This window comes from Glycine soja, chromosome 13, assembly GCF_004193775.1.
Source record: "Glycine soja cultivar W05 chromosome 13, ASM419377v2, whole genome shotgun sequence".
NCBI lineage: Eukaryota > Viridiplantae > Streptophyta > Magnoliopsida > Fabales > Fabaceae > Glycine > Glycine soja.
Genome location: NC_041014.1, coordinates 14,708,622 through 14,852,366, shown reverse-complemented (window position 1 = coordinate 14,852,366; position 143,745 = coordinate 14,708,622). Strand labels below are relative to the sequence as shown.

The 143,745-nt window shown below is 35.0% G+C and overlaps 10 protein-coding genes, 1 long non-coding RNA gene and 3 other non-coding genes across 22 annotated transcripts in view; 8 read left to right on the top strand and 6 right to left on the bottom strand.

Annotated features, from left to right (window-relative positions):
- Positions 1-2,989, top strand: part of LOC114382427 (linamarin synthase 2-like) — a 6,485-nt gene extending 3,496 nt beyond the window's left edge. The window contains exon 2 of the mRNA XM_028341833.1: positions 1,809-2,989. Within this exon, the coding sequence (XP_028197634.1) occupies positions 1,809-2,749 (941 nt within the window). The 3' untranslated portion in view covers positions 2,750-2,989. The remainder of the gene's footprint in view (positions 1-1,808) is intronic.
- Positions 2,990-37,272: 34,283 nt separating this feature from the next.
- On the top strand, positions 37,273-38,395 carry LOC114381950 (proline-rich protein 4-like). Its single transcript, XM_028341179.1, has 2 exons — positions 37,273-37,469; positions 37,579-38,395. The coding sequence occupies exons 1-2, from the start codon at positions 37,310-37,312 to the stop codon at positions 38,169-38,171; spliced, it is 753 nt and encodes a 250-aa protein (XP_028196980.1). The 5' UTR covers positions 37,273-37,309; the 3' UTR covers positions 38,172-38,395.
- Positions 38,396-46,113: 7,718 nt separating this feature from the next.
- On the bottom strand, positions 46,114-48,616 carry LOC114381419 (isoleucine N-monooxygenase 2-like). Its single transcript, XM_028340668.1, has 2 exons — positions 47,562-48,616; positions 46,114-47,037 (listed from the first exon to the last, which is right to left on the bottom strand). Exons 1-2 carry the CDS (start codon positions 48,543-48,545, stop codon positions 46,408-46,410), a joined length of 1,614 nt encoding a protein of 537 aa, XP_028196469.1. The 5' UTR covers positions 48,546-48,616; the 3' UTR covers positions 46,114-46,407.
- A 3,456-nt stretch (positions 48,617-52,072) lies between these two features.
- LOC114380899 (alpha/beta hydrolase domain-containing protein 17B-like) lies at positions 52,073-56,182 on the top strand. Its single transcript, XM_028340013.1, has 6 exons — positions 52,073-52,632; positions 53,010-53,046; positions 54,058-54,294; positions 54,387-54,434; positions 55,172-55,614; positions 55,703-56,182. The coding sequence occupies exons 1-6, from the start codon at positions 52,334-52,336 to the stop codon at positions 55,773-55,775; spliced, it is 1,137 nt and encodes a 378-aa protein (XP_028195814.1). The 5' UTR covers positions 52,073-52,333; the 3' UTR covers positions 55,776-56,182.
- Positions 56,183-65,971: 9,789 nt separating this feature from the next.
- Positions 65,972-68,186, top strand: LOC114381193 (biogenesis of lysosome-related organelles complex 1 subunit 2-like). Of its 3 annotated transcripts, XM_028340389.1 has the most exons (5): positions 65,979-66,118; positions 67,061-67,154; positions 67,288-67,353; positions 67,464-67,672; positions 67,825-68,186. In XM_028340389.1, the coding sequence occupies exons 4-5, from the start codon at positions 67,562-67,564 to the stop codon at positions 68,104-68,106; spliced, it is 393 nt and encodes a 130-aa protein (XP_028196190.1). In that variant the 5' UTR covers positions 65,979-66,118; positions 67,061-67,154; positions 67,288-67,353; positions 67,464-67,561; the 3' UTR covers positions 68,107-68,186. The 3 variants fall into 3 exon arrangements, with proteins under 3 accessions (XP_028196191.1, XP_028196189.1, XP_028196190.1); XM_028340390.1 differs by lacking the exons at positions 67,061-67,154; positions 67,288-67,353 and having other exon boundaries at positions 65,972-66,118; positions 67,515-67,672; XM_028340388.1 differs by lacking the exons at positions 67,061-67,154; positions 67,288-67,353 and having other exon boundaries at positions 65,975-66,118.
- A 6,388-nt stretch (positions 68,187-74,574) lies between these two features.
- Positions 74,575-78,617, top strand: LOC114381420. 3 transcript variants are annotated; one of them, XR_003660039.1, is made up of 4 exons: positions 74,575-75,358; positions 75,742-75,822; positions 77,369-77,491; positions 78,280-78,617. It is a non-coding gene; the product is annotated as an uncharacterized LOC114381420 (long non-coding RNA). The 3 variants fall into 3 exon arrangements; XR_003660040.1 differs by having other exon boundaries at positions 74,582-75,358; positions 77,406-77,491; XR_003660041.1 differs by lacking the exon at positions 77,369-77,491 and having other exon boundaries at positions 74,616-75,358.
- A 3,355-nt stretch (positions 78,618-81,972) lies between these two features.
- Positions 81,973-83,923, bottom strand: LOC114381013 (60S ribosomal protein L32-1). Its single transcript, XM_028340186.1, has 3 exons — positions 83,747-83,923; positions 82,415-82,596; positions 81,973-82,316 (listed from the first exon to the last, which is right to left on the bottom strand). The coding sequence occupies exons 1-3, from the start codon at positions 83,834-83,836 to the stop codon at positions 82,187-82,189; spliced, it is 402 nt and encodes a 133-aa protein (XP_028195987.1). The 5' UTR covers positions 83,837-83,923; the 3' UTR covers positions 81,973-82,186.
- On the bottom strand, positions 82,991-83,074 carry LOC114382908. Its single transcript, XR_003660363.1, has one exon. It is a non-coding gene; the product is annotated as a small nucleolar RNA Z196/R39/R59 family (small nucleolar RNA).
- Positions 83,249-83,330, bottom strand: LOC114382907. The gene has a single exon (XR_003660362.1). It is a non-coding gene; the product is annotated as a small nucleolar RNA Z195/SNORD33/SNORD32 family (small nucleolar RNA).
- On the bottom strand, positions 83,560-83,641 carry LOC114382848. Its single transcript, XR_003660309.1, has one exon. It is a non-coding gene; the product is annotated as a small nucleolar RNA U31b (small nucleolar RNA).
- Positions 83,924-87,600: 3,677 nt separating the features above from the next.
- LOC114382476 (amino acid transporter AVT6B-like) lies at positions 87,601-92,772 on the bottom strand. 2 transcript variants are annotated; one of them, XM_028341933.1, is made up of 6 exons: positions 92,647-92,772; positions 91,776-92,274; positions 91,311-91,466; positions 90,526-90,729; positions 89,165-89,630; positions 87,601-88,173 (listed from the first exon to the last, which is right to left on the bottom strand). In XM_028341933.1, the coding sequence occupies exons 2-6, from the start codon at positions 92,206-92,208 to the stop codon at positions 88,035-88,037; spliced, it is 1,398 nt and encodes a 465-aa protein (XP_028197734.1). In that variant the 5' UTR covers positions 92,209-92,274; positions 92,647-92,772; the 3' UTR covers positions 87,601-88,034. The 2 variants fall into 2 exon arrangements, with proteins under 2 accessions (XP_028197734.1, XP_028197735.1); XM_028341934.1 differs by lacking the exon at positions 92,647-92,772 and adding an exon at positions 92,373-92,639.
- A 9,018-nt stretch (positions 92,773-101,790) lies between these two features.
- Positions 101,791-107,008, top strand: LOC114382526 (ATP sulfurylase 2-like). Its single transcript, XM_028342006.1, has 5 exons — positions 101,791-102,459; positions 104,374-104,779; positions 104,963-105,223; positions 105,559-105,645; positions 106,290-107,008. The coding sequence occupies exons 1-5, from the start codon at positions 101,882-101,884 to the stop codon at positions 106,422-106,424; spliced, it is 1,467 nt and encodes a 488-aa protein (XP_028197807.1). The 5' UTR covers positions 101,791-101,881; the 3' UTR covers positions 106,425-107,008.
- A 6,308-nt stretch (positions 107,009-113,316) lies between these two features.
- On the top strand, positions 113,317-118,844 carry LOC114381213 (WPP domain-interacting tail-anchored protein 1-like). 3 transcript variants are annotated; one of them, XM_028340414.1, is made up of 5 exons: positions 113,317-113,394; positions 113,642-114,199; positions 114,853-115,946; positions 116,568-116,673; positions 117,412-117,666. In XM_028340414.1, exons 2-4 carry the CDS (start codon positions 113,680-113,682, stop codon positions 116,625-116,627), a joined length of 1,674 nt encoding a protein of 557 aa, XP_028196215.1. In that variant the 5' UTR covers positions 113,317-113,394; positions 113,642-113,679; the 3' UTR covers positions 116,628-116,673; positions 117,412-117,666. The 3 variants fall into 3 exon arrangements, with proteins under 3 accessions (XP_028196215.1, XP_028196216.1, XP_028196214.1); XM_028340415.1 differs by lacking the exon at positions 117,412-117,666 and adding an exon at positions 118,544-118,844 and having other exon boundaries at positions 113,342-114,199; XM_028340413.1 differs by having other exon boundaries at positions 113,342-114,199.
- A 9,239-nt stretch (positions 118,845-128,083) lies between these two features.
- LOC114382815 (E3 ubiquitin-protein ligase CIP8-like) lies at positions 128,084-133,431 on the top strand. 2 transcript variants are annotated; one of them, XR_003660293.1, is made up of 3 exons: positions 128,084-129,518; positions 130,757-132,368; positions 133,132-133,431. XR_003660293.1 is itself a non-coding variant. In XM_028342448.1 (2 exons), the coding sequence occupies exon 1, from the start codon at positions 128,374-128,376 to the stop codon at positions 129,496-129,498; it is 1,125 nt and encodes a 374-aa protein (XP_028198249.1). In that variant the 5' UTR covers positions 128,084-128,373; the 3' UTR covers positions 129,499-129,518; positions 133,132-133,431. The 2 variants fall into 2 exon arrangements, 1 of the variants encoding a protein (XP_028198249.1); XM_028342448.1 differs by lacking the exon at positions 130,757-132,368.
- Positions 133,432-143,745: the final 10,314 nt, after the last annotated feature.

Sequence of the window (143,745 nt, the reverse complement as noted above, 5' to 3'; positions counted from 1 at the left end):
AAAAATGTTCTCCATTTTGATATTTTACTATTATTTAATTTTTTTTTTTGCATTGGAAAAGCATGTATAAGAATTTTTTGATTCTATAATGACAAAATTTTCACTTTATTTCCTAAAAAAATTTACAAAATTATTCGGCAATAGTATGATTGCAAAAATATTAAATAATTTTAGAATTTGTTTTAATCTTAATTAAAAATAATTAAAATTTTATACTACCTCCATTTCTGAATTTAAGACTCTTTAATTTTTTAAATTTGTTTGTCTCTCTTTTTCCATGTTGTCTTTTAGGTTATATAATTTTTGACAAAAATACTCTTAATTATATTACAATAAATGTTATAAATTAGTAATAAGATAAATTCATTCTCTTTTATTAGGATTAGAAAAGAAGACTAACACACATTAATTAATTATTTATGTAAAATGTAACTAAGTGAAAAAAGTGAAATGATGAGGCTCGTAATTTTAAGGATAATTTTTAAAAATATAATATAATTTTTTTAAAAATTTTAATGTGATTATCTAATTAATAAACTTTCTTAAAGGATGTTAGTAGTTAAAAGAATCCGGTATACAAAAAAGAAGATAGTATTAAATTCCGTAATGTTAATATTTTATTTTAACAACAAAGATAAATAAATAAATTTAGAATAAAAAATTATATAAAAAAGTATAATGTTAATAGTTTTTGTTAAAAATAATTAAAATACGAAAATAAATATACATAAAAAGTACCTTTAGATTAGGTTTCTATTTCATCAGATCGGGTGATGAAGAAACAGGTATAAAAAAAATATAAAAATAAGTTTTCTTTAAATTTACTTCTTACCATTCTTTAAAACTTGATACATTAAAAATTAGCTTGGCCATATTTTTCTCTAAATTTATAAATTTTGATTTAATTTATTAGTTTTATTTTTAGTCTATGAAAACTAAAATACAAATTTTACTTTTAGTTCTTAAAACTCCTCAAATACTACCATATACTTAGTTTCGATTTTTTTTTAAAAAAAAACATGTATTTTAAAACATGTATTTTTTTATATCTATTTATTCATCGCCCACCTTAATGAGACTAAAACTACAACTTGTTAAATATAAGGATTATGAAAAATTAATAAATAAACTAATTTTAAAAAATGTTTTGAAGGAACAACATATTCATTAAGAGCATTATTTGACATCGTTGTCTAACATACTCAATACTGCCATATATTTAGTTTCCATTTAAATAAAAAAAAAACATGTATTTTGAATATTTTTTAGTTAAATATATCTATAAGAGAAATTTTAATTATAAATTGCTTTTAATAAAAAATGTATTAATCTAACAAATATACACTATTTTTTTTTTTATTTTGGTGAGCAATTCTCGTTATATATAACTTATGGAAAATTATATGGGAGGTTACCAAAATATAAGCCATAAGGTATATAAGTGAACAATAATAATAGAAAAGGGTGTCACATAAGTGTCTTCCTTGTGATCAGAACCTATCTAACACTAGTAATGGAGGCAAATATAGATATATAGCCAAGTACATATTATGTAGGATGAACAAATACCGGTAAAAAACAATTCTCGTTATATCAAAATGAAATTATGTATATTAATTAGTTGCTTCGACAGACACGTTGTTAATTGATTTTTTTGTTTTAATTTTTCATCATCATTATGTTGTTAAGTGATTCCTTTTCATGAGTGTTTCTCTCGAAGTAAATTATATGCTTATATTACATTTTTATCTTTCTGGTACATAAATGTTAAAGTTATCTTGTGTAACTTATATTTGTCAATTTTTTAGATGAAAATTTTGCTATTGATGGCACCTTGGATAAGAGTTTAAATTGGATTTCTGAAATGAAGGATATTAGACTCAAAGACCTTCCAAGTTTTATCAGAACGACCACTTTGGATGATACTATGTTTGATTTCTTGGGTTCTGAGGCACGAAACACTTTGAGATCATCTTCAATCATCATTAACACATTCCAAGACTTAGATGGAGAAGCCATTGATGTCCTTAGGATCAAGAACCCTAACATATATAACATTGGCCCACTTCACTTGATTGATAGGCATTTTCTTGAGAAAGAAAAGGGCTTCAAGGCTAGTGGATCAAGTTTATGGAAAAATGATTCAAAATGCTTAGCATGGCTAGACAAATGGGAACCTAACTCAGTCATATATGTTAATTATGGAAGTATAACGGTGATGACAGAGCATCACTTGAAAGAATTTGCTTGGGGACTAGCAAATAGCAAGCAACATTTCTTATGGATAATAAGGCCAGATGTAGTAATGGGTGAATCTATATCTTTGCCACAAGAGTTCTTTGATGCGATCAAGGACAGGGGATATATAACAAGTTGGTGTGTTCAAGAGAAAGTGCTTTCTCATCCATCAGTTGGGGCCTTTCTAACCCATTGTGGTTGGAATTCTACACTTGAAAGTATATCTGCAGGTGTGCCTATGATTTGTTGGCCTTTCTTTGCCGAGCAACAAACAAATTGCAAGTATGCATGCACAACTTGGGGAATCGGAATGGAAATTAACCATGATGTTAGGAGAGAAGAGATAGCAAAGCTTGTGAAGGAAATGATGATGGGAGAAAAGGGAATGGAAATGAAACAAAAATCCTTAGAGTGGAAGAAGAAAGCAATAAGAGCTACTGATGTTGGAGGATCATCTTACAATGATTTCTATAAGTTAATAAAGGAGGTTTTTCATCACAGTGTTCTTTAAGTCCTTATTTTATAATCAGGTGTATTAAGGTTTATTAGTTAGATAAAAATACCTTTCTTAAGTTATAATGGGATGGTAAGGTCATAACATGATGCAATTGGTTTGGCCTAATTACTATTAGTTTAAAATGTTTCCATTTATATTTATCATGTCATGTGTACTAAAATTTTAATATTGTAACTCTTTATGTAAACATCCATGATTGTTACAAAGGATATGATTTACTTTATTAGTTTTATATATGATGAGTTTAAGACTCAGAAAGACGAATTCAAATTAAGGAAGAAGAAAATAGATATTGTAACATGCGAAGAAAAAGGGTATTGTTATTATTGAAGATCATAGCCATGATATTACAAAGTTTGGATTTTGCACTCTAGTTGCACTTAACCCTTCTAACTAACTTCCTTATATAGGGGTGTAACGGGCTGAAACAGAAATAACAAAAGATGGCTGCAAAGAAAACTTGTTATCTGAACCATCTAATAACTAATTAAACAGATTGGACGATACATTGCTAGACACAATTGGATGCTCTATTGGATAGAAGACAAATTCTAGCACAAAGGACTAGACTAGGCGATACATACAAGATTGCTTATAAGTGAAACTGTGAGAAACACACTAAAAAAAGGAGGGGGGGGGGGGGATTGAATACTGTGTATATCAAAGATAAAAGAATTTCACGATAACAGGAATAATATGGATAATACTGTGTTAAGCACTAGTCATCCACTGAGGATAAAAAATAGTATGGTCATCCAGAGACAAATAAGAAATTCTTAAAACAGTTTTTCAAATAAACACTTGGTATAAAATAACGATGAAAAATATAATAAGAATACACAATAAACCTATTATGTAGAAAAGTAGAAACACTTGGTTTATACTAGTTCGTTCAACCTGAGCTACATCAAATTCTCCTTTACTCACTAGTAAAAGGTTCTGCTAATCAAAACTGATTACAAAACAAGCAGTCTAACCCGTCACTCTTGGCTTTACAATTACTATTAACACTACTTCTGGGATCTTCTTAGACTCCCTTTGAATCTAAGAACTCAAGTATTTTTTATTGCTAAGCTACTCTTAGCTTTCACAAACAAATGTTTGAATGAATACAAGTATTCTTAACACTCAAAGAGTGAATATACAGTTAAGCACAAATACAAAACTACTTTGCTTTGCATAGGATAAACAATGTATATCGTCTAGTGTTTTTAGCAGAGTTTTGCTTTAAGTATTTTTCTTGCGTTCTTGTTCTATTTCTTTCTCGTTTTTCCATTACTTGCTTCATTGAGGGAGACATCCGTTTAAAGACTTCAGTGAAGTATCTGTCATATGATCCATGTCGTTATCTTGAAAGGATCATTGTCTCACATAGAAGAATGAGGCGACGTGTCAAGCTCTAAATGATGAGGATTTTATATGAAGTACAGACAACGCCATGTGCTTTTTGTCTGCTTTGAAAATGACCTTCAAGGAAATATTCCACAGAAGCCTTTTGTTCTCTTCTATTTTATCCTTTCCTTAAATTCCAACGTTCGTTATTCAAATGTAAGAGAGGTAAATAGAATTTGAATAAAACAATACATGTACACTTCCTTTTTTTTGTGATACTCAGTCTTTGAGATTGGAAGCATGAGTTTTTCTTAAGACAGTGTGTTACACTAATATGCACAAGAGTAGACGCTCACTGAATATATCATGTTGGACACTAGGTTAAAATTGATCATACTCTCTATAGCTATGGACAATATTTAATGCTATAAATGCTTTTAACATAATAATCCTGTCTACTTGTCAAAACTCATTAGAATATCGATAATTTATACTTATTGTTATATATCAAAATCTAACGTGGATGAGACGTGTGGTCGTCCAGACCTAACAATCTCCCCCTTTTTTATGATGACAAATGCATATCTTCATGGCATCATAATGGACATATCATTCCTGCATTTATCATTTGTCATATCCATGCATTGCATTTGCATAAGTCATTGCATTGTCATAAATCTTCATTTAGCATGTTTATGTTCTGCCAACTGCACAGATTCTATTTTCATCGTTCACATGTTATGTTCACTCATGCATGATCCTTGCATTTTCCTCTGCAAAAAAAAAAAAAAACAAAAAAAGAACAAAAGAAAGTCACAATGAAGCATGGAAGTTTACACCACATTCTTAGTTACATGTGTTGGGTACCATGATGATGGCTATAAACCAACCATGTTGGGATTATACACTCATTTCTCTTAAAAAATGATTGAAAATCATGTGAACATGGTACCTAATGCATGGTTAACTAGAAAATGATGGTTCTTCGGGTATCTCATGTCGATCTCATAATCGTATTTGCCATGCATAGCATAAGTATGCCCTAGTCATTCATCTCCATGATACGTTTTTGAAGTATTGACAATCAAAATTTCTATTCCTTGGATTATGGGGTTGAACCAAGCACATGTTTTTGAGGAAAGGCTCATCAAGTCAAGGTCAAGTATGGAAGTAACCAACTTGCAAAAGTTGGGGCAGAAGATAGATCGAGTTACATCGCTTCTTTGTCTACTGCCAACACACGATTGAGCTAAATAATTTACAAAAAAATTAAGAACTATTGATGTCCATATTTTATTTCCAGTTTCACTTTGACAATATGTGACAAACAATGTTGTTTTAATGAAAATCTGGATTGATTCAACCTTATGTTCTACTGAATGTCTTGTGTAAAATTTGCAATACTTCGACAATGCATCATTCACATACATCCATGCTTATTTTTCTTTTCACATTGGTGGCATTTCTCATTGCATTCTTTCCTTGAAATCAAAATTGTAATTATAGTTATCAAAAGGAAAGAACGCGCTTTACGACGTCCTTACCGAACGCGTGCCAGAGCTAGAGTAATGAGTGAAATAGAGGACGTACAGGAACATATGAAGGTCGATATGGAGGCCATGAAAGGGCAAATGGCCACAATGATGGAAGGCATGATGAGTATGAAAACAAATGATGGAGGTCAATGCGACTACAGTTGTTGCTGCAAGTATCGCCACAGAAGTGGACCCAACTCACTCATCGAGCCTCAATCAAGTAAATCCTCCAGTCTCGGATATGGTAGGTCAGGGAGGAGAAGCATTGGGAAGTACAGGTAGTCCCCATGTTGTGTAGAGAAAGAATTCTTTCCCACCATACAGCTTGCCTCCCAACTATACACCACCAATTGTTGAACACAGTGCCAACGAGAATATCAATGACTCCACTCTCATACTCATTGAGAGCCAACAACCCCAATCTGGTCATGCACATGTCTCTCAACCCATGGGGGAGGCACATGAGGCACCCCAAGACCATAATCTAGTCGACTTTGAGCCTCACCTCGGATATGCCGCTGAGGGGAAAACATTTTGCGGCATACCTGTTAGTTGTCTTATATGACTAACTTTTGTATGGAAAACATTTTCCAAAACTTGTATAGTTTCCCCAATTTATAGTTATTTTGTAGGCATTTGTAAATAAATCTTGTTTTATTGTTATAGCTGTCTCTAGAATATTTTCCATTTGATTTAATGATGAAATCTGTTCAATTTCAGGTTAAAAAAGGCTAAGTCTTGAAGTGCTAAAAGTGGCAGTTGCGCTTAGCTCACCATTTGGGCTCAGCGCGCATCCAACACTAAGCACAGCTTCAGCGCGCTTAGCACGATAGAAGAATCTGGCAGGGCATAAATAGAAAGGCTGTGTGCTAAGCGCAAGATCTGCTTGCTAAGCACGATGATTGTCTTTAGCCAGGCTCAGCGCATGACTGGCGCTAAGCTCAAATCCACTAACTCGCGCTAAGCGCAATGCCGCAGATTCAGAGCCTATTTAAAGCCCTTCTTGTGCAGAATTAGGGTACACAATTTTTTTAGCAAGCAGTACAGAATTCCATAGCTAGTACACCACAGTGCTAATTTCGAGATAGAAGCTCTGGAGGCAGCAAGAGGAGCAACTTTGCAGATAAGCCTAGGGTTCTTCAATTAGAGAGAGATTAGTGAGCTGTAGAGTGATTGTGAGGTGCTGAGAAGAGGAGGAGGGATCCCCCTTCTTGTGTAAGGAACAATTATTTTGTACTCTCTATCTCATTTGTGTTAGGGTTTTTCTGTAATGGCTGGCTAAACACTCTTGTTGGGAATTTCTAAGGAACAACTGATGTAATTACTTTAATATCTAATTAATTGTGTTTTATGTGTTCAATGCTTCTTTCAATGCTTAATTACTGCATGCTCTTGGTCTGATCACCCAATTGTGTGTACTGTTAGGTGACTTTAGCATTGGGAAATGTATTGTTGCCTTAGAACTTGATAGAAGCAAGATTGAATAACCATATTACCAGGGATGGATTGTTGGGGTTTTGGTTTTCTGAATATGTTGTTATGATAATGTTGTTTAAGTTAAGCCTAGTCTTAGAAGAGGGATCTGCGGACGAAGTTTAGGTTAAATTAGTCTAAACTTATGAGGGATCGAGGTTTAGTATTTTGGGCTACAATATAGAACACAAAAGCATGATTGATTAGAGAAATATCTTCATATGCATGAGCTTGTTTGTTAGAAAGACCCAACACTTTTTACCTATTGCTGTCAACTTTTACTTACTTGCATTTACTGTTTTTACCATAGAATTAGTTTATTTATGTTTTTAACCATCGATTATCAACGTTGTTCCAACAATGCCTTACTTCTGAATAAAACTCTGTCTAATAAGCAAGTTTCCTAAGTTCGATACTCGGATCACTCCATTTTAATTTTAAATACTTGACAACCCAGTGTACTTTCCAGTGTTTCATTTCCCTTGAATATATTTGTTGAATTATTGAAAAAGGAACCATATGGGAAAATGAACAAAGTATTTATGGTGCTATTGCCGGGGAACTTAATTCATTAGAAGAGTTTAGTTCAATTTTGTGGCATTGCTTTATAATTTTCTGTTTGATTCATTGATTCTTTTTGTTCATATTTTAGTTACTGCACATTTTATTGTTCTTTTGAACTGGATAATTGTTGTTCTATTTCTCTTGTATGCAAAGAAGATCTACTGCAGGTGATTTGATCCCCATCGATTTGGAGATTAACGCTACTTGCAGGAGGTGCAATGCAGAGAGAATTAGAAATTTTTTGCAGGATTTAGAAGCAGCAACAACTCCAGAAGAAGAACCTCGATCTTCCGAGGTGTCTTCTAGCTTTCCTATTCCAAAGCAATCTCATACAGATTTAATTGAAGAAGTTATTATGGATGAAGAGCCAAGAAGAGTGACCCTAGAAGATTACTCAAGTTCCACTATGCCATAATTCTTTTCCAGTATAGCGTGGCCAGAGGTTCAGGCACAAACAATCACATATCCTCCTTCTCTGATACAACTGATTCAAAATAATCTATTTCATGGTCTACCAAATGAAGACCCATACGCACACCTAGCCACTTACATTGAAATATGCAATACTATTTGACTGGCTAGTGTGCCTGAAGATGTAATTCGATTGAGCTTGTTTTCATTTTCATTGTCTGGAGAAGCTAAGAGGTGGCTTCACTCGTTCAAAGGCAACAGTCTTAAGACTTGGGATGAAGTGGTTGAGAAATTTTTGAAGAAGTATTTCCTGGAGTCTAAGACTGCAAAAGGAAAAGCAACCATTTCTTCTTTTCACCAATTTCTAGATGAATCCCTGAGTGAGGCCTTAGAAAGATTCTGTGGTCTATTGAGAAAGACACCCACTCACGGATTCTCCGAACCGATTCAGCTCAACATTTTTATTGATGGGTTAAGGCCACAGTCCAAGTAGCTATTAGACGCTTCAGCTGGAGGAAAGATAAAGCTGAAGACCCCCGAAGAAGCCATGGTTCTTATTGAAAATATGGCTGCAAGTGACATTGCTATTCTCAAAGATAGAGCCCACGTACCAACAAAGAAAAGTCTTCTGGAACTTACATCGCAAGATGCTTTGTTGGCACAGAACAAGTTATTGTCCAAGCAATTGGAAGCATTGACTGAAACACTAAGTAAGTTGCCAACTCAAATACATTCTACGCAATCTTTACCATCTACTGTTTTGCAGGTTGCACGGTGTGCCATCTGTGGTGGAGCTCACAATTTTGGCTGCTATATCCCCAATGAAGAACCAGCTCATGAAGTCAATTATATGAGGAATCAGCCCAGAGGCAATTTTAATGCAGGTGGATTTTTTGGATTTCAGAATAGCCAGTAGTATCAACAGCAAAGACAATGGAAAAATCACCTTGGTAACCAATTCAACAGAGACCAGGGTGGTCCATCTACAAGGCCACAACAGCAGATGCCTAGTCTCTATGACCGAACCACGAAGCTGGAAGAAACTCTAGCTCAATTCATGCAAGTGTTAATGTCTAATCAGAAGAGCACAAAGTCTGCTATCAAGAATCTGGAAGTCTAGGTGGGCCAGCTTGTGAAGCAATTAGCAGATAGACCATCAAGCAGTTTTACAGCAAACACGAAGAAAAATCCTAAGGAAGAGTGTAAGGCTGTGAGGACTAAAAGCAGAATGGAAATACAAGCTGAGGAATGAAGAGTTGATCAAAAGGTGGAGGGATTTAAACAACAGTTGGTTGCTCAACCGACATCAATATCAAGGTCGCGTGCTAAGCACGAGATCAGTGCGCTAAGCGCAACAGTTGTCCTCAGCAGGCTCAACGCACGATTGGCGCTAAGCTCAAATCCACTTACTTGCGCAAAGGCGTGGGTGGCGCTAAGCGCAACGTCACAGATTCAGAGTCTATTTAAAGCCTGTTTTGTGCAGAATTAGGGCAGGCAAATGATTTACACAGAATTTTAACAACACCTTTGCAGAGAATTCCAGAGCACACCATAGTGCCTATTTTGGGAATAGAGCTCTGGAGGTAGCATGATGAACAACTTTTGCAGAGATACCAAGGTTTAGTAATCTCATTATTGTTATAGTTTTTTAGTAATGGCTTGCTAAACATCCTATTGGACAAGCGACCTCAGAAATATTAAGAAGGGGGGGGGGGGTTGAATTAAGTTTTCGTTGACTATTCCTAATTGAAAATTTCTCTTTCATTATTATTCCCTAGATTCAATTATTTCTTTTTTAACAAGTTACTTGAATAACAAATAAGGAGAAGTAAACTTAAAGAAATATAAACACAATAGAAAGTAAAAGAGATTAAGGAAAGAGAGAATGCAAAACCAGATTTATACTGGTTCGGCCACAACCCGTGCCTACGTCCAGTCCCCAAGCAACCCGTTTGAGATTTCCACTATCCTTGTAAAATCCTTTACAAGAAATGAACCACAAAGGACTTCCCTCCTTTGTGTTCAGTGTTTACACCAAGAGACAAACCCGCCTCTTGCAATGAACCCCAAAGGACGTTACTCCTTTGTGTTCAGTGATTACAACCAAGAGGTAAATCCCACCTCATGCAATGAACCCCAAAGGACATTACTCCTTTGTGTCCAGTGATTTAACCAAGAAGCAAATTCCACTTCTTGCAATGAACCCCAAAGGACGTTACTCCTTTGTGTCCAGTGATTTAACCAAGTAGATCATCTCTTGAAAACAGTCACCAAGAGTGAGTCTCTTGAAAAGCTTTTTGTAAGAATGGAGGAGGAGAGGAAAATAGAATAGCACAAGTTTTTTCCCAATGAACTTTTCTTGACAAAGCAAGTGTTGAACAAAATCTCTTAAAAAGAAGTTAAGAAATCTGGTTGAATGAATCAATGTTAAAAGTTGTGACTCTTGGCAATTTCTTCAAAACTGACTTTCTTTAAAACTAGTCACTTTAAAAGTTGTGACTCTTGGCTATTTCTTCAAAAACCAGTCACCTTAAAAGTCGTGACTCTTGGAAATTTATTTTTCAAAAATAGTCACTGGTAATCGATTATCATAATGGTGTAATCGATTACACAGCTTACTTTATCAAAAGTTGTGACTCTTCATGTTGAGGTTTGAAATACAACATTCAAAACCACTCGTAATCAATTACAAAAGTTGTGTAATCGATTACACTATTTTGAAGATATTTTATCACAAGTTATGACTCTTGAAATTTGAAATTCAATGTTAAAAAAGATTGGTAATCGATTACATGCCCATGGTAATCAATTACTACTTTGTAAAACAGTTATAAAACTGTTTTGGGCTTCTGGTAATCGATTACTGCCTTATGGTAATCGATTACCAGAGAGTAAAAACTTTGATAAAGATTTTTCTTTGAAAAATTCTTTTGGACAAATTGTGCTATTCAATCTTTTCTTTGAAAAATTCTTTTTATACTTATCTTGATGCTATTCTTGAGGTTCTTGCATATCTTGAGTCTTCTCTTGAATCTTCACTTGAATCTTGATTCTTGATTGAATGACTTTTTGGTTCTTGAAACTTGCTTGAATCTTGATTCTTTACTTGAGTCTTTGGCATCATCAAAATAAGCTTGTAAGCTTTGCTTCCACACACCCTTGTTGGGGATTTCTAAAGAATAGCTGATGTAATTACTTTAATATCTAATTGATTGTGTTTCTTGTGTTCAATGCTTCTTTCAGTGCTTAAATTTTGTATGCTCTTGGTCTGATCAACCATTTGTGTGCCTAGTGTCATACCCTAATTTCATCCGGGGATTATTACTTGATGACATGCAACCTTTGATTGGTCGTTTCAAGATACTTGGCACCCTTTGTTGCACAATATGTAAGTCTCGAGACGCGCCGGAAGTCATTTTAAAAGGAAGCAGGGTTATGCGATCCGTGAAATTCCGTAATGCGGCGGAAACCAAAAGGAGGTGTTGTTGTGCAATCCGTGAGTTTCCGTAACTTCTTCGAAAACTAAAAAAGAGTAAATACATGATTCATAAGGATTCGTAACCTTACGGAAAGAAAATAAGTATCGTTACGGAATTCGTAAAATTTTGTAACGTTACGGAAAAAGAATCGCAAAAAAAATAGAAGGGGGTGCATTTAGTAAAAAGGGGGGTACAAATTGCAATCAGGCCCACTTGGGCCTTCCAGATTCTTCCTCCAAAAGGCTGTTACTTCTGGAGGAAGCAACCATGCTCGCCTGGGCGAGCTGGGTGGCAAGCTCCTCCCCTATTTTGCTATAAATAGGGGGAAGAGTGAAGAGGGAAGGGGTTCAGCCTTCTTGGCACTTCGTATTCTCTTAAATTTGCTGAGGAAAATTGTTTTCGTGAAGAAAATACAAGCCGAAGCGCTTCCGTAACGTTTTCGTGAGTAATTACACGAAGGTTTTCAACCGTTCTTCGACATCCATCGTTCGTTCTTCGTTTTCTTCGGTCTTCAACTGGTAAGTACCCCAAACCGAGCTTTTCAATTCATTCTATGTACCCGTGGTGGTACCCATTTTGTTTCATGTATTTTTATTCTCGTTTTCATTTACTTTCTGTACCCCCTTTTGACGTGCTTCAGTCATTTATTTAAGTCATTTCTCGCCTAATCAAAAAAGAAAATAAATTTCCACCGATCATTTGATTTGTAATATCCGTTAATTTCTGTTAAAATGAATTTCGACCGTTCGGTCGTGCCGTAACCACGTTGGAAATAAAAAAAGAGGTAATATAATAATATAATAATAAAAAAATACCTTTTAGTAAAATGAAGCAAAAAATCAATCGGGCGTTTTCTCTTTGGGATTTCTCATTCTTAATTGAATTGACTAATAACTAAAGTGAAACTAAGGCTAAAATCAATTCGCCTAGTCAAGCTTGTCCACAAAAAAGGTCACTAAAAAGGGTTTAAAGGTTTATCATCTCAGTTTTCCTTATCAAGTAAATGGATCATTTTTAAGGTCCAACGCCTTAAAATGATCACCTTTCAAGTAAAAAGAATCGCTTGATTCACTCTTAAAAAAGAATTACGTAGGTCTGACTTCCTCTTCGATGGAGGGTATGTAGGAGCAAGAGCCTCGCTTTTGTCGACCTCAAAAAATAAAAAAGAAATAAAAGTTAAGGTAACACAATTTCCTCAATTCTAAAAAATAGGCTGTTGTCCTTTGAGAAAAACGTGAGAGGTGCTAATACCTTCCTCAAACGTAAATACAACTCCCGAACTTAGAATTTTCATTTTGACCGGTTTCCTTCGGTTTTTCCGACGTTTTCCACAAATAAACGTTGGTGGCGACTCCGCGCATCTTTCCTCCTTTGGAAAGCGCACCCGTGAGTCTCGCCTCGCTCGCCCGCAAAAGGGCATGTTGCGATAGTTGGCGACTCCACTGGGGACTTTTTTGTGAGTTAGGCCTATTTTAAGGAATTGTGGAATTATGAAACCTTGTGTGTGCATTTATTGAACTGTGTAAAATGTAAATAACTGTTGTCTATTTCGCATTCTTTACACTGTATTCTAAGCATCCACGGGTTTGAGTAAAAAAAAAGGGCCCTATACCCGGGTTCATGGGAATCTAAGGAGTGGGGGTGAATCTATCATCATGCTAGCTCTCCGACTTGCTTGATAATAGTGAAAGTAATCTTTACACTGTATTCATATCGGGGGGAATATACATATACGAGACTGCAAAGATCCACCATACCGCCGCAATATTATTATTTTGAGTGATGATACCTCTAGAAAATAGTCGTGTGAGTTATGAATTGTTGGGGGGTAGTGATTAGAGACCCCTAGATATTGTCCTATAGGTTCCCAGTTAGGGGCATGGAGCAAACACGCTCTGTGCCATTTGTTCTCATGCATTTCTCTGCAAATAGCGCTATATATAGTTTTGCTAGTTTCTTCAAGTGTAATGCGTAACCTTTTAATACTTACGTTGAGGCGCCGTGATGCCTAAAACGTAGCATTAAAAAGGTGGATCTTTGTAGTCTCGTATATGTATATTCCCATTTCTTTTATTTTCTTTCTGTTTCATGCATACGCATTACATCATTCATATCAGAGTCTTGATCCACCCCTTTTTTAGGTAAATGATGGAGACAAATCAAAACGGCAAAAGGTTTTATCAAGTCAAGGTTAAGGGTCTAGATGTCACCAGCCTCAAGGAATTGGGACGATTGATGGGACCTCTCCAAAGGCAAGCCTTCCGCAAAGTGTACAGAAAGATTCTAGATTTGACCGCAGCGGAGGTATTTACGGAAGCTGTCGTATCCCTCGCCCAATACTATGATCAGCCGTTGAGGTGCTTCACGTTTGGGTATTTCCAAATGGTACCAACTATTGAAGAGTTTGAGGAAATATTAGGATGCCCTCTTGGGGGAAGAAAACCGTATCTTTTCTCCGGGTTTCTTCCTTCCTTGAGTAAGATTGCAGTTATGGTCGGAGATTCGTCAAAAGAGTTGGACCGCTTGAAGCAAACTCGAAACAACGTAGTAGGCCTGCCGCGGAAATACTTGGAAGGCAAGGCAAGGGATATGGCGAGCCAAGAGAAGTGGGGCCCGTTTGTGGATATACTAGCTCTGTTGATCTTTGGGGTTGTCCTCTTTCCGAATGTGGATGGTTTGGTGGACTTGGCCGCAATCGATGCTTTCCTTGCATATCACCATAGCAAGGAGAGTCCAGTGGTGGCTATCTTGGCGAACTTATTTGATACCTTTGACCGAAGGTGCGAGAAAAACAGCACACGGATTGTATGTTGCTTACCCGCTCTCTGTGTGTGGTTGGTTTCACACCTATTCCAACAAGACATAAGACACCTGTGTCCGCTTCAAAGTTATTGCTCGTGTGTCGAAAAAAGAAGAGTCAATTGGGACCAACACTTGGCTGGGATAGGAGGTAGTGCAATCAATTGGTTTTCTCGATGGAAGGAAGGCAAGGAGGGAGTTCTTTTTTCGTGTGGGGACTACCCTAATGTTCCATTGATAGGGACAAGGGGTTGTATTAACTATAATCCCGCACTTGCCATAAGACAGCTAGGGTACCCCATGAGGGGAGCGCCAACAGAAGAAAGTCTCTCGCCTTTCCTTGTGATGGATTTAGGCGTGCAAAGTCTCAAGGTGATACAAAGAGTCCACAAGGCGTGGAGAAGTCTGTTGAGAAAAGACAAGGAGCTTAGAGGCATCCGTAATGGCGTCATCGGTGGTTATCATGGATGGCTAAGAGTTAACACGTGAGGGTTAGATTGGCTCTCTAAATTGAAAGTTATCGATGAGGAGAACTTCGAAGCTCCGGAGGAAGATGAGGAAGTCCAAGCTCTAAAATTAGAGCTAGGGAAGGCAAGACTCGCCAAAGAAAAATTCAAGTCAGCTGCTACACACATCCGGAAGGAGTGCACCGAATTACGAGAGGAAAACGCGACCACTGCAAGAGCCCTTGAACAAGAAACCAAAAGGGCCCGCAAGGAGGAACATGGCCGAGAGAAATTCCGAGGAGCTTTGTGGGGTAGCAACAATGAGCTCAAGCTCCGAAGAAAGGAAAGAGACCGGTCACAGGTGCACGACATGATCTTAAAAGAAGAGTTAGCTGCTTGCGCAAGGTCCAAGAGGAGTTTGGCTCAACACTTGGAAGCCACGGAACAAAGCATGCTAGCTATCATAGGGCAGTACAAGGAAAAGTTGAACCAGTCTGTGACCCATGAACAAAAGCTAGTGGAGGATTTTGCACAAGTGTACGCCGAAAAAGAAGCAAGAGGGAGGGTGATTGATGCATTGCATCAAGAAGTGACTATGTGGATGGATAGGTTCGCCTTGACCTTGAATGGAAGTCAAGACCTCCCACGACTATTAGCCAAAGCGAAAGCCATGGCCGAATTGTGTACAGCCCCCGAGGAGATTTATGGGCTAATCAATTACTGTCAACACATGATAGATTTGATGGCCCATATAATTAGAAACCGTTAGGTTCTCTTGTAACACCTTTGTATAATCTTGGCTAGATGAAAGCTTTGTTCTTTTTATAAAATGAGAAATTCTGAACTCATCACGTTATCTAAAAAACCTTGGGGTGAATCCAAGTGCTCCGATCATTCATTTTCATATTCATGTTTTGGTGGCATGCTCATCGTTGTTTGTTTCTTTAGGGAATTCACCATAACTAAGAAAGCACAAAGGCACCCCTATAACACTCGATCCAGAAAAATGGATAATGAAGAGGGCGTGCAAGAGCAGATGAAGGCCGATCTATCGGCCTTAAAAGATCAAATGGCTTCTATCACGGAGGCCATGCTAAAACTCCAGAAAACTCTAGAGGATAATGCCACGACAACCGCCTCCAATGCTGTTAGAGAAGCGGAACCAGTGCTGCAGCCCACAATAAACTTGGGCCGAGATAGAAACCCGACGGTGTTCGGTCGAAAGTACAGCCTGCAAGCTTACCCTTATGGCTTGCCTCTGGACTTCACTCCCCGTGCCGCTCCGGAAGATGTGAGCCAAGCCCCTACCTTCGAGGGGCAACTTCCTCCTTATGCCGATTACCCTATGCAAGAAGACGATGAAGAAGATACCCATCTAGGCCCTCTGCTTCCCCTCAAGGATCCATCCCCCCATGAATTACCTCAACCAAATATAGTCCCCCATGTCCCATCTTCACCCGCACCCGTAAAGGAATCCGTTCCCTTCACAGAAGATAAAGGAAAGATTGATGTGCTTGAAGAGAGGCTAAGAGCAGTAGAGGACCTCGGCAATTACCCGTTCTCGGATTTAGTGGACCTATGTCTCGTGCCTAACATCGTCATCCCTCCCAAGTTCAAAGTACCGGATTTCGATAAGTACAAAGGGACGACATGTCCGAAAGGGCATCTTCGGATGTATTGCCGGAAGATGGGGGCGTATTCTGCGAACGAAAAACTGTTGGTCCATTTCTTTCAAGACAGCTTGGCCGGAGCGGCTGTGGCATGGTATACCAATCTGGAAGCTTCCCAGATCCGATCATGGAAAGACTTGGCGACTGCCTTCATTAGGCAGTACCAATACAATACGGATATGGCTCCCGATCGGAACCAGCTTCAGAGTATGACCAAGCGAGAACATGAGTCCATTAAGGAATATGCCCAAAGGTGGAGGGATCTCGCAGCCCAAGTCGTCCCGCCCATGACGGAGAGGGAGATGATCACAATCATGGTAGATACGTTGCCTACGTTCTACTATGAAAAACTGATAGGCTACATGCCAGCTAACTTTGCGGATCTCGTCTTCGCCAGAGAAAGAATTGAATCTGGACTGAGAAAAGGAAAGTTCGAATATGCCTCCAACACGGCCCCCAATAACAACAGAAGAACCCCAGTGGTGGGCGCGAGGAAAAAGGAAGGAGATACCCACGCGGTCACCACCGCCCCGACGTGGATGAAAGCACCCCAAAATATCCAAAGCTTATACCAGCCTAACCCCCCGAACTTTTCAATCCGAGCCGGGAGTTCCCTCCCGACTCAAGTGAAAGGACCACCCGCGATAGAAAGAACACCGGCCCAACGAACAGCTCCAACCACACCCCGACCAATCAATAATACAGCCCCCAGCACGAGCTATAATAATGCGCAGTGCCCACACCCGAAGGATAACTTCTCTCTTATTCCCATGGCATACTCCGAGTTATGGCCTTCATTATTGGAGAATCATTTGGTGGTGGCCATACCCGGGAAGGTCTTCCAGCCACCCTACCCCAAGTGGTACGACCCGGGTGCCAAGTGTGCGTACCATAGTGGAGCTCCCGGACACAACATTGACTCCTGCATCCCGTTCAAGTATAAGGTGCAGCACTTGATTAGTGCCGACTGGCTATCGTTTCATGAGGAAGGCCCAAATGTTAAAACCAACCCGCTAGCTAGTCATGGAGGGGCTAGCGTGAACGCCATCGAAGAGGATCGCGGGCAAAGAGATTAGGAGAGGTGGCTACTTCTAGACGCTTCATCTACCAATCACTGCAAGCGGCGAGCATGGTCTCCCATGGTGGAGACGAAAGGGACGAATATTTGTTTCACCTCGGGGAGTCACACGACATGGAAACCTGTCCCGCGGTGGAAGAATTGCTTCAGCGGCTCATGGACTGGGGGCAGCTTGAAGTGTCCAAAGGAGGGAAGGAGGAACCACATATTTGCATGCAGTTGGAAGAAAAGAAGGTTCCCCTAATCCCCAAGGCCCTAGTAATATGTTTTACTAGGAAAGGGACCGACGCCACACCCATATACCCCCGGACAACGCCCAAGTCGACGCCGTTTGCATATCAAAGCAATAAGGCCGTTCCGTGGAAGTATACCCCTCCAGCGATCGGGGAGAGAGTTGCAACCGAAGTTGACTCCCTGTCAGCCAAGGTGACCAACATCACCGGCCTCAGTGGCGTAACCTGCAGTGGTCGGGTGTTCGCTTCCCCTCACTCGGCGGAGTTGCCCTCGAAGGGGAAAGCGCCCATGGTCCAAGAGCCCACAGACGTAGCCACCCCCTCGAAAGAAGTGGATTCTCCAGTGATAAAAGGGGCTGAAAAGAAGGAGGGTCTTCAAGGAAAGACAGTGACTCTGGAAGAGGCTCATGAGTTCCTTCGCCTCATCCAACAAAGTGAGTTTAAGGTAGTCGAGCAACTGAATAAAACTCCAGCAAGGATCCCGTTGCTTGAACTGCTCATAAACTCTGAGCCTCATCGTGCGTTGTTGATAAAAGTCCTCAACGATGCCCATGTAGCCCACGATATCTTAGTGGAGGGTTTTGAAGACATCGTTAATCATATAACCACCAATAATTACATTGCATTTGCAGAAGAAGAGATTCCCGTTGAGGGGAGAGGACACAACAAGGCTCTACATGTTGTCGCAAAGGTACTTATCGACAATGGATCAAGTTTGAATGTGATGCCGAAGACCACTTTGGAAAAGCTTCCTTTTAGTGCGTCACGTTTAAAACCGAGCTCGATGGTGGTACGAGCCTTTGATGGTACTCGACGGGAAGTGATGGGGGAAATTGACATCCCCATTCAGATAGGCCCCCACACTTGCAATGTGGTGTTTCAAGTGATGGACATAAATCCCGCCTATAGCTGTCTCTTAGGGAGACCTTGGATTCATGCGCTGGGAGTGGTCCCTTCAACGCTTCACCAGAAATTGAAGTTCGCGGTGGGTGGACTTTTGGTGATAGTATCATGTGAAGAGGATATGTTGGTGAGCTGCCCCTCATCCGCACCATACGTAGAAGCGGCGGAAGAATCATTGGAAACGGCTTTCCAATCCTTCGAGGTGGTAAGCTGCGCCTCTGTGGAACCAAGTTCGTTGCTACCTTCTCTCTCCAACGCGGCCATAATGGTGGCCCGATTTATGCTCAAGAACGAATTTAAGCCCAGAATGGGTCTAGGTAAGGACGACCTCGGGAATGCCGACGTAGTCGATGTTAAGGGAAATCCGTACAAGTATGGATTGGGGTATGAACCCGGGATGTCGGGGAGAAGGAATGTGCCGTCAAGATTTCGGGCAGACAGAGTATGGCCCGACCGTCTTAGCCAATCTTTCACCAGTGCCGGAATGGTGTTCGAGGAAGAAGTGGCCGCAGTAGGAGAGGAGTTCCCTCAAGACCCGCCAAATTTCGTGCAACCATGCCATCCCGATTCCCAAGTGGGGAACTGGCGCGTGATAAGCCAGTCAGAGGTCTATACCGCTGATTCAATGTAATTAGAGCCTATAGACTCCCTTTTTCTTTTGTTTTGTAAAACCTACCTTATTAAATAAACAAAGAGATCTTGTTTCATCTGTTCTTGCAGTTCCACCTTTTCTCATATCATTTTGCATGTTTTTGTTTATTTTGTCTTGTTTGGTATAGATATGAGGGTCGATTCTTTGAGGATCCTAACAATGAGAGTTTGTCGATCGATTTTGACCGAGATGTAAGCCAAATGATGAACGAAGAAGAGGAAGAGGACGTCCTTTGACCATAGTTGGAGAGGTTGATCGCTCAGGAAGAACGTGAAATGAAGCCTCACTAAGAAGAAACCGAACTGGTGAACTTAGGGACCGGAGAGGAAAAGAAAGAAGTAAAAGTGGGAACCAGTATGACCGCACCTATCCGCCAAGGCTTGATAACCCTTCTTAAAGAATATCAAGACGTCTTTGCGTGGTCATACCAAGACATGCCCGGTCTGGACTCCGACATTGTGCAGCATAAGTTGTCGTTGAATCCTGGGTCTTCCCCAGTTAAACAAAAGCTACGAAGGATGAGACCCGATATGTCTTTGAAGATCAAAGAAGAAGTAAGAAAGCAATTCGATGCGGGTTTCTTAGCTGTGGCGCGATACCCGGAGTGGGTGGCCAACATTGTCCCGGTCTCGAAAAAGGACAGCAAGGTGCGAATGTGTGTAGACTATCGGGATTTAAACCGAGCCAGTCCTAAGGACAATTTTCCTCTGCCACACATTGATGTATTGGTAGATAATACAGCTAAGTTCGCCCTTTTCTCGTTTATGGACGGTTTCTCGAGGTATAATCTAATAAAGATGGCACCCGAAGATATAGAGAAGACCACTTTCGTCACCCTATGGGGGACATTCTACTATAAAGTGATGGCCTTCGGGCTCAAGAATGCTGGGGCAACCTATCAGCGTGCCATGGTGGCATTGTTCCATGACATGATGCATAAGGAAATAGAGGTCTACGTAGATGACATGATTGCCAAATCTCGGACTGAGGGCGAACACCTCGTCAATCTACGTAAGCTGTTCGGAAGGTTGCGAAAATACCAACTGAAGATAAACCCAACCAAATGTACCTTTGGGGTAAAATCGGGGAAGTTGCTGGGATTTATCGTAAGTCAGAAAGGGATAGAGATAGATCCCGAGAAAGTGAAGGCCATCCTTGAAATGCCGGAACCACGCACGGAGAAGCAGGTTCGAGGTTTCTTGGGCAAGTTGAATTATATCACGAGATTTATCTCGCAACTCACCCCTACCTATGAGCCCATTTTCAAGCTATTACGTAAGAACCAGGCAGTCTTGTGGAACACTGACTGCCAAGAGGCCTTCGAGAAGATCAAACAGAGTCTCGCAAACCCCCCGGTGCTCATGCCACCTGTAACAGGAAGACCTCTTTTCCTGTACATGACCGTGTTGGACGAGTCTATGGGGTGCGTGTTGGGTCAGCACGATGATTCTGGGAAAAAGGAGTAAGCCATCTACTATCTAAGCAAGAAGTTTACAGCATGTGAGATGAATTACTCAATGCTGGAAAGGACATGTTGTGCTCTGGTATGGGCATCACATCGGCTTAGGCAGTACATGCTCAGCCATACCACGTGGCTTATTTCCAAATGGATCCCGTGAAATACATCTTTGAGAAATCGGCCCTCACGGGACGAATCGCTAGGTGGCAGGTATTATTATCTGAATTCGATATCGTTTACGTCACCCAAAAGGCGGTAAAGGGAAGCGCCTTGGCAGATTATTTGGCCCAGCAACCCCTCCAGGATTATCGGCCGATGCACCCTGAGTTCCCAGATGAAGATATCATGGCCCTATTCGAAGATAAGCGGACGCACGAGGACATAGACAAATGGATTGTTTGCTTCGATGGGGCATCTAATGCTTTGGGCCATGGAGTAGGGGCAGTCCTTGTATCCCCGGATGATCAGTGTATTCCTTTCACGGCTAGGCTAGGTTTTGATTGTACTAACAATATGGCCGAGTACGAAGCATGCGCCCTCGGGGTTCAGGCGGTCATTGATTTTGATGTAAAACTACTCAAAGTATATGGAGACTCAGCTTTGGTGATACGCCAGTTGAAAGGAGAATGGGAAACTAGGGATCCGAAGTTGATACCCTATCAAACTCACATCTTGAGGTTAGCCAAGTACTTTGATGACATTTCTTTCCACCACATACCTCGGGAAGAGAATCAAATGGCTGATGCATTAGCCACCCTGACATCCATGTTTCAACTTGCCCCACACGGGGATCTGCCGTACATCGAATTCAGATCTCAGGGCAGGCCGACATATTTTTATGCAATAGAGGAAGAGCGGGATGGGAAACTGTGGTACTTCGACATCAAACAATATGTCGAGAACAAAGAATACCCACCCGGGATTTCTGACAATGACAAAAGGACGTTGAGGAGATTGGCTACTGGTTTCTTTGTAAGTGGTACCATCCTGTACAAATGAAACTACGACATGACCCTCCTACGATGCATAGATGCCAAAGAGGCGAACTTCATGATTAAGGAGATCCACGAGGGTTCATTTGGGACACATGCCAATGGGCATGCTATGGCCAGAAAGATCCTTAGGGTCGGTTATTACTGGCTCACTATGGAAAGCGATTGCTGCGCTCATGTAAGGAAGTGTCATAAATGTCAGGCATACGCGGACAATGTCAATGTTCCGCCACATCCTCTGAATGTTATGTCCGCCCCTTGGCCTTTTTCCATGTGGGGAATAGATGTCCTTGGGGCCATCAAACCCAAAGCGTCGAATGGTCACCGCTTCATTCTTGTGGTGATAGATTACTTCACCAAATGGGTCGAAGCGGCTTCTTATACTAATGTCACGAGAAGTGTGGTAGTCAGATTCATAAAGAAGGAGCTAATTTGTCGATACGGGCTCCCTAGGAAGATCATCACTGACAATGGTACCAATCTGAACAACAAGATGATGCAGGGAATGTGCGAGGATTTCAAAATCCAGCATCATAACTCTACCCCTTATCGGCCAAAGATGAATGGGGCTATAGAGGCTACAAATAAAAATATTAAGAAGATTGTTTAGAAGATGACGGTGTCATACAAAGATTGGCATGTGATGTTGCCTTTCGCCCTGCACGGATATAGAACCTCGATACGAACTTCTACTGGGGCAACGCCGTATTCCTTGGTTTATGGGATGGAAGCAGTACTCCCGTTTGAGGTAGAGGTTCCTTCTCAGAGGATAATAGCAGAGTCAGGCCTAGAAGAGTCAAAATGGGCTCAAGCACGCTACGACCAACTCAACCTTATTGAAGGTAAGCGTTTGACGGCCATGAGCCATGGGCGTCTATATCAACGAAGGATAAAGAACGCGTTTGACAAGAAGGTACGCCCGCGCAAGTTCAACAAGGGGGACCTTGTGCTGAAGAAGATGTCCCACGCTGTTAAGGATAATCGAGGAAAGTGGGCCCCGAATTACGAAGGACCTTTTGTGGTGAAAAGAGCTTTTTCTGGGGGTGCTCTGATACTCACCAACATGGATGGCGAGGAACTATCCTCGCCCGTGAACTCCGATGTCGTTAAGCGATATTACGCTTGAAGTCTGGGGCAATCGAGAGGACCGTTGCATGTTTTTTGTATTTTTGAGTTTTTCTCGTTCTTATGGGTTTCCCCTAGGGATTCCCATTCACTGTATTTGTCTTGTTTCTTTAAAAAGAGAAGATGGGTGAGGCTTTAGTCCTCACTTTGGTCTTACACTTTGTTTTAGTTTGTATTAAACCGAGTCCTCTTCACTTGGTTCATGGGGTGCCCCAAATGCTTAATTAAAATTGAACCTAACTGGCCTTCACTAAGAAAATCATCGCATTAGGAACATTCATACATGCACATCCACATGCATATCTTGTGGTAACAGGGGCAGAATCATCTTAGGCCATGGTCAGAAGTCAAGACGAGTTGACGGCAGAAATCAACCAGGGTAAGATAATGACCCGGTCACGATTGGCCGCACAGGGTTTGTTTCCTATTTGCAGGTACTTAGGGACGGATGCAAATGAAGGATAGGGTCACGACCGACCGATCGTTGTCCCTTCCTGGCGCTGGGCAAGCAGAGAACATCGCTGCAAGACAACCCAGTATCCTTTGAGTTCACAGTATTTTTTACTATTGTTTTTTTTAAATAAGTAATCGACGCCTAATTCTAACTTAAGTAGGTTCAAGTAGGCAAACGCTAACCCATAAGGGGGGAGGGGGAGGCATGGTTAAATGTTTCCCCTTAAAAAAAATGGTAGGTTAGCTCGCCTGGGCGAGCAACCCCTGCACCCAAAATATAAAAACGAGGGAGGGAAACGTTTTTGTACCCAAAAACTCCCCCCCCCCCCTCATTCAAAAGAGAGAACTCACGAAGGCTTGCGGTTTTTGCTCCCCTAAGCCACTTTTGGTTGCATTTTGCTTTCATTTTTGGTGTTTCTACTCACTCCAACAAGTAAGTATTCAATCCTTGAGTTTTGTTTAGCTTCCCATTGGTGTATTTTCTTCATCTTTTGGTGCTATAAATTGTGAGAACGTGCTCATATTTGTGGGGCAGTTTTGGGTTGCTTTTATGCTTGATTTGTTGAGTTGAGGATTTGTGTGAGAAGGCCTTAGGCCTATGTTGTATTCTGAAGCAATGGGGCATGCCACATTGCCCCCATTCTCTTGCAATTTATGTCTAAACGTACGCCCACCAAGTGCTTGGTGAAATGCCCCAATGATGTATGAATATGATTTTGTAAAATTAGGATGGTGGGACTGTTTTATATATGTAGGGACAACATAGGAGATTCATAATAGGTGCCCAAATGCAATTCCAAGCTTAGGAACCCAAACTTGTAGCTTCGATGCAAGGAAACATACTCATGGCTAAGAACCCAAATTTTGGTTTTAGAATTAGAAAAGCATGAAAATTAGGACTTGCTTGTGGGAGTTTTTGCTCGAATTTGGGCTGCCCCATGTTTGATACTTTGCATAGAGGTAGCATGGAAAACACCTTGCAATAGTGTGTATATATGGGTAAATATAAGGGGCATGAAATTCCTAGCAAAGTGTGAATGATTATCTTCCTAAATGAATATGTGATAGTGTGGAATTCCCTTTTGAATGCAAGTGTGTGCAGGATATAATTAGCTTTCCAATATGCATATAAATAAATGTGAGTGAAACAATAAAAATTTGTATGATATATATTTCAAGTGTGCGTAGGTAGTTTTTTAATAGCAAATGTTTAGGACATAATTAAGTGTAAATTTTGACGCAATGCCTTGAGCGTGAGAATGTGTGTTCTTTTCAAAAATGCATATATAGGTATGACAATTAGAATGTGTTGGATGTCCTTGTATGTTGATATAAATAGTAGGATATTCTATACATACGCGTGTGCATAAATAGATTACATGAGTTCGTTCTAAAATCAGAGGGATTAACATGTCATTTTTGTGTTAAGATAAGCATTATCTTGTAAAACTAACTTCCAAATGTTTGTTCTCGCAGGAAATGGCCCCAAGGAAGCTTGCCTCAAAGAGATCCAGGAAGGATAAAGCGGCTGAAGGAACCAGTTCCACTCCCGAATATGATAGTCATCGTTTTAGGAGCGTTGAGCACCAGCAGCGCTTTGAGGCCATCAAGGGATGGTCATTTCTCCGGGAGCGACGTGTCCAGCTCAGGGATGACAAGTATACCAATTTCTAGGAGGAGATAGTTCGCCGGTGGTGGGCATCGCTGGTTACCCCCATGGCCAAGTTCGACCCAGACATAGTCCTCGAGTTTTATGCCAATGCCTGGCCTATAGAGGAGGGTGTGCGAGATATGCGATCCTGGGTGAGGGGTCAGTGGATCCCATTTGATGCGGATGCCCTCAGCCAGTTCCTGGGATACCCTTTAGTGCTGGAGGAGGGCCAGGAGTGCGAGTATGGCTAGAGGAGGAACCAGGCCGATAGGTTTGATGAGGAGGCCATCGCCCAGTTACTGTGTATACCGGGGCAGGATTTTGCCCGAACTGTTGCTGGGAGACGAGTGCGGATCATGCGCACCAACATGACCACCATGACCCATATCTGGATGACCTTGCTGCTCAGCAACATCCAGCCTAGCGATCATAATTCCGACCTCCCCCTGCCAAAGTGTCAGCTAGTGTACGCCATCCTGACACGGATGAGTATTCACGTGGCTCAGTTGATCGCTGATGCCATCTATCTATTTGCAGGTATGATGCCTACCAGGCACCCTCTGGACCCGGATAAGTCCAACAGGGCCCTGGGATTTCCCGCTTTGATCACAGGACTCTGCCAATCGTTCGGAGTCCCCGTTGCACCTAGCAAGGTGATTCGGCCGCCCATCACCCGGACTTTTATTGAGAAGTATTGCATGCAGAGACAGGCCCAGGGTGATGCTCCACAGGCCGCAGACGCGCCAACACCTCATCAGGCTGGCCCAGTTGGATCATTTGATACGGAGCAGTATTTACGGCATTTGGTTCGCCAGCAGGCGGCCAACCATCGGGCGCATGTACAGACCCATGACTGTCTTTACCAGTTGAGCCTCAGCCTGCAGAGCCAGGGTTTTACTTCTTTTCCATGCCCTACTCCGGATCAGTTCAGGGCAGAGGTCGTGTGGCCCGGAGATTGGCCTGAGGCCCGGGCAGGAGAGGCACCAGCAAAGGCTCCCGACGAGGCAGATGAGGCCCGCGAGGATGAGGAGATGACCGATTTGCTTGATTTCTTGGGAGGGAGCAGAGCCACATGATTGGGAGATCCCTAGATCCGTATTTCTTTTTTTATGTTATGTTATGTTTATGTTTCCGTTTTTTCATGCTACGTATCATTTTATTTTTGTTTAACTAAGGGACTAACGTTTGTTTCGTTTTGATTGACTTTTGTTTTGTACATACATATCGTTTGAGTCGTTACGTTAGTTGTTGTCAATCCGGAATCGCGCAGAATTTTTCATTTAGGAACGTCGTCCAAAATAAAAAGAAATGAACCAAAATCATGATAAAAAGAAAGAAGCGTTGTGAATAAATGTCTACGTATATAAAGAAAAAGAAAAATGTTTCTCATATATGAATGTAGAAGGAAAATGTGTATAGAAGGATTTTTGTGTGTGTAAATAATGTGTGAAAAGAAATCCTTGTCTGTGTGAGCAACGAGTGTATATAAAGAGACTTTTGTATGAACCATAGGTGTGTGTTGGGAAAAACGAAAAATCTTTGAACGTAAATAGGGTTTGTATATAGACTGTGTGACGTAAAGAGAAAGAGTTCCAATACGTGTACAGAAAACGTTTTGTCATGTATAAGAATGTAGATGTACAAAAAAGGTTTTCCTCGTAGAGGGCCATGGGTGTATGATTTTGTGAATATAAAAATGAAACAAAAAGGAAAAGAAAGGAAGACCTCAAAGGTCGACATGTTATGGTTAGGAAGAATAAATCATTCGTAGAGAGCAAACATATCTTCTGGAAACAAGGGATTGACGCTAAGAGTTTATTTTCCTGAATAGCCAAGATAAGAATGGATGAATTCATTGAACTGATGAAAGAACATAATTGGGAAACGTTGGGTCTGTTTGTGTAAATTCCCGACCGTAGTATCACAATGCCGTAAATGGGATGCTTGAGTGCCCACCTGGCTGTGGCCATGACTAATTTTGCACGTTGTTTCCAAATCATCATTGTCGCGCGTGCCTTGTGGAATAATATGGAAGTTCGGCCCGAGACCGACACCTTGACACCCAAATTTGTTTACCCCAGATATCGTGATCGGGCTCCCACGATAAAAGCCCCCATTGAGACACAACCTTAGAATTTTTTTGAACCTGGGCCTATCAAAAGAATCCTCGTCCTTTCCCCCAAAGCAAAGGACAACGAAATCTCATCTCCTCGAGGGAGAGCGAATAGAATGCTAAAACCCGATTTCCCAAAGAAAGGAATGGAGAAAGAGAAGTGAAAAGAAAGAAAAGGAAGAAATGGAAAGAAAGAAAAAAAAAGAAAAAGATGAAAACAAAGAAAAGAACAATAAAAAAGGAGGAAAACAAAGTAATTCCCGATCAATGAAAGAAAGAGAACAAAAATTCTTCAAGCGAGATAAATTTTCGGCAAGGTAGGTGACTGTCGGCAAAGGAAAACCCATTTTTGGTGGTTCTTCCTTTCAGATTGCAACTCCAAAATCATTCTCGACTGGCGATATCCCGCCCCACATAAACAAAAAGGAAGAGACAAGAACACCCAGTTTCCTCTCAAAAAACACTACCCTCGAGAAAATCCTATTGATCCGTGATCGTACGTGTGATCTTTGATTCGATAGGAAATCGTGTGCAAAATAAAGTCGTGGTACAGTTATGGTTTGGGATTAGGGTAAAACACTTGCCTGTGTGAGTTTTTATACACTATGAGTGATTTATTCCCAGTATCAGCTTAACCTGATGTTTCCCCTGAATGTTCATTCAAAAGCTAAAAGTTGGCATCCTTCCTTACATTTTCGGGTACAAGGAAGCTTACCCTTGGCATAAGTATATTGTTGTTCTAAGACGTGGGGCTCTCGCAAATAATTTATTTTTTCTTTGCAAAAAGCATGTTTTCCCTTTTTAGGTGGAAAAAACCCGGTGGACCATTCGGTCCTACCAACCCTTTTTCGAAGCCCCATGAATTGCGTTTTCGTTCATGCATCCTCCACCCGCGAGTTTGGAGCCATGCGTAGTGATTGCTTAGTGCAATTCTCCATTCTCAACCCTTTTTCGGAGCCCCATGAATTGCGTTTTCGTTCATGCATCCTCCACCCACGAGTTTGGAGCCATGCGTAGTGATTGCTTAGTGCAATTCTCCATTCTTAACCCTTTTTCGGAGCCCCGTGAATTGTGTTTTCATTCATGCATCCTCCACCCACGAGTTTGGAGCCATGCGTAGTGATTGCTTAGTGTAATTCTCCATTCTCAACCCTTTTTCGGAGCCCCATGAATTGCGTTTTCGTTCATGCATCCTCCACCCACGAGTTTGGAGCCATGCGTAGTGATTGCTTAGTGCAATTCTCCATTCTCAACCCTTTTTCGGAGCCCCATGAATTGCGTTTTTGTTCACGCATCCTCCACCCACGAGTTTGGAGTCATGCGTAGTGATTGCTTAGTGCAATTCTCCATTCTCAACCCTTTTTCGGAGCCCCATGAATTGCATTTTCGTTCATGCATCCTCCACCCACGAGTTTGGAGCCATGCGTAGTGATTGCTTAGTGCAATTCTCCATTCTCAACCCTTTTTCGGAGCCCCATGAATTGTGTTTTCGTTCATGCATCCTCCACCCGCGAGTTTGGAGCCATGCATAGTGATTGCTTAGTGCAATTCTCCATTCTCAACCCTTTTTCGGAGCCCCATGAATTGTGTTTTCGTTCATGCATCCTCCACCCGCGAGTTTGGAGCCATGCATAGTGATTGCTTAGTGCAATTCTCCATTCTCAACCCTTTTTCGGAGCCCCATGAATTGCGTTTTCGTTCATGCATCCTCCACCCACGAGTTTGGAGCAATGCGTAGTGATTGCTTAGTGCAATTCTCCATTCTCAACCCTTTTTCGGAGCCCCATGAATTGTGTTTTCGTTCATGCATCCTCCACCCACGAGTTTGGAGCCATGCGTAGTGATTGCTTAGTGCAATTCTCCATTCTCAACCTTTTTTCGGAGCCCCATGAATTGTGTTTTCGTTCTTGGATCCTCCCCCACGAGTTTGGAGCCATGCGTAGTGATTGCTTAGTGCAATCCTCCATCCTCGCCTTTTATTCGGAGTACCAATATCCCACGAACCCTAAGAGAATAAAGGTCATTCCTGATTGGCCCACTCCACCAAGTATAAGGGAAATCTCGGGCTGCCATGACTTAACAAACTTTTACAAAAGGAAGCACCACTCATTGAGTTGGTGAGGAACCATGTTCCCTAGTGGGAAGATGTCCATGAAAGGAGTTTTCAGACCTTACCCTACTCTAACATACCCAACACCACTAATACATATGTTTTTATTCTTTTTACAGGTGTCGACGGAATGAGCCCAGAGTATGAAGAACCTCGGGATTTGAGGTCAAATCCTTTCCAAGGTGGAGGGGATGATGCAATCCTACCCCCCAAGGGTATTGGATAGAAGACTTCAAGAGGCTTGGGCTAGAGCTACTAAAGAAGGCCCTAGGGTTCTCATGAACCTTAGGGTAGATTTTTGAGCCCATGCGTTAAGGTTGGATCCACTCTTCTTTGTAAATATTAGAATAGGTTTTTCCTTCTTTTGGGCCTTGTATTTTGGCCATTCTATTAGAATAGGGTTTTAGCCTTGTATTTCAGGGCATTTTGAGTAGTTTTTGTAGTAGGGACTTTTTTTTGTATTTTCATGTATTTTGTCAAGGAGGTGAGCTTAGTTTTTAGATGGGTATGTGTAGCTAAGCTCTAGCATCTCAAGGAAGCTTCTCAAGGAGGTGAGCTTAGTTTTTAGATGGGTGTGTGTAGCTAAGCTCTAGCTTCTCAAGGAAGTTTTCTCAAAGAAGCTTCTCAAGGAAGTTTTATTAAGAAAGCTTCTCAAGGAAGCTACCTAGTCTATAAATAGAAGCATGTGTAACACTTGTTGTAACTTTGATGAATGAGAGTCTTGTGAGACACAACTCAAAGTTCAACTTCTCTCCCTTTTTCTTCCTTCAATTTCGTGCTCCCCCCTCTCTCTTTCTCTCCCTTTTTCTTTTCCTCCATTGAAGCATCCTCTCCAAGCTTCTTATCCAAGGCTCATCTTGGTGGTGAAGCTCCTTCTTCCATGGCTTATTCCCTAGTGGATGGCGCCTCCTCTCACCTGTTCTCCTTTGTCTTCCGCTGCATCTCCATGATGGAAAATCACCATTAAAGGACCTCATTGAAGCTCAAAGATCCAGCCTCCATAGAAGCCCCACAAGCAAGCTTCCATCATCATTTGAGTTGTAACATCTTATAATAAAATCCGACCGATCTTTCACGCCGTAACCACGTTCAAAACCAAAAAAAGGCAAAATAATAATATAATAAATGCAGAAAGAAGACATAAAAAGCGTAAAAAAAGGAAGATAAAACAAATTGAAGTCATATTTGCACACTTGATTAAAGGCTGCCGTCCCTTTTGACGGACGCGTGGGGTGCTAATACCTTCCCCGTGCGTAAATACAACTCCCAAACCTTTCACACTTAAAGTTAGTAGATCACCCCTTTTCCGGTTTTTTTGACGTTTTCCTCGAATAAACATTGGTGGCGACTCCGCGCATTTTTCTTCCTTGGAACATGCACCCGTGGGCCCTCACGTTGCCCTCCCGCCGAAGGGTAGGTTGCGACAATGGAATATGATAACGGACAAATGTAGGAACGATATGTTCATTATGATGCCATGAAGAGATGCTTATGCGATGCATGATATGAATGCATTTACAGGCACGAGAGCCCGAAAAATTATCTCTTATTACTTGCACATTCGGGGGCGTAGTGCCCCATGTGTGTAGTTAAGAAGGTGATATGGGCCTTCCGACTTCCCGTGACAAAAGACGAGACCAGCATACAACGCATGCGTGACGACATGATGCAGATGTGCAAAAGCGCAACAGGGGGATGTACACAGCATGGCAATATCCTCAAATAATCATACAACAAAGGCGTACATGACATTTAGGTTATATGCATGGCAGTGTTTAAAAGGCACGCAGCGTGTTCACTTCGTGCCCCTATTTTAGGGACCTAAATGGGAGGAACTAAAAGGCTTTTAGCGATAATTCCCAAGGTGGTCATATCTCTCTTGATGGCTTCTAGAGGTATCATCCCCTTTGACAAACATATTGCGGCAGTAGGGACTACCAGCAACAATATGTTATCAAAGAGAAAAAACTCTAGATGAGGGTTCACTGTTATCAAGCAAGTCGGAGACCCAGCATGACCACAGATTCACCTCCACTCCTTATGTTCCCATGGACCCGGGAATAGGGCCCATTTTCAACTCATCGTGTGTACAAATAGTGTTGGTGTTCGTGTGCATCAAATGAATAAATATCTATCTCATTCATACATTTCAAAAATACACTAAAAGCATCAAAGAGTTATATACAAGAACGTAAGAGAAATAAAAGGAAACCGACAAAAGAGGAAGTCATGATATTGCACGAGATTAGAAGGCCTAACTCTCTAAAAACAGTCCCCAATGGAGTTGCCAACTGTCGCAACCTACCCTTCGACGGGAGGGCGATGTGGGGCTCACGGGTGCGTCTTCCAAGAAAGGAAAATGCGTGGAATCGCTACCAACGTTTATTCGAAGAAAACATCAGAAAAACCGGAAAAGGTGTGGTCTACGAACTTTAATCGTGAAAGGTTCGGGAGTTGTTTTTACACACGGGGAAGGTATTAGCACCCCACGCGTCCGTCACACGGGACGGCAGCCTTTAATCAAGTGTGCAAATATGACTTCAAAATGTTTTATTTTCCCTTTTTTATGTCTTTTTGTGTTTTTATGCTTTTTATGTTTTTTTTGTATTTTTTTGTGGTCGACAAAGGTGTTTCCCTCGCTCCTACGTATTCTCAATTGCGATGAGGAAATCAGACCTACGTAGTTCTTTTAGAACTAAACGTTGGTTAAGTTGTTTTGATCTTTTTCTGCAAGATCAATTTTAACCGAACAAAGGTCATTTAAAGCGTTGGACCATTAAACGATCTTTTGATTTTGAAAGAAGAGAAACGTTAAGGCGTTGGAGCATTAACGATCTCTTGTTTTTGAAAGGAGAGAAACATTAAGGCGTTGGACCATTAACGATCTCTTGGGGTGGTCAACAAAAGCAGGACTTTTGCTCCTACGTATCCTCAATTACGATGAGGAAATTAGACCTACGTAGTTCTAGCTAAAGCAATAAAGTTACATGTTGATTTTATGCTTTTGAACGGTCCATGTTAACCGATAAAATCAAAGAGTACCATTCAAGGCGTTGGACCTTAAAACGGTTTTTAGTGATTTTTGCGGACAAAGCTTGATTTGTGAGTTGATTTTAACCTTAGTTTCACTTTGGTTATTAGTCAATTTATTCAAGGAAACTTCCAAAGAAAAACGTCTGATTGATTTTTTGATTATTTTATTTAAAGATATTTTTATTATTTTATTATTATTTTTTCAAGATATTTTGATTATTTTATTATTATTTTGCCCTTTTTTGGTTTAATCGTGGTTACAATGTAAACGATTGGTTAGATTTTGCTTTAACAGTGATTAAACGAAATTACAATGCAAATAATCAGTTGAAATTCATTTTATCATTTATTAGGCAAGATAACGGCCTAAATGATCGGTTAAAGCTCGTTAAAAACGGAAGAAAAGAAAACTAAAAGTGAACGAAATAAAGATGAAAGCCAACAAAACAAGAAATGAATTGAAAGTCTCGAATTCGAAAACTTACCGGTTGAAGAACGAAGAACGGATGAAGAACAGTGAAGAACGACAGAAAACCTTCACGGATTTGCTCACGGAAATGTCTCGGAAGCATTACGAAAGCACCTCGCCTTCAATTTTCTTCACAGAAACAATTTTTTCACCCATAAATGCTGAAATGCATAGCCAAGGGGGTTAAGGACCATTTGGAACAGCCTCCCTTCGCCTATTAATAGGAAAAGGGGGGAGGAGGTTGCTGCCTAGCTCGCGAGGCGAGCTGGGTTGCTTCCTCCTTAAGTAACCCAGCTTCCAAAATGTTCTGGAAGGCCCAAATTTGAAAATTTGAAAATTGTTATTTGCACCCCCATCTCGATTAGTTCACCCCCTTTTTTCGTATTTTACGAAAAAGTTACGGAAGCATATAGGACTTGACTTTCTTCTTTTTCTCTTCCTTCTCACCCATATTAAGTGAAATATGCTTATTTAGGATTATGGGAATTTTACGGAAGTTCCGAAAGCCCCAAAACCATTTTTTAACAAAATGGGGGAGGTGGTTGCCGCCCAGCTCACCCAGGCGTACTCGGCTCACCCAAGCGAGCTAGTTTGCTTCCAGTTTAAGCAAGAAAATGCCCAGAATCCTCTGCCCAGATTTGATAATTGCTATTTGCACCCCCTATTTTACTAAATACACCCCCTTTTGTGTTTTTTTATTGTTTCCTTTCCGAAACGTTACGGAACTTTATGGATTACGTAACGACACCCATTTTCTTTTCGGAATGTTGCGAAACTTTATGGACTACGCAACAATGCTCTTTTTGACTTTCGGAATGTTGCGGATCTTTACGGATTGCGCAATAATGCTTGTTTTGATTTCCGAAATGTTGCGAGACTTTACGGATTACACAACGATGGGTGTTAAACATTTTGAGGTGGTCAAGCGAAGGTCACATGCCAACAAATAATGGTCCACGGACGAAATTATTGTATGACATGCTGCAAGCTTGATCAAAACAATTATCTAATCATTCCAATCCACTCAAATCATATAGTTGCTCATTCAAATCATTCTCAAACACTCATTTCATACAAAACAATCCACTGCATATCAATTTCAACCAATTCACTGTTCAAACACGCTTTTTGTACAAGCAAACAACTCAAAGTACTGAAATTTAAATAACTTGAAATTTAAAGAATTGAAACATACAAATTGAAATTTAAATGACTGAACATAAATCATAAAATAACTTAAATAAACTAAAATGTTCAAAATGCACAAATTTAAATGTCCTTCTCCTGTGGTTGCTTCTTTGCATGCTCATTAAGATCCAACATCTGAGTAGCTGGTGAATCCTGAGGGATAGGCTACTCTAGCTCAGATGCTGGTGTGGATGGTATGGCATCATCAAGTATGGCTGCTGGGGATGGCTTTGGAATCTAGTCTATGACAGTCTCCTCCTCTTGAGCCATGTGTACACCTGCATCAAAATAGAAGGGCTCATGAGGAGTGAGCTCATCCTCCCCTTTTGCTACTGTTGCTGCTGGCTTTTCTGGTTCAGGCTCCTGGGCTGCAGAGGCCCCACCTCTTCCAGAAGGTGAAGGCTGGGCTCCTAGCTAGGCCACATGCGCATCAAACTCATCCATGCTCATGATGGATGGCAAGCCCAAGCCCTAAAGGCTCTGCATGATAATGGACTACCCCCTGTGTAAGCTCTAGAGCATGGAATGAAGCATTTATGGTGTAAATGAAAAATCTAAAGGTCCTACAGATAAAGGAGCTAGAAGTGGTAACTGTGTAGATGCAAGAGGAATAGCTTGAGTCTGAATGGGAGGTACTGGAGCTGTGGAAGAAGAAGAATCTGTTGTCTCTGGTGGTGCTGAAGTAGTGGGGACCTCTGATCTCTTACCTCTGGCCTTTCTTGGCCCTCTAAATGTCACTGTTGGATCATCAAGATTCCAACAGTTCTTCTTAATATATGTCAAGTTAATGGCAGGGCTCAATTTCTCCAGGGATCTAGAATCTGATTAGACTCCTCTAGCCTTGTATAGAGCTGTGATCAAGGTAGGGAATCCAAGTCTGGATGTATCATGTTGTGCAGTAAGAGAGATCTGGTGAGAGATGAGGTACCCCAAATTCATATCCATCTTCAAAATGATGCCATAAATTAATATTCAGATATATATTAGGGAGCACCAATATATTAAAGCCTTTTTATTATTAATAATACTTGGTGTTGTAGCGTGTGATGAGAAGGTCTTTAGGGGCTAACCTAGTTGGGATCTTTGGGGTTACCTTAGTGCTTTGTATACCTAGCTTCATTAAAAAAAATATTATTTATCAATATATATTAAGGCTAAAATATGTTAATTTGTGATCCTAATAAATATTAACATTTTGTGTTTGCTATCTAATAATTTTTTTATAGTATTTGCTTCCTAATAAAATAATAATTTTATTTTTAGTTCTTGACACTTTTATTAGGGACCAAAAAGAAATTATTTTATTAGGAACTTAATGAAAAGAAAATATTTATTAGGGAACAAACATAAAATTTAGATGCTTATTAAGAACTGAAAACATATTTGAGTCATATATTAATTATAAGATATTATTCTATATCTTTTATAATTTATAATTTAAAGTAAGAAAATTTTAGTGTCTTTTTTTTCCTTTAATAAGGACACTTTAGACAATTCATTTTTAGTTATTTTAGTACTCATTTTCTAATAAATCATATTAATTAGTTAGACATTTATTATTGGTGAAAGGATAAGGAACTTTAATGGTCTACTTAATAAATTTTTGATTTCATGCATTTATTTATTGGTTATTATACATTCATTTATTATATGATTTAAAATAATATTTTTTTATATATAATAAATTGTTTCATCTAAATAATTATAAAACAAAAAATAAAAAATATTATATCATAAAAATAATTCAGTTAAGAAATTCTAGTTTTTCAAATAAAAAATTTAAAACCAATTAAATCATTGTAATTTAAATAATAATTATAATCTATGTCTAACATAAAACCTTCCGTTCATCGAAGGGGCTGGGGTAAAGACTAGTTATTTAGTTAATAATATAAATGAATCACAAATAATATTTATTAAAATGTAAAATATATGATTAATATTGTATTAATAAATTTTCATACTAATATGAATAGTCAACATACAACATTGTATTATTTAGAAGAACGGTCAGTTTTTTCGTTAATAATATTTATTATTGATGATGAATTATATTAACATCATTAAATATATTAATATTAATCAGAACGGTCAACATGACACATTAAACTATTTTGAAGAGTGGAAGCTTTTTTAAAAGGTAAATTTTATTTTATCTCTAGGAATTGAAGATAAATAAAAGAGAATTTATAATAATTTATATATTATACTCAATCAGTTGGATTTTTTGATTTTGAAAAAGGTAAGTTGATAATGATTTAAATAATATCTGCTAATATAATACATAGCTTATATTAAAATCATATTTTATATTAATAAGATATATAAATTATAATATTATATCAAAATCATATTTTATATTAATAAGATATTCTCTTTTTAAAATAAGTGTCATATTTAAGAAAAATATGTCGCAACTAAGTTTGACTTAATGTAATATCAATTATTTTTTTTCTCTAATACTCTAATAAGTGTTTCTGTAATTTTTTTAATGTAATATTAATGTTAAGGTTAGTTTCTAAAATCACTATTATCTTTTATTTATTTATTAGCATTTATTGGTACGTAAGGTGAGTTTGTTTAAGTTTATTTTTTAAAAATAAGTGTTTTTTAAAATAAAATAAGAAGTTTTTTTTTTTGTTTTCTGATATGTTTATGTAAACTGTTTTTACTTAAAATAAACAATTTTTACTTTTTTAGAAGCAAATTCTATTTCCTTTTAAAAAAATATTTATTTTAAAATTAATTTTTAAAGTTTAAATAGATTCATCCGTAAAATAATTTACAATAACACATATTTTCGGATTGAAGGAGAATAATTTTATAATTAATATATGTTATTGATATACATTAATCAATTAATTAATTAATATGTTAGACTTATCATTTTCTTTTTTCCAAAATTAATATAATATAATATTTTATAAATAAAATAAATTTTAATATATCAAATAATATATTAATAATTATTTTTAATAATTAATTTATCACATTAATATAAATATGATTTTAGAATTAATGTATGCTATTGAAATCTATAAATTAATTAATATTTTAAACTTACCAATTTTGAAACAAAATTCAATAGTAACATGTTAGACTATTTTAGAAAGAAAAAATAAAGTTGAAAATACAATTCAATAAATATGCCATTGGAATTTATAAATTAATTACTATGTTAAACTTACCAATTTTAAATCAAAAGTCAATAGTAACATGCTAAACTTTTAACTATGTTTTTTTAGGGGGGAAAAAAGTTGAAAATACAATTGAATGTCTCTTTTTCACCTACACTAGTTGATGGCAGACCCACTATTTATACCATCACCACTTGGCCTTCTTCACTCTCACTCATACGCAGTTGTTGAAACAATAATCATTAGAATATGTGTTGGTTTCTTGTAATTCTGTTTCTCAGTCTCATATATGCTAGTCTTTTAGAGGCTAGCCATGACAAGAAGCTTCTTTCTGCTGTTGTGGTTGGCAGTGTCTATTGTGACACATGTTTTCAACAGAATTTCTCTACGAGAAACCATTTCATTTCAGGTCCATTTTGCTTTGCTTACTGATTGCATGTTTTAGTTTCACATCGCATCATATCCCCTTAAGGTGTTATTTGAACTTTTTGACTTATGTTTTATTTTGTGATGTGCAGGTGCCGCAGTAGCTGTAGAATGCAAATTTGGGAAATCAGTACCAAGTTTCAAGAAAGAAGTGAAGACAAATTATCATGGTGAATTCAAAGTGAAGCTACCATTCAAAGTGTGGAAACATGCAAAGAGAATCAAGGGATGCACTTTCAAATTGATAAGTAGCAGTGAGCCACATTGTTCTGTGGCCTCACTTGCTACCTCTTCTCTAGTGAGTCTTAAGGCAATGAAGCAAGGAGAACACATATTCTCAGCTGGGTTGTTCTCATTCAAGCCTACCAAAAAGCCAAACTTTTGCAACCATAAACAAAGTGTTCCAAACTCCAAGGCACATGCAAAAAATGAATTTCCTCCAAATACAAACCCTTCTAGATTAGATAAAAAATTAGCTGAGGATACCTTTTTCCCTTTCCCTCCAATCCCATTTCTACCTCCAATTCCATTTCTTCCACCAATCCAGTTTCCTCCAATCCCATTCCTACCCCCAATCCCATTTCTCCCTCCAAATCCTTTTCTCCCTCCAACCCCATTTCTCCCTCCCCAGGTTCCTAATCCATTGCAACCATTAAGCCCACCACCACTCTTCCCCCCAGTCTAGCCACCATGCCCACCACTGCCAATTTTCCCCAAGTCATTTCATCCTCCTTGATTAAATAGAATATTTGCAGGCCGGGAAAACTATCAATTTGTATAAGCTTCCCAATAAATAGTTATAGGAGAAAAATAAAGAGAATGGCCTAAAGTGAAGTTAAAATTAAGTTATGTCATGAAGTTATGTGGGAGTGCTTTGAAAATTTGAGATATTTAAGTTAATGTTAAACCTATTAGAGGAATTTCATTTGATTAATAAGCTAAAAATTGTGATGGATATATATATATATATATTGGTAATTAGTAATAGGGGCCGGGTGACAAAATAGATGATTCTGATTAAAACTCTTGAACTAGTTTAATTAATGAAAATATGTATAATTTTTTTCATGAATACAAGTGTGTCATATAAACATCACCCAAAAAAGGTCCTCAAGTCGTAAAACATATAGGTGCGTATGCCCAAGGCACTACATCATCAAAACATCATGAACAAATCTCCAAATATAACTCAAGGGTCACATCAAGGGAATAAATACAACAAAAAACCGTGAAGATATATAAACCCTATGTTAGTTCCCTCTAAGACAAAACATAAATAAATGACGAAGGGTTAGGTTTCGCCCCAAAGTCCACCGCCAAGTCCACATTAACCATGAGTGACAACTCCCATGTCAATTGATACGATAATCACAGTTCAATAAAAAATGCAAGGTTAAGCTCATTTTAAAATAAAACAACATATAAGACAAATATAAGATCACTATGTTAACAGACATATAGAAATTCCCCATTTTTCCAACAACCATGTACTAATAGAACTCCTCAAGTAACACGTCATTCTCAAGTCTCCATTATCAATGCACATGTCTAACTATCATGTTATGTCATACTGGCTCTTTACTCCCAGAAGGTTTCACCTTTTGAGTGATTAACCCAAGTGCATCCCTTAGCATAGTTTCTCTCTATGACCATTCAGAAAGACTTGAATTAACCCTACGAAAGAAGTGTGGTTTTATAAAAAGTATCATCCTGATAATCTGTCGGTATGGGTTGCCCAGGAAGATTATCACTGATAATGCCACCAATCTGAACAATAAAATGATGAAGGAAATGTGTGAGGATTTCAAGATCCAACACCACAATTCTACGCCTTATAGGCCCAAGATGAATGGGGCAGTTGAGGCTGCTAATAAGAACATCAAAAAAATAGTTCAGAAGATGACCGTGTTATTGAACCTCAGTACGCACATCGACTGAGGCAACCCCATTCTCTCTAGTGTATGGGATGGAGGTTGTGCTTTCGTTTGAAGTAGAGATTCCTTCTTTGAGGATTCTAGCCAAGTTAGGGTTGGAGGAATCGGAATGGGCCCAAACTCGCTTTGATCAATTGAATCTTATAAAAGGTAAGAGGTTGACCGCCATGAGCCATGGACGATTGTAACAAAGCTAAGTAAAGAACACTTTCAACAAGAAGGTACGCCCATGCAAGTTCAGCGAAGGGGATCTCGTCTTGAAGAAAGTATCACAAGCGTAAAAGGACCACCGGGGGAAGTGGGCCCCGAATTATGAAGGGCCTTTTGTTGTGAAGAAGGCATTTTCGGAAGGTGCATTGTTGCTTGCTGGCATGGACGATGAAGATTTGCCTTCGCCTGTGAATTCCAATATCGTCAAGGAGAAGGTTCCAGTGCAGCCCCACAGGTGGATGTGGAGTTTGATGGACACAGGTTTCAAAGTGAGGAACAACAACGTCGATTTGAGGCAATTAAGGGTTGATCGTTCCTCAAGGAGAGGTGGGTCCAGCTGAGGGACAAAGAGTATGTTGAATTTCAGGAGGAAATTGCCAGGAGGCAATGGACTTAGCTTGTGTCACCCATGGCTAAGTACGATCCAGAGATAGTAATGGATTTCTACGCCAACGCGTGGCCCACAGAGGAGGGAGTCAGAGACAAGCGCTCCTGGGTGAGGGGCCAATGGATCCCTTTTGATGAGGATGCCATTAATTAGTTTCTAGGGCATCCATTGGTTTTGGAAGAGGGCCAACATTGTGAGTTTAGCCAGAGGAGGAGCCAGGCCTTGGGGTTCGACGAAGAGGCCATCAGCTAGCTGTTGTGTGTTCCGGGGCAGGACTTTGCCCAGAGCATGGCAGGAAAACAGGTGCGGATCATGCGCACTAGCATGACCACCCTCATGCAGATTTGGATGACGTTACTGCTCAACAACATCCTCTCCAGAGACCATAATTTTGACCTCCCCTTGCCGAAGTGCCAGCTGGTCTATGCCATCCTGACCCAGGTGAGTGTCCATGTAGCCCAACTGATCTCAGACGCTATATATCAGTTTGCAGGGATCACACCGCTTAGACACCCAGTGGACTCGGAGAAGTCCAACAGGGCACTGGGGTTTCCTGCTTTGATCACAGGCCTTTGCCAATTCTATGGAGTGTCGGTCACTCCCACCAAGCTTATCCGGCCTCCCATCAGCAGAGCCTTCATAGAGAAATATTGCATGCTTAAGAAGGCACAACAGCAGCAAGAGGAGGGCCAGCAGCAGCCCGCCGCAAGTGCACCGTCGTCGCCTCTACAAGAAGAAACATTTGATTGTTACCAAGTGTTTCAAAATTCTGCTTTGATTGATTTCATGACTCTGAAACTGCCCTACTTTCCTGAATTAGTTAAGGTTTTCTATACTAATTTGAAAATTCAGGATGGTATTCTTTACTCTGAGGTGCATAATATTCTCATTGTTATTGATCGGTCCTTATTTTATTCTTTGACTAAACTGCCCAGTCAAGGTGTTCCTTTTGAGGGCACCCTTGTTAATGATTGGAAATTTGATTATTCTAGTCATGATGCTCGCAGAATGGTCTGCAATGATCAGGCTGACATGACCGGTAAATTACTTGCTAGGTCATTAACTTTCGATTGTCGCATCATGCATTATATCATTGTTCGTATTTTGCTTCCTCGGTCTTCAAAACTTGCCCAAGCCTCTAAGGAGGATTTGATTATGATGTGGGCCTTTCAAACTGGTTGTCAGATCGACTGGGGCCATTTAGTTCGGTACCAGATGCATAAGGCATTACGGGCCAATGTACCTCTGTCTTATCCTCACCTTGCTACTCTTTTTCTTCATCATTTCAATGTTCCTTTGGATGATGAACCATTTTTCAAGGTCAAAAGGTCTTTCTCTATTGGTGTTGGTGCGATTACCTCCTTTGGTTACCGAAAGGATGTTGATGGTCAGTGGGTTCGCAAACAGGACTTGTCATTGCCTATTCCCGACGAACGTACCCCATCTCCTCCACCACAAAGGGCTGATTCCACTTCTCTTCTGACTGAAGTACTCACAGAGCTCCGCGACCTTCGAGCTTTTGTGGATGAGCGCTTCGATGCCATGGACACCCGGATTACTAGGCTTGAAGATGATATGAGCTTCATCAGGCGTTGCTTCAATCCCCCTGTCAACTCTTAGTTATCTTTCTTCTATTTTATTTCCTTGGGCTTTATGGTTATTTCTTTCGCCTTGTATTTTGGCTTTTATTACTTAGTACTTTTGTTCTGATTGTCTTGGATATTTAGCTTTCTGTTTTGGTTTGTGTTTGGTTATTTTAGACTGTGTTTTGGATGATTAAGACTTGCTTGGTTTATTTTATGGATTGAATCAGTTTATGGTTATATTGTGCTCTGATTTTGATGTTGCTTTAGTTCTTTTCTCCAGACGTTTTTGGCTTTTTGATGTTGCCAAAGGGGGAGAGAACTTAAGGGGTAGAATTTATTATGAACTTAGGCATAAATTCTAATCTTAAAGGGGAGTAAGGGTTGTGAGCACGTGTTATCAATTGTATATCATTTATCTTGATTTCAGATTATTGTCATCATTAAAAGGGAGGAGATTGTAGCCAGCATATATGCTATGAAGTTTTGATGATGCCAAAGATAAGCGCTTCTCAAGTTTAATCCAAGTCAAGAACTCAAAAATTCAAGACAAATGATGAACTCAATCCCTAGAATCTTAGAAAGCATTCCTTAATTGATGATGCACAGGTTTGCCCAAAGGATATTTTACAAAAGTTTTTTGTGAATTCAAATATATGGTATTTTCTCTTTGGTAATCGATTACCAGAGGATGTAATTGATTACCAGTGTCCAAATTCATTTCTGAAACAAATTTGCAAATTTTGAATTTAAAATTTAAAGCCTGTAATCGATTACACAAGGCTTGTAATCGATTACCAGAAGTTTTAAACGTTTTATAACAGCCTTCAGAAATTTAAATTTAAATTTTAAAGCCTGTAATCGATTACAACTTGTGTGTAATCGATTACCAGACAGTTATGTAACTGTGTAATCGATTACAACAGTTATGTAATCGATTACCAGTAAGGAATTTTCGAAAATAACTTCCAAGAGTCACAATTGTTCTAAAAGTTTTCGAAATTAACCACTGTTCTATCATGATTAAGAAGCCTATATATGAAGCTTTTCAACAATGCAAAGAACACCTAAAAAAACAATTATTATATCTCAAGATCAATACAATGTTCCCTTTTCAAGGTTTTCAACATAAAAACAAGCTCCTCTATTAAAAAAATTGTCTCCTTTCCTTTCTTTTCTTTTTCTCTATATTTTTATTTACTTAGACTAGAGTCTTCTCACGTTTCGTTTCTATTTTATCTCATATTATTATTATTATTTTGCTATTTTTGTACTTTATTTTTAATTATCTAGTTGAAAGGGAGTGTTGACATGCATTTATCATTCTAAAATTAAAAATCAAAATTATTTTTATTTATTTTGATTAAAAGACACAAAATAATATTTTTAAGTTATTAATATCTTGCACAATCAACTTAATGGTACTACTTGAGTATTTGCATGTGTTAAATACTTGAAAACACAACTGTATTATTCATAATAGTCATATTTAACTCAAACAAGATTATCTATAATAAAAAATTATAATTAAGCTAATTTGTAAATTTCAATTGATCAATTTTATACATGCAACATTGAGTTAATACATCAAATAGCCTAAAGAAAAATTTAAGCACATTTTAATTGCATTACACCATCATCTTGAACAATAATTTGAGCATTTTTTCGCACGAAACGACAAACGTTTACATTTTACATTTGACACTTTATCTGGTGGATAATATTAGGAATGAAAGAAATGGAAGATAGATGAAAAGTAGTTTTAGGATTCATTCAATTCATTCATTCATTAAAGTATTACAAAATTGATGTATTTATACAAAGATAGAAAATAACTAACTAGAGTAACCAACACTAACTTACTCAAATAACTTCTAGTAACTATAACTTGAGTAACCAACTAATGTACACAAATAACTTCTAATAACTAACTAAATTAATTTTATGTCTAATACCCCCCGCAAGTTGGAATGTGTTGAAAACACTTCTAGCTTGGAGAATACAATACATCAACATTAAAGAAGAAAGAGAAAAGAAAAAAAAATGAAAACATGAAATATAGCGAAACATGTCGGAAATACTTCGGTCAAAACAAAAACTTCAAGAAATCTTCAACCAACTTCGATTGCTTCCAAGAGGCCAAAGCAAGCATCAAAGTTTGTTGGCAAAAACTTTGGTGACAAAGGACAAGAAATTGTAACCGACACGCTCGAAGAAGTACCACAATGCGGTGGCATAAACGAGCACTGCAACCGCTCCACGCCAATTCATCCACAACACCACATCAGCAACTAAGCCTTTGCCGAGAACACGATGAAAGGATGAGAAACTAAGGCAATGCCAAGATTGTCAGAAGAATGAAGAATGAAGGGGTTAGAATCATCAATGGCAGCCATGGCCATGAGAGAAAAAAAAGAACCAACCAGACATCCGAAAGGTTCCCTTAAAAAACGATTCATAAGGGGGTGGCTTACCCAGTTATATAAGAACTTAATCATCAATGACATCCATGGCCATGAGAGAAAAAAAAGAACCAACCAGGCATTCGAAAGGTCCCCTTAAAAAAATGATGCATAAGGGGGTGGCCTACCCAATTATATAAGAACTTAATCATTAATGACATCCATGGCCATGAGAGAGAAAAAAAAAAACCAACCAGGCATCCGAAAGGTCCCCTTAAAAAATGATGCATAAGGGGGTGGCCTACCCAGTTATATAAGAACTTAATCATCAATGACATCCATGGCCATGAGAGAAAAAAAAAAGAACCAACCAGGCATCCGAAAGGTCCCCTTAAAAAAACGATGCATAAGGGGGTGACCTACCCAGTTATATAAGAACTTAATCATCAATGACATCCATGGCCATGAGAGAGAAAAAAAAAAGAACCAACCAGGCATCCGAAAGGTTCCCTTAAAAAACGATTCATAAGGGGGTGGCCTACCCAGTTATATAAGAACTTAATCATCAATGTGAACCACCCGATGTGGGACTTGCAACACGCCCCCTCGAGTCAGGGCTCGTGATAACTGCTAAATAATTGTGAATTAATAATAGTTAAATAGTCAAATTTTGACTTAAAATTAATTATTTAGCAGTTATTTATAATTAAAAGTTGAAAAAATTAATTAAACTGAATTTCTGGTTGCAGATACGAAAAATGAGAGTACATTAAGCAAAAATGGCAACAGAAAGGAAGAGAAAGAAGGAATTCTGAAGCAGGCCCAACCCAACAGGGGCGCTAAGCGCGCATCAGGCGCTAAGCGAGCAACTAACTGCAGGCGCTAAGCGTGGCGTTAAGCACGAAGGAGCAGAAACCGTTACGCGCGCTAAGCCCGGCGCCCAGCGCGCGATCCAACAGAAGCACAGGCTGAGCGTGCATGGCGCGCCCAGCGCGTGATCTGAACGCGCTAAGCGCGATGTGTGGCGCTGAGCGCGATTACGAAGGCTCATAAGCCCACTTCAGCAACTATAAATAGAGAGGCAGTCCCAAGGAAACTTCACCTCGTCTCAGAGCACTACTCTCAGTACTTCAAGCCTGAGCTTTCCTTCCTCTCTTATTATTCCTTTGTTTTTATTATTCCCATTCTTTCTTTCACCCCCAGTTGTAAGCCCTCAATGGCCATGAGTAGCTAATCTCCTAGCTAGGGCCTGGCAGGCCTAAAAAGCCAACGATGTACGATGAGCTTCAAGAGTTATCAATGCAAAAGGAATTCATTCCAGGTTTTTCTGTTCTAATTCTTTCCTTGTTATCTTGCATTCATTCTTAGATTTCTTTTGGGTTTTATTCGCTCGGGAGAGGGTAATCCCCAATAAATATTTAAGATTCAATGCATGCATCAGTTTTAGGGGTTATACGCTTGGGAAAGGGTAACGCCTAACAGAACATCTTAAGAAAAGAATCACTGGGTTACCATTGCTAGGCATAGAATAGTAATCCACTGCCCATGCATTTAAGCAACATCTAGAACTTTACCTTAATGCATTTTAATTATTGAATCTTCGCAAAGGCATTTGGGAGATAGGTAGTTAAAATAGGCTTGTCAACGTGAGGCATCAGGGGCAAGTAATTAACAGATGTGGGTAGGACTAATACCAGTGCATTGGTAATGAATATCATATTTACATGCATCGTAGGCCAATTAGGTTTGTCGGGTCTTGGCATCTTTATCAATTGTTTTTCCTTTTAAACTATTTGTTTTAGTAATAGCACGCTATTCCTACATTTATTCCTGCTTTTATTGTTTTACTCTTACTTACAAATTGAGAAGTATCTAATAAGTGCAATAAAATTCCTGCGGAACGATACTCAGACTTTCGAGGTTTACTACTTAAGAGCGATTGGTACACTTGCCAAAGTCTCAACAGCTCGACGCCACAAAGCAAGGGCTAACAGCACTATCTACACCACCGGGTAGAACCATAAATAGCTTCAATAGGAAGCAAGAGACGCAGAAGCAAAAACTTCTGATACCATATTAGGAATGAAAGGAATGGAAGATAGATGAAAAGTAGTTTTAGGATTCATTCAATTCATTCATTCATTAAAGTATTACAAAATTGATGTATTTATACAAAGATAGAAAATAACTAACTAGAGTAACCAACACTAACTTACTCAAATAACTTCTAGTAACTATAACTTGAGTAACCAACTAATTTATACAAATAACTTCTAATAACTAACTAAATTAATTTTATGTCTAATAGATAATACTTGCAGTATTTGATTGAGCATATGTGGCTTCATGTTCATATATATTGTGTTGCCTAGCTAGGTAAATTAAATCTTCATTAATACTTAATTTAAAGTTGGTATAGCTCTGATGCTAATCTTGGCTTAGCCACTGCCACAAGTGGTTCTGCAAGAAGGATATCATCGTTGGACTCAGCAAGGTTGATTGATGAAACATTAGGTGGTGCAGTCCAAGTGAAGCCATGGAGCAATCTAGCAAATAGCATCACTGTCATTGTGGTGCCAAGCATCACTCCGGGACAGCCACGCCTTCCTGTGCTAAATGATATGAACTTCAAATTTGGTTCTGTCAAATCCACATCAGACCCATCACTCTTGAGGTGGCGTTCAGGTTTGAACTTGTAGGTTTCATTCCACACTTTTGGGTTCCTCCCAAGCTCTTGTCTGCTTAGCATTACATGGCTACCCTTAGGGATGAAGTAATTTCCCACCATTGTGTCACTCATAGAGACATGGGGAGGAATAAAAGGTGCAATGGGATGAAGGCGAAGAGCTTCTCTTGCACAAGCCTTCACATAGTTGAGTTTAGGTATATCTGATTCTTGGACCAGTCTCTCTTTTCCTACCACACTATCCAATTCTTCAACGGCTCGGTGGAGTAACTCCGGTTGGTTTATCATTTCAGCAAGTGCCCATTCAAAAGCATTTGATGGATTGTCAATTGTTGCAAGCATCAATTCCTACAAGGAGTTTTATTTGATCAGTTTAATTGCTGATTTCAAATTTTTATGTTTTCAAACATGCATGAAATGGAACTTTTTTTTTTTGACAACACATGAAATGGATTAAAAATAATTTGTTTTGGAGAAACTAATTATTGTATGATACGGGTCCATCATGTATCTATGGTCTCAACCAATTTATACGTGACACATATAGTTAAATTTTTTTAATTTACTAAAAAATGAATAAAACTTTGCTATGTGTCTTATAAAATTTGACAAAGATCATGGACACCCGATAATCTTAAACTTAACCATATAATTAATATTTTCTTCATGCATGTTTTGGATCTTCCCCTTGTCTTTCCACTTAAAAAATGATATATGAGAAAAAAAAAATGAGATGGAAATGATATGGAAGAGAAAATAAATGCATATATGATTATTAGAAGAAAAAAATCCTCATGAATATGGTTTGTGTTTGAGTGCAAGTGTTAATATAAGTACGAAAAACAAACTAAGAGAGGAGTAAAATATATTACTATAATTTGTGCATTGATCTCCTCCAACGTCAATAATGGGTTATTGTTGGAATCTTTCAAGGAGACCAGAACATCAAGCCAGTCCTCTTCATCAACCTTTAATCCATCATTCCACAGCTTAATTCTCTCTTGAACAATGGGATCATGATACTTCTTGATGATCTTTAAAGCTTCTTTCACATTCTTTTCATGGCCATCCAAGTCAAGTCCCCTCAAGCATGGCATATAATCAGAAACAGAAAAGGCATAAACGTACTTGAGCAAATCGAAGATGGAATCAACATGTTCCACTTCCTCAAAACCTGGCCCTCCATCCTCTCTACCCTTCCCAAAGTACCTTGTATTGAAAATAATTTTCCTGGTTAGGTTACCACAATAATGCCTTGCAACACTTCTGATATTCACAAGGCCACCAACACCATCGTTCACATTTTTGCACTTGTTGTAGACGTGAAACATAAGGTTGTCTGCTTCTTCAGTCCTTTGGCCATGCAGCCATAGGTGTTTGTGCGGGGAAAGCAAATCATTGGTTAAAATTTTCTTCATTTTCTTCCATTGGGCTCCAAAGGGCCCAAAAATGGTGGTTGAATATCCATTACTAATGAGATCAGTGGACACACTTTGTGACCTTGATGCAAAAGTTGCATCTTGTTTTCTCAAGAACTCCCTCGCAATGGTGGGGCATGTCACAGGGATAACATAGGCGTTTCCTAAGCGGATACACGCAATTTCGGTGTTCATTTCTTTCATGAGATTGTGTATCCACTTATGGGCAGGTTTGTTTGCAAGCATTTCGGGAAGGTTTCCAACTATAGGCCATGGTTTCGGGCCTGGGGGTAGTTTTGGTTTTTGCTTGTTGGAATAGTTCTCAATGAAGTTGTTTCTTAGGGCTTTGATCATAATGATAAAGCAAGTGATCATAGCAAGCAAAGAAGGCCAAAAGCCTTGAAGATTTGGCAACAAAAGAAAAGGGGAGTGAGCCATGGCTTGGAACAGGGTTTTTCAGGTAAAAAGGAAAAGCAAGATGAATTACTACTTTGGCTACGGTTTAGAGAATAAGTGGATGATTTGTGCCAAGTTTGATGAATATTTATAGAGTTAGCTAGAGCTACTTGCATGCGAATTACCTGAAACATATGCATTATTTTGATGCGCGTTAAATTCTTTTGGGATGGGATTTCGCGTAGAAAGGCTTCACACAAAAAACACGTGTATATATGGTTAAATTCTTTTGGGATGGGATTTCGCGTAGAAAGGCTTCACACAAAAAACACGTGTATATATGGTTAAATTCTTTTGGATATGCATAACACGTAGTTGGATTAATGTCATTATTTGGCTGATTCAATTACCCACTTATGAAACTGACTTAATTAATTAATTATTTATCCAACATACCAAACAAGTTGTCCATTTTGCAATTCATGCACTGCCTTTACTTGCCAAAGTTTTTTGTTTTAGTTCCCGTAAATAATTTTATTAAGGTTGGACCTTGCTTCTTATAAAACATGTTTTTGTCATGGCCACAAAATGTATACTACTATTACCAAAGGATTGAAATGAGTTCAATGTGTTGATTTTTTTTTTATCTTTTCATAGAGGCCCGGATTGGCTTGACGCCTTTTCATGTAGTTGGATTAATATCATTATTTGGCTGATTCAATTACCCACTTATGAAACTGACTTAATTAATTAATTATTTATCCAACTGACCAAACAAGTTGTCATTTTGCAATTATGCACAGCCTTTACTTGCCAAATTTTTTGTTTTAGTTCCCGTAAATAATTTTATTACGGTTTGGCCTAGCTTCTTATAAAACTTGTTTTTTTCATGGCCACAAAATGTATACTACTATTTCCAAAGGATTGAAAAGGTTTGCGATCACTAAACAGGTGCATGCACTGTGAGACAGCTGTCCATTCATGTGAAGGGCCTCATGCCCTTGAGGCCCCTTATATGAGCAGCATTATTATAGTTTTCGTACCCAAAAAAGACAAAGTGAAAAAATAACTGGATTTACAATCTCCTTCAACCAATTCTGGATCATTGAAGTTATAAGAAAAATATTAACTTTAATGGCTAAACAATTTACATATATTTTTTTAAAATTTGTCACTGAAATTTTTGTTAAGCCGGTATTAGTGACGAAAACGCAATTTTTGTCGTTAAATTATGTTACTATTGCATTAATTTCTTAACTAGATTAAAATTCCTAGTCCAGCCGGTTAATGATGCTTTGCGGGCCAAAATTAACAAGCTTGGAGATTGCTCCAGAATGAAGAAAGCCTCATATTTAAAGTTCTGAAAGTTAAATATTTCCTAGATTAAACCTGTTTTTGAAGTAAAATTGGGCCATTAATTTGTGGAGATTTCTCCAAGGGAGGATTAAACACCTGAACTTATTCAAGTTAAACCAGCTAAATTGATATAGTGATTTTTTGTGTAGACCATATGCAATTTGAGCTTACAAGCCAGTTTAGCCAGGGAGAGAACTCCCAACAAAATCTAGCTAGCTATAAGGGTGTTGGAGAAGTGGTGAAAATATTTTTTTTAATGAATAATTATAATATTTTAAATCTTGATTTAAATTGAAATATAATGATTTTGTTGGCAGAATTTATGTTATTGTTGAATTTATATCTATTTATTAGAGGTTTTCACTTCTATTCTTTACCTATTTAAAGAATGTAATTTTAAGCAAATATAAAAATATATTTTTTTTTGAAAATGTATTTTCAGTATTTTTATTTCTTGAAAGCAAGAAACAAAAAGTCAAATCAAACATATTTTTAACATTCTAATCTTTTAAAAATAAAAATAGTTTTCAGAAAATAAAAATAAAAAATAAAAATATAAACCAAAGACACCCTTGTTAACCTAATTATTAAAGTTGAAAAGCCAAAAAGAACAAAGTTGGATTCAAAATCCACAGCAAAATTACAAACAAAACAAACCATGACTTGACAACCTTCTTAAAATAGTTTATTCAAAATGAAAAAAGAACTTTATAAAACAAAATGAAAAACCAAAGCAATTACTTATTTTAAGACCGACCAATTAAAAACTCCAATGTGAACACATGAATGAATACTTCTATTATTCATAGACATTTTACATATGTTAGCAGAAAATAAATTACTAATTATAATATTCTACATATTTATGTTATTTTATTTTTATTTGCATGATTTATAAGTAAAAATACAAAATAAAAAGAAAGAAGAGAGAAAACTTACTTTTAAAAACATCTTTATTTTCTCTTTAATTCAATTGTCAATTTTGTTTCTAAAATAAATAGAGGATTCTTTATCAATAATAGATAGAGGATTAGTTTCATATGGTTATTGTCTTTGTAATTAACACTTGTTTTATGTATTTTAAATTTTAAAACTTGAAATTTAATGTAACTATTATTATTAAATTCTATTTAACTCATAGAACATATTTTATTCGTTCACATTAATCTAACTTCATATAATTAATTTATCAATCTTTTGTTTCACACGATTAAATATGAACGCAAATATCTTTTAAACATGTAACTAACATTTTAGTTTACATTAATTGATACCTACTATAATCCAACTGTAAACAAAACTATTTTTGATTTTTATATCATTAGCGCAAAAAATAATGATTTAGCAAAAGCTGTAGAATCTTTTCTTCGAACAAACTATGGGAAACAACAGAGAGATGAGAGACCCAATTCAAAAGCAGCAGAAAACCATAACGGACACGTGGTGAACATTGATGAAGCATGACCGTTTGTCTCTGAAACATCGCCCTCCCACCCAATCATTCCCTTCTCTCGCACGTGCCACCACCTTCCTCGTCCGCGCCAAAACCTCTCTCTCCTAAAACCCCATGCTTCCCTATCAAGGATGGATAAATAGTTGGTATGGGCGTATTAAATTTTATTCTTGGGATAGTTGTCAAATTTGGTGTAATCATCGATCGGATCGATAGGTCAGGATAAGTGATCCAACCAGTCAATTAGTAGTTGGTTTTTTTATTTGATATATATTAAAAATTTAAAATTATATATAAGTATATGATTAATATTATTTAAATAATAAAAGTTTATTTATATTTTAAAATGTAAAATAACAATTAATAATAGAGACATTAAAATAATATTGTAAAAGTGATTTTTTTTATAAAATCGATCGAGTTAAATTAGTATAATTAAGATCAAGTGATCTGATCGATCAAATATTGTCGAATCATCCCAACTCAATTACATGATCTATCTAATAATAAAATTGGTTTAATTATACCACTAATTTCCATTGGAGCAATCCAATCAATTAAACCAAATCAAATTTCACAAGCTTTTAAGTAAAGATATTACATGTCAAAGTATTCATTCATATTTTTCAATAAAAAATAATTATTAATAAAATTAATTAATAGGTATTTGGTACTAATAATATAATAATAATAATAAAAAACCAACGCTCCTTACCTCAGCTCATTCAATTCAAAACTCAACAGCAAAATCCCAAACCAAAAAACAAAAAACAAAAACCCTAAAAATAAAACGTTAAAAAAACACAAATTTCCTTTTGCGTTTGTCGCATCGCAATTCCGCTCCAACAAAACAAACACTCCCCAATTCCCATAATCATATTCTTATATCCTCTCCCGACTCCAGAACCTTCCACTCTCAAAATCGCGCTTCACTCTTTCAAAATTAACCTAACTAACGTTCTTCTTCTTTTTTCTTTCTTAAATTTATTTATTTTTAAAACAATTCTCTTTTGGCGTTTCGATGGGAGCGGTGACGTCGTCGATGGCGGCGAAGTTCGCGTTTTTTCCGCCTGATCCGCCGTCGTACACGGTGGCGGAGGAGGCGGAGGGGAGGGCGCGGATGGCGGAGGTGGCTCTGAGGGAGAACGTGGACGTATTGAAGGTGAGAACGGAGAGGGGGAACATCGTTGTGGCGATGTACATAAAGAACCCAACGGCGTCGTTGACTTTGCTTTACTCGCACGGAAACGCCGCTGATCTGGGTCAGATGTACGAGTTGTTCAGCGAACTCAGTATCCACCTCCGAATTAACCTCATGGGGTCAGTTTCTACTTTTCCTTCTTTTTTTTTTATTTACTTGTTTATGTATATATTTTTGGTACAGTTATTTATGTAAATTTACTTTTTTTTCTTTTGATTTTTTTTAATTCAGTGTTTGAAATTGAATTTTTGGAACTGTTTCGTGTTAGACTTTTTACTGAATTAGTGACTTGACTGAATAATAATTTCTCGAATAGCAAAATTAGGTGGCGAGAGATGTAACATAGTCTTATTATTTTTCCGGAAAAATGGGAATTATCACGTGCGTTCTTGAAATACATAATTGCCATTAAGGATTTTACCGGTCCTTCCATTCTGAATTTTGTGCACCTAATATGACAATTTCTGATAAATGTCTTTTTTGTTTCCCCCTCTAGTTATGACTATTCTGGATATGGGCAGTCGTCTGGGAAGGTATGCATATTTGTTCTTTTTATTTCTGTTGAGTGATGGTGCTGATTATTAGTATACTTTGTATTTTAGCTTGTGTATTCTACAAGATGAATGTTTATTTTATATAAGTAAATGAAATTTATAATAAATAAATATTTTTTTAATGTATAAATATGTTAAAATTCATATTAATTATCGGTGAATATAAAAATTACATTTTAGATTTGCAATAAACATTTTAAATTGTGATTTAAAGTTTTTCTAACTATTGATAATTTGATTAATTTCACTTTAAAAATCATAGAAAATTCATTTAGAAACAGAAATAAAATATTAAAAGGGATATGCAGTAAAGAAAATCGAGTATATAAATAGAGATATAAGGACAGTAGTTTGAGATGGTTAAAAGAATTTTTTTGGCTAGTTTTGGAAGTAGTGCACATCCAACGGAAATAAGATAGAGAATATTGACATTGTCTAATTGAAATCCAAGAGAGTAAGGATAGTGACAATTTCACTCTTTAGATTGGATATTCTAATGTATAATATAGGAGTGAATTTTTGGTAGGCAGATTTACAAAGTTTTAAATTATTGTGTGTTATGTTCGAGTTCATTTTAATGTAAATGAATTTTCAAAGTTAATAAAGGTATTTAAAACTTCATTCTGATATTCTATCCTCTAAAATACTAAAATCAATAATAGGATGTTCAAATTAGTTCTTGGTGACTCTGAAAGTTGTAAATAAAATTGAATATCATTAGGAGACATTCATAATTATTCACCATTTTTAACAAGTTCCTATATAATGAAAATGATTAAAGTGTAACTCATTCATCTCTTAGGGGAGAAGTGCATATTTAGAAAAAAGGGAGGGAGAATATATTTTAAGTCTTAATGGAGGGAAGAGGAATATACTCAAAATTTAGTAAAGATAGAAGGGGATAAGAAAAAAAGGGGTATAGAACATTGTGAGATTGCTTCATGCTAGGTAGCTTGAATTTAACAATTTGATATATTTCTTTTTGGACAGCCTAGTGAGCAGAACACTTATGCAGATATAGAAGCTGTTTATAAATGCCTGCAGGAGAAGTATGGGGCGAAAGAGGAAGATATTGTTCTGTATGGGCAATCTGTTGGTAGCGGACCCACTATAGATTTGGCTTCTCGTTTACCAAACCTTAGGGCTGTGATTCTCCACAGTCCAATCTTATCGGGCCTTCGTGTCATGTATTCTGTGAAGCGCACATACTGGTTTGACATTTATAAGGTTTTACCTATATCAATGCTAAATTGGTGAATCATAATTCATAATGTTCACTTTTCATCCATTTTAATATTATTGGTCTTCTTTTGACGCAGAACATTGATAAAATCCCCTTAGTGAATTGTCCTGTTCTTGTGATTCATGTGAGTATTCTTCTCATTTCTGACTGCTGTCACTTATATTTTTAGTTAAAACTAGATATACCATTGCATAGAAGAGGCTGCGATTTTGGAGTAATTATATGATGTATTTTCTACAGTTGCTTTTGTTTATTAACTATTTATTTGCATACATCTTCTCTCCCCAAACCCCAATAGGAAGGAGCCTCATGCACTAGGTCACTTTCGCATCCTAATTGTTCCTAACTTATATTGTTTTGGTTTCTTTACATGTTCTTATTCCCACATAATACTGAGCCGTATGAACTTGTTAATATTATTTGGAGCTATTCTGATTATGAATTAGGTTGTCAATAGTTGATTCTTGACCATTGTTGTTGCTGATGCTTGATTGAGTTTCCTATATGCATTTTTCAAACACAATGTGTCTTTCTCAAATTTGCTTGCACCAATTATATGCTTATGATAAACATTTAGCCTGTTTATTTATCTTACATATTTGGGAATATATTTATGGGTTAGAATGTTTCTTTAACTGGTAATCTGTGTTGTAAGTGAGCTTACGAGTTGCATTCATATGGCCAATCTATTTATTTAATTTAGATATTTGGGAACATATTTATGGGTTAGAATGGTTTTTCATCTCTCAACTACATAATAAGTGAGCATATGAATTGTATAATGCTACAAAAGGTTGTGGTTCAACTTTCAACCGTGTTTATATACTGAGATTGTTCTTTGTATTGCCTTTTATACTTTAGGGAACAGCTGATGATGTAGTGGATTGCTCCCATGGGAAGCAACTTTGGGAAAATTGTAAACAAAAGTACGAGCCCTTATGGATTAAAGGAGGAAATCACTGTGATTTGGAGCTTTACCCTCAATATATAAAGCACCTCAAGAAATTCATCACAGTCATTGAGAAGTCACCGCATCAAAAAACTGGATCTGATCTTATTCCGGATCAACTTGACAAACCTAGGAACAGCATAGACTTTCGAGAGAAATCCAGACTCAGCATGGATCAAAAGGAGAATTTGAAGAGTATTGATCAGAAAGAAAAGCCTAGTGCAAGCACAGACCGTAAAGAGAAGTCAAGAGCCAGCGTAGACAGGAGAGATAAATCAAGAAACAGTATAGATCACCCTGAGAAGTCATTTAATGGATCAGATATACCCGAAAAAGCTAGAAATAGCATTGACCGGTGAGATATAAACCATGTCCAATGTAGTGAGTTCAAATGCTGCAGTAGCAATGTTATTTGACTTTATTTTTCTGTTTTGTGGTTGCAGTTTTGGGGAGATGGTGAGATCGGTTGGATTATGCAATATTGATTGTTTCAGGCCCACAGCGACTCATGCATAATGAAGATGGTGGAGCGTATATGCAGAGCTTGTATTTTTCTCATTAATTATTTGATTGGCTGCCTTTGCCATGGCCTGCGTCATGCCATGGCCTTGGAATGAGGTAGCCTACCCTGGCCTTTAACCTTTTTTGATTCCCCCAATATATATATATGATCGGTTGGTGGGGTGTCTGGGGTTAGGTAAATGTTTCATTGTACCCGATTTGTTTTCTAAAGAAATAGATAGGAAAGTAATTTAACCATGTTAGATCATGTACCGCTAAAATCACCCTCGAGTTCAAGTTAATAATCTAAGTCTTTCTGGACATGCTAACATAGATGCCTTGAGTTTGATTCTATTCTTCGGGTATGGACGTATGAACATGTAATTTGCTCTACAGCAGTAATAGTTTTTTTTTTTTTTTTTCCAATTGAAACGAGCTTGTCAAATTTTTTAGTCTCAGTAGTTTGCCATAATGATTTTGCAGTCTGATGATACGTTACCGCAGGCGTACGTATCGTTCTAATAATAGAAACTAAATGATTGGAAAAAGATTTAGAAATTTGATTAAAGAAATCAAGATAAAGCAATATTTTAAATGAATAAAATTAAATTATGAGAAAACTTCCAGCATTAAGATTTTTCGCACCATGGGTTCCAATTTGCTTAATCGACTAACCAATTACTCTATTTAATTCTGTACGAAGGCACATTAGCCCAAATTAAACTACATTCTCTTTCAAGATATGAAAACATGCTTAATTGAATTTACTCTTTTGTGATATTTATGTTTAATTAGACATTTTATGAACAGTGTTAATTTGTTGAACCTCAAAGTATCAAACTTACTTTCATGGTTCAAAGCGGTTTTTAACAATTAGGTTCATATTTTAGTTCTTTTCCCATTGTCTAAAATTATAAAAAATGTTGATCAAGTGTTTCACATTCAATAAATGAACAAGATAAACACAAATAGAAACAAACGAAATTTCAATTAAACCAAATTGGTTTCCAAGGGCTGAGCCCCAATTCTAGAAAATAGGGTTTTACTCGATCCTAGAAAATAGGATTTTACTTGAACATAGTCATTATAGAAACCCAAAAGAAATAGAAATTGAAAATAGGCAAATTGAAAGAATCAAAAGGAAGATGATCTTCAATCCTAAGCCGTCACAAGAGTGTTCAGTCTAGAATCCATTCTCTCATCAAAAGGTCTATTTAAAAACTTAAAAAATGAAGACATATGTCCAAGCCTAATTGAAAATAAACATTTAAAAATTCATAAATAAAAAGTTGACCCGCCCCACACTGGTGTGGTTACGCCCATAGAGATGTGGGAGGCATGCTGGGAAAGAAATTGCAGGTCAGGTTCACCCACAACATTGTGGCTCAATCAACAGAGGTGTGGGAGGCGTGTTGTACGAGGAATTGCATCTAGAATCCGTCCATAATAGTAGCTCAATCCACAAGGGTGTAGGTTATCAATCATAATAATTAGTTTTCAATTCCTTTAATTATTTAGCCGTGCAAATCTGTGCAAATCTGTTATTTCCAATTCTGATTTGTTGAGAATTATTAGGAGATTGGTAGCTTGATTCACTACATATTAGGGCTGTTCACTTGTATATATATCACTGTAAACTAATATCAAATTTATTAATAAAAGTTACAAACTTATTCCTCTATATGGTATCAGCCTAAACGATCCACCAATTCCCTATTTCTTCAATTAAGGACGTCGTTCCCCACCCTTGCCTCCCATGGCCGACAACAACTCCTTCGTTCCCAACCTCCATGAGCCATCCAAACCCCTTGCTTGCATCACTTTCACCAATGTCACCAAACTTCTTCCCAACAATTATCCTAATTGGAAACAACAAGTTGAAGCTCTCCTTGATGGCTATGATCTCCTCCAATATCCAGATGGATCTTTTCCTGCGCCGTCAGAAACGATCCTCACCGCTCCAACATCTTCGACGCCGACTCCGTCGGAAACGACCCCCACCACTGCATCACTTCCGGTAACAACTCAGAATCCTACTTACCAAACCTGGCGTCGACAGGACCGCCTTATATATGGTGCTCTCCTCACCACTCTCTCTAATGAAGTGGCCTCCCTAGTGTCTCAAACCAAGACCTCGCATGATCTCTGGATCCTTCTCAAAAACACCTATGCCAAAGCATCTCGCAAACCTTTTCTCGGCCGCTGTCAGTGGTGCAACATCAAAGGTCATGTTCTCTCTCAGTGCAAAACCTTCCAGCAGCAGCATCCTAGTGTCCCACCGCCACCTCGTAACTCTCCGGCTCACACTGGACAGGTTCAGGTCAATACTGCAACTGCCGGCCCATCGCAACATGATTTTCTGTTTGACAGTGGAGCGACACATCACGTAACCAATGATCTCAATAATCTGGCGCTTCATCATCCGTACACTGGTCCTGACTCACTGTTTATGGGTAATGGTTCAGGTTTAAACATCACTCATTCTGGAACACTTTTACTTAATGATTTATCCTTGTCTAATGCTTTGTGTGTTCCTTCCATGAAACAAAAAATAATCTCTGTCTCTAAACTTACCCAACAAACCAACTCTGCTGTTGTTTTCCTGCCAAACTCTTTTTATGTGAAGGACTTGCAGACGGGTCACACAACCCATAAAGGCTCATGTGTGGATGGACTCTATCTCTGGCCCGCCACCTCACCCTCCGTTCACACGGTTCGAACAGAATCCTCTGCATCATGGCATCATAGGCTTGGGCACCCTTCATCTTCTATTTTCAAATTTGTTCAGAAACATTTTTCCTTAGGCTCAGATAAATTTCCGCAATCCGATTGTAACTCGTGTCAAATTAGCAAAAGTCATAAACTTCCATTCCATGAATCCACTCTTAAATCTTGTTATCCATTAGAAATAATTTTCTCTGATGTCTGGACTTCTCCTATTTTATCAATTGATGGTCTTCGCTATTATTGCATGTTTGTTGATCATTTTACTCGCTATATTTGGCTATATCCAATGAAACGAAAATCTGATGTGCAAACTATATTTCCCAAATTTAAATCGCTAGTTGAAAATTTCTATCATCACAAAATAAAAATTCTTTACACAGACAATGGTGGCGAATATATTGGTCTTCGCCCTTTTTTACTAAATCATGGTATAAGTCATCATACAACGCCACCTCATACACCTGAACATAATGGAATTTCAGAACGCCGGAATCGTCACATTGCTGAAACCGGTCTCTCTCTTCTCCATCACTCGGGCTTGCCCCTCACCTATTGGCCTCACGCCATGACCACCGCCGCTTATCTCATAAATCGCCTCCCAACTCCAATTCTTGGGTACCAATCACCCTATTCTAAATTGCTCAACATTAGTCCGGATTATCATAAGTTAAAGTGTTTTGGATGTTTGTGTTTTCCCTGGATTAAACCATATGCTAACCATAAACTTGCACCAAAGTCTGCTATGTGTGTTTTTGTAGGTTACTCGGCTGATCAACATGCATATTTGTGTCTCGATCCCACAACAGGAAGGATCTACACCTCTCGGCATGTGAAGTTCGTTGAATCTGAATTCCCGTTCAACTCCCTAGTAACTCACGCTAGTCCAAGTCCGGAGCAACAAACAGGCCCACTTCAACTCTCCATCTTACAACCCATGAACCCACCGGAAGATTCATCTCCTGCCCCTTCCTCCCCATCCATCACCAACTCCCCATATATGGCCCAGTCCTCCACCAAACCCACAAACCCCACTCAATCTCCTCCTCCAACCTCACAATCATCCCCGCAACTCTCTGCTCCACCACCCCAAACCATTGTCAACCCAAATGGAGGTGGGATCATCACTCGGTCTAAAAACAACATTATCAAACCCATCCAAAAGCTTAATCTCCATGTCCAAGCCTCCTCTCCCATTGAACCCAACACCATCACCCAGGCCCTTCGCAACCCTGATTGGCGCTCAGCCATGCAAGCCGAATTTGATGCCTTACACCACAACAACACTTGGGATCTTGTCAGTCGGTCCTCTGATTAAAATTTGGTTGGCTGTAAATGGGTATTTCGAATCAAACGAAATCCAGACGGATCGTTACAAGGCTCGGTTAGTCGCCAAAGGGTTTCACCAACGCTCTGGTTGGGACTATACAGAAACTTTTAGCCCCGTTGTTAAACCGGTGACCATTCGCATTGTCCTAACTCTTGCAGTTCGTCAAGGGTGGCCCATACGTCAGCTTGATGTCAACAATGCATTTCTTCAAGGGACACTTAAGGATGAAGTCTTCATGATACAACCACCTGGTTTTATCAACAAAAACTTTCCTGATCATGTTTGTCACCTCAAAAAGGCACTCTATGAGCTGAAGCAAGCACCCCGCGCCTGGTATACGGAGCTTCGCGTATTCCTGCTCTCCCTTGGTTTTGTCAATTCCACTGCAGATGCATCTCTTTTCATCTACCAAAAACCAGAGGTTACACTTTACTTATTAGTATATGTTGATGATATAATTATGACTGGAAATTCATCTGCAGAGCTGTCCAAACTCATTGCCACACTTGCTGCTCGGTTTTCGTTAAAAGATCTTGGATGTCTCAGTTATTTCTTGGGTGTCGAAGTAATTCCTTCCGCTGCAGGAATGTTTCTTTCACAAAGGAAATATATCATTGATCTGCTACATAAATCAGGCATGACAAATACAAAACCAACATCCACTCCTTTGTCAGCGAGTGTTCAATTACTTAAGGATTCTGGTGATCTCCTACCCTCTCCAAAGGAGTACCGCACACTGGTTGGAAGCCTTCAATACTTGAGTCTTACACGTCCAGACATCGCCTTCAGCACTAACAAACTCGCACAGTTCATGCAAAATCCAAGAACGGCGAATTGGTCTGCACTCAAACGAGTGCTCCGATATTTGGCGGACTCTTGTGACAAAGGAGTCTTCATCTCAACGACTGCTCCTTTGACCTTTCATGCCTACTCGGATGCTGATTGGGCTGGTGACAAGGATGATTATGTTTCAACCACTGGTTACTTGTTGTATCTCGGTAACACTCCCATCTCCTGGAGCTCCCGCAAACAACGTTCTGTTGCTCGATCATCAACTGAAGCAGAATACAAAGCCTTGGCTGACACGGCTAGTGAACTATTATGGGTTCTTTCCTTGTTCACAGAACTTGGTCACATGCCCACTGCCAATCCAGTCATATACTGTGACAATCTTGGTGCCACAAATCTCAGTGCTAATCCTGTCTTCCACTCTCGGATGAAACATATAGCCTTAGCCTACCACTTTGTCCGAGAACATGTTCAACATGGCAAGTTTCAAGTGTCTTTTGTGTCTACCGATGATCAACTTGCTGATATTCTAACAAAGTCCCTACTTCGCCCTCGGTTCGAATCGCTACTGTCCAAGTTGCATCTCTCATCCAGATTATACAACTTGCGGGAGGATATCAATCATAATAATTAGTTTTCAATTCCTTTAATTATTTAGCCGTGCAAATCTGTTATTTCCAATTCTGATTTGTTGAGAATTATTAGGAGATTGGTAGCTTGATTCACTACATATTAGGGCTGTTCACTTGTATATATATCACTGTAAACTAATATCAAATTTATTAATAAAAGTTACAAACTTATTCCTCTATATAGGTAGAGCACTGGAAGAGAAATTGGTAGTCAGGAGCACCCACACTGCTGTAGGGAGTTGTCACGCCCATGTGGCATCTGCTTCTTTCATTTTTCTTTAAGAACATCATGGTTTTCATGCTAAGATAACTTCCTACAACCAAAAGCACACCAAAAAGCATAACAATGTTTGAAAAGGAAAAAAAAAACTAAGAGATTTATTCATGAATCTAAACTTAAGTTACCATGGAATGCATGCAATCTAAGCATGAAAAGTAAGCGAAAGATAGAATGAAATACAACACATCATCTGACAGCCGAAGGTGCTTGTGGGATCAAAATCTAATAGTAGGGGGTTGCCTCTACCCAAGTGTTTTATTTTATATTAATTGTTTATTGGGTTTATTTTGTGTTCAAAAAATAGTTTATAATTAGATTATTGTAGTTTTTAGCTTAAAGACTATTATTGTAAGTAAGACTAAACAAAAAACCAGGAGATGATTGGGAAAAATTGTATCTACGTGAAGCATTTACCTATTTCCTCCAATGACATCTAGCTGCAAAGCTTGGGTAGATATGATGTGTTTGGATTTCAGGTGGGAACTCTTAGAATCCATTAATTGTAGGGATTAGTTATGATTTGAATTGTAATTGATCAAAATCCTTATATATATATTTTTTTTATTTGTGATTTTATTTTGATATTTTGTCTTCGATAATCATGGAGAGATGATAGAAAGAATCATGTATTTATTTACTGTCTCATACCAATAAAAATCATCAGATTCCATTTTCTTAACATGGTATTAAAGCCAACTTCAATTATCTCTCTTCTTTACGAATTGGAGATTAGCTTTTGAATACAAAAATGAAGAATAAGTCAAATAGATCATATTTTGCTCCACATTTGTGAGTTTTAGTTTATTATGTTTCACGGTTGTTTCGCTTTGATATGTTAAGTTTTAAAATCTTTATCATGGTCTTCTATATTTCAAAATGTATCAATTTAATCTTTTTTTTCATTTCTTTGTTAGCAAGGTTAAGAGTTCTATTAACTTTTAAATTTGAAGAAAGGATCAAAATGATATATTTTAAAAACATAAAAAAATCATATTAAAATTTTTAAAACTTAATTTACCAAAACAAAACAATTGTGAAATATAAAGGACCAAAAATGACATTAAATATTTTAAAATATTTATTTTCTTTATTTTGGTCCAATTAAACACTAAACTTAACATATTAATTTAAGGTAATTTTAACAAGTAATTTAATTAATCAAATGTAAAAATAAATAAATAATAAATGTATATAAAATTAATTATTTAATAAAAATTAAGAATTTTTTAAAATGCAAAAACTAAAATAGTAGGAAAAATTTTAATTAAAAAATCATGTTAAAATCTTAAATCATTACTAAAATGTTTAATGTCATTTTTGGTTTATTATGTTTGACAGTTGTTTCACTTTGATATATTAAGTTTTAAAATTTTTATGATGGTCTTTTATATTTTGAAATGTATCATTTTGATCTTTTTTTCATGTTTCCTTAGAAATTTAGAGTTCTATTAACTTTTAAATTCTAAGAAATGACCAAAATGATACATTTTGAAAACATAAAAGATCATAATGAAACTTTTAAAATTTAGTATACCAAAGCGAAACAACAGCGAAACATAATGGATAAAAAATGACATTAAACATTTTAGAATAATTAACTTTACATAGTAAAGGCTAAAATCCGCCACTATCTTTATTTTATTTTTTAAAAAATAAACAACTAAAGAAATCATCATCTCTTCCAACCTCTTTCAGATCTAAAATGGTAAATGCAGCACCATATAGATCAAATGACGTCAACACATAATCTCATTGGAACCACTAAAAATTCTTATACTCCTCACAAGAAAACCAAAACCTTTCATACAACTATGTTATTGAAAACAAAAGTAGGGGAGATCGGAGTAAGACTTTTCTTCGATGAAAGGAAAAAACATGATCCTAACTCAACAATTTAACCTAGATCTAAACAAGGAAGTTATAATGTGATTTTTTGTGAGGTCTATGAGCAAGACTTCCATTGTCATGTATGGTTGGACCTGACAAGTAGATGATTTTTCATCTAACATCTACAAGTACATCGGGTGAAGATGGGCATTACGAAGAGCGATTGAATAGTACATTTCTTTAGAAGATGAATGTGACAGGTCTGACTAATCAAACCTCATCCACAATTGAGTGTTGACTGTCTTCTTCTTCGCCTTCGTCAACGCGCTACTTTGATGGTGGCGATGATTGTTGTTGTTAGGTGAGGTGTCAATTCCAGCTGCCTAGGGAAGTTGCGGTGGAGAGGGAAGCGGGGTGGGATAGTAGTATTTTTAGGTCAACGGTGAGAGGCGGAGCCGTGAAAGGAGAAAGGAACCTTACTCATGGTGATTGAGAATAATTGGTAAATAAAATTATTATTGTTATTAAATAATTAAATTAAATGAAGATAATAATTATTATTAATATTTTTGTTGTTGTTGTTGTTGTCATGAGTGTGAAGGTTGCTGTTCATGATTTCAGATCCATCTTTTCTTCATTTACTTAGTGATTTTTAATTTTTTAAATGAAAAAGATATTGGCGATTTTTTGTTGTCATTATGTTAACTTAACTATTTTTAAAATTTAAAATACTAACGAACATTAACCATTTCTAATGAAAAATTGAAAAAAGAAAAAAATCATACATTTTGAAAACATAAAGGATAATAGTGAAAATTTTAAAACATAATGTATCAAAGTGAAATAAATGTGAAGTATAATGAACCAAAAATAACATTAAACCATTTTAAAACTTAAAAGTTAAGATAACACTATTTCTAACAGAAAATTGAAAAAAAGACCAAAATGATATTTTGAAAACATAAATTATCAAAATGAAACTTTTAAAATTTAATATATCAAAATGAAATAATAAAATATAATCGACCAAAAGTGATATTAAACCTTATTTTAAAAAAAACCACACAAACGATAATTAAAAGACTTAATTGCAAAATCTGTTCTCCTATTTTGCCTATTTCACCAAATTGGTCTTCCTATTTTTTTAATTAACTACCTCAAGTTCCTAGATATGATTTTGACTTACTCTTAAACTTTAAACATTTATTACACTAGAAAGTTGACCAATATTTTCTTATAAAATAAGAACTTTAAAAAACCATACATTTTGAAAACATAAAGAATAATAGTGAAACTTTTAAAACATAATGTATCAAAGCAAAACAATTATGAAACACGCTATGTCTAACGGAAAATGAAATATAATCAACCAAAAGTGATATTAAATCTTATTTTTAAAAAAGCCACACAAATGATAATTAAAAGACTTAATTATAAAATCTGTCCTAAAATGCATAAGAAATGACTAGAATCGTGGTCTTTGAAGTGAAAAGCACACTCCATTACCACTACATCCAAATGCTCATTTTAGTATTTTACACAAAATAAAGTATTAATATAAGTTTTATGCGAAAATAGTTCAAAATTCAAACTTTATTCTTTTTTAATTTATTATATTTTTATAATCTTATATGTTATCTTTTAAAATATAATAATATATAAGATTAAATTATGTTTTCGCGTAAATTAGAACATTTATACTTATATAAATTTTATTTTTATTTTATATATTATATTTTTATAATCCTATGTATTTTTTATTACATTATTCAAAACTTATTTTATACCGTAATGATATAATACAAAATTCATCTTTAATGTATATTTTTTATATAAATTATAATGTCACAAAATGATAGTATTTTATTATCTTTTAAAATATTTATATATGTGATTTAATGATAGTATTTTTTTATCTATGTTAAGATATTCTTGTTATTTATTATAATAGTATTTTTCATTTATATATTTAATCAGTTATGCAATTTTTTTAAAGAATTAAACTATATAGTAAAGATACGTAATTAAATAAAATGACAATATTTTTTATTTTTAAAAATATTTATGTATGTAATTTATTGATAATATTTTTTTAATTTATATTATCATAAATAACATGAATATCTTAATATAGATAAAAAATATTGTCACTAAATCATAAATATTATTTTAAAAGATAAATATAATATATAAAATAAAAATAAAACTCATATAAATATCCATATTCTATGTGAAAATAAAATTTAATCTTATATATTATATTTTAAAAGATAATATATGAAATTATAAAAATATAATATATTAAAAAAATAATAAAATTTGAATTTTATATTTTATATTAAATATATTAAATATAATGGTAAAGAAATGTGATTCTCACTTCAAGAATTATATTTTTAGTTTTTTCTTAAAAAAAATTTAAATTCTTATTTATTAAGAGAATATTGACTAACTTTGTGATCTAATCAATATTTACAATAAATCGTTAATCAACTGTCATAAGCTATAAGACTTAGATAATAAATTTTAAAAAATTAGGAAATTAAAGAGTAAGATCAATTTAATGAAATAGATAAAATAGAAGAACTAATTTTACCATTAAGCCTAATTAAAATCACAAAAATATGCCAAGACTCGAACAAAAAGCCAATGAAGGAAAAACGCATAACTGAATCGACGAAACTGAGGCAAAACCTACATAGGGAAGGTTGCCCCAATATCAGCATGCTTCCCATTGCACTGCACTCATCCCATGCGAATTAAGCTTTCCGATTCGGTGAGTTATGACCCTTTTCATTTCATTGCATAGTATAATAATTTTATTGACAGTTATTGAAATGATTTCTGGTTCGTACATCCATTTTTTCTGAGATCATCATCTTAATGCATGAATTTCCCTTAGTTTTGATTAATTGGGTTGGAAGGAAGAGAAGCTGTGATTCCGTGATTGAATTGAATAATTGGAATACAACTTCTTTTCATCTTGAGTTAACGGTTTTCGTTTCTGATTGCTAGCTATGCAGCTTTTAATTTCTAGTTCTAATTAGTTGCTTGTTTTTCTTCTCAAGTTATCTGTTTCATGAAAAAAAAAAAAGTAAAGTGAGGGACCCCAAATAACAATAATTTATAATCCACTTGTTAGTGTTAGGTTAATCAGTCGGGCACAAAGAAAGTTTTGAATTTTTTGAACTAATTTGTTAATGGGTCAATCTGGGTTTTGTTCCATTTGCTCAAGAATCTCTGCCAAGGGAACAGATAAGATGATTTTGATTATTAGAGAAAGATTTTTTTTTTAGGGCTTGTGCTGTTTATATTATGATATGTATAACAGCTTCTGTTAGTTGCTTAATTGGATTTCAATTAGTGATTGTAATTAGCTATTAATCATAGCTGGCAGAGCTTCTGATTTTTATATAAAATACGTTCTTATAATACTCTTGTATCACTTAGTTAATTCATCAATTCAATGATTACAATCAGTAATTGAAATTCATTTAAGTAACTAACAAATGACTCTTATACATATCCTTATAGTTTAGATATTTCAGCTTCAGTACTTGGATTTGTTATTGTCATACTCTGAAATCTCTCTGCCAAAGGTGTTCCACAAGACAAGTGTACCATCCTGGTGAATTTAACTTATAGCATGATCACAATTTTTGAAGAGTGAAGTTCATGAGCTCTATTAACATCTCATATTGATATTCATTATTTTAAGGCTATATAAAAGATATGGGAGGGTGGCAGTTGTTATCGATTTTGTGGTCTGATTTAATTGTTGACGGTACTTGCACTCACCTTCCTTTGTTGAGGTCAGCTTTTAGCTATGCTTGATTTGCTTCCGAACTCTGAACTATCTTAATAATCACTAAATCATTTCGTGAACAGAGAAATTATTTCTTGTATTGTCAATTGTGACTTTTTGAATGATGCTTAAAATTTAAGATGAGCAAAATGAGGGGACTCTGGATATTTTTTGGAAGCAGAATGGTGGTCATCAGTACAATCCCTGTAATATTTAGACTTCTCAACTTCTCATATCCAATTTATCAGAAGACTAAGTTAGTGTTTGGTTTCTTTGCTTGCAATTACATTGGGTTGTTGTTTTTAAATGACTTCAGTTTGGACCTAAAAAACAACACCTGGTTTGATTGTCACCTTGGGTCGCACAGTTATTACTACCCTTCTCTTGTGAATTGGTCGAATATATGCTCCAACTATGGATAATATGAAGAAAGATGAACCCCAAAATCGGAAGCAAGATGAACTTGCTGAATCGCTTGATGGTCTATTCAGTAGCGTTTCCACCATGATCAAATCAGAGCTTCAGGTGAAACCCCAAATTTTTTCTTCCTTCCCTCTTTGAAATCCTAATTCTCATTTGTTCAAGGAACACTTGGTGAATTGAAATGTGGCATTGTTTGGAAAGTCAATTGTGATTATTTATTTATTTTGTTATAATATGACGAGTTTTTGTGTTAGGGGACAAATAATCATCTAGAGCTCTTGGAGAAGATGAATGTAAGAGTAGCAGAAGAGTACAAAGGGTTTGGTGACTTGGCTTCAGGGTTGAGGGTTTTTGTGGAGCAGTTGAAATGCAAGAGTGGTAGCTTTAACGAGTATGTCGAGCAGATTGATAGCATTGAGAAGCAGGTAACTGAGTTTGAAGCTGTGGTCTCTATGCTTGATAAGTACATCGTGTTGTTGGAATCAAGAGTGCAATCTGTGTACCAAACCAAAATCCATCTTCCCAGTCAACAATGATGTAAATTTTTTACTTTTCATGATACATTTACCTTGTTTCCTTGTCTCAATTCAAAGAATTGCTAGATTTACAATCTTGATATACACACACACACACACACAAGCATTTAGAAAAAGATGGAAACGGGAACATACAAATTGAAGCAACTGTCTTGAACTTCCATGACTTTTTAATTTTTATAATGGCTAATCTCACACAACAAAATTTTCATCAAGACCGAAGTTGATTTCTCTAAAAGTTCTAAGATTTAAAGACAATTTTCGGAATGTTTTGCATACAATGTTTAATTTACTGATCACTATGTCTGATTAGCAACACCAAAGCAACTCTTTCTAAGGGAATGATAGTTGAAATCTATGAGCACTCAACAACATTGCTCTTATTGTGGTTGTTCTCTTTAAGGCCTGAATTTCAGTTATTTTATTTTATTTTTGCCACAACAAAGACCTTAAATGAGAAAGACAGGGCAGGGATTAAATTTAGTTGCAATTAACTAAAAACATTAAGAGTGTGAATGTAATTTATTCTAAATAAATTTATTTAATTATATAAATTAGATTTTGAATTTATAATGAACCAATAATTTTTTATATAAGAGTATTTTTAATTATTGATTTTTTTTATAAAGAAACTATCGAAATTCAGTTTAAAAATAAAGACATAAGAGAGTAAATTAAAAAGGTTAGACACCTAAAAAATTTCAGGCAGAGAGATAAAGATAGGAGAACGATGGTTTGAATTTTGAAATGGTGAAAAGAAAATCCTTCTGAGGTGTTTTATGGATCACGTGTGAAATACACATCTAGAAGCTTTGTTTAAAGAGATTGGACGATGGGATGGTCCTGATTCCTGAAGGGTGCGTGGGCTGCTGAGGAAATTAAGTCCTGAAGGAATGATTTCATTTTTAATAATGTTACTTGGTCGTTGGATGAGGTGCTGAATTGCTCATCAAGAATGTTACAAGCTTTCGTGGTGGCGAGAGGCCATGTGAAGCTAATATTCAAATATACATGCAAGACCTCTCCAGGTGCGAGTTGTGGCAAATTTTAATTTATGGGTTAAAGTTAGCTTGGAGAAGGGATTATCAAAACATCAAGATATAATCATATTCCCTTACGGCAATTAATCTCTTGTTTATCAAGAGAGTTTAGCTCAATTAGTTGAATAAAATGATGTGTTGTTGTGAATCCTTAGTACCTATCGTTTGATTGCTACAAATTAAAAAAAACAAATCTCTCGTCTAAAGGTTTCTGTTGTGGTGATCCATGTGCGAGTTTGGTCAAAGCTATTTATGACAGCCATCGGAGTAAAGGCCACATTTACTGGGTTCATGTGCTGATGGAATCCAATCAGGTGGTAGATCGATCTTATGGCAAATCATGGGTTAAACTTTAGAGTCTTCATATCATGGTGCCTATATAGACGATACCTTTTTCCACACGAGTCTTGTCCCTCAGCTTAAAGTGTAGTTGACCTAAAGATTTGTTGACTTCAATAAAACTAAAGTGTTGTTCACTTTAATAATACTGAAGTAAACTCTATAATTGTAGCAGAGATAAACTAACAAGAGAACCATGCACATGCTGATAAGTAGCTCAATAAAGTCACACAATTGACAATTCCATATGCACAATTAACAAGAGATCCATGCACATGCATATAAGTAACTCAATAAATTAACCAAGAGAACTGTGTACATATCAAGAGTTTATTGTTAGGAATTTTATAATTTCTAATTAATTAATTAATGTGGACTACATATTATATTTATTATTTATATTAGTTATTTATATTTGTGGGCTCAATAAAAGTGATCTAATTTGGTGAGTCTATTGGACTATCATTAGAAATTAATATGGGCTTGATAAGCGGAAATCAGTTTGACCCATTAGGGAATAATGAGAACTCTAACAGGTTAAAACCTAAAGTAAGGTTGTGGTCCCTAACACACCAAATCAGAAATTGTATTCTCTTCTTCTCATCTGACGAGAAACCTAAGGTCCCAAAAGAAAAACAGTGATTTGGTTGAGGAAGAACAACAAACCAACAATCCCTCAGACTCATCAATTTCGCTGCTTATCATGGATCCAAGTATTTTTCACAACCCCTCTTAATAATCTAACATAATGTGTTTCCGGTGATTATTGGTATTTTATTAAGATCCCTAAAATGTCAAACATTTATAACAACTGGCACACACATTTCAATTAATGGATTTGCATGCACGCATGATGGTAGCTTCTTTTAATGGCTATCTATAAATATCTTTGTTGTAGAATTCACTTGGCACATTCCCCTTATAGTTTCCATACAAGTTTGAGCTGATCATCAATATGTTTAATTGTAGGTTGTGTCTCGTTTGTGTGGTGACTGTTTTATGCATCCCTTTATGCATTGGCAATTTCCATATGAAGAAGTGTGTGCAGATAGACACGCAAGCTCTTCTTAAGTTAAAACATGGCTTCACTTCTAGAAGGGAGATTCTATCTTCGTGGAATGGTGAAGATTGTTGCAAATCAAAGGGAATTTTGTGCAATAATTTAAATGGTCATGTAACCACAATGGATCTCGCATCAACAATATCATATTATTCTGCATCTTTGGGAGGTAAGATAGACTCTTCAATATGTGAATTGCAGCATCTCAGTTTCTTAAATATCACTTATAATGAACTAGAAGGAGAGATCCCAAAGTGCATTGGTTCATGTACTTACCAAAATCTGGAGCGGACACACATTAGGGAGGATGTGCTTAAGGTGGGTTCTTGGACTTTGCACGTTAGACTGAGAGTGACCTTTGTTAGGAGGACAAGAGTGGGGAACTGCAAAACAAAGGACTCCAACACTCAAGTAAGTATATGAGTTAGGAGAATAAGAGAGAAAGTATGAATACATGAGTATGCAAGCAAGTATGCATGTGTGCTTGAGATGTGTTGAGGGTTCGAAGGAACCTAGTTCTTATAGGAGTGGAATGAAGTTGCAGGTTCTTGTTTATAGGGACTATTATAGCCCTTGCAAATAATCATTGACTTGTAGATAATAATCTGTAGCTTATATAGATAAAGTTATACATAATGTATAGCTTAGAGATAAAAGCTAGTAGATAATTATTACTTACAGATAATATGTAGCCTTGTAGATAATTGAATACATGCCAAGAGATAAAGTGGTTACGTTAAGAGGTTAGAGATAACCTGTTGGTTGGGAAGCCCGATTGTTAAGGGCCGAACATATGTGCTTTTGTGCCAAAGCTGACATGGAGGGTGGACACATGTCCTAGTGTGCCAAGTAGGATGCCACATGTATTTTTGCGGACCTTGGACAGTACATAAGACCCCCAAGCTCTGAGTCGACTTGTGGGCGAAAGAGGTTGTCCAGTGTCGAAGATTGTCTAATGTTCGAGGTAGTAGCCTTGACAAATAAAAGAGTGACGAGTTTATTGAGCCCTCAAGCGTGGACGAGTTTATTGAGCCCTCAAGCGTGGACGAGTGTTGTCCAATGTCGAGTGTGATAACCTTGACAGGTGAGAGAATTGCATGTCGATGTACCTTGTCAAGCCCCCGAGCCTAGACAAGTGTTGTCCAGGCTGCTTCTGTCAAGTTGCCCGAGATGGACATGCTTTTGATTTTGCAGGCTAGGTCTGATGTGTAAGTTTAGGGAAGTCTTTGTATTTGACAACTCTGCAATTTTCTGACCGTTGGAGAGTGCATTGAAGATAGATGTTACATTTCATTAGTTGATGTAGATATATACAGTACAAGTATAGTGCTCTTGCATATGTGTCACTCATGGAGTGGGCACGTATTGGAGACGTGGTGCCTGAGTGAGTGGGGCTGCATCGTGATGCAAAAAATCAGGGCACCACCTTAGCTCTCACTAGTTACCGAAGAGTCCATCTCTTCTTTAAATGGAGTGGACGTTTGATTTTGGGTCACTATCACTTCAAACTTTTGCTTTCTTTCGCCCAACACTTCTTTGCTTTCGTGCTTGCTTCATGTGATATATTTCTTCTTCATTTGTCCTCTTCAATCTTTAAGGTATTTTTTCGTGACAATGCCTTCATTTTTGTCTGATTCCGCCATCGACATGGGTGGCAGTGATTCAAACGTCTTTCATAGCTTCAAGGACCGTTTCTTCAAGGTCCTGACTATAGATGTCGTGGCTAATGGTTTGCCACTTATGTTCCATAAGGACAAGGAGTCCCGCTTCTCGTTCTACTAGCAATCTGACCCTACCAAGTTTAAGTTATTTGACAAGGATTTGTTGACCCTTATGGAGAGGGTCGACAAAGCTATTTTGGAACAATTGTCGGCCTCGCTGGACGCGTGAGCCATTCTGTCTCTTCCTTCAACGAGCGATCCCCTCGCTGCCTTGGACGGTAAAGTGCCTAATCATGTCCTTTTTTGTGTCTGAGGTCGATGTTGGCTTGAACTAACACTTGTTTGTGTCGTTGTTGCTTGTTTTGCAAAAATTATGGGCAACTTCCCTTGGAGGCCATTGGTGAAGTAGGTCAATCCTACTGGTGGGACCATGCCACCATCTGTTGTCCCCTCTACTGTTGGAGAAGGGAGGTCAACCTGTTGGTGAGGTTGGCCCTGTTGCTGTTGTTGCTGAGGTCACCCTGGTGCTCCTTCCTCTATTTTGGCAAAGAGGAAACTAGATGATGGTGCTGGGCTGTTTGGCCAAGAAAAGTCGAGGGCCCTTATGAGCCTTCCCGCCCCGAGACAAGCTGTAGGGTTGACGCCCGGTGTGGGTTGCCCTTCGAGTTTGTAAGATGTGCCTTCGACTCTAGCAGTTGCAGTGGCTCCTGCTTCTGCCACTGTTGTTGCTGCTACTCCTGCTCCTCCACCTCCTCCTGTCGTACCTATTTGGGAGGTTACTCTTGCTGCTGGAGTTGATGCGCCGATTACTTCGACAGGTTCTGTTGTGGCGTCTTCATCCACCGTTGCCACCCCTTTGTTGAGTCTTGGTGTGGCAATCACTAGTGCTGTGGAGAAAAATGATGATAAAGAACATTCCTCCTTTGAAGAGAATGTTAGAACAATAAGTTTGGAGAAACCTAAGCCAAGGGAATTTCACAATGAAGTATCAGCATAAGTGTCTCAGAGTCCTATCCCGAATCTACTATTGGTGCAGAACATGTTAAAGATTCTGATACTCCAGAATGCTCTGATAATCAGGTTCTTACATATTTCAAATGCATGTATTATATATATATATATATATATATATATATAAGTTTAATTAGACACTTTTGGTAGTGATAATTTTTTTTTTTGACAATTACTTTAAATCTTTTTCTTTGCTGAATCAATCAATGTGCAGCCGCTTGTAGCATCAGTTCCACCTGTGGTGCGAAAGACTTCCTGGTTGAGTTGCTGTGGACTGTTTGATGTTCTGTCAGGCTCCAACAGATAAGTTCAGATCGGGAATTATTTTGTCTTAGAAAATCATATCTGTTTGAAACTTGAATACTCTGTCAACTTCAAAAGTTTTACTTGTCATATGTGTGTGTGTGTGCTTCCTCATACTTGTTTGCAATTAAGTTGCTTGCCTTCTCACATTGTTGCTAACTGGTCAGATTTTCTTCCATTTTTTACTTTTAATTTTTTGAAGAGTAGTTTGTTGGTTTTATTGTATTCACCAATTATTGCTCAGTTGATTATGGACTTCTTTCTTGGCATCTTTTATTTTTTGTTTTCATGTATGATGTGTATGCTGGTTTTTATGGTTGTGTTTTATCCATTAATGGGATATGCAATGAAAATATTAGGAGATAACACAGTTGTGCCCGCTGAAAATCCATATTAGAAAATTACAGTAAATCATAATGTATTCAGGAAACAGGGATGACTGATTTAACATTTAAATTAATTTGTGGCTGTTGGTTTGGAAAATGACAGTACATTTTGAAACCCGCAAATATGTTCACTCAGTCATAATATTGCTATTGATGTTTTGTGGTCAAAGAAGTGTAAATAGCTGTTTGAAGAATTGCTTGGCCTGAAATTTTAAGTTGTTATATATAAGCCGAGCTCTAGAATAGATTTTGTTATTCACTCTCTCACAAAAGGTCTATTGTGCTTGAAGCTGTGACAAATTATTGGCTTAAATTAAAGTTACCTCAAGGCTCTAGGTATCTGCTCGAGACTCAAGACAGTCTTGTAATAAAATTCAATTTAAGTGTGGGGTTGGTGAAGATCGAATTTTAGGCGACTTGGTCAATGATATTTTGACATAGTCCAAGAACTGCTTGACCTTAGAGTCTAGGATTAATTGACAATGACCTTATGTGACCTGTCTCTGGAGGCATTATCTTTGCCTTGGGAAGATATTTATTGCTTGTCAAATTCAATTAACTAGAAGATTGAAATTGCAATTTATCAGAATGCTATCACTGTTAAATTGTGTTTGGTGAAATGAAATCAATACTTAGTGTTAGAAGTTCTTTTGCGATTTCTCTTGATTGATGAATACAGAAATGTACATAGTCGTTGCCTTGTGGGTCTATTTTATTCAGTCTTTAGTCTTGTGCTCTCGTGCTTTTAACCTGAGGATTTTGGTGTGGGCTGTGAGCACTAGTGTAACTTTGATGAGTCTATCTCTTGTTGATGGGAGTACACAGCCACACAATCACAATTGTTCACAACATTGCAGCTTCCCCTTATCCTTTTCCCTTTCCAGCTTTTCGAGTCTTAAAACACTACTAAAAAAAGGGCCTTTTACGACACCATTTTTACGCCGATTATAACTGAAACCACCTTAGAAAGTGATTCGGTGACAATTTTGTAATTATCGTGGTGAAAATTGCAATTCACCACACATATTCTAAGGCGGTTATTCAAAATCACCTTAGAATGTTTTGTATAATAAAATTTACACCGATTTTTATTAAATAACCATCGTAAATAAAAAAAATAGCTGAATTTAGTCGTTACTTTTCGGCATTTTAAAGTTCACTCCTAGCTAGCCTTTCTTCCTTCTTCCTTTGCACCTTGACTGCTAACCCCACTCGAACCCTAGCCTTGTTCTTTGTTGTTCTTCCTTTGCACCTAGCTTGACCAACCCAACTCGAACCTAGCCGCATCACGTGCTTCTTTTAACACCAACCCCACTTGAAGTTCCCAGCAACGTTTTCATCTTCTTTCACGGCTCGAAGCTCGTGACTCGGACCCGACGAAAGAGTGAAGAAGTATATTGACTCGAACTAGCTCGAACTTCACAACTCGAAGATCACTTTTGTCAAAATCAGGTTAGTGAGGGTTGTAATTAGTTAGGTTAACCATCTTTTAAGCTTTTATTAGGTTAAGCTTCGAACAAACCCAGTCAATAACGTTCATGGTCATTCTATACACTAATTTCAGTAATTTATATAAAGTTCACACTTTTAACAATTCCATAGTTACTTTCTTTAGCTGTAGGTTTGGGAAAAAGACCCAGTAACATCCAACATTTGAGTTTTAAGATAAAGATAAAAATATAGAAAACGAATCAATCATATAATTGGCATCAAAATTATAAATAAATGGGAAAACTTTAAGAATGGCATTGAAAATAACTAAGTGTGAGGGAAGTTCTTTTACTGCCGATGTTTGATTCTAATGTTGGTCTGATGTGTCCTGATGTTGATTGTAGGGAAGATGCAGGTGACAAATTAGTTGTTGCTGAACAACAGCTACTAGACTGCAAATGGATCAGTGCCAATTTCTTCATTTGGTCAGTGCCAATTTCTCTTCCTTTTCTGCATTTTGGTTTTTGAGTTAATGGAGCTTTTCCGGTTTTACTTGAGATAGCACCTGCAAATAGTAACATATGTAACACATTAAATAAACAATTTTGTTTTCATGTATTAAAAATTAAAACTTATTAATAAGCATAATATTTTTTTTTGGATACCACCTGCATCAGGATAGTTATTAATTTTGTTTCCATCAAATTAAAACTTATAAAACTTATTAAATTAAAACTTACTTGAGATAGCACCTGCATCAGGATAGTTATTATTTACAGAAGCAGCATTTGTATTCTCATCAGCTTTAGGTTTAGAAGCTAAAGCTTCATGAACTTCGCTTGTATCATTAGCTAGAAAATCAGTGCCAATATTTTGAGTCCTTCTGGATTGGACAGCTTTTGCTATGATGAATTTGAATTTTTTGTTCTGTCTATATTGTATCTGTCAAGAACCTACAATCTCAAAAGCTTAAGCTATTAGGTGAAAAAATATTCAATTTTATATTATATTTCTAGCATACCCCATCACGCAGGAGCCTTTGGGCTTGAATCATGGACAATGCATAGACCCACCTATCTTAAGTTAAAATTAAAGTTTCTTTTTTCTCACAAAAAAAAAAAGATTTTTATTGGAAAATTGGGGCAGCAACGATTGAACTTTGACCACTTGGTCAGTGAAGCTTTGATACCCATTTCAGGAACCAACAATCCTAAAAGCTTAACCTATTAGGTAAAGACACATCGATTTTATATTATATTTCTAATACTACCAATAGTCCAGGATTGGCAGTGTTCTTACGTTCAGCAGATGTAAAAGTCAATTTTAGGTCTTTTTAACTTCCTACACTTGGTGCCTAGAGTCCTAGCACACAAGACTCAACCCTTGGATTAGTTCTACACTTTGAAATCCTAAAGTCATTAAACCAATATGTTAACGCATTTTTTTTTTGTTATCAAGTTTGATGGGACGAGTTTACATACATAAATTTTGGAAATAATAATAATGGATGAAACTCTTTCTCTATGTTATATATCCAAATAGAATAGGCTCGTTTCTGTATTGGGCTTGGTCCTGTTGGTTGGAAGTTAGAGAAGTTCGTTACCACGTGATGAAGAGAACTTGCATAAAATAAGAAGGAATTGGCTACTTTATTTACACACTTTTTTTAAATAGGAAATGAATTAGCAGCCTTTGCTTTAGTGTTCATGAAATTGAAGAGCTCTCTGGTTTGCTATAGTTTAGCATTTTGATTAATTACCTGCATAATATAAGGAGGTACAAAAGAAACTATCACATTTGTGTAACTCCTCTTTCTGTCGTATATGTATTTTAAAATCAAATACCATTTTTCATATTCCTGTTGGATGCATGCAGCATGATATTTGATACTTGATATTCCTGCAAAATAATACTTGAGATTCTTGACTTTACCAGGATTAATTTTGCTGAACTTTTTATAGACATTAAAAATCACGAGTTGCTTTGACTGCTGTGATAATAATACTTTACCATGCATTATTCTGAATCCAGAATCTTTGTTGTCATTTGGATTACTATATGAATGTAGCACCAGGAGGGCATGATTCTTCCGGAATTAATAAAGTGTCTTCTTATTATTCGGCGGCCTGAATCTTGGTTATGGTTTCAACTGAGGTGATGGAATATTCTTATTTGTGGGCCGCAAAAAGATTAAGCTAGTGCATTTTCACTTGATTCTATATGTGAAAATTATGTATATTCTGTCCATTTTTTTTATCTTGGATAATATGATTCTTGTAACATAAGTATGAATAGATATCCATAACTATTTCCATTTCCCTTTTTGTGATGTATACGCGTGTTATAGAATGAATATGTAATTCTGGCTCTTTCACCAGGTACAGCTAATTTTTCTGATTGAAATTTTAGTAGCTGGACATTGTTGGTCAATTCGTAGATTCCTTCTTTGCTGATGGTGCAGATATTTTGTTTGGTCTTGATAGTTTCTAGTGGCATGAGGACAGTGGTTTGTTCACGTATTTTGATAAAAGAATCAATTTTTCACAGAATTTGTTTATGGAATTTCTCCAACAATTTTTTATGCTAATTCAGTCATAACTTGCATTTATAGTATGACTGAGTATATGTGCTGGGAGTATCAGTTGGGATTTTTTTTTTTCAAAAAGTATTTATTTATTTATTTATTGTTTTAAGCATCTGTTTTTTCTTCTATTCATCGGTGTAGACAGTATTTTAGAATTGAGACAACAGATTTTCTAGGTGTCAAGGGTTAAGACAGCCTCCCCACTTCTTTGTATATACTATATATATATCCATCAATTTTTATGAGTTGCTTTTATTCATTCTGTAATTCTGATTTTGGGGGATTATTGGGGTAGTATCAACATAGATTTTGAAATCTATATTTTATTGACAACATTGGCCATTTGCTTCTCTTGCAGAAATATTAGCACGATTGAGGATATCGTCTGATGGATCAAACTTCTGTAAACATAGGACTTCATCGAGAAAATTTTGTGATATTTAATGTAAATTTCTTGTTAAGATTTTCCAAAGAATAATGGGCAGAGACCCAACTACATAATTCATGAGGTTTATCAAGGTTTGTTGCTGTAGTATTTGTGTTAGCAACAGTTTCAGCTAAATATACCCGACTCTTTAAAACTGATCGAATTACGTATTTGTTAGTCTGAAATTATTGTTATTCTTAGTTCTGCTTATCTCATGTAACCTTGAAATTTCTTTATGAAGATTTAATGTTGATAATCTTGTGAGCTTATGTAACCAGTTTAATTTGATCATGGAATCAACTTGGGATAAAAGTAATGTATAATTTGCATCACTAGCTGGTCTTCTTTCTCAAGCTGAGTATGCTGGGTTTCAATGACCCCATGGTCCCTCTGGTCTAGGTTTTCTCTTGGCCTTTTGCCCCTTTATTGTGCCCAAGAAGAAAGACCCTTCTAGCGTGTTCAGATTTGCGTTAGATGATTCAAGATCATGTTGAGAGAAAAGTTGATGTGATTTTAGGTAAATGTTCATATATTTTGTTTCATATTGAAGAATTGATTTTAATTTAAAATAAATTTAATTTCATATTGAAAATTTGATTTTGACTTAAAATAACTTTAATAACTTAAAAAAAGCAACTTAAGTAATTTTCCTTTAGAAAAATTTTATATTGAATTTTATTAACTTACTTCTAGAATAAGAATATCTAATATAAATCTCATCATTTTAACTCAAAATCTATTTTAACTCAAATGAATTTTGCAAATTTCATTTCATTTAAAATTAATTTTGCAATTGTTCATATAAACACGCTTAATTTTCTTTTAAGTATAGTATGATAATAGCTAATAAGGATGGACTTAAATAGCAATATCGAATTGTGCATTGCGAAAGTTTTAGTTTTTGTAGTAGGTGTTGAGTCTATTGAGCTCATAATTCAACCACTTGTCTCTGTGAACTTTCAATAATAAAAGAAGAAATGTGTGAGTTTAGTTGGGCCACTGCCAAGAGTGTTTTTCAATTCTAGATTAATTTGAGATTTTTTTATTTTTATTTTTTTGCTTAGCGACAAGCTATTTTTTTTTTTTCTTTCACTTGTCTTATTTCGCACGATACGTGTGGTGCAATGTGAAATGGTTCAACTCTTTTCTAAATTTCCTGACACTCATGTGAGAAAGCAGCAAACTTGTGCTTGTCTGTATGGGGTAACTTCTTTTTATTTCTTAAAAAAAAAACAAAAACAAAACTTGTCAAATTTGCCATGTTACAAAGGCACTGGCAGCATGAATTCTGTGTCTGCATCTCGTGTAACTAGTTAGTTATTTCTCAAAAGACTTGTTAACAAGTATTTATGAATATTAATTGATAAGTTAATAAAATAAAGTTTTTATTTAAAAAAATATCGAGAGATTACAGTGATAAGAATATGTTATTAATATTTTTATAAAAATTTTGAATTTAATTTATATACACTTCATTGAAGTTATTCAAGTTCATTGTCCAAAAAAATTTTTTACTGCAAAATACTTGTATCATTTCATTTAGAATAAAGTGTTCAATACATGGTAAAACATGATCAACAGTATGAGACTATGAAATAAAGGAGTTGTCCTAACAAGCTCATGAGCTACTCCATTAGCTTGTCTCTAGAATAAAAGCAACTTGATAAGTTGGGTTCTCTTCTAATAACATCTCCCAGCAACTCTGGATGATGCTTCCTAGTTCGCATTGTCCAAAATCTTAAAATCCCAAAGTCTACAAAACTATCTTAATTGAGAGAGACAAAAGAAAATTAGCAGTGAAGAATTGAAAAATCTGAAAATGACGATGATGAATGATTTCAAATTGTAGATCTAGAGTTTCATGTAAATGGTAAAGGGAGAGAGTTAATGAGAAAACGAGCTACTGCTGGTGGGATTTAGAATTTACTACACGTGCAGGATCTTCTTTTGTAAATGGGCATTGCTGTACAAGAAATCTATTGTTCAACATGATCAATACGCTCAAGAGTTAACTCAATGCACAAGAGATGCTTCAACTAACCGAAACAATGTACTCTTTTACTCTTTGTAACAAAGAGAAAGAAGTAAAGGAAGAGAGTGCAAAAGGAAAATGAAAAGGTTCAACTCTATTCAACAAAAGGTAAGTCTAAACTACCCTTACAAACAATTAAAATAACAAAAATACATATTATTATTTAGACTAAATTACATGTTTGGTTATTTATGTTTTAGTTTGGTTATTTATGTTCTAGAAGCTTAAATTTAATCTTTTATATTTCTTAAATGAGTCAAAATGATACTCATAAAATGGGATTTTGAACCTTTTTTTTATTAATATGAAACCTGAAAATTATTCCAATAAATTCGTTTACATAAAAACTATGAAATCTAACTTGTACAAATTAAAAAAGAGTTAAACATGATGAAAATTATATGGAAATAAATCTCATGAAATAGGATCCACACGAGAAAAAGCACTCGTCATTCCTTGGTTATCGAGAGCACCCCCAAATGTACCGGTTTATGTTTTCTTTCTTACTGTTAATAAAAATTGAATTATCAATGTGGACCACTTTTGCTAAGTTAGTAACATTAAAAAGCACAACAAAACTAATGAGAGAAACCATGTCCATTTGCAATTGCTGTGATGCATTAAACATTATGATCAAACTATCCGCAACTTGATTTCTGTTGATGAGATTGTACACAATCCATAACTTTCAAAGCCACGAATTCATTAAAATTTAGTATTTAGTATTTAGACATATTCATTAACATTTGGAAACAAACTATGGTACGTTTGGAAGGCCACGAGTATCATGCGCGAACTTTTTCATAGGAATATAGTTGTTATAGGATTTTTGAATGTTCACCAAAAATTAGATCAAAAGCCGTAGCAAGATTTTTCTTTGCATTTATGGCATCATTGACATGAGATGTTTTACAATTACAATGGGCTGTAATAGACAATCCACTGAAGTGAAAAATACTTACTAGCAAGTATAATTCTCCCAAGTACTTGATACTGTGTGGATAAAATGTTATAATAGACAAATGTATTTTTTTATGAAAATTTAAAACTTATTATTAAAAAAAACTCAGGCACAAACTAACGCCGTGTCGTGTCGCATATTCACTTGGAGGCAGCTGTTGTATGCTAATAACCTCTCATTTTTCTTGTAGCAAAGCAAATCTTACGCAGAGATATATGAAATATGTCGTAGTTCTCTCTCACCCAAACATCATAATTTCAATCTAGCATACCCGTTTTGTACTGTACTAAAAGTTTGATGATATTGTTAGTTTGGCCTGCTGGGTCATATTCTCATCCCCTCACATCCATTGACTACATAAATTGTATTTATTCTCAACTAATACAAAACACGTAAAAAAAACATTGCAAAGTTTGTTTTCCTATTGCACCAATGTAATAGTTTTAGTCTTCGTTAAGATACAACAGAAAAACCAAGTTTACAATGTTTTCTCAAAACTAGCTTTAGCCTAAAAATTAATAAGATATGAACATTTTTTAAAATTCTTCATGCTTACCAAACATTTGCATTTTAAAACTGAGCCGATCCGAAATTTCAATTTAGTTGCCATCAGCTAAAAACACGACAATCATAATTAACAATTATCACATTGCCTTCAACTAGAACAGAAGTTAAACTCAAAATTGGGGTAGAAAACTTTAGCAACAGCAAATAGACAATAAGCAACATATAAAATTGTATGGCATGCAACAAAGTTTTGGAAATAACAAAAAATCAAAATCTACCATCAAGGGTGTCAACAGAAGCTCACTACAAAACATAAATAACTCTCCCATGTATTGGATCTACTCATCCTCCTGGCTACGTAGTCTGGCCGTCTTGTTCGTCAAGACAACATCAAGCTGAGCAGCTCTCTCAACTATGTCCTTCCTCTTCCTTGTGGATACATTGTGAGCAATCTCAGCACAATATGTCCTGGATTAGCATAACCAAAAATGATAAACACATTCAGCAACCATTAGCAGTAAATTAAATTTTAAAAAAATAGGAATGAATTAATCCAAAATCTTCACCTGTTATGCATCATGAGAAGTTCCAGGTCTTTCACATTGTGCACGACAAATTTCTTGAAACCATTTGGTAGATAATGGCGGGTTTTCTTGTCTGAGCCATAACCAATGTTGGGCATCAAAGTGCATCCTTTGAACTTTCTCCTGACACGAGAATCAATACCCTTGGGTCTGCGCCAGCTTGGCTGTAAGAAAAACACAAAACATGATTACTTTAGAACCAAAACAACCAATTTCAAATCACTTAACACTTGCATTCAACAAGTAACCTACACATCCAATTAGATGAATTGGCAACAACTCCACAGACAAGCATAAGTAACTAAAGTGCCAATGAGATAATGAAAGGAAAAGTAGAATGTCTACATTTCTTTATCATAATAAAAGGCACTCCAATGGGAAATTTAAATATAAACTTAATCAGCATGGACTGAAAATTCACAGGAAAATCCAGAGAGAAAGATTATATTGTAAGAACGCATTCCATGAATGAAATTTGTACATGAAATAGGAATAACATTTGAAGACAGATGTTGCACATAGAAAGCCTAAATAAACCCGTAGAGTATAATACTGTTTTGCTATCTCAGCCGAAAGATGGTGATTTTAGTATAATAATCACAGATTAATCAGAATATTTGGGAAAATTCATCACAGATTGCACAACAGTATTATGCTCTCACATGATAACACAAGTCATTTAGGAGGTCAAAAGAAGCAATCCAGATTGAATAATCGTGCCCTTTAAAATTATAAAAGCACCCATACACTGGATACCATGAAAAACAGTATTAAAGATTATAATTCATAAACAACAACAAAAAATTAAAAATATGCAAGAGATCAGATGGTAGTGCATGTTTAGTGATCATCATTCATTCTATTGCAAAATTGATGGATTAAAATCTTCATATCTCATTGCATTTAAAGACAAGACAGTGGCACAGACAAGGTGCTTCGGTTAACAACACAAAAATATCAACACTTTATCAACAGAAACAAGAATGTCAAAAAACACTCAAATCCCCCCATTAAAACGAAGATATTCACAAACTTTGAAGATAAATCTGGACTTAGAACCTAAACCTGAAATTAAATGATAAAAAAATTAAAATTTAATTCAACGCAATAAAGATATTGAAAACAGGGGATCAGATAAGAATGTCAATCACCATATTACACCGTGTGGTGCAAATTAAGACTGGGGCCACTATAACAATCATCATTTCGATCTAAACAAAACTAACAACTTGAATAAAATTCCACTCGTTCAGTTCAAATCAAAACACAAGGCAAAAAAGGATATGAAACTGTTTATGGTTTCTACTAACTAACCTTGACGGAGATCTTGCGATCACTCTGGGGGCGTATAAACTTCTTGACGCGCTTCTTCACGATCTTCTTGGAGAGCAAGGGTACCGCCATTTTCACTCACCTCGCAGAATTAGGGTTCCCAACTTAACAAAGCTTCTCCTCAACCATTATATACGACACCCGGTGGGGCTAGGGTTTTTGCAACACGGGGTCCTAAACCCGACCCGGTTTCCTGCTTTGTGTTTTAGGCCATGAACCCGTCTCTGTTCATCGGGAAGCCCAGTATAACAACACGTTATCCTGCTCTTGGACTTGATGTTTTAACAATTGTTCATGTCTTTAAGCTCTAATTTCTCTCTCCCATACGAAAATTTTAAATTGTGGTATAAGATTTTTTTTTTACTTTTGCAAAAAATAATTTAAAACCCAATAAATTTTAATTTAAAAATAAAAATGAAAGATGGTAGATTGAAAGTAATAGACAATTAAAATATTAGTATAAAAATAAAGAAAAAATTATGATAATTTAATGTGGTCAAAGAAGTTTTTTTTACTAGTTGTCAAAGTAGTATATATAGAAAAGAATTTCAAATAAAATGAGTGCAAAGAGTTAAAAAAAATTTCTTTAAATCATGTATTCTAATTATAGAGTAAAATGTTGTAGATGTTTTGAACATGGTTTTGTCTTCACCATGTGTCAAAGGGATTGGACCAATTAGTGTTCTTGGAAAAAATGTGTATCTATAGTTGATGCTATAATTTCAACTTTATTGAATTATTATATTTCTAGACATGAAGTTTACATCCTATAAATGTTAGAGACACATAATATGAAATGTAGTTTGAATCTATGAGTGAGATTAGTGTGAAGTCATTTAGTTTTTGGATTGTGAATAATTATATCATTGGGAAATAGTAGTTTTGTGTTGTTGTGCTTGTATCACCAAATGAAGTTTGGTAGCCTTGTGTGAACATCTACATGGGATTGTGTGTTATTATAACTCATTTTAATAACCATACAATACTATACTTATGCCTTTTTAGCAAATAGATGAGAAGTTTCCCCAAAATTAAATAATTAATAAATGGGGGAAGGGGTGTTCCTAAGTTTTAGAAAAAGTTTTTGAAGAAAAATATAGTTTTAAGAAAGGTTTTTAAAGAAGATATCCCTTTAGTGACATAGAGTAGATCCTTCCCTAGTACTAGTCATATTCAAGAGTTGCATGCTTGGCATACTATGGTGTGCAAAGGGCTAAGGTCCCCTGGGTCACCAAGGTGAGATGAGGTTTCGAAAGGTTTATTAAAAGATTTTATAAAGAGGTTTTAAAAGAGTGAAGAGAAAGAAAAGAGACTTCGAAGAGAAAACTAGGCTTCCAAGAAAGAAAAAGAGTTAGGCAACTCTAATGAGTCGTAAGATAAGTATAAAGACCTAGATTGTTGGGATTAGAGCTTATTTAATTTGTGTTTAGACTTACAAAATAAAAACTTTAACTTTAGTTGATTAAAATACAACATTTTTCTTTTTGATTATAATACTGCATTTTGATTTATAAAATACACAACTTGTCAAAAGAAAATTAGATAATTTGCATTTGTTTGGAAAAATGAGATAACTTGAGACAATTCATTTTAGTTTTCGTATCTTCACAAGTTCTCTATTTTCTAGTTTCCAGAGGAATCCTCTTACCCTATTACTTGTACATCCATTGGTTGAAGTCAAGTAGGGCCACAACCAAGGGACAAACAAGGGGATGAGATACAAAGCTAATAAGTTCACAAAATATGTAATAAAAAGGACTAGAGAATGCCAATTGTCTTTAGTGGTAGTTTCCTCCACATACAAACATAGTTTAGGACAAGCATATTAATTCTTTTCAATTAATCATTAGATCATAAGTAGGTAACTCACATCTCAACCATAATTTGCTTCATGTCATGCATAACATATTACATATTCACAAGAATGCATAACATATTACATATTCACAAGAATACAAAGACAATAATGATACATCAAGTACTTACACAACAAAATACGATTCAAATATGTTTTTCACTCATCAAACACAACCATAGTCATCATTATACATGAATTAGTCAAGTAAATTAATCGTGCATCAAGTTCATGAAGTGACGAAAATAACACAAGAATGAAAGGTTGAATTGTGTTTTCACAAACTTATAACACTTCTTCAAAACAATTTGTTATTATGATATTAGTTTAGGAAGTGACACTTTAGAATTAAGAACTTTTCTGAGAGTAGAACAAAACTTCAACCAGTTTCTAGAAAATGATTTTAATAGGTTTGTTTCAAAAAGGTTGTTCAATTACAAGAATTTAAATGAAAAGGTTTAGTTATGAGTTCCTTTTATAAAAAAGTGTTCAACCTTAATGGCTCCAAAATAACAATGATGTGATTAAGAAATTAAAACCAATGTAGTCAAGAAGGAAAGTGAAGAAGAAGATGTACAAAGGTTTTTATACTAGTTCACTCTAACCTTGGGCTACGTCCAATCCTTATCCTTCAAGATGAGATTTTCACTAACACAACCAGCTACAACTAGACCAATCAACCACCAGATTTCAACAACTTGCCAATAACCCCACTTGACTTTACACCTAGCACACTATTAGACTAGCTACTGTTGGAAGAAGTAGTGAACGACACTAAAAGAGGTGACTAGATGACTCTGTATGTATTGTCCAGTCTAGCCCTTTGTGTTGGCATTTGTTTTCTGTCCAATAGTATGTCCAGTCTAGTCTACCTAGCTAGTCTGTTTGGATGGTTCATTAACAATGTTCTATGTTATAAGTGTCCTATCTAGTTATAACCATTTTTTGGTTATTTTGTTATATGTACGCTCCTATAAGAGGAGTTAGTTAGCAGGGTTAAAAGTGAGTTAGAGAGAGAGAGCTTTTGAACCCAATTTCAATTTATATCTTATTTTTGTTATTCGCAATACAATTTCCATTGTTGCATGATCTCTCCTCTCCTTCTATCATCTATTTTTCTTATCTGTTTGCATATTTCTCAGTCTTAAACACAACAAATTGATATCTAGAGCTTCGATTTAATCAATTTTGCATCTATTTCGTGGTGGGTCTAAGTCATTAGAGATCAACCATTATTTTTTATTTGTACTGCATCTTCAAGATTTGATCAAGAAAATGGTCAACACAATCAAGATTGAGAAATTCACAACGAAGAATAACTTCAACCTCTAACACAATCAAGATCAGAGACCTTTAGGAAAGTTACAACCCTTGGAGATACCCCAGTGGAAAGATTTAGATTCTACATGTGTTATTGTTGACAGACTGACCAAGTCTGCTCACTTTATTCCTATTAATATCATATTTTCCTTGAAGAAGTTGACCTCTATGTATATTAGTGAGATTGTCATATTACATAGTGTTCCATCTAGCATAGTGTATGATAGAGACCCTAGGTTTACCTCTAGATTTTGGAAGAATCTAAACAGAGCGTTGGGAACTAAGCTTAGACTAAGTTCAGTCTACCACCCTCAGACTGATGGCCAAACTGAACGGACCATTCAGTCGTTGGAGGACCTTTTAAGCCTAGCTAGTCTTGATGTTGTGCCACATGAAACAATTTTGTTCTACAAACTTCATTATAGACTTTTATAAGATGATACTCTACGAATAAGACTTGATCACGAATATATTTGTTTATATTTGTTCTACAAACTTCATGCTCTAACTTCCAAACGTCCAATCCTTAGAGTGTAGATGCTTCATTTTAACTAGGAATATAATAAATAAATAAATAATCTTTACTAGACTTTGGACAATATTCCATCCTTGAACTAAATTTTGAAGTGGAGTTAGCCTCAACCCATTTACAACAATAATATACAACCCAGTAACTTTATCAAAAGATAGTTACTAATACGTTATCGGAAAACATTTACTCAGACTATTGCAATGCCATTAAGTGCCGAAAATGTTCTATTTCTAGGGAAATTTATAACACAAGGTATTAACAAACGCTTTAAAATACATGAGTCAATCTCTTTTAAATAGGATTGGGAAGAAAGAAAAAAAACTCTAGAACTATAATAGCAAAGAGCACATTACACGGGAGACCGAACATGTTGCAAGCCTTTACACAATTTTGAAGAACAACTGTACACAGGGACTGGGTTGCTTCTTTCTTTATTTTACAATCAACCCATCAGATCCTCTCAAGAAACATCGATTTTCTAGTTGGCCAATAACCCTGCCACTCTAGCATCTGAAAGTACGAACATATCTGAACTGTGGACTTGTATAGAAAATTTCAAGAAATCATTCACGTTTAGTTATACTATTCTTGATCAGGGCAAAGGCATCACTGTATACAGCCACAACATTCGCCAAGACTGCGAGGACTATCATAAACACTGATAGAATCTTGTCTTTTTTAGTTGCAATGTTGTATCGATCCCTGTAGTAAGAAAACAAAAATTTAATGGTAATATGTTGAGGTAATTAATCAGAAGCAAAAGCATAGACAACAAGCAGTTTTTCATGCATGACCAAAGTGGCTGTTAGGCACAACCAATAAAAAATACAAGAAAACTTCAGCAAGGGTTTTGTTATCTTTTTTATGTAGATATAACCAAAATGCATTTTGCCTCTTCTAACATTGCCTTTTTCGTTGTCTTTTTCAATTGTTATTTTTATGTATCTTGAGTTCTTTATTAGTTGTGCAGCTTGTGCCTAATAGACATTAGGACTGTTCATTCTAGTATTGCTTGCTATAAGGGAATGATAACTATCTCAATATCCTTAAATCATTACTCCTCCTTTGGTAAGGCTTCATCAATTTCACATAATTTTATTTGTATAGACTATATTGACTATAGTGGCTTTAGTGGTATGCTTGTAGTGGACAAATACCAGTATTTTCTGCAGTTTGATAATGTCAGGAATTCTAACTATTCAGAACCATGTTAGTATTTATCAGATAAATTAGCTTAATGCCATCTTCCCTGGCTAGTTATTTCCTCTGTGTAATTTAAAGAATAAATCCTACAATTAAGCACATTAATCATATATGTGCTTGTTTAGATAAACTTATTTCATAAGCACTTACAGGAAAAGAAAAGAAGAAGGTAAAATAAATTGAAATCCTACCATAAACTGGAACTATGTTATGCACTTAACTTTTATAGAAGTTCTCTCATCTAACTTCTTCAAAAGTTGAAGAGCACAAATTTGATTTTAGCTTGTGGAAGAAGTTCAATTCATTTTACCCTTTTATTTTTTTCTCCTATATGTGCTTGTGGAAAAGTTTATCCAAATAGGACTTTTTTTTTCCTCTTCCCTTCCATTGTGGGTACTTAATACTTATCTACAGAGAACATAAAAAAAATAAAAAAATGTTGGATACCAAATGCATTACTGAACTAAAAAAAGTCAGGCACCAAACTCACCTTAGGGTGATGGCAGATGGAAATATGAATGATAAACATGCAGCAGCTGTTGCTCCGGTGAACTGGAATATATCCCAAATGCTGGGTATGAAATTTGCTCCCAAAAAGGAAGCAACAATAAGGACCATAGTAATTGATGCAAATCTGAAGTTATCTAGAACCAAAGGCCTAGATGATGGAAATATGAGACCATCAAGGTTGATCCGCACTGCATAGAAGACAACTGGAAATACAAGCACAAGATGTGCGGCATAGCTAAAACGAACAGCATCGTTGAGCACAGAACCAAAAGGAATTCCAAGATCAATGTCAAAATTGGCAAGCACATCATCAAGAGTTCCTTCACCAAATAGGAGGAACCCAAAGAAGCTTGTTAGCAAGTACACTGAAGCACATAGAGCAAGGGAAGTACGCACAATCCCATTTATCTGCGAGGAGTCCTCCAGTTCATTATCTATGCTGTGAACTGCAAATAAAGTGTGTATGCATTGCAATCATCAGACTATATATCCATGAAGCAAACAGGTAGATCAGTATAGCTAACTGCAGTCATGTCATGCTCCCCCCACATAACTGAAACTTTTGCAACGGTTTCTAATAAGCACCTGGGAAATCTGCTTAAAATTTCTATGACCACTTTAAGCAACCAAGTATAGGATCCAAAATGTATACTTCCATTCATCATGTTATTAACTGAAAATATAGTATATGATCAACAGGATGAAGAAATTTAGGAGTCGTTTGGTTTAAGAAAACATTTTATGTTTTCACTTTGTTTCTTGTTTTCTAAAATTTATACATGAAAATTGAAAATAGAAAACAATAGAAAGATGATTTCACTGTTTTCTGTATAAACTCTTAAAAACAAGAAACAAAATGAAAATAGAAAACATTTTTCAAACACAATGGTTCCAGTGTCCCAGTTTAATATCATGGTGGACAGCCAGAAACAAACAAAAACAACTTTTGTCAGTCATAAATTGACATGCACGGTACAAACCATTTTACTTTCATCAATATTTTCTTTTCAAATTAGTTGGACAAGGACAAGGGTGAGTCTCACACAGTGAGGTTTATGGAAGGATCTGCCAGATTGAACTCACAATATTTTTTTTGTAAATTAATTACAAAACTATAGTTACATGTTTCAGTTTTCAATAAAAACATTAAAACAAGGGTGATGAGTGAGTTCCAAACAAAGGTCCGAGAAATTAAGTAAATATGTTCGAAGAGTATATAGTGTTAAGTCAAAAAACATTTGTGTCTTAAAACAAATCGGAAATCTTGTTTATTTTGATTAGATACAAATAAATACAAATGTTAAAAGTTGTGTCTTATGCATTATCAGATTATATTCATACCATTGAAGTGGCATAAATAGGCTGTCACAACCACAGGAGTTACAGTGAACAGTTCAAAAACTGAGGCTACGTCAGTAATGATTGGGAAGAGTCTGGGCATCCCAATGCCTCCAATTGAAATCTTGAAAATTGAGATTCCCACAGCAATAACAAGAAAAGCAACTGCTAAGCCAAATGATAATGCAGAAGTGTATCTCAACGAATCTGCAAAATCCACAAAGCACACCCATATAATCTTCATTGATTTGTCATATAGCATATAAGCTTAAACCTATTCACCAAAAAAAAAGAAGCTTAAACCTAAGTATGTCATGACAATAGCTATACCTCGGTCCCATCACAAAACTTGATGAAAAAAAACAATTCCTCAAAGTATTTATAATATATTGGTATCAGAATGCAAGATGTGTACAGTACCAAAGCAATAGAGTGATTCTAAGGCTATAGTACATGCTAATTGTCTACTATGTCATGTCACTCATGTGTCATACTCATAATATAGCATATATGGCAACAAAATCACAGAGCTTTTCTGCCATAAACTATATATTTTCAAACCATCAGAAAACTGAGAAATAGAGAAACTAAAGCAATTAACATGCAACTGATAGGGATTCCGGGCTTATCTCAAGCCTTAATGCTAATTTATCTTGGCTGTCAATACTTCTAAAAAAATACTTTTGAGTAATTTGAGATGACCAACAGTCATTGTAGCAACACCTAACATTGTGCTTATATTATCTTCTTATTTTTCACTTCAATTAATGAAAGAGAAGAACACTCACCAATTCGCTTGAAGCATGACAAAGGTGCAAACACAGCAAATGTTGTAAAAAGAAGAACAAATGTACGACCTGTCCACCAGTGAACTCCAAACCATCCTTCAAGTACACCAGAATGATGAAATTCACTAGAAGAAGATGTTCCAGAAATCACATCACCTTCAATATAAACACAAAACTGAATTACAACCCAAATTTCTCATCTAAACAGATTGAGGGGATCAACTAAAATCTTAAGTTATGAATCAGACAACAAGTCCACTGAAATAAATACGGAGTTTAATTCCCATATACGGTCAGTGTAAAGATCTTTATATTGCCAAATGCCAATTAATTAGAAATCACCTTAGAAATGACTTTTATCATACATGACAATGACAATGTAAAAAATAAAAAGTTAACACTATCTGTGCATTCTAATTAAATTCATAAAATCTTATGTATTAGGCTTAAGAATATAGTCTTTACCAATAATAATCATGTAAATAATCAGCATTCCAATGTTGTTGATTATAACGCATATTTGCACCAGAGCTTTTCCGAATTTGCCAAATGAATCCCCCACGAGATTCCCATAAGAAGAAAGATTCCCTGCCCGGGAATTCCTGATCATGAACCCAATTGACTTCTCTGTCAACAAAGCAGTTAAGATAATAGCAAGAAGACCAGGCACCATCCCCAACTTTTTCACACATGCTGGCAACCCCATGATCCCAGCACCAATAGCTGTGGTGGATAAGTTGAAAACTGCCCCAGAAAATGAAGCACCATTGAATTCATCAAAACCTTCAGCATCAGCATCATGAGTCTTAGGTATCAAAGGCGCCTTCTCATCAACAACTAATTTGTTCTTCCTTGATTTTGTGTTCTTTGCCTTATATTCAAGACTTCCAATAGTCATTTTCAGTTTTCAAGTACTCTTTTTTTCTTTTTCCCTTACTAGAAATTTGAAGCCAGCTTAGCTAATCTGTCAGAGACAAAATACACCCATTTTTGAAGTTAAAGCAAAGATTCAAACTTTGGAGCAATTAGTTCAGCAAAATTCACATGCTCAATGATACAAACCTGAAAAAATAATTCAAGACACCCCAGAATCCAGAAAGAAAATAAACACAATAAATATTGAAAATTTGAAACTCGAGAGGATCAACAAAACCCAGATCACCAAATGGCTCAGAATTCAAAACCCAAATCTCTCTAACAAAACAAGCCCCGGTACCAACAAATGAGAAAGATTTTGGGTGCGTTGGAAAAAGCTTGGAAATATGGAACCAGGGAAGAGAATGAAGAAAGAAGAGAAATATTAGAAGCCAAAGAAAGTGCAAGATAAAGGATGAACCTTTGTTTTGTAAGCCAAACCAAGAGAAAGAGAAGATAGAAACGAATCTATAATGGTGCTTGATCAAGATTCATAATTTTTTTGCTTTTATCCATATAGGGTAATTGACATGGCAAGTGTTAATTTAATATAAAGTTGACTCAATCGCCAATTGTATGACCAAATCGTAAGCCTCTCTCGCCTATTGGTTTGTATTTGAAAAGGACAACATGCGAACTTTTTTTTTTCCGGGAATAAACCACTTTATTTAAAGAGTTTTACGGGGCTTTTGTATCAAAATAGTGTAATTTTATTTACAAATTAGAGTAAAATTCAGTGTCTGGCAAGATATTAAATTTAAACTTCATATAATTTTTATATTTTTATAATTTTTAAGCTATCAATTTTTATATTTAATTAAAAATAATAATTTTATATTACTAAAGTTATGATAATTTATTCCTTTAAAAAAGTATTGATAATTTACGTGTGATTATTTATTATTGTAAATTATTAATTTATTTATTTGTATAAAGTGTATAAAAATAAAGTAATAGATTACTGTTAGGAAAAAAAACTATTAGTCATGCCGTGGAAAATTCATAATAACTTTTTAAAATTTTAAATAATTACTATTAAAGAAAACATGTATTTCGGATTGCACTTTTATGTATTTTTTTTTTTAGGTTTTTAAGGACAATGATACAGGGCTTGGAGAATAAAAAATAGAAAAATGAAATTTTCAAATTGAGGATGTGACGAAGTTGCCTTAATATTGATTTTAGTCGTGTTTTTACTTGATACATATACATACAATGACAACAAAGTAGCAATGGAGGTGGTCAATAAATTTGATTCACAATTTCTTAATTTTTTTCCTTTTTCATATAGGTTTCCTATATACTTTTATTCCCTTCATTTTATAAAATTGGTGTTTGATATTAAATTAATGGATTAAATATATGCTTTTTCTTACACGAACACTTAAATTGTTTCTATTATTCAAGCTAGTTTTATAATTAGATTAGAAATGTAAAAATATTAATTTAATATTTTGGATGATTTAAATGCAAATTATTTGCTATTATTCTTGTTACTTGTATAAGCATTATAGTTTAACTGTAATATTTTGGATATGAATCATTTTAATTAGAATTTGATTTAATATGATTTTAGTCAAAATATTGTTTTAGTTAAAATTTAAGATGTTTGGTTTGAATGAGTAAGGTTATTTTTTTAACATGAGAGAATTGTTATTATTTTTAAAATTTCCTTTGAATCCTTTTGTGCACCTGCAAAAAAAGAAAAGATAAATTAGAAAAATAAGACAAATCATATAATCGTACCTTAGGGAAGAAAAAAAAGCAAATCAAATGATAATTAATGAAAGGAAAAATTATTTGAAAAAGAAAAGAAAGAAATATTAATATTTAAGAAAAATTAAATATATAAATTGAAAAAGAAAAAATAAAATATAAACTAAAGCTTACAGTAGAGAAAGAATAAAAAGGTCAATACATTTGCTCCAATGAAACCAAATAAAATAATAGAAATAACAAGTGTTAGTAATTAGCTATTTAAAATGAAAATAATAATAGGTTGAGAGTAAAGAAATAAAATTGAAAAAGATAAAAAAAATTACCATAGAGAAAGAATAAAAGGGTCGATGCATTGTGTTTCTTTCCATTAAAACTGAATGAAACCTAATGAATGAAAATATTAGCAAATATTTATTTTAAAAGAAAAAATAACAATAAAAATAATAATAATCACTCGGGTATTTATAATTGAAACTCAAATCATGCAAGTATTTTTAAAGTTTAAAAGAGGATCGATCATAAAAGTATGAAATGTCAGCATCTTATATAGTTGGCAAGGAGGGTTAAGAAAAGAAGATAGAAGTGTAAAAATGAAGGAAGAGAGAGAGAGTGAGTATTGTGGAAGTCATAACACAAAAATTTATGTAATAGTATATGATAATTAAATTATGAATTAATCAATTATCACAATTATTAATTAATAATTAAATTAATCAATTATATATATATATATATATATATATATATATATATAATGAATTCCTTTTGAAAGAGCTACAAATTGCTTCACAACATGTGAAATTGACAAATCCCCATTTTATGGTGGCTAAAGAAGCAATTTGTGAGAAACTTTTAGCCGTCACAATGTTTTAATTTTTTTAAAAAAAATAAAAAAATGAAATCATTTTTTAAAGCACGATTTACTAATTTTTTTAAAATCTATCCATTTTGATAATTTATTATGAAAAAAATTGTACCATTTTGGAACAAAAACTGTTTAATGGTGATGTAAAAAAATTAAATGATTATGTTGATCTCTGAAAGTCTAAATGAATAAATTAATGTTTTTCTTATTTATATGTATGTCGAGGTAGAGGGTGTCACATAGACAGTAATATGGGAGCAAAGCAAATAAGATCTAAATTTATATAATGCAAAAGCAATATCTAAAAGCTCATTTTCAGTAGTGGTGTAATTGACTTGGGCTGCATCTAGAGTGTGTGAGGCGTAAGCAATGACATGTGTTAATTTATCAACTCTCTGTGACAAAACAACCCTAAGTGCATAATTGGAGGCATCACACATGAGCTTAAATGGAAGCTCCCAATCTAGTGGTTGCATAATGGGAGAGGTGGTAAGCCTCCTCCTCAGCTCCTCAAATTCCTATTTGTAAGGTTGGTCAAGCACAAATCTACATCTTTCTGAAGAAGCTTGGATAATGGCAGGGCAATCTTGCTAAATTCTTGGATGAATCTCATGTAAAAACATGCATGTCCATGAAAAGAAAGTACTTCCTACACAGAAGCGAGGTAAGGAAAAAAAGTAATAACATCGATCTTGGCCTTATTGACCTCAATACCTCTATTAGAGACCAAATGTCCTAAGACTATACATTCATGGACCATAAAATGACAATTTTCAAAGTTAAGAACAAGGTTAGTCTCAATGCATCGGTCAAGAACTCTAGAGAGGCTATCCAAACATGCATCAAAGGAAGAATTATAATGACGAGAAGCAACAACTTCTTTTGGCCTCTCAAAACAAGCAACAACTTATCCTCATGATCAAGTGAAAGACTGCTAGATATAATGACGAGAAGCTTATGAGCATCATCTAAATATGCATACTTAAGGTGCTCAGGTAGCGGTTTCATCTCTAAGGAAGGTGGCTGAATGGCAGAAGGCAATGGAAGGTTGACGACTGGTGAAAAAGAACTAGGAGGATCAGAACTTGCACCTGCATTGCAATCAGAATAAATTATAGAAGAGATCTCTGCACAAATACTACAATAATAACAGACTCATCAAAATCATCACAAGTAAAATCAAAAGAACCAAGATCAAAGTCATAAAAAAAATCAGAAAGTAAATTTGTACAAATATCTACACTATCTATTACATCATCAATTATATCTATAAGGAAAACAAAAATGTTGCTCTGTCGGATGTCTCATGGCCTCAAAAATGTTGAAATGCACAACATCATCACCAAACTCCATGGAAATAGTCCCTACATGCACATCAATTCTGGTCCTGGCTGCCAACAAAAATTGTTTCCCTAGGATCAATGTGGACCCATGGTTAGAAGACTCATTTTCCATATCCAAAACGTAAAAATATACTAGAAAAATCCAATCCTTAACTCGCACCAGCATGTCTTCAATGACTCCAAGTGGAATCGCAACACTCCAATTGGCTAGATGGATGAGAACACCAATGGGTTTTAAATCACCCAGATGTAATGATTTATAAACTGATGTGGGCATGACATCAATTGAAGCTCCAAGGTCAAGCATGGCATCTGCGAAAGTGCAATCTCCAATGGTACAAGGGACAATAAAAGTGCCAGGATCTTTGCACTTCGTGGCAAGGTGGATGGTGGAATGACAACAACACTCTTACTCTATATAAGCGCAGAAACATTTCTGCCAAACTTTACTTGCTCATTTGCCTTCAACTTCCTCTTATGAGTGCACAAATCCTGCAAGAGCTTTGCATATTTTGGAATCTGTTTAATGGCATCCAAGAAGGGAATATTGACTTCCACCCTCCTAAAAGTCTCAAGAAGATTAGAATCAAGCTCCATTTTCTTTGTAGGAATGGATCTAGAAGGGAAAGGTAGAGGAATTTGTTTTGGCACTATCATCAATTTTGGCACCAGCATCTGTTGGCTTGGGAAGCTCTCTGCCACTCCTCAAGGTAATAACACTTTCATTCCCCTTTGGATTGATAATTGGTTGTGCTGGAATGTTGCCAGAACCCTGTTGCTGCAACTGGTTGACAGTTGTGACTAATTGTCCAATCTGAGTCTACAGGTCTAGGATGGTGGCACTCACATTTTGCTGAAACTGAATGTTGTTGGTGGCCATTTGCTTCATCAACTCCTCCAAGGAAGGTCCAATACTACTATTATGTAGAGGTTGTGTAGGTGGAGGTGTAGACTGTTGGAATTGCTATTATTGTCTAAAAGAAGGAACTTGGTATTTGTTGGTGGAAGGTTGGAACTGTTATTATCTGAATGATTGTTTTTGTGTGTGCTGTTGTTGTTGACCAGGACCGTACCTTAAGTTCAGATGATCTCTCCAACCAGGATTGTAGGTGTTGGAGTAAGGATTGTATTGTTGTTGTTGAGGTCTGAATGGTTGTCCAGGTTGCATGGTAGAAACATCAATAACTTGTTTTGTTTCCTGGAGTGTGGAGCATGCATCTGTTGGATGATCAGGAGCACAACATATACCACACAACCTTGGTTGATTGACTGCCATCTCATTCTGTTATTGACCAATGGCTAGTTGCCTCACAAGGGATGTCAACTCTGTAAGTTTATTTTTCAGCCTTTGATTATCAGCCACCATAGAAACAAAAACTTCACTTGCAACAGTCTTGGATGGTGTAGCAACTCCAGTACCAAATTGTTGATAATTTTTTGCTTTGTTGGAAATCAATTGTCTGGCAGCAATAAGAGTCTTGTCCATTAAAGCGCCTCCACTGGCTGCATCAATCATACTTCTGTCCATTAACATCAACTTCTCATAGAAATACTGGATCAATAATTGCTCATTGATTTGATGGTGAGGACAGGAAGCACACAACTTGTTGAATCTCTCCAAATACTCATATAATGTTTCCCTAGGTTGCTGCCATATGCCACAAATTTCTTTCCAGATGAATGTTGTTCTGGATGTAGGGAAGAAATTCTCTAAGAATTTTCTCTTCATATTTGTCCAAGTGTTAATGGTATCTAGTTGAAGGCACAACCAGTCCTTAGCCACACCATCCAAAGAGAATGGAAATGCCTTCATTGTCACGTAATCTTTATGAATGTCATGTGGTCACATGGTGGAACACACTACATGAAACAACTTCAGATGCTTGTGTGGATCTTCACCTGTAAGACCATGAAACTTTGGCATCAAATGGATTAGTCCAGACTTTAGCTCATAACTAACCTCAGTCTTAAGGTATTGAATACACCAAGGTTGATTCACAATATTTGGTGTAGCCATTTCCTTAAGAGTTCAATTGTTATCAGCCATTATACCAACACTATTTTTTCTAGAATCAGAAGCAATAAAAACAAGCTCAGGAACAAAATCAGAAATAGAATCAACAATGAATTCAGTATGCATTACACTATTATCCAAAACTACATTATCATGCACAACTACACTATCAAGCACAACTACACTTCTACTCCTATTATTTCTACTCTGCCTATGAAATGTCTTATCTATTTCAGGATTAAATGGATGCAAATCACCTGATTTGGACCTAGTCAAGCACAAATAAGCTCATAGATAGAAATACAAAAATCTATACTACATAGAACACTATTTATGGTATATGCTGAAATGCTACAAAAAATTGAAAATTGCCTACAAATTTATGAAAAAAAATCCAAAACACCATGAAAAATGTCTAAAAGTCACTTTTGATTTTCAATAATTTTTTGCTGATTTTTAAAAATCATGAAAATATAAAAAAAAATTCAAAAGTGGTTCAGATCAATGAATTTTGCCAAAATGGCCCCCAATGCTTGAGTTCGTCCCTCACAAAGCAAAGCATTTAATTGGCTTCCCTCAAGTGAATTAATAGGCTAAACTCTCACATTTCTTTCTTCTAGCTTAGTCGAACTATTTACCTCGAGTTAGGAAAGTCGGAACCGATAGCCATTTCCATTTTTCATGGTATGGAACTCACTTCATACTTGCAACAGAGTTAGGCACCTTGATGTATGAATTTTTTCTACATTCTAGCAAATTTTCAGCCCATTCTGAGATAATTGCTTGTAAAATGACCAAATTACCCTTACCGATAAAACTCATAGTTAGAGGAAAAATTTGACACAAAATAGATCACTTTTGCGACACAAAATACACTACAATGCACACACTACTCTCTACACTACTCCTTTATTTTCTCTACACTACTCTATTATGCTACTACACTTATTCTATAACAACAATAACAAGACTAATGTAATATGTCAAATAGTTATTAAATGCAAAGTGCACAAAATGATCAGAACCTTATGCAGAACAGAACATGCACAACATGCAGAAATGTGTATTATTATTTTTTTTCTTTTTTCCAATAGACAGATGCAAATGTAAATCCATACTACTATGCTAATGTCAGTTATGAGTGAATCAAGGTTGGCACACAAAGAATCATATTCTCCGGCAATGGTGCTAGTTTTGATAACGACTATCGAATCGTTCAAAAACAAATAAAACTAGGAAATTTTGTAGCACAGGTTTAACCTAGGTCGAACTCAGAAATATGATTTAATATGATTCCTACATTCATTCACTTATATACAGAGAGGGGAGGAATTTTATCGAACATTTTGCAAGTGACTATAAAGGAATGCAAAAACATACAAAAACAAAATTCGAGGAACAGAACAAAACAAGAACAAAATACAATTCAAGATTAAAAACATCAATCCAATTCACCAAACCAATGCAAATAGAATTATTACAGTTACTACAAATGATGTTCACTGTGAAATTTTACTCAAATGCATTAGAGAAAGTTCAATCGAATCAATCTCTAAATTGTTTGAAATCACAAATTAGAGTGAACAATCATCCAAGCAATATGTGATTAATTTTCAAAATTAGGAAATGAATCCATAACTTAATCGATTTCAATCCTAAACATAATCACAATCATGAAAAATGAAAATAGGATTAAAGAGAAAGAACATTCACAAAGAGTAGAAGAAATCTCAAACCAAAACACAAATTCAACCTTGCTTGGAGTGGATCCTCGGATTGATTAATTGTTTAGCCCTCCATGATCATCACCAATGAAAAGCCACAAAATTTGGTGCAATAAAATGGTGGAACATAAGTGAAAAGATGAAGAAGAATGAAGAACAATTGAGAGAAAAAGAGAGAAAAGAGAGGAAATAGAAAACTTGCACAACAAGTTTTGTACAAAATGAAGTTCTTAGTGAAGTTCAGTCACTAACTAACTAACACTAATATATAGAGTGTTAGTAACTAACTAACTAACTACCTACCTAACTAAATAAATAACTAACTATCCAACTAACTAACTACCTAATTAAACTAATTACACACAACAAAAGTCCAAACTCGTAACCCAATTCTTCAAGTGCAGAGTTATGACTTCCAAGCTCAATTTGACCCTCGAAATGGCAGAAATGATCAAATTTTATTTGTATCAAAATTGAAGATCTTTTTCTCAGATTTCTAAGGGTTACTCACACGTTCCATTTGGAGTTTTGTAGTGTCCTTTAGGCACTGCACAAAGCAAATAGGTTAAGTAAGCACACAATCTAAAAATTAGCTACAATTCTCAATTAAGCTCAATCATTTGCCTTAGACCAAAACTAAGTTAAGGTGAGAAAATAAGGGTTAAAGAGATGTCAATTGAGCTAAGAAGAATATAAAAATGTTAAACTACAAATGCTCAATCACTGATCTTGGGTTGTTTTTTCGTGTGACCGCCTACAGTCCATGATTATAGTGTGAGGAGGAAAAAAAATTCAATTCCTTTTAGCAACAACTTTATCTTGTCAGCTTTTCTAAAACTCTTTTAATTCTTAAATTTTAACTTTTTCAAGCATTAAAGTTGACAAAATTTAAATTTCTACAGAAAAAAATTAAATGTTTATTCCCATGTAATATTTTATATTTGTATGTATTTATGAATAGAGAAAATATTTTGTATGCAATAAAATATGAGTTTAATGGTCATGTACTGATATTATAAAACAATTTTACATTGTCATTGATCAATTACAAATCATCTTTGAGGAGATATAAGATAGGCCCAATAGTCAGGGAAAGGTGAAGGAATGAGAGAGGGGAAGAAGTTGTGGATTTGAATCATCCCAGTTGATATTTCTAAAAAAATTAACAATTTAATATTTGTTGATAAAAAAATATCTTTGATATGACTTTTAGGGTTATCATAAAAGTTAACAAATTAATCATATATTATAAGTTATGATTGGAAAACAGAATAAAATTATTTGAGTGTTAATTCATAGTCTATTTCCTCATAAAATATTATTTTCACTAAAATTGCATCTATTTTTTTATGAAATATATTTTTATCATACTTGGACAAAATAATCGATATTTATTATTTGCCATGGCCCATACAATGACAACACCGGCCTGTGTGGTTCACATATTCATGAATATAATTGGAAATATTTCATGTCTAACTAATCAAATTCTGTTGAAAACACACTCCAAAACTAAATTCACAACTTTTTTTTATATCCTAAACGCGTGTTAAATTTTCTATATTTCCCTTTTTAATACTATTCCAATCTAAAGTTCTCACATTGTTACATGGTACATCACTCATTGAATCAAGTTTGGTGCTGTTTGAACAATGAACGGTTCTACCTTCAGCTTTGAGCCTTTTGGTACAAATCATGGTCCCAGTTGTAACCAGCAGCAATTACTGCCACCCTTTTCTCATCCACACACTCAAAAAAGCATAATAGAGATCCCCACTTGCGTGGCCTTATCACTCCAACATGTTCGCCATATTCATAGGTAGTGGTTGTGAGCGAAACTATGCCATATACCACAACACAACACATTAATATACCATAACACTCCTATTGTTTTGTTTCTGTGTTCCCTACGTTACACGCGTTAGTAGTTACTCACTTTCCTTCTCTTCACAAACCTACTTGTTTCTCTCTCATTTTTTCCCCACTATAGCATGTCTCTAAGTCTAGCCATCAAACTACACCTGGCTTCTTCTTCTCCTTCTTTTTCCCTCCTTACCCTCAACAACCACCAACATGCAAACAAGTTAACAACTTCCGAAACTTGTTCCAACACCAAGGTTCGTCCCAAACCCATTTATAGCACCAACCCTTTGATCATTCCCACGTGTAAAGTGAGGCCAAGAGTGCAATACTGTGGCACCATGATCAAGAGTTCTTTGATAGAGCCTGATGGGGGGGCATTGGTGGATCTTGTGGTGCCTGAGGGTGAGAGGGGTGCTAAGATCACCTTGGCTGAGTCACTGCCTAAGGTGCAGCTCACAAGGATTGATCTTGAGTGGGTGCATGTGGTGGGGGAAGGGTGGGCTAGTCCCTTGAAAGGGTTCATGAGGGAGGATGAGTATCTTCAGAGTTTGCATTTCAATTCCCTTAGGGTCAAGGATGGTTCTGTGGTGAACATGTCCCTTCCCATTGTTTTGGCCATTGATGATGAGACCAAAGAGAGAATTGGATCCTCTTCCCATGTGGGGTTGCTCGGGCCTGATGGAGATTGTGTTGCAATTCTTCGAAGGTTAGTTAGTCTTATGGCATTTTTATTATTTTTTGTTTGCTTCTGGTTGGTGTTTAATTTGTTGTTGATTGTTCTATTGTGGTGTTGTGTGAATTTTGGTGTGTGGTTTAATCATTGTAATTGTGAAAAGAACAAATAGTAGGAGTAAGGTGTCTCCATTTGAATCCCTAATGAGAAATTAGCTCTGAAAGGGGGTTGGTTCGAGTAAATTTTTGATGCCCCCAATCATGTTTATGGAAAACAGTCCGGCGATTTTGGTCGCAACATTAAGGTTTTTGAACTCTGTGACTGCAATTCGGGCCACATTGGCTGCATTTGTCCCCTGGTTATTGTACCATATAGTTTTAAAGGACCTAGGTTTGGTTTCTTCTGCCAGATATATGCTTTGGTAGATGATTTGTAGAGATCAATGTAACCATGGCTGAGGCTTCTTGTGCCATGCCCTGCCAAAAGAATGGGGTGGCCTGCCCTCTTCCTTTTCTGCTGACTATTGTAAAACTGAATAAGAAGCTTTATAGAAGGCTGAGGGAAAGGATTAGTTAATGGAGCAATTCACAGAATTTATCTATTGAACTATCTTATAGTTAAATTGCACATTTTGTTCACATGTTAATATTACTCTCAAGTTGGAACATATAGATTCAAAGTGCCCACCTTGCTGAGAAAGGATGGGAATTGTTTCCATCCTAATAATGCTCTAGTGATGTCAACTAACTGCAAGTATGTGGCATTGTGTGTGGAGGAAATTCCGGTGTTTGAACTTGTTTATGCAAAGTATGGCAGTCCATTTTAGTATGTTTCATGTGTTCATCAAAGATTTGGAAGATATATGGAATGTGCATTGGTTGTTGTAAAAAGGGTGTCAATGGAAATTGAAACTCCAAAAGTAGATATTATCTTTAGTTACAACTTACAACCAAATAGTGAATGATTTCAAATGGGCACAAGATAAGTCGGAAGCTGTCATGTGATCTGAAGTATCAGTGTCTAGTCTCCATTCTTTAGAGATTTTGTAGGGTCTTGCTGATTGACATGAAAGGTCTTAAGTCTTAACATTGTTCAAATTTCTAAAAGGTGGGAAAGTCTTGTAGAGCCTCCTCTCTTGCTACCAAGTTATGAACTTTGCTCTGGTTTGGAATTGAATCAGTTCAAATTTGAGATGGCACAACACTCCTAGCATTATTAAATCCAAAGAAAAACCAACTGACTCATCTTGCTAGTGAACTTGGCAGCACCACAGTTCATTTTGGGAATGACTGATTGTAACCAGTTCATCCCACAAAGTCTTCATCTTTATCAAATATGTTCTCAGTTGTCACAATCCCTCCTTGTTAAAAATCAGCCTGTGATCTACACACATTTTTCTAACTGTGCCTGTATAGGCAAGACTATCATGAAGACCTGTTGACATTATTTTGCCCTTTTGAACATGTGGAAAACCAAAGAGGTGTTCAGATTATCAGAAGAAGTTAGGTTTGGAGGGTTTGTGAAGCTTGAATCACCCCTGGGATTTAGTTTGTGCTTTCTGCTGTGGAGCTAAGATAAATAATTTTGAGAATATGCAGCACAAGCATGCTACTCTGTAACCACATAAAACTGAACAGTAAGCATTGTAACTTGTGAGTTTGGATTGTTTGAGACTGACTTTATGAAGCTATGACCCTCAATTGACGACCTTAAATGACTGAGTAAAAATTCTTAATACTTGTCTTTTCACATGTCTCACATGTTAATACTTGGATGATCAGAGTTCTTCCCTTTAGTTTTCAGTCTTCCGTTTTGCTTTAACTGTAAGTCATAAAGTCATTTTGGGATGTTATTTTGAAAATAAAAGTATTGAAGTGAACTGGCTATCTAAGTAAATTTCTGTCTTGGTGTCTCCTGGTTTTCATTAACCATTAAGCTCCTATGCAGTATTGAAATCTACAAGCATAACAAGGAAGAAAGAATAGCTAGAACTTGGGGAACAACTGCTCCTGGATTGCCATATGTTGAGGAGGTGATTACTCCGGCAGGAAATTGGCTTATTGGAGGAGATTTGGAAGTGCTAAAACCTATCAAATATAATGATGGCCTAGATAACTACAGGCTCTCTCCCAAACAACTCCGTGAAGAATTTGACAAGCGTCAAGCAGATGCAGTTTTTGCCTTTCAGTTAAGAAACCCTGTACACAATGGTCATGCCTTGTTAATGAATGATACTCGTAAGCGCCTATTGGAAATGGGCTACAAAAATCCCATTTTACTGCTTCATCCTCTTGGAGGTTTTGTAAAGGCTGATGACGTTCCCTTGGATGTCAGGATGGAGCAACATAGCAAGGTAATTCCCATTGTTCTTCTCAAAAAACATAGGGTAATCATAATGTGCATGTGCTACAACAATATATGTTCAAAAATGACCTCAAAAAGTGATTGAACTGTCATTCAATTTCAGTAATCTACTCATTTTGTAATTGCACAATCCATGGAATTTTATCCTATAAAGTTCTTTGCTTCTTCTTAGGTCCTAGAAGATGGAGTTCTTGATCCTGAGACTACCATAGTTGCCATATTTCCATCACCTATGCATTATGCTGGTCCAACTGAAGTACAGTGGCATGCAAAGGCACGGATAAATGCAGGTGCAAATTTCTATATTGTTGGTCGTGATCCGGCTGGTATGGGCCACCCAACTGAGAAAAGGGATTTGTATGACCCTGATCATGGAAAGAAGGTGCTTAGCATGGCTCCCGGTCTGGAGAAGCTTAACATTTTGCCATTCAGGGTAAGTAGTATTACTTTAACATATGGCTTTAGGTTCTTGCTCCTCTGTGAGATATGTTCTTTCAATGCTATCTTCCTCACAATGTTTTACTGCATATTGTGTATCAAGTTTCTTTAAAGTTGATACTCACTCAACTAAATCATGTAATCAACTACTTAGTCATGCATACCATGTCTTATTTTGAGATGGGAAATGGCATAATTTTTCTGCTCATCTATCCACAAAGTTAGTTTCACAAGTTTAATATGCTATCTAAAGTTATGCTGAATGCTGATGAAATGTTTATTTCCTATTTAGACCGTACTTATGTCTGATTTGCCATTTTTAAATTACAGGTGGCAGCTTATGACACTAAGGTAAACAAGATGGCATTTTTCGACCCAACCCGTGCTAAAGATTTCCTCTTTATATCTGGAACCAAGGTATTTGATTCCCTGTCATTGTATTAGGTGTTTCGGGCTCCATCAACCTTAAATTTGGTATTTGTCAACAATACTTGGTTTTTGATTTCATAACTTTTATACTTAAGTTTTATAGAATTTTTCTCATTTAACTTCTCCAAAAGTTAAGGTGCATAAGTTGATTTTAATTTATGGGAGCAGCTCAATGCATTTTACCTTCTTATTTTATTCTCCTTTAAGTGCTTATAAAGAAATTGATCCAAACATGTCTCTAGGTTACAATATCAGGATCCTAGTTCCTGCTTCTTGAATCTGGCTGCAACTTAAAGTAATTTGTATGCATATAAGTGGGTTGGTTGGAACTTGTAACAATTAAAGAAAGGCATGCAGCATTTGGATTTTACTAAGATTTTGTATGTCAATGTTCAAGTTTATATACGATTATAATATGTAAATTGCAAAATATTAAGATGTTGTAGTTAGGTGCCGTAAGAGACGTAAGTGAACTGAATATTGCATAAGTTCCTGTTCTGTTTTAGTTACCTCTTACCTGTTTACTCACGACACATCACATGTAGCAACAAGTTGGTTTCTGAAATCCTTTGACAATTGGGCATCTGTTCTTTACAAATTTTCGTGGTTTCTTTAATGATTTATATTTCCAGATGCGGGCTTTTGCAAAAAGTGGGGAGAATCCGCCAGAAGGTTTCATGTGCCCAAGTGGGTGGAAGGTTCTTGTCAAATATTATGAAAGTTTGCTGGCAGAAGAGCCATCACAACAGCCTGTGCTATCTACTTAGACATTCTTCTAAAAGTAGAAGCTTAGCATCAATTGATTCCAATGGGAGAGTGTTAAAAACACATTTCTGGGAGTGCCAATTTTTATGCCTGGTCTTCCAGCTTCATGATCAAGATTTAAGCAATGCGCTAGCATATTTGAATTTTTTGTACCATATTGAATTGTCCTTTTCTTTTTAAGTTACTATGACTAAAGAATTTGTTGTGGTGCATCAAGCATAATTGCAGATGTAGTCTTCTATCTATGGACTCCTGTAAGACCAGTTCAATAAGGGTGTGAGAAATTCACAGAGCCTTGGTGCTTATGGCTATTTAGAGAGGGGATATATGGGATCAAGGTTTTAAAAAACGGTTCGTAACTGCAATTGTAGTCGCAACTTGAAGGATTTTGAGGTATGTGTGACCACATCATGACCGTAATTGTGGTTGCATTAGCTAAATTTGTTTACAGTATCGAAGATTGTGATAAAACCGTGACTACAATTTGAATGAGCTAGAAAGTGGCAGTGAGATGTGATCACTGTTATTCCCACTAGTCAAGTGAACCAAATTGTGATTTTAGAATAAAACTATTGTTTATTAGGAACTGCATTTGTTAAGTGCTGAATTTTTTTTTATGTTAAATTAACTCTAAACAGTCAAATAGCTGGGCGAAAAATTAATTTGTTAATTAAAAAAATTGTTTTATTTAAATATTTTCTTTCTGTAATTTTATTTTATTAAAGCAAAATCTTGTTAGAATTGGATTTCATTACCCCTTTTCTTATTTTAAATTCTTATCTCACTTAGAAAACCAATTTAGTTCATTGAGTAGAACACTCGTGTATTTATTCCTTAACATTTCAAACAAAGTTTTAAATTTCGGTCACAGTTTTGTCGTAATTTTTAGTATTGTGAAAAATTATGAATAAATGTAAAATTGCAATTCCAATGTAGTCACAAATACCTAAAAAATATTGAAGTTGTAGACATAATTACCGTCTAGTAAACAAATCTCACTAATGTTGATTTCTCAATTCCTTGACAAAATAAATTTCATCAGGAATAAATTAGTTCTAAAATCTCATTCAACAACTTCTCCGATTCGTAAGAATTGAATTTGCCCAAACCAATAACGTAAATACATCCCAATTTTCAAATTGAAAATATACTTTAGAAGTATACTCTTTGCGGAGGGGGAACATCTCATTCCTTAGAGTTAGAGTAACATGGGTAAACTCCACATTCAAAGGGGATGTTTTTTTTTTACAGGAATCAAGCCAAGCCAGAGACTTGCTTGTCAAGTATCTCTATCACATGCAATCTAAATCTTACGGACGCAGCAAGCTTCACTAGGCCAAACCTCTTTGGGTATACTCTTAAATTAAAGGATTCATGAATCCAAATGAAGAGATGAAATTCGAAGTGATATTCAAAAGAGGAAACAAAATACAGGAGATATAATCCAGGTTTTTTTTACACAAATATACCTTTTAATATTTTTATACACCCAACTATTTCTCCCACCAAATTATTCACAAAACTACCCTCAACATTATTCATAGTGTAAATTCGGGACTGGCAACTGCTTGGGACACCCAGTATTTTTGCTGGGACACCAGCCGTTTTTAAAAATGCCAAAATTTAGGTTATAAATAGGAGATTTCACTTTTCATTTATGGAGTGTCTTTTTTTTTTTCCCGCAAAATCTCACCCCCTTAGTGTAAGTTGCTTTCGTTAGCTTCCGTTAGCCTCCTTTTCTGAGCGTTTTTTTTTCTCTGGTGATGTACGTGCGTTATTGACGAGGATACAGTGAAGTTGGGTGGTAATTTATCGCCAGAGAAGAAGAGGTACGCAAAATTTTTTTAAAAACATACGAATTGTCGATCTGTACAACTCATACGGATCATCAATCTATATAGCCATATGACAATCCGTATGGGTCATACGGATTGTTGATCTATAGGTTTTAATTTTTTAAAATTGTAAATAAAATTTTCTGAATTATATATTTAATTTTTTTGTAGTGTAATTTTTTTAATAGTTTTAGCAATTTTAGAAATATTGATTTGGTGATATTATTTTACAGTGGTATAAAAAAAATAAAAAAAATGATAATATATATAAACTTTTAAAAATTGCTAAAACTAACATTAGATTGCTTAAAAATTAATTTAGTAATTAATTGAAAATAATTTAGCAATTAGATTGGTAAAAGTAATATCAAATTGCTAAAACAATTTTGTGTATACATTTAAGTGAATTATGTATTTACATGTCTAACTGAATTATGTATTTTAATGTTTATTATAGTGATTAATAATTAAACAAATTTGATATTTTATTGAATGATGTATTTATTAAAATTTATATGATATTTTATTGAATGATGTATTTATTAGAATTTATATGATATTTATTGAATGATATTTTAATGAAGACATGTAGTAAAAATGTAATATGTGGTTATATGGTGTACAATACATTTTTATTTTACTTTTTGTATAGAGCTATATTTGTGTTGATAAAAAACGAGGTGATTGTATAATTTTTTTAAGTTGTATTTTTTTATCATTGAATTTGTTAAATGTTTTATTAAGATGGACGAAAAACAGTGGATGTATGATAATATCATGTCTGAAAAAGTTGATATGAATGTTGGAAATGAGGAAGGTGTTAGCGTGAAAGTAGAACACGTTGATTGTTCTGATGTCTTTGATACTTTTCAAGTATTTGTCTGATTTGTTGTTGGTACAATAATTATTTTACATAAATGTTGATTAATCTCATACCTTTTTTGAATTGTATTATAGTTGTTTGCTAATGACATTGGATTTGTTGTCATGATAATGAGGTTAGACACCAATACTAGTGTTAGAGGAAAGGTCTCATTTCTATTAATAGCTTGCAAAAGGAAGGGTGAGTATAGGCCTAAGAAGAATGATTAGGTAAGAACATGCACTGACAGTAGAAAATGTGGATGCCCTTTTATGTCGTGTTGACGTGGCATGTTCCACCTCCCGTTGTAATATAGCAAGACATCATGAGTAGGAGTCATAGTGGCTTGAAGTAAGTTTAATATATCATCCGGTGTTCTACCAATGGTAGATAATAACTCAATCGAGCAAACACACGAGTATTGACATTACACATTAACATTGTGTTAACATCACCATCATTTTTCAATTGCATACATTGAAAGGAAAATTGGTTACCTGCATCTGTGAATGGCGGCCGATAGCAAATTTCATCTAAATATTGATCGTTGGTTAATTGAAGGGTATTGCGCATTTTGCTTTTTAGTGTTTCAAAACCACAATCATTAGGTACTCGAATGGGTATTGGAGTGAAACTTTGAAAATAAATACCAGATTCATTGTGAATAATCGATCTATTTGGAAAAATTAAAGCTAATATGGAGTTGATAATGGTTTGATTGTTTGTTTCTCCAAAAAAATGTCATAGTTTCTTGTGGAATTTGATTTCTAAAGGTAAATTGGACAAGAATGTGTGATTGTTGAGAGTGTTGGTGTGATATATATAGATGTTGAAGAGAAAGTAAATAAATGATAATTTTTTTTCTTGAAGTGAAATTGAAGAGAAAGTAAATAAATGATAATTTTTTTTTCATTTTCGTCTTTTGTTTTATTTCTACGTCAAATAACTAATATCCATCACATTTTCTTAATTTCATTCTTTTCTTGTCTCTATTTTTTAAGGTATATGAACCCCATTGAAGTGCAATTTTTTTATATAACTATATATACCAAATAGCATAAATCCATATTTTTACTCCATATTCAAAATATGAAAGTTGTATAAATAGGAGTTATAAGGTTGATTTGATGATTGAGAAAAGAGGTTTAAAAGAGAAGGGAGGAAAAATCATGGGTAGCATTCTCCTACTAAAATTCTAACAAAAATTAACAACTAACATTGATATAAAAAAAACATAAATTGTGTAAATAATGTATTAATACATATTTTTTTTATCAGCCAACAAATTTACTGATTTGGAATTTCAGTGGTACCAGGAGAACATACAAGAGTCAAGGAAGATATACATATACAGACTTTATAAAAAAAATCATTTTCATCCATCCAAAATTTTAAATTATAGTTTTTAATCTTTAGCATTCATTTTAGAAAAGTTAAAAACATTAATTTTTAGAACTCAATTATTTTGGGAAGCACCCATTAACATGATATCGCATACACACTATTAGATGTCATTTTCATGGATGACCACAAGTGTGACTTTCTGTTAGATACAGAAATAATTAACCAATATCATATAACGTTAAGGGTTTAAAGTATTAATTTTAAATTTTCTAGAGCTAAAATCCACAAAAAAAAAAACTTTCACAATAACCAAAACTAAAATTTACTTATTTTACATAAATATAAAAAACATATTCAACGTTGTACACAATTGATACCTCATGATCTGCTCAAGTTTACCAAAACAGATCGGGAGAACACAACATATTACAATATGACAAAAGCACAGATACAACGTAGCAACATCTCACATGAAATTTGAACACCTTCTTTGTAGACAGCATAACAATTACATGTGTTTGTAAATTAAATACGTACTGATCTAAACATGCAAATCAATCTAAATGGCATATTCAGACCAAACAACGAAAACTAAATATTACGAGCGTACCTCCAGTCATTGCAGATCGAACGCGAAGCGACGCATACACGAACCTGAAGGCAGTTTTGTTCTTCCAGACCCTTATTCGCTCTGAATAGATGCTGTATTTTTCTGAATAGAGAAGCGAGTTTGGTGGAGATACAGAGCACCCCATATACTATTTATAAAGTTTGTTCATCACAGAGCTCAACCAAAAGTATGGATTAAGTGATTTGTTTTGTTACTGAAGTTGGTTGTAAAGATAGGGATTGAATGTAGAAAGAAAATAGACCAGATTCAGAAAACAAAAGTCCTAAAAAATGCAATGGGAATAAAATAAAAAAAACACGTGGAACGTGGGCTCCCAACAGTGTTAAAACATAAGAATTGCATGTGAATTTGTTGCATTAATATTTAGTTATTTTTGAGTATGTTGTTAGTGCAAGTGGAATGCTTCAATCTGTTTTTTATTCTGATAACCAAAGAAATTTGACACAATTGATACAAAGATTTGTTGAGAGAAATCATATTTACTTTTGTGATATGATATTGGGACTGGTTTAGTCGTGTATGGTAAAGATTTATTTAGAGAAATTATGTTTACTTTAATGATTTCTTGACCTTAAAAGAGACTAATTAGTGTTTGGTCATCAACTAGGAGACAACAGTCATGCGCACTATTTTTTTTTTTCTCTCTCTGTCCTATATTAAATATTATTGACAATTAAAATTTAAGGATATGTTTACTTTAACTATTTTTTTTTTGTTTTCAAAATTTATACAGAAACAGTTAAAGAAAACAGTTATAGTAATATTTTTTTATCATTTTATATAAATATTTATAAGTAGCAGAAAGCAAAATAAAAATGAATAATATTTTTGTAATAATTAAGAAAAATAAAATAAAAATTCCTTAAAAACCAAGCACTCCCTAAATATGTTAAGAAGTAGGGTTATGGCTTTCAATTGTATGGTACGATACAATCTGTTAAAGAATGATAATGTTAATTAATTAGCAGATAAAAGCTTTTGCAGATAATTCATAATTTCGTATATCACAATCATCTATTTTTTTTTTTTTCGATACTTTTTTGTTTATATTATAAATAGTGTACATTTTCCTAACATGAATTATTTGAGTTCAATATAACTATTGCTCTTTTATAAAGGATCGACCTATTTGAGGTGTAATAAATGGAAAATACATTTTTCTGGTTGATTTTTCAAGCAGATGCACAGTTTGTAAATCAAAATAATACTCAGACACGTTGAAATGTTTGTTTGTCTTGGTATAAATTTACGAGTAATTATACTTTAACCAACCAGGTGTTAGTGTTACACACTTCAATATGCATGGAAAGCTGTAGACGAAATCAATGCAAAACTAATTATACAAAACAAGTATAGAACTATGAAAGTGGTATGAAGAAATGGGTATGAAAAAATGAAAACTAAGAATTTATATTGATTATTAAAGCTGCGCCTTTGATCATTATCTTATTGTAAAAAGAGATTTTTTTAAAACAATTTAAAAATAGTTATTTCTCGTAAAATTAAAGCGGACTTATATAGAATAATTCAATTTTTTTTCTATGGCATTTCAATCTATAACTATATTCTACACTAAAAAAAACAACAAAAGTATTATTAAGAAACGTGAGTTTTCCTTTATTAAACATTGATTTTATTTTATTTATAATTTATTTATTTTAAATTCCATTCTTAAACTTATCTAAAGTTTAAATATATGTTGAAATAACACTAAGTTAAGTTTAATTTTTAAAATTTTATTTATTTAATATTGCTATAAGATGAAATAATACTAAGTTAAGTTTAATTTTTAAAATTTAAATTTTCACTGTCATATCAATAAAAATAATGTATTATGAATTTTAATAATTTAATTTCCGTAATGCTTTTTCTAAATTAAAAATATTTTTGTTCAATTTTTTTATTTATAAACCTATTTTAATTTAAAATTATCCATTTAATACACTACAAAACATTTAACGCTGCATTTGAAAGAACAAGCGAAACAAATTAATTTAAGAAAATTATTTAGAATCCATTGAGATATCTAATTATAGATTAAGATATACCGTATTTATAGATTTCTATAATAACTATTTCTTTATTTCTTTAGACGGGTTATAATGACTATTTTAAAAGTATATTTAAAATATTTTATCTATCAATTAATTAATAATATAAAAATATTGATACTAACTAATAACTAAGTATACATTAAAATTAAACTAATTAATTAACCCTCAAGTTGGTAAAAAAGAGAACTGTAATCCAAAAAAGAAACTGTTGGGACGCAAAAAGGCTGCGTAGGGCGGTGTAACTGTGTAAGCATAACTGCCAATGGAACTTGCGAATTAGAGATCCGATCAACTGTTTAATTTAATTTTTTATTCTGTCCAAAACATTGTAATTGCAGAAATTCTGATTTTACTTCCACTATCAATTGTTTGAAACTGTGGATTCTTTTCAATTCTGCAATCCCCTTTTCCCAATTCCATTCCCCAAATTCAGTGGCATAACTTTTTCTGGCAGTAAACTTTTAATGAAGTTTCTTTCCTTTTTTGTACATAGCTTCCTTCCCACAATTCTAGAACAAAAGGGGTGTTACAATGAGCACTGAAATTGCTGAACATGATGGCCGTGTTGTTGATCTTGAAGGTGGTGTTGTTTCATCATCCAGTGGGAATGTGATGGGAGATCTGGTTGATGTTTACAGCACAATGCTCACAAACCTTGATTTGGGTTTGGCTTGTTTCTCTGAGAAAGTTTTCAACTTGAGCAATTTTTTGATGCATGTGGAAACCATGGAGTGTGAGTTTGAGGCCTTGGAGAAAGAGGATCACATTGGTTATTTGGAAAAGGGCCTGGAGTTTGATCTGTTGTCTGGGGTGTTTGATTCAGAGGTGAGGGAGTTGGAGGGAGTGTTGGACACCCTTCAAGGTGGGGTTGGTGAGGCTAGAGACTGGGTGAGTTCTTGCACTCATTTGGGAGAGGCTTTTGTGGCAATGCAAGAGAAGTTGGTTGGTTATGAACAACGGTTGAAGCAGTCTGAAGAGGAGTTTAATGACATTAAGATGCAGTCAGTCAGTTTTCAGAGGACTTTGCCTTCCTTAAAGAAGGAAGAAAATGGTATGCAGATGATCTCATTTTGTTTATTTGTTTACATATTTGATGTTTGGATTAAATATTCTTTTGGTCTTAAAAATATCTCATTTTTTTTTGGTGAACCCGGATATCCCTTGGCATAATAGATGTTATTTTTAGTTCCTTTGAAAAATTTGTTTATTTTTATTTTCTGCTTTTTACAAAATGATGTGGTTTTAGTCTCTCACCAAGTATTAAAAACATTTTAATGAGGGACTAAAATTAAAACTACATCATTTTGTTATATGTAAGGACAAGAAATGAATAAAGTTTTTATAGAAACTAAAACAAAATTCTGATATTTTTAATTTTAAGGATTTAAAACATATTTAAACCTTTATTTTTCATGAAGTTGTTGTTAAAGGGTATTTTTTTGTGTCTGTTCAACTTCTCTGGGATATCTGTTCAACTTCTCTTTGAAATTGATTGTGTGAAAGCTGCCAGAACTTTTCTTCTAGATCTTTTATTGCAAAATTGAAAGAAAAAAAAGAGTGAAAGAAGAAAGAATGTGAAGAACATTGAACTGACTGGCTCTAAATTTCTGTTTCTTGATTGATGTGTGACAATTAAGAATAGATTTACGTGAATAATTCTTCATTTTTTTGTATATTTTATTGGGGAGTTTTCAATGACAACAGGTAATGATGATGCAAGTGAAATCATCACAGAGGATGATAAATCTTTGAGTGCAAATGCAGAGATAAGACTGCAAACAGTTGAGCAACAAAGACATATTCTGAGAATGCTAGAGAAGTCGTTGGCAAGAGAAATGGATCTTGAGAAGGATATAAATGATTCGAGAGAAATTCAAGAAAATCTAAGACTAAGGATGTTCTTTTCAGAGCAAGAGCTTGATAACATGGAGGAAGAAGCAATTGATGTTTGGGAAAGATGGCTTGAGGCAGACAATACAAGTGAGATTCTGTTGGGAATTTCGCAAGGCCTTTTAGGTAGACTCCACATTTCTCAGTTCAGTTTGAATGGTCTAAGTCACCGTGAATCTGAGCTTCGAGCTAATCTAAAAGATGCAGAAGATAAACTAACCTTTTCCAATTCTGAGGCCTCTGCTTTAAGTAATAAGGTCTCTTCACTTGAAAAGCAACTAAAAGAATCTGAATTTCAGCTACTGAATGCAAAGGCCTCTGCTGATGAATATCAGAAGCAGTACAATGTTCAATGTTCTGAAGCAAGAGACATGGGGAATATTATTGTTGAACTGAAAGAAGCTGTATCTAATGCAGAAAGTAGGGCTATTAGTGCAGACTCTAAGTGTCAGTTATTGACGGAGACTAATTCAAAACTCGATGAGGAGCTGGCTCTTTTGAGAGGTGCAACCACGAGAGCAGAATTGCTAGAGAGGAAGCTGAAAGAATCTAATCTACGATTGCAGAAAACGGTAGCATCTGCTAAAGCTAGTCAGGAGAAACAAAGTAATTTGTATTCCACAATTAGAGATATGGAAAATGTGATAAAGGATCTTAAGTCAAAGGTTTCTAAAGCTGAGGGTAGGGCTGACAGTGCAGAGGATAATTGTATCATATTGTCTGAATCTAATGCTGAGTTGAATGAGGAACTCAGCTTTTTGCAGAGTAGATTGGAAAGCCTGGAGGGCTCCCTTCAGCGAGAGGAGGAAGTGAAAATGGCAACTGTAGAGGACATTGGAAAGCAAGCCAAAGTGTTTAAAAAATTGGTAACACAGCTGGCTGTTGAGAGAGAGCGTCTTAAGCAGCAGGTAAAGATCAAGATAGAGAAATTTTATTTAAGATGAAATGAATCATTATCATACCTTCCACTTGCTTTTACCCTTCAACCTCTTCCAATTACTCAGATTTCACAAAATTCCATATACATCTCATCTCTATAAACAGATTATTGATGCCCTGGTATGGGATAAACATCAATGTTATAGTGCACATGCATATTTCACCTTACCTTTGGGTATTATATTTGCTTCTTTCATATTCTAAGTGTTCATGTGCATAAGCACAGTATGTGTGACTGGACTAAGAATTTTTTTTCGCTTTGATTTTTCCGCTTATTGTACAAGATTTTTTTTTTCTACTGTGTGTCATCATGCATGTGGGTTCTTCCAATTTATCTTTAATTTACGTGGAAACTAACTTCCTTGAAAGTTCTGAGTAAGAAGAATAAGCTGTTGTAACACACCTGGTTGATCCAGTGCTCCATGTAGTTGTTCCAGTATTCTTTTTAAAAATATTAATGATCTTGATGATAGATGAGGTAGAAAAAGATCAACAGCCAATAAGACTTTGATGAATGATATGCCGAAACGTGAGATATCTTCCCTTTATGGCTTTGTCCGGCTTGCTGAAATGTTGTGTTTTATCTACAGATATCTTCCCTAGCAAGAGAGAACAAAATTTTGGTATTGAAGTTAAAGCAAACATGTTAAGGATCCCTCATAAGAAGCTAGTGAGACTTCAGCCACTGACCATGAGGTTGGTACTTTGAACTTTGTTCTCTTGGATTTTGATTTATACATGTAAATGACAGATTGGCAAGAATCCCTTTAACTAATTAACTTGAACAGATTAATTGGCCTAAAAATTATGGTCTGTTTCCGGGGTTTTTTTCTCTAAAAAAAGTTGTGTTAATAAGAGTATCAGTATAATATTGGATAATTATAAAATATACACAAGAAAAAGAAAATGTTATCTCTAGTCTAGTTATTGGTTAATCAGTGTTACAGGGCCATGTTACTAATAGAAAATAGCTGGTGCATTGTTATATATATATTTTTTTTAAATGTTGACTCTAATTTTGTGCAATAATTGCTTTCGCTTCTCACCATATAATGTTGATAAACATGCACACACAGTCATTCATATTAGCAAATGCTGAACTTTAGAAGTATGCTAGTTCCTCATTCTGAGCAAAATTCTAATCCAAAGAGAAACTAACTCAAGTGCTAGTAGACTTTGCTAGTAGTTCCTTTTGAACTTTTTTTTCTCTATATTGTTCTCCTGAAATTTTCTATTCTGAGAAGTAATATATATATATATATATATATATATATATATTAATATTATCATTTATGACTTAAGTTTATAACTTTTTAAAGTGAGCAATAGCATCTGAGATAAAAGATTTAAATATTAAAATAAACATAAGTAAACAAAAGAAAAAAAAGTGCATAGAATGAAATTCTTATTATTACCCCTACTTTTTTTTCCCAGGGTGGACACTAGACAGGACTTCAAAAACAAGTTATCAGCTATTGTTAATGAAGTTAAACCCAAAGATTCTATGCAAAAAGTTAGGAGTGTGAGGAGAACAGATACAAGAATTCTTGATTTTTCACATCAATTCTTGTTTTACTGGTTTCATCTCATCTCATTTGTGTGTGATTTGTATTTCTATTAAATGAATTTGTTGTATGTCTACGTATCAATACTCAATAGTTAACAGGAATTTTTTATTTCATTTATTGATAGGAATTTTTTGTTGTTGTGTTGCATAAAAAATACTTTTAAATATATATTTAAAAAATATTTATTTATTATTAAATTTAATTATATAAAAATAAATATTCACTGTTTAAATTGATTATTAGATACGATCACATGATGAGGATTTAGAGAAATTTTTGTATGAGCACAAACATAACAACTCTCACTCCTCGGCACAACCAATAAAAATTTTACAGTTAATAAATTAAAAATTAATAAAATCTAACATTTATTTTCTTAAAAAAATTCACTCCTACAAATCAGCCAACCTTCCATAATTAAAATTTTTAAAATATAAAAAACAAAAACTAACAAAATAGCCTCTTGCATTCCGACTCTTTCCTTCCCCTTCTGTTCCTAACACGTCTTCTCCTTTCTCCTCACTTTCCACTCCATGTACCTATTTCATTTCATTGAGAACGTGAATACTTTGTGTTTGTAACTGATTTTAAATTGATTAAATGTATGTTTCTTTTAAGAGTTAATTGACATTTCCTGGACTTTAACAAAATTACATAAGCCTTCTTTCTTCCCTCTTGAGTACATTACTCTTACCCTATGAAGCACCAACACTGACACGGACACCGGACACGACACGGACACGTGGACACCTGTAATGTCCAAAATATAGAACGTAGTACGGGTGTCGTGTCGGTGTCGGACACTGACACGGACGCGTGTCGGACACCGGACACGGCAAGGGACTGAAGTGTCCGTGCTTCATAGCTCTTACCCCCTTCTGTCAACACTGTTAAATAATAAAAATAAGTAAAATTTTAAAAGTCATTCTCTCATTTTGTTATTTCCATTATGCTCTTCTCACTTAAGTCTTTCACTCTTCCCTTTCAAACTTCAAAAGACAAGGTGTGGCGGCACTGGAGTGGATTGTTCAAACTTCAAAAGACAAGGTGTGGCGGCACTGGAGTGGATTGCCAATGTTTGAGCAGTTCACATGGTAGAGGATGTCGTCATTTGTGAAGTCGAAGACTGAGTCCACAACTCTATTCTGTAACTTTCCAACAACTCCTTTCACTATGGTTGAATAAATCGAAAATGTTTTTTTTTTTCTGAAGCAACCATGTGAAGAAAAATGGTCCAAAGAAGGCATTTACTAGAGTGTGAGCTTTGATTTCTAGTTTTTATTGAAGAAAAATGTTACCTTTAATGAGTGGATGTGATTTACGGAAAATCACAAATATGAAAACCTAATCAATTTTGGATTGTCTTTGAGGTTTCCCTCTGACTTTATGTTTAGTACTTTGTTATACATCATGATTTTCGCATACCGTTAGCTATTATTGTTGTGGAATTTTAACATTGGATTTGCTAAATTGCTTTGAGATTTTTAGATGCCAATGAGAAAATGAGAAATTTTGTTCCATTAAATTAAACAAAAATATTATAAAAAGAAAGATCCAACCAATGACACTTCAATACAGTGCTCCAACTTAAAATTAGGGGGACATCATTTGCACCACCATTGATGTCTGTTGTGTACCATGGGTTTTGGGACATGCGTTGGAACAATCGAATAAAAAGAGCAGCTAATTACGACTGAATGTAATTTGGTACCATGCTTTTTACAAAATGAAGGAGAGGGCAGGAAACAAAAATTATTAAAAGCAACGTGAGATGCACATCACTCATTTCTGTTAAAGCATTTAATGTTGTTAACCAGCAAGGGGAGCAGAGTGTAATATATGTTGAACTTTTATGGGTGTTTTTTTAGGAATTAAAAAAGAGGAGAAATTTGTGTAATTTTTTAAAACCTCAACAGAAATTTGTGTAATTTTTTCTTTTTTTTTAATGGTCATCCTCTTTCATAAACAATTAGACATTATACTCTTTTGCTTTGTATCCATTGTTATTCTCCAAAACACTTTCGAATGGTGATAATTAATTACGTAACCCCAAAACAAAATATATTGAACTTCAACAAATTTTTAGAAGAAATAAGAATATTTTTTCACTGTCGTCGCTGGGTATAAAAAACAATCACAAACTTTCATAATCTAGATTGTCTAAGAATATTACTATTTCAAGATGAAACATATAAGAAGATGCAGGTTTTCTGATTTGCAGAAATTAATGAAGTTTTGCCGGTACGTATTTTTTGTTGGACTTTGCGGCAACAAGTTGTACTTTGTCAAGTTTTTTTTAAAAAGAAAATGGAAATTTGAAATATGAATTAATCATAGCCATTGAATAACTAAAGTCTTAAAATAGTGTAGATAGATTTACTTTGTTGTTTAAAATCTATAAATTTTAATTATGGAAGTTTTCCTGATTTGTAGGAACTGTTTTTTAAATAAAAAAATTGATATTATTTATTTTTAATTTATTAGCTATAATATTCTTATTGGTTGCGCCTAAAAGTAAGTTGTTAGGTTTGTGCTGATGCAAAAATTTCTCATGAATATAACATAACTTTTCAGTATAATTTGCTTGTCTAGGCCTTTGGCCTTTTTTTTTTTTTTGAATTTATATTGGGATGCCTGGAAAATTTAAAAAGTATTGATTTTATCCTCATAAAAAAAATTTGCATTAACTTAGTCCCTATAAAAAAATTTATGAGTATGAATTTAATGTTTTTTAAATTTTATAGGGACCCAAACATATTTTACCCCAAATATGAAATTAATCTCTTAACTATAATTAATATTTTGACTAAAGTGTTTTTATTAATTAATTAATTATAGTTAAGAGAGAAGGAAGAATAATGATAAATGAGATTGATTATGATTGGAAAAAAATACAAAACACATATAATTGTTAATTATAGGAGATTATAGTTGACAAAAAATAATTTTCCTTCATCTTAAATTAGATAAATGGTCAATTTTGTCCCACTATTTTATACTTGTTGATAATTTTGTTCATGTATTACGTAAATGATTAATTTAGTTCACAATTGTTTAAATATAGCAATAATTTAGTCCTATCATTTTCGTTTTTATTAACATTGAGTGTCTACATGACACGTTCTTTCTGACATGTCAAATCAATGTGTGCAAGGAATGTGTTCACATAAGTCAATGCTATTTTGGACAAAAATGTCAGCGAATTCTTTAAAAAAAATTGAGTTTAGAATTTACATAGGTAACAACTATTTTGAAAAAAAAGGTTCTTTTTCCTAATTTTGTAGTAATGTTTTCTTTTGCAATGACAAAATGATCTCCAACAAATATAACTTAATGATAAAATGGTGTATGACAATACTATGAATTTTTAAAAAAATGTGCATGTACCATTAAACTACAAATTTTGTTCAATACATTACCAAATATTAAACAAATTTTTAATGTGACAGTACCCAATAAAAAATGATACCAAAATTACCTCTCTATCCACCACCTTCATAGCATAGTGGCATCGGGACCATCCCATGGGATTTCGTGTCTGATAGAGGTACACATGCTTGATGTTGCCATTGTCAAACCACCATAAAAGGCGGAAGTGGTCAAGGCTGACATCATTGTTGGTGTCGAGGCGAAGGTGCCACATGGCCTCCCATGATGCAGACTTGTTTGTCATCATTCACACGTTTACTCTAAAACAATCAAACAAAAAAATGTCTTACCTTAGGAAGTTGTCTTTCGTCTTCAACGCATAGGATGAAATTGTCTTCTAGCAATAGTCAAAAACCAAAACACCATCGTAAGTTTCCATGTCGTTGTCCGTCGCCACATCATCACTAATTGGCCACCGACAATGCAAATGTGGGGAGGAGCAGTGCACGCTTAGCAACCATAATTCAGCGCCTCCCCCCCCCCCCCACACACACAATGTAAAAGGGAAGAGGATAAATGAATGGTCAAATTTGTGGTGACAAGGTAAAAAAGTTTACACACATGAACTGACAATTTGGTCCACACATACCTAGTCCAGTGTGTGGTCCGCCACGTGGATTTGTCACGTCGTCTTTCACATGAGACATAGGCATTCAACATTAAACAGAGATCACTTGACATAAGACTAAATTGTCGGTACATTTACACAATTGTGGATTAAATTGATTATTTTCATAGTATAAGGACTAAATTGTCAACAAGTATAAATACAGAAAAGAAATTGGTGATTTACCCATCTTAAATTTGTAAAACAACAACAACAAAAATTCTAAAACAATACTTTTAAAATAGACGAAGAAGTAAGATAAATTACCCCACTCACCTGATAAGTTTATTTATTTTGATGTTAAAAAATCAACCTCACTTTCTTGTTTACACGTTTTAACATAATTTTTTTTTCTTGCTTCAGATATCACATGTGTTCCTAAACTTATTGGGTCATGATTGTTGTTGGTCCAACCAAAATTACACACAAAGAATCATCTAATACGGACCTAACACCTCATCCTTACACACAACCAATAGAAACTTAACAAGTAATTAAACATAAAGAAACAATATTTATCATTTATTATAATTTTCCTAATTCCTTTTGATAAAGAAATTATATAATTTATTTCCTTAAGTAAAAATTTGATCACATAAAGATATATTAAATATTTAAGTAATAAAAATTCAATTTCTCTTATTATCTTTTGTTTATGTGAAATAAAATACTTAACTAACAGACTAAACAATAAATTTTATAAATTTATTTTATATGCATTATTATTATTATTATTATTATTATTATTATTATTATTATTATTATAATTATTATTATTATTATTATTATTATTTCCTTGTTAAACTTAAAAAAATAATTTCTGCTTATTTTAAACTTGATATTTTTAAATTAAACAAACTTTAAAAAAAGTTCTTAATCTAACTGGTTAACAACAAGCCTAGAAAGCAGTAAAAAAATAGAATAATCATTTTATATGTTTTATAATATATTTATATGTATTTTAAAATGTATATATAAATATATTTTAAAATATATGCATAATAATATATTTAATATATTATATATGATATGTTTTATAAAATATATTTAAGAAATAAAAAACTAAAAACAAAGTTGCAAGAAGAAATGGGTGGATCATGTTGCCACCTAAAAACATCAAGAGTTTTAGTTTAAAAAAAAAGTTTAGATGGGCCGGATATTTTCACTTTTACATAAAAAAACTAAATGTATTTAAAATACATATAAATATGTTAAGAATAATAATATTAAAAAATACATATAAATTATATTTAGTAAAAATTTAATATATCTGTATATGATCAAATCATTATTTAAGGAAATAAATTATATCATTTCCTTATTAAAAGATATTAAATTAATTCTAATAAATGATAAATATTTTTTTTATAATTTACTTTTTGTCAAATTTCTATTGATTGTGTGTAAGATTGATGTGTTAGGTTTGTCCACCCAAAAATATCTCCTCTATTTAATAGATCATTTTTTTTCTTATATATGAATGTAAAGAGAACTTATATTACTATGTCAACCCTATAAGTTACATTTTAACATAACTTGTTTTAATTAAAATCATTTTAAATTCAATAGTGTAAATACCCAATTTGGTCCTTGAAAGTGTAATTTATTGACATATAAGTCTCTGGAAAATGTGAAAATATTTTTTTATCCTTGGAAGTGTAAAAATGTCAACATATCAGCCCTCTCATTAAGTTGGACCGCGAAATCTAATGTCAGGGCTAACATGGCACGTAAGGACCAATCCTTCATCACAAAAGATGCCTATTGGACAATCGAGTCAGCAAGACCTATTTGTCAATGAAAAGATATGGTTTAAACTGTACATTGGTAAGTCTCAGACTTTGACCCTTCTCATTTGTTACCTTTTCACTACTCATCAAACTCTTCCTTCACCTTTTCATATTCCCGCTAGATCTGAGCACCAGACTCTCCAACAACGACACCATAGCCACCGTGAAGGGATTTTTTCTTCGCACCCATTTGTAGACGATGACCACCATGGTTATGGTATTCACTTCATGAGAAGGTAAGGGTTTAATGAAAACCCAATTTTTTATAGTTGAGTTTGAATGTTGTTTGATAGGGGGGAGAGGGGAGTTCACTCTATTGTACTCTTGCACCTAGAAAACTCGTGTTTGTTCATCGAAATGATAGGGATTAGGGAATGTGTGATAACAATGTTAGGGTTTAGGGTTTCACCATGTTGTTTTTGGGGTGTTTAAAGGTGCCCTTTATTTTTTGGTAAATGTTAGGGATTAGAGTTTCACCAGTTTTTTTGTTGTCTATTATTTGGTTCAGAAAAGAGGGTTAGAGGGAGATTTGCTTCGTTTGGAGACTGACAAGGATGTGTTGGACATGTGCAATTTAGGTACTGCTCATCCTAACAAAGATGTCCATGTATATTTTGAACATGTGGCGGATGCTATGCTGAAGATAGTAAGTGATGATGAGCCGATTAATGTTGTTATTGAACAAGTTTCTAAAGAAGTTGAGGAGTAGAATGAAGGTATTAATTATGAGATTGAGGCAAAAATAGAAATGATTGCAAACTAGATCTATGGTCAAAGTTTGTGAGGTTGTTAGTGAAGAAGGTATTAGGCAAGTACCTTCAATTGAGGACTTGATTCAATTGCCTAATGATTTGAATCAAGTTCTTAACGATGCACAACAACTTGAAGTGGCTTCAAATGGTGATCCTTAAAAAGTGAGTGAAACTAGTGATGGAATAGTGCCTAAAAATGTCGATGCACCAATAGCTGAAAATGGTGATGTCCCAGTGGGTACATGTAGATGTTACATAAGAATATGAACTTGTGCATGTTAGTGAGAAAGTTATTGATGTTGATGACAATGATGATGAAGAAAGGTCTTCTAATGGTGAAGACATTGACCCTGATTCAGTGGCAACAACAATAGTTATCATTCTAACGAATTGCACTCTTTATCTGGTAGTGGTGATGAAGGAGATAGCAGTCCAAAGGTTATTTACCTCAATTCAATTCAAGAAGTCATTATGAGAATGTGCACATGGAGGTTGGAATGGAGTTCGACACTATCAGAATGTTTGTTGTTGTTGTCCGAGACTATACCATCTATTATAGAGAGATATTTAATGGAATAAAAATGATTTAATTAGAGCTAAACCTGTATGCAAGGCTGAGAGGTGTCCATGGGAGATATATTGTGCATAGTTTGATAATAGTAAAAGCTTTCAAATAAATTATTTTTTTTGTGGAGGAGCACAATTGTGGAAGGGTGTTCAAAAACAAGAAAGCTACCATGAAGTGAGAAGTTAGTTCACAAATTAAGGGTGCATCCATCTTTAAATTATTTTGAGGCACATGAGCACATGAAAGTAGATTGTGGTGTGCACATAAATGAAAGGAAGATTTTCAGGTCTTTGAAAGAGACTAGGGTGAAGGTTAAGGGTAGTATTAAACAGCAATATGCCAAGTTGTAGGACTATACTACTAAATTGGCTAGTAGCAATAAAGGGTCAACAATTGTTATGGATACCATTCCTATCCCATAAGAAGCAACTTAGTTTCAAAGATTGTACATATGCCTTGATGCATGCAAGAGAGGATTCAAGGTTGGCCGTAGACCATTTATTAGTCTAGGTGGTTGTTTCTTAAAAGGTTATTATGGCGGTCAGTTACTTTTTGATGTTGGACAAGATGTCAACAATGCAATCTTTGTTATTGTATATGCAGTTGCGGATGTTGAAGACAAGGACAACTAAAGGTGGTTTCTTAATCATCTGCATGCAAATCTAGGAGACTACCAATAGTATGAATGGACCTTTATGTCAGACATTCAAAAGCTAATGGGCCTTATTATTTTATACGCGGACTAATTTATTACAATACTAAATATTGAAGGACTAAATTGTCATTAAGTTAAGAATTTTAGGGACTTATTTGTCAATTTAAAACTTGTTGAATGACATTAGGTTTTCTACTATGTGCATGGTGCTGGGATTGGTTCTTACAATGAAGGAGGTCATGCCTAGTGTTGCCCACAAATTTTGTGTCATGCATTTATGGTGCAACTCTTCTAAGCAATGGAAATATAGGGAATTAAGAGGCTTATATTGGCAGTGTGCAATGTTATCTACTATTGCAGAATTCAATGTGCAAGTGGAAGCGGTTAAAAGGAAGAATGATAAGGCTTGGGCTTATTTGGATAAGTGGGATAAAGATTCCTAGACAAAAGCTTACTTCAAAGAGAATTCCAAATGCAACAATATAACCAACAACAATGGAGAAGCTTTGAATGTAAAGATCCTGAAGTTTAGGAGCAAGCCAATTATGAGTTTGTGTGAGGATATAAGGTGTTATGCAATGCAAAAAATGACCACTACAAAGCTGAAGATGGCTCCAACAATGGGTCCTTTGGTTCCCTTACAACAATCCAAATTGGAAAATGGAAAAAATAAAAGCTCCAAGTGGATTGCTCACTAGGTTAGTGTCTTGAAGGTAGTAGATTTGAATTGAATTTCATGACAACAAGCCGGATGTGGATTTTCTAAATCAGTCATGCACATGTAGGATGTGACTGTTGACAAGTAAAACATTTGTAATTTGGGTAAAAACTGAATATGGCAATGCTGGTTTGTGGTCTGTGTTGAATTGATTTTGTTTTTGCAAATAGGTTTGCCTTGTAAGCATGTCATTGTTGCAATTAGGATCCTACAATGCTACATATGAATACTACATACACCTCACTAAGAGGCAACAATATTGGAAGAAACAAATTATGTTAGGCCTACACCACCACCACTTAAGAAAAGACTCAGGCGACCAAAGAAAGCTAGGAGAAAGGATCAAAATGAAGGTCAAGTGAGCAACAACAAACTCAAAAGAACATACAAAGAGATTACTTGTACAAGATGTGGTCTTTCTGGTGGGGATGTACAAATGGAGGAGTGCCACCCGTGCTTAAGAAATGGAAACTAGCACCTGAGATTGAGGCTGGAGCTACTGATAGTTTAACACCCCAAACCGCAATAATTTTTTATATATATTTATTAACTTACAGTTTAAATATGTCATTGCATTTGTTCTTATTTGGTTTTTTCACAATTGGTTAGGATGAGATTATCAATTCCCAATCTGTACCACAAAATGAAAATGGAGCAAGTGTATACAACCAATATTAGTCATAATACCTGCACAAACATCTGTTCCATCATTAGTTGTAATGTCAATTGTTACTTCTCACCAAGGTTGTATCCAACACTAACTTTGTCTTTGTGTTTAACACATGCAAGCACCAAATTTTTTGGTAGTACTAACAACCCTGCTGCATTTAGGCCACCACCAGTTAGGCCTCTTGCACCTATCAAAATTTCATTCCTAAGTGCACCATCACCAAGGATGATCCAATCTAATTTTATGGACTTCATTCACATGCCAAGGCTGCCACGACCTAAAGACTAAAGAAATGATGAAATATGCTGGATTGTGTTATTTTTTTTTTAGGTCGTAACAAACCTTTTGGGTGTAAACAATTATCATGGATTATGTTTTTTTTGGAGAATTTTTATTGTGGCAAAATTATGTTATGTAATTTGAATTTTTTAGGTATGCTTGTTTTGAGTATGATAATGTCACATGATTTTTTTTTTATTTTATTGCTGCAGTTAACTAGTTTGTGTAGATAGTTTGTGACAATTTTATGATGTGTGTTTATCATTATGGATAAGTACTTAAATTTATGGACTAAATATTCAATTGTCCATCCTTTGTTTCCATTCATTGCATTTAGTAGAAAATTTTATAAATTGTGAGTAATTTATGCAAGCTTTAAAGGTTGTTCCCTAGAAGCAAAACCAAACTCGTTGCCTAAATGTTCAAATGTTACTGACAAATAAGTCCCTCAATAGAATAACTTAATGTCATTAACGTCTCTAAAAGTTATATCTTATTGCCAAATAGGTCTTTTTTCAATACACACAGAAAGTTGTAAAAAGTTTTTTTTAACAATATTAAAAAATGTCAAAATAGTTCATCCACATTTCCATGCCAAATTAGTTTTGCTACTCAACATCCTATTTGACAATCTTTTGTGATGATAGATTGATCCTTATTTCACGTGAGTCCCAACATTAAACTCATTTGTCCAATTAAATACATACATACACACACACATATATATATATATATATATATATATATATATATAACATTTTTTAGATTATTTCATCATTGTTCTTAATAATATTAAAGTAGTAACAATAATTAATCTTCTTTAATTATGTAGATTAAAACTAATCCATTAACCAAAATTAAATAATCACCCACTAACCATTCTCCACTTTCATTAGATAATTTTACATTTAAACCGTTTCTTAAATTTTATTTTACTTACATTAATTTCTTACTATTTTTATATTATTTTTTTATTAACTCTATTTAACTTATATTTTTTTATTATTTAAAAAATGTAGAAAGACACTGCTCAGCCAAATAATATTCATCCATTTTAAGAAATTATAGTCAACCATTGTTCTGTTTCACCAATCTTACGTAACATTTCCTTCCCCAACTTTGCACTCTCGAATCCCCTCGGCGACTCTTCGAAGTCTCTGTCACCAAAAACAACGTGAAAGAAAAAAAAGCGAACATCACACACACGCAACAACAAACACAAACAGGAACGTTAACAACAACAAAGAAGAACAATTTCGCAAACCTTAAAAAAATCTTGTTTGGTTTCACACCCACACAACACAAAAGGGAGAGATTCAGAGAATTGCATTGAATTCATTTTCGTAAAACATAACAGAACATGTCTAATCATCATCGTTCCTCCAATCCCTTCTCATCTACTCACTCTGATTCCGATTCCGACTCAGTGAGTTGCTTCGTCACCGATCTCTTCGAGACTCGCTCTCGCCTCTGCTCCTGCGACGACGACACTGACATAAACCCCTTCTCTGACGTCGTTTGCGACCTCCATCGCACGGACCATATGTTAGGGTTAGGGTTAGGGTTTGGCGTTGAAATTGATCCCGAAAGCCAAACAAATGATCGTGATAATCATCGTGGTGATAGGGTTTTGGAAGCTGATAGAGTTTTCAATTTCACGGTGGGGGATGGTTCGGGTGGGCTTAGGGTTGTAGGGTTTGGCTCGGAATCCGAATCGAGTAGCGAGGAGGGTGGGATTCGTGATGGTGGCGGGTTTGATGATTTCGATGTTCGGTTGTGTTGGGATAGTCTCTGTTTGGAGGATCAGAGGACGCTGAACGAGGGGTTTGAGTGGGAGGAGGTGGAGGAGAGGGTGAATGAGAGAGAGGATTTGGGTTTGGTGGTTGATGAGGTTGAAATTGAAAGTGATGATGGTGATGGGAATTCGGTGGCGTCGGGTTTTACAAATGCCGTTGAGGAGGAGGATGCCGGGGAAGAGGCACTGAGGTACCTCGAATGGGAGATCCTCTTGGCGGTTAACAATTTGGAGAGGAATGTGAATGATGTGTTGGAGCACGAGGGCAATGCTGTTGGTGGTGCTGATTTGTTAACAATTCAGGATGGTTATGTGTACGCAGCCGAGTATGATGTTTTGTTCGGGCAGTTTCTTGAGAATGAGAGTGCCTTGAAGGGGAGCCCTCCGGCCTCGAAGAGTGTTGTGGAGAGTCTCCCGTTGGTGGAGTTGTCCAAGGAGGAGTTGTTGCAGGGGAAGAACGTGGCATGTGCCATTTGCAAGGATGAGGTTTTGTTGGAGGAGAAGGTGAGAAGGCTGCCTTGCTCCCATTGTTATCATGGGGACTGCATTTTGCCGTGGTTGGACATTCGCAACACGTGCCCAGTTTGCCGGTTTGAGCTACCCACTGATGATCCGGACTATGAGCAGGGGAAGGTCCAGAGGGCAGCACATGGTCTGTTGGAGCTTGCGGCAGCACGGATGCAATTTTGACTTGTCTGTTGTTGCTTCAGGTTATACGCCTGGTCTTATGTAAATAGCAGTTTGCTTTGTCTCATATCCAACTGATGATGATGAGAACAAATCTTTTGCAAGTAGTTTTTGTGTTGTGGTGGTTTTGGAATAAGTTTCATACCATGTTGCATGCTCTGGATATACCTAAAATGAATGCCTGTCAATACTCAGTTTATACTCAAACAATTAAAGTGTACCGCAAGAAGGACCATGTTAATGGTTTAGTGTTTCTTTTGATGAACTCCATTATAATTTTTGGATTTATGCGGCTGTGTTCAGAATCATGATGTATAAAATGTTGGTTATCTCATAATATCTACAGTTTTGGTTTACCTTTAGCTGATCCTTTCTTGAAAGAGTTGCTTTTCTAAGGAAAAGAAAAACTTGTATTATTATTCCTTAGTTGAATGTTACTATAATTATTTACAAGATTGTTCCTGTTCATTTATGCTCCTTTTTTTTTTAATTTGTATAATGAAAGATGTTATTCAATCCCTATGTTTTCGGAGATTTTTCCTTCTTTCTATTGTGCCTATTCAGTTCTCATGGACAAACATGTTATTTAGATATCTAGGCATGCAAAGCATGTGGACCATGAGTTTAGAGCAGAAAGCTGTAAGTGAACCATGCATGTTATTGCAGTACCATAGTCATAGTTGTCAATAGTGTCAAATAGAGGCACTATCTCAAAATCATGTTATGGAGCGTGCGGAGCACACTACAGAATTTGAAAATCGTCATGATTTCAAGTAGTGGCTATCATGTGCGATAGCAGGAAAAATCTTGGTAAGTTGCTGCTGGAGCAGGCACTATTGGAGTGTATCACAAAATACCTAATTTAACTATGAAACAGCATTGCTTATAGCTGCTTTAGGGGTGCAATTTTGGTACTTTGTCCCACCTCCTCTATATCAGAATCAAAACCTTACTTTTTCAGTCACTTGTGCACATTCTGTTATGAAGTAGCAACCACTGTTCTCTCTGACAAATAGCAACCCCTCTTGGCAACATTTCCAAGTGTTTTCTGGCTAGCAGTGACAGTTTTCAGCCATCTCTGATCTCTAGCCATTTTCCGGTGAACTTGTCACTGTTTCTAGCTAACTGTGACCTATACAGCCTTGCTCTGTTCTGTTGCTGCTTTGTTTTATTTTTAATCTCTCTAGAATGGGTCTTTTATCTCATTGTTTTGTGCTCTCTTCTAAATTTCACTCATATGTTTTTTGTTCTGATTGGTCAGAATTGGGTGGCAGTGTGGAGCAGTCAACTCCAGAACCATTTTAGGGAGATAGCGGATAATAGGATGACCAATATATATTCAGTGTAAATCAGTCTTTGAATTGGTTTTGAAATTTGAACTGTATCTAATGAAAAAGGTGGGAATTGCAAAACTATCCCCCAAAAAATGGATGGATGACGTTATCTGGAGCAAAGGTCTTTTAACTATATCGTCAATTTCAGCTGCAACAACTGCAAATTGACACAATTTGGGGCATGAAGCAGGCACTCCACAAAAACAGGACACAACAGCTTCCCTGCAGCAGCCTGATGCTGCGATGAAACGCTGTCACAGCTGTGCTGTTATCTCATTCTTGTGGAATGGAAATGCCATATTTTATTGTGGCTTCTGAAGCATCATTCTTTTCTTTCTGTAGTCGAGTTATTTATGCTATTATCTCACCCTTTTTTCATGTCTGTTTTTCTTTTACACGCTTTATGTTTTGGCATGGACAGGAATTTTTTTTTCTTATATAAACTATTCATCCTTTCGTTGTCTTCTTCAGTAATATGCATTTGGGTAATAATTTTTTCTTTCTTGTCTCTTATTATTATATCTTTTGTGCACTCAACATTTTAGTGAGGTCATATTAACACTTGACATCCAAAATTATTTCATTACTTGGCCTTAATCTTATGGTATGTTTGGTTCAGCTTAAGTTTAGAGAAATAACCGTGTATTTTTTAAAAGCTCTCTCAGGGAGCTGAAAAATAAGCAATTATTTTACCAAAATAAACTGAGGCAAGCATCGTACTTAGTTGAGTTGACTAGTACTACTCAGCTTTATATGAAGCTTCTTATCATATTTTGAGTATTGGGTAATGGGTATATATAGTTGGACACACAATTTGTTATAGATGTAAAGCATGAGATCACCATCATAGATGTGTTATGTGCTTAAGTCCTTTTATATTAAGCTTATGTTAGTAACTAGTTAGCTAGTTTACTTGGTCGAAGAAATACAAGGGTTTATGCTAGAAAGAAGGGGAATGGGCCTGCAGCTAATTAGACTCATTATAAGGGTGGGTTTCAATTATAAACTGTAGACAAGTAGCTGCCTATAAATAGGAATAACTGTAAACAGTTTAAGGGACTTTTGGTGATTGAGAAAGCAGTGTAAGTAGTGGATCCAGACCTGTTGAAATATCTGGAGCCGTGCATTGGTTCCTTGGGGGCTTTTTCCCAAGTTTTATTCAATAAAAACCAGTTCTTTCTCACGGTTATGTTACTAGTTCCATCACACTCCCTGTTGCTCATATCAATCATTGTTTTCCTAGTGTTCTCAGCAACAGAGAAAATCCTTTGCAGTTTCTGTACATCCTCAGACTGTCTGATCTCATGGATATTTTCCCTAGAGAACTTAGCTTTGTGGTACTGCCATTATTTGGTTATATTTTAATTTGTGTCAGGTTGTCAGCATTCTTCTCAATTCTCAAAAAGGCTCTTTTTATTCTTTCATTTTCAAACATTTTATTTTTCAACCTAATTTCTCTAAAGTTTTGTTCTGATTTTCCATAGTGTTTTCATCTTATTGGGCTGGGAAAATCATGAGATCGATCCTTAGAAGAGGAAGGTATGATTCAATCCCCTCCGATTTCTTGTTTTTGAATTTCTGTATTTTTTTTTCTCCTTTTTTTTCCAAGGTTTTCCCCATTCTCTCAACCAGAACATGGGCTTCAAAAGATAAGATGTAGCATGAACTATCTGGCTGATAACAGAAATACAATACTATAAGATGGCTATTGGTGCTTCAGAATAATTTTGAAGTTATTTTAGAGGACGGAATAATTTTTAATAATTTTTTTCGGTGCTAGATAAGCTAGTTTTGCTTGCATAGCTTATACCATAATTAGCTTTCAGTTTTGTAAAGTCGGAGTTCAAAATGTGTTAGGCATGAACAACTGTGCAGCTAAGATGATCTGTGATCCTCTTGCATTATTGTCCATATATACCTTGGGATCAAAGTCATTTCCTGTCTGGAACTCTATGTGAGAAGTATAGTCTCTATTTGAGCTCTGTTGCCAAATTTCAATTTTTAATTTGAGTGAAGACTTCTTTTTGTTGCCATATAAGTTTCAGACAGTTAACAGTTAAAAATTGTCTGCAACCAACTATAGTCGCTGAAGAGTCCAAGGTTTTCTTTTTCCTTTAGTGTATACTCATACTATCATTGTCAGTATTTTATGATGTTAGGTACTTTCTTCATCGTGGCATAGTATGTTCTTTTTGGTAGGCATTGAATTACATTCCTTTCTTTCCTTAGTGGATATTATTTTTAAGTAATATTTTCCTAACCTAAAACTGAGACAGCTCCTTCAATTTTATGTTAACTGCAGCAAAAGCAGCAGCAGCACATGCAATTCTAGTGGAGACAATGAATATGTAATGCATCTTGGATAGCGAACATCTTTGTGATTCAAGAACGTAAAAAACTATCAATTGTTGCAATTCTTCATTAATTGTTGTCACAAGTGGCTGACATACAAATGATAAGGTGTTTTTTAGGCTTTTATCAAAACCTGACAACATTCATACTTCACCAGCAGAATTGAGCATTGATGCGTTAAAAGTTTTGTTGTTTTTCGATGTTTAAATTAATTAATGCATAATCTTGTGCTGATCTCCATGTTCAAATATATAAAAAAATATTATTATTTCAAATACTCAAATAAATTATAGTTTTGATAAAAGTAAGGGTTAATTAAGTTTTAGTTCCTCAATTTTCCTAGATTCTAATTTTTAGTCCATCAAAATTTTTTATTCAATTTTTAATCCTTCGTTAATTTTCTTTCAGCAATTTTAGTCCTAATTTTTTTTTTGTCTATTTTTAGTTTCTTGTATATTTTTATTGCTCAAAATTACTCATTGTTTTGCCAATTTGTAGTCCCTTATTTATTTTGTATTTGAGACTATTTTTTAGCAATAAAATTAAATGAGTGACTATATTGAACACACTAATGATGATCACCTCCTGATTCAGCCTCTGGCTATATTGAACACACGTCATACACCTAACTCGAAGTTAGAAGTTCTTGTTCAATGGCAAGGCTTATCATCGAATGACACAACATGGGAGGATTGGCATCAGCTTCAAACTGATTATCACCTTGATGACAAGGTTCTGTTGGAAGGCATGAGGAATGATAGCAACACCAGAAAACCAGAAACAACAACACGAAGGGAGAGTAGGGCCCTAGCTTACCTCAAGGATTTCATATAACCTTTTTCTGAGCTGAACATCAAGAGGAGCAGCTTTGATCCTGTCTGCCATTAGTAAATGAAGGCAAAAGTGTGACAAATTAATCTTACAAAATTTAATGATAAATTAGTTCATAAACTTTATAGCTTAATGTCAAATTTTGATTTTTGAAAAATATAATTTATTGTTAAATTAACCATTGAATATTATAAATTAATAACAAAATAATCTTACAAATTTAATAGTAAAATTAATTTGTCACATTTTTTACACATTTAGAATTAAATTTGTATTTTTTTATCTTTCATAGATTAATTTATCATGCATCATATTTTTTGAGACGAATTTGATTATTTATCCAAATATTTTTTTAAAGGAAAATAACTTATAGATTTTTTTATTTTTCTTTTAAATTGAAAAGAACACCAAAGACATGCTGCCCCTGTACGATAGTGAAAGATTATTGTTTTTTTAAAAGAGAGTTTCAATAAATAAATAAAAAATAAATTTTATTTTTTTTCAAATATTTATTCACATATATGCAATTGCAATGATGTAAGCTTAAATATATGATCGCTCGTGGAGACGTGGAGTGCTGATAGTGGGAAAGAGGCAGAAAAGGGTGTTATAATATTATTGAAGTATATAACTATTATTGTCTGTTTGTTAGGATTTAAATAATTAAAACCCATTTTAATTATTTATCATAAGTGTTATGAATGTAGTTTTCTTTAGACTATTCTGATTACAATTTGTTTCCTAATTATAAAATTATCTCCTTAAATTAATACACTTTATTCCTTTTTTTAATATATTGTTTTTCTTTCTAGCTACATTATAAGGTTTATTATAAATCTCTCTCTGAGTAATAAAAAAATACAAAAGGAACTAAATATATATTTCAAATTAAATAAGATTAAATGATCTATAAATTAAATTAATATTATTCTATGATTTTTTTCCTTAAAATTATGTTATTAAAAGGATAAAGTATTTTTTAAATTTAAAAAATAAAAATGTTAGATTTATTAGTAACCATATTATAGGTATAAAATATTTATTAACTATATCAATAATTAATTTTGCTGAAAAATTTCCCCTCTTAACGCATATATTTTTCATCTACGGCAAAATCATCAAATTGGGTCCCTTTTACAAATTAATTACCAGAATGAGTCTGTTTCATTATTATTTACCAAGGAGGTCTATTATTTTACTACAAAGCGCTTACCTGAGGGGCGCGTTCCACCAGAAGGCGACACGTGACGTGACTTGACAAGTTGACATGGGACGATGGGACAAGGGGGAAGTGGTAGCCTGTCAGGCGCTACCAGTAGTGGTGGCCTGTCAGGCGCGACCACTAGTGGTGGGCCCCCAGACACTTCTCTCTTCCCTATAAAACCCTTTCCCCTCGGTTTCATTTTCATTACGAAATCGTTGAAGTGAGCTGAGTTGAATCTGACTTGTTGCTGTTATATGCATTAGTGTTGAAACGCTTTATACCGGTTAGAAATTTTGTTCAAAACTAGTAAATATTTTTTATCTTCGATACATTATAGCATTAATTAATATTTATTTTGTTGATGATAATAATGATTATATTTTGTAGGTGCATAAACAAATTGACACGAACTATAAAATGAAATAGTAATTTTGTTTATATTTTTTGTGTGATAATTAGTAATTTTTGGTAACTTAATAATTTAATTTTTTGTTATAATTATGTTATATTTGTTTGTTGATGACAATAATTATTTATTGTAGTAGTTTTTATGTCCAACACATTATTATTATTATTAGTTAAGCTCATAATTATTGATGTTGTTGGTATATTTTTTTAATAGCCAAAATTTATACATAGACATTAAAAATAAATGCCGATTGTTTTGCGTCATAAGTGTACGAAGTAGGAAATTGTTGTGACAGTAATTTAATTTATTTAGAGTAATTTGTTGTTGTTAATTTATTTTAGGTTAATAATTTATGTTATGTTAATATATTTTTTATATTATTGTTTGTTGACGACATTAAATATTTATTGTAGGTATATTTTTGAAAAATGAATTCAATTATTACACTCGTCTATTTAAATGGTAAGATGTACGAAATTGATGATGATATCACATTTGAAGGCCCTAAAAAAGCTATTCAAATAAAGTGTGATATTAGTTTTGAGAGTTTAAAAAAAAGGATACACGACAAGGTAAAATTACAAAAACATGAAAGTATATCTACTATCACTTGTAGATTTTTAGTTGCAGGTAAATAAATTGCACTACAAATTTGTGACGATGAAGATGTTGAAATAATGATTCAAAGTTTTGAACAACAACAAGAAATGTATGTCATAGAATTATGTGTTGAAGTTGATGTTGCGGGTGCTTCTGCAATTAATTTGACAAATTCATTGTTATCATGCGGAAATAATATGTTTCACAATGAATCAGGTAGTGCAACAGTTGGAACAAATTCAGAAGAAGATTTTGATGATGATGATTATTTAATATCTAATTCATACGTTGATGACTCATTAGATGAGGATGAGGATATTGATGAAATGTCTGACACAGATGATGAAGCTGCCCGTTTGATCGAACCGTTTGAAATGTCTGACACAGATTATGTCCTACAATAAATAATTAATGTCGTCAACAAACAATAATATAAAAAATATATTAACATAACATAAATTATTAACCTAAAATAAATTAACAACAACAAATTACTTTAAATAAATTAAATTACTGTCACAACAATTTCCTACTTCGCACACTCATGACGCAAAACAATCGGCATTTATTTTTAATGTCTATGTATAAATTTTGGCTATTAAAAAAATATACCAACAACATCAATAATTATGAGCTTAACTAATAATAATAATAATAATGTGCTGGACATAAAAACTACTACAATAAATAATTATTGTCATTAACAAACAAATATAACATAGTTATAACCAAAAATTAAATTATTAAGTTACCAAAAATTACTAATTATCACAAAAAAATATAAACAAAATTACTATTTCATTTTATAGTTCGTGTCAATTTGTTTATGCACCTACAAAATATAATCATTATTATCATCAACAAAATAAATATTAATTAATGCTATAATGTATCGAAGATAAAAAATATTTACTGGTTTTGAGCAAAATTTCTAACCGGTATAAAGCGCTTCAACACTAATGCATATAACAGCAACAAGTCAGATTCAACTCAACTCACTTCAACGATTTTGTAATGAAAATGAAACGGAGGGAAAGAGATTTTATAGGGAAGAGGGAAGTGCCTGGGGCCCACCACCGGATGTGCCTGACCGGCTACCACTAGTGGTCGCGCTTGGCAGGCCACCACTACGGGTAGCGCCTGGCAGGTCACTACTTCCCCCTGTCCCATCGTCCCCTGTCAACTTGTCAAGTCACGCCACGTGTTGCCTTCTGGTGAAACGCGTCCCTCAGATAAGTGTTTTGTAGTAAAATAATAGACCCCTTGATAAATAATAATGAAACAGATCCATTCTGATAATTAATTTATAAAAGGGACCCAATTTAATGATTTTGCCGTTCATCTACAATACTTGAAATTAGTATTTTTCTTGAGAGATACCAGTCCACTTTTAACCAAACTAACTTTGATGCCAAAAACATTATAGGAAGAGAAGTGTAGAAACCAGAAAAACTAAACTAAAATAAGATATATAGAAGAGAGAGAGATTAGAGAATGGTTGAGTTGACAGGCGAGCAGTAGGGTTAGGGGAAGGTGGAATAGGTAGCCATGCGTGCTCGTTAGCATGGACCCCACGGATGACATCTATCGTGCGCCCGCACTGTTCTCGTCTCGTCTGCCAACCTTTTTCTTTGGTTTTTTTCTTCCTAAAATTACCTGCCAAGTGTTAACATAATTAAAATATATTAATAAAAAATACAATTAAAATATACCTAATATAAAATAGACTGTAAAGTAGACTGAAATGTATTTTAATCTTAAACAATGGAAAGGAAAATTTGAAACTTATCTAATTCTATTTATTTTATTTTATATTTTGTAAAGTAGACCGTAAATATTTCAAAAACTCAAAGTCACATGTTTTAATAATTTGTTAGAATAAGTTTTATGAGAAAAATGGTTATATAATGACTGTAAATTTTTTTATATAATTATCCAATAACAATCATATTATCTTGTATGATAATAACTTTATAATCATATTAAATTGTGATTAGATAATAATATAAAAATATTTTATATTATTAATGAATGACCGTTAAACTCAAGTTTTATTTATCTATTAAATAAAAATATTTTAAGTTCAATTGAGGAGAATTTCTGAAATTAAAACTTCATAATTTAATTTACAATAAATATAAAGATCAAAGCAAGTATTTATAATTTAACCCCTGAAATTTAATAAACAATTCATTTATATAAGACAATTTGTTTAAAAAGGAATAAAATTATTATAAACATTAAAATTTTCCTTCTGAATATTAGTCGTTTTCTTATCGCAAAAGATAAAAAAAAAGCTCAAGAACCTTAGTTTAACAAAAGTATCTTACTTAATTTTAACATTATATGAACTAGCATTTGTACAATGTGTGCATAAGTTATAACATGTAGTTAATGCCAAGTGCGTGTCACAAGATGGAGTCTAGTTAAATTGCTTTTCATCACTAAATTAAGTCATGGTTAGCTCTGCTAGGGTTTTGAAACAAAGCGATACTAGTTCAACCATACAGGAGGATGATCTACACTTGCAGTGTACAAAGAAAGTCAAGGATCACACAGAAGCTAGTGTGGGTGAGGAAGCATTATCTTATGTAGATAAACTCCTTACGACAATGGGGGGAGTTACTGGTGATGATGTCTCTATGGAGGGAGTGGCGGTGAATGGTGTGATGGAAGAAGTGCCAATAATGGAGCATCAAAACAGTGTGGAGCAAAATATGGATGGCTCAGCTATTCCCTTATCCGATGTAGAATTGATGAGATGGGCCTCTTCATGGTTGAATACTCTCGTGGTGCATGCATGTTCTTAATAAACGAGTTAGTTTTCAGACTCTAGAGGCAAAATTACAATGAAGTTTGGCAAAAAGTGGCACTATTCAGATCATTGACCTTCATGAGGGATTCTATCAAGTGGTTTTCAGTAACCAAGATGATTATAATATCGCGTTGTTTGAAGAACTGTGGATGATTACAGTCCATTATCTCATTGTGCAAAGAAGGAGGCCATTTTTCCTTATGAATGCGGAAACTACGAAGAAGATGGCAATTTGGATCAACATTTACCGTCTTCCAATTAAGTTTTATAATGATGTCTTCTTCAGAGGATTGGCACGAGTCTTGGCAAATTTCTCAAGGTGGATAAATTAACATCTATCCATTCTAGGGGTAAGTTTGCAAGAATCTGTGTGGATAAATTAACATTTATTTGTTTTTCATTTATCTCGTGCATGTGTTTATTTTGTGTTTTGACCCTTTCAAATTTTATCTTTTTGTCAATTCATTAATTTATAATTTTTTACAATATAAAAAAATTAAAACCATAATTCAAATATTTGATGTGAAATATTAAAAGATAATAAAAATTACATATTAATAAAAACAATAAATAATAAATAGTAATAGATCGAGTTTCTAATTCTATAAGAAACATTTTTGGAAATATAACCTATATTCATAATAGTTGGAAATGGACCTAAATTTTTATAGCTCATTGAGGATGACCTATTTGTAAGATGAGTTAGGGATGTGAGTAAGCCTGCCCGCAAAACCCACAACCCGTAAAGCTAGTCTCATAAATCTTGCATTTCAAAAAAGCCAATTCTTAGTGAGCATGCATACCTGTCTTGCATAGCCCACGGGTTTAGTGGGCTGGCCTGCATTTGACTAATAAAATATAATTCTTCATCATGTTTACTCAATTTATAAAAGTATTTTTTTACATCATATTTACTTAATCTATAATTTTATATTAAATCAAAATATTATATCATCATTCACCTGCCATTAAACCGTATAAAAAATACTTAAATTTTATATATTTTTTATTTAGTTTATACCCCTTATTTATTATAATTATATTTTTTATATTAAATTGTAAAATGCATGTGGGGGGTCGTGGATAAACCCCTTTACCCTATGATTTAATCAGGTTGACTAAAAAACCCATTGTAGGCCCAAACCCAAATGCCCAACTATAGGTAAGAGATTTAGGTTAATATATATACAAAATTTAATACAAAAATTTATTTTATATTGGTGTGCAATCTACTCTTTTTGCCGAAGTTATTGCTGCTATTTTGTCTATGGAGTTTGCTTTCAGCAAAGGTTGGAGCAAAGTTTGGCTCGAATGTGACACTGTGCTGGTTGTCCAAGCTTTTTCTAAAACCTTTTTGGTCTCCCACTCTATTAGAAATAGATAGTTAAATTTCTTGTATAGAATTATTTTTTTACAGTTTAGGTTCTCTCACATTTATAGAGAGAGCAATGTGTATGCAGACAAACTAACTAATTTTGCCTTAAACAATAGATGTTCTAATTGCTGGGATACAATCCCTGCTTTTTGTTCTTGGGAATTTCTCAGGAATAGGTGTACTTTGCCTAGCTACAGTTTTTTAGTTCTTGACTGTTTCATGTTTGGAAGTGCTTTTCTCCAACCTTGTACATGCTCTTTTGTTTCTTCTTTTTATCAATGAACTTAAGATATAACGTTCGGATGATGAGTGAGCTAGGTGGATGTAGCTCACTTTGTGACCCTTTCTCGTCTTTTTTTTTTTTTTGAAAAAATAAATACAAAATTTTAGGTTCAGATATTGTTCATGTCAGGAGAAAATTGTATATTATCAAATTAGATGTTTAATTTTAGAAGAAATATTTTTAACCATTTAAAAAACTTCCAGTGATACGGCACTATAACTAACCCGCGTGACAGTGGGCCCTTTCACGTTTTAAAATATTTTGGCGTCTCTTTGTTTGGCACGAAAAGGCCAGCAGTTAAATCATGTACCCTTTAGATCTTTAGGCACTGTCTATTTGTCTATTTACGTTGTTTTCTCATAATACCTTTCATATCCGTTGCTAGCTAAGTAGCCAGAATTGAGACAAAATAGAAAGGTCATTATGGGAATTGACACACCATATTGGAAGACATTGATTAGTTTCAATTCTAATTTGAGGGAACAAGTAACTGCTCTATATCATGCCTAAAGGAAACTAAAATCATATATGTTAATTATGATAACCATTTGTTATTATTGCTTTTCTTAGAAATTAGTTCACTATTCTTTTTTAGTTTTTTCTTGGAATTCAGAAATAGATTTTCTGTATGAGAAGTGTTAGTAACATATTTTCTAACACACATTCTACCATTTGTTAAAATTTATTGAAAATTATAAAATTAGGTGAATCATTAAATTGAGAAGTGAGATTTATAAAAATTTGTGACTTTCAATAAATATCAACCAATAATAGAGAGTATTCAAAGGAATGTTATTTCTCTTCCCAGATATATATGGTGATTGTTGAAATTGGGAACTGATTATATAATTCTGTGCAATAGAAGTTGCATTCTGTCTATTATTGTAGTGGATCACTGGTCTAATTTCACAACAAAACACACAAACGGTGCAAAGGTCGACCTGAAATTTACTATCTTATGATAACCAAATGAATTGAACTTTCCACGTAGATATCAACTTTATGCAAGCCACAATTAAGGACAACATGTCAATAACATATAAGAACTAGAAGGCACTCCTAATACTATCTAACGACAACATGTCAATAACATATGAGGATGGTCTGTAGAAGTTTACCAAAGGATTATTGCATAAACTAAAAGCCTAAAACAAGTGTTTTACTCAATCATAATTGCTCAACTAGCATATGGGAACTAAAGAATCCCCCAAAATAGGTTACCCATCAAATAAGATTTTAATGACATTAGAAAGAATTAAACTCTGAATCTATAAAAAAAGATGAAAGTTAACACTAGATCTTTAACTACTTATTGTAATTCACACAGGCGCGTAAATAAACAAGAAGTGGGCCCTTTCTATTGTAAGCCCAGTTAAGAAAGGAACCAGACGTGGTGGACAAGTGTACGAACTGGATCTCGAGCCAAAAGAAAAATATAAGGTAAAGAAAATCATATAACATGTACCTGAAACAAATGGCAAAGTCAATTTGTGAACTTTCCTTGTCCACTTGTCCTTGCGATTTATAGCATTTTGAAATTTGATTTGACAAAACTAACGTACGGTAAGTACATGTACAATGTAGAGTACAATTACAGTTTGGTCAATGACAAACATACCAACCTTGGTCTCCGACTAAATAATACAAGAATTAGTAATTCTAAATCCCTAACTTTTAATTTACATATCATCTCATGTGATCACATCCACATAGCATAATCAAAGTATAGACACGAGTTTAATTTTTCTTATTAAGGGATAATTTATGAGTATCTCCATAAATATTTATTGATTTTTGAGATCTATCTCAATCCTAATGAACCTCCAAGATCTGACTCATATCAAATTTTAGAGATAAAAAAAAAATTACACACATGAAATGATTGATGTATAGAAGTTGGTGGCATTAACATTGTTTTATGTTATATATGTACAAACTTCTTTAATCTTTATGTAAGTTCCTACAAGATAGAAATTAAAAAAAAAAAAACTAAGAGAGAGAAGGGGATTGATATAAAGTGAAGAACAATCAGAAGACAAGAATGAAAGGGGAGTCTATATCTGTCTAATGATAGTGTTGACCATTCAGTCCACTCAACCAGACTCACACGGGAAGTGCAGGGAGAAAGCATTTGTCTAGTGAGATTTTTGGTACTCATCCTTCTGAATGCATCTAAGCTTTTGGTTTAGTGGAAGATGCAATAGAAAGTACCATTTCTACTCATTAATTTCCACCATATGTTATGCATGATCTTTCTCCACTTGCTTGAGTGGTTAAGACCAAGCTCATCCCTTTCTATATATCCCTTGAATGAATAAATTTGCGTCAATTTTATGGGAAATTGATGATATATATGATTAAATTCAAGAAACTACATGAACACCAATTTAGTGTACCAATGGTTGTCAGACACAAAATGAATATATTCATGTAAATGACATATAATTTCATTCTTTAAAGGTTAAATGTGATTTTAATTACCAAATTTGTATACATGTTATTGAGAGATATTAACTTCTTAAATTTATTTTGATGCTTTAAAGAATTATATTTTGACTCTCGAAGGAGATACTATGAGTAATTAAAAAAATGTAATGCATTGATAACAAATGCTTGAAACAGATGATGCAGATATATACAATCACTGAGTGATATTTTATTTCATTATTCTCACTAAAAAATGAATAATTTAAAGTTGTTATTAGGATCAGCATATGTCATTTTCGTTTTAAATTTATAAAGACATTAGCCTATTGTAGAAAGAAGTGGCAACGTGGAACTGTTGGCCTCTTCCGGATTGGATAGTGAACAACTCCTCAATGCCACTAGAAACTTTTCTAACCCTTTCTCTCTCCTTTAATCAAAGCGTATCATGCTCAAATTTCATATATCCTATAGCTTCATGATATAAATTAATTAAGAAAATGAAATTTAGGATTTGATAAAGAAAAGTGATGAAATATTGATTGCGTGTATGTGGATACACATCGAGAGAGTTGAATGGTTTATTTATAGATAATTCTTAGAAAGTAGGTTTGATTCTAATT

What these genes read in the sequence shown, in the direction of transcription:
- LOC114381950 (XM_028341179.1), top strand. Translation starts at nt 37,310, where the DNA reads ATGTGTTGGTTTCTTGTAATTCTGTTTCTCAGTCTCATATATGCTAGT. An exon ending in GAGAAACCATTTCATTTCAG is followed by an intron (nt 37,470 to 37,578) that starts GTCCATTTTGCT and finishes TGTGATGTGCAG; the next exon opens with GTGCCGCAGTAGCTGTAGAA.
- LOC114381419 (XM_028340668.1), bottom strand. Translation starts at nt 48,545, where the DNA reads ATGGCTCACTCCCCTTTTCTTTTGTTGCCAAATCTTCAAGGCTTTTGG. An exon ending in AGATCAATGCACAAATTATA is followed by an intron (nt 47,038 to 47,561) that starts GTAATATATTTT and finishes AACTCCTTGTAG; the next exon opens with GAATTGATGCTTGCAACAAT.
- LOC114380899 (XM_028340013.1), top strand. Translation starts at nt 52,334, where the DNA reads ATGGGAGCGGTGACGTCGTCGATGGCGGCGAAGTTCGCGTTTTTTCCG. An exon ending in ATGGGCAGTCGTCTGGGAAG is followed by an intron (nt 53,047 to 54,057) that starts GTATGCATATTT and finishes CTTTTTGGACAG; the next exon opens with CCTAGTGAGCAGAACACTTA. An exon ending in GTCCTGTTCTTGTGATTCAT is followed by an intron (nt 54,435 to 55,171) that starts GTGAGTATTCTT and finishes TTTATACTTTAG; the next exon opens with GGAACAGCTGATGATGTAGT.
- LOC114381193 (XM_028340390.1), top strand. Translation starts at nt 67,562, where the DNA reads ATGGATAATATGAAGAAAGATGAACCCCAAAATCGGAAGCAAGATGAA. An exon ending in TGATCAAATCAGAGCTTCAG is followed by an intron (nt 67,673 to 67,824) that starts GTGAAACCCCAA and finishes TTTTTGTGTTAG; the next exon opens with GGGACAAATAATCATCTAGA.
- LOC114381013 (XM_028340186.1), bottom strand. Translation starts at nt 83,836, where the DNA reads ATGGCGGTACCCTTGCTCTCCAAGAAGATCGTGAAGAAGCGCGTCAAG. An exon ending in ATCGCAAGATCTCCGTCAAG is followed by an intron (nt 82,597 to 83,746) that starts GTTAGTTAGTAG and finishes TTTTTCTTACAG; the next exon opens with CCAAGCTGGCGCAGACCCAA. An exon ending in CTTCTCATGATGCATAACAG is followed by an intron (nt 82,317 to 82,414) that starts GTGAAGATTTTG and finishes ATGCTAATCCAG; the next exon opens with GACATATTGTGCTGAGATTG.
- LOC114382476 (XM_028341933.1), bottom strand. Translation starts at nt 92,208, where the DNA reads ATGACTATTGGAAGTCTTGAATATAAGGCAAAGAACACAAAATCAAGG. An exon ending in TATTTACATGATTATTATTG is followed by an intron (nt 91,467 to 91,775) that starts GTAAAGACTATA and finishes TTTATATTGAAG; the next exon opens with GTGATGTGATTTCTGGAACA. An exon ending in GTCATGCTTCAAGCGAATTG is followed by an intron (nt 90,730 to 91,310) that starts GTGAGTGTTCTT and finishes TGGATTTTGCAG; the next exon opens with ATTCGTTGAGATACACTTCT.
- LOC114382526 (XM_028342006.1), top strand. Translation starts at nt 101,882, where the DNA reads ATGTCTCTAAGTCTAGCCATCAAACTACACCTGGCTTCTTCTTCTCCT. An exon ending in TGTGTTGCAATTCTTCGAAG is followed by an intron (nt 102,460 to 104,373) that starts GTTAGTTAGTCT and finishes GCTCCTATGCAG; the next exon opens with TATTGAAATCTACAAGCATA. An exon ending in TTAACATTTTGCCATTCAGG is followed by an intron (nt 105,224 to 105,558) that starts GTAAGTAGTATT and finishes TTTAAATTACAG; the next exon opens with GTGGCAGCTTATGACACTAA.
- LOC114381213 (XM_028340415.1), top strand. Translation starts at nt 113,680, where the DNA reads ATGAGCACTGAAATTGCTGAACATGATGGCCGTGTTGTTGATCTTGAA. An exon ending in CTTAAAGAAGGAAGAAAATG is followed by an intron (nt 114,200 to 114,852) that starts GTATGCAGATGA and finishes CAATGACAACAG; the next exon opens with GTAATGATGATGCAAGTGAA. An exon ending in GAGAGCGTCTTAAGCAGCAG is followed by an intron (nt 115,947 to 116,567) that starts GTAAAGATCAAG and finishes TTTTATCTACAG; the next exon opens with ATATCTTCCCTAGCAAGAGA.
- LOC114382815 (XM_028342448.1), top strand. Translation starts at nt 128,374, where the DNA reads ATGTCTAATCATCATCGTTCCTCCAATCCCTTCTCATCTACTCACTCT.